Here is a 141,831-nt window from a genome sequence, read left to right on the forward strand (position 1 = left end):
TTTGTTGTTTCAAGAAAGATTCTTCGTGTAAAGTAGCGCAGTGGAATGCAAAAACACGCTGTGTGTGAACAGATTTTTTACAGTATTACCAAATTCAAGACCAACACCAAAGAAACAGAAAATACAAAACAACCAAATATTGGTTTAAAATAAACATCATGATTAGACTTTATTTAACACCCATTAACATTACAAAAAGGTGCCATTTCACAAGTCCCTCAGCGGTCCGAAAGACCTTCCAGTCAAAAAGCAGTGTCTCATGAAACAGGGCACTTCCCTCATACACACAGCAGCTAAACTCCTGCCACGTCCCCACTAAACCCACACAGATACAAAACACAACCAAGTTAAACGAACAAGCAACAACGACAAGCAACATTAACAAATACTTTATGGCTTTCTGCTATCCTCCCTTTTTGGGTACATGAATGTTTGATTTAGGGCTGCACGATTAAACCGCAATTTCCATGTTATCGCACTTAAACCGATTTGGCTTATCGCGATTTTGGCTGCGATTATCATTGTCATTGTCACTGCGCCGCTTGTCATTGATGTATGGCTCTGTAAACGCTGCTCCATCTGAAAGCACTGTGAGTTTGAGTCACTTATAACGTTTTCGAACGCATTTATGAACCTTGTCCGACAATGGAAAACATTTAATAACATGCTTTTACTCCAAACTCACTTCATGACGACGGTTGAGCATTCTTCTGAGATGATGTGACTTCTTACACAGAATAAGGCAGTCGTGTGTTTATTAGTCATGTTTAATCAATCGATAGGGATTTCCTGGAATGACGTGTGTTATCGTACTTCTGCGGCGGGGCATATTTGGCGTGTCTGCGTGAGAGCGCCCTCTGGCGTTCAGATGGAGCAGCATTTACTACCGATCAGTCGTGCTGCACTGACAAGCTGCGCATTAAATAATGGGAGCCTTTGCCAAATCGCATGCGGTTTCATTGCGATTAATTGTGAAGCCCTAGTTTGATTTCATGGCAGCATCAGTATTATATATCGACTCGATGAAGGCTTCACGTGGTCTTTGCGTAATTTGTGGACTTTTGCTTTCACGTCAAACTCGCGGTGCTGAGCGTTATCGACACGGAGGCTCGGACTGATGGGGACTGGGCCTGTACAGCTGTTGCAATCGGACCGGCCTCACCGGCCAGCCGGGTAACTGTCCTATTACTCTCAGGCCAACGGGCTGGCCGGGGCAGGAGTGAGGAGCGCCAGGCCCTGAGACCTGCGGGTGGCATGAGCGTGAGTCCAGAGGAGGAAGGACTGAAGCCGAGGAAGGGGAAAGAGGCAGCAGGATGGCCGGGGTCAGACCGTATCTGAGCTGGAAGACACGAGGAGGGCCGTGGTGAGCGCTGAAGCCGTTGGGACGGGAATCCTTCTGTTCCTCCTCCCTCTTTTGCTCCTCCTCCCGCTTCTTCGCTTTCCTGTCGGGTCTGTTGAACTCCTGGAGCTTCTCGGCTTGAGCGCGGCGGATATGGTACGTCTTCCTGTGGCTTTGAAAAGAATCAAGGAATTCCTCCAGGGGCACGTGGCCCTCCATGAACCTCTCCAGCAACTCCTGTGAAGGTCAAATGACAAATAAACAGGTATTAGAGGGCGGGAAGTCAAGCCGGATTCATAACAAGTGTGACGCAGTTGTCTTTTTGAACTCATCATGTTCCAAGACAAATGTCAAAGCCCAGCTGCATAAAACAAGTTATTTTTACACCTAATATGAACCTTAATATGACTTTTAGTGGCATAATCTCAAGCAGTCTGATTGATTCTATCATTTCAAGAAGTATTTTTGAGTTAAATAAACCCTTGCTGAAAAAAAAAAGCTTAAACCATTAAAAACTTAAAAAGGTAATGCTGGTCTTAGCAGGTTTAAGATGCTCTGGGGAAACCAGAATGTAAATATTTTCATAATTCAACAGCACATTCGTATGTTGGTTAATGACCACTGGATTTGTTTTTATTTTAAAACTATTCTTATATAAGGCTGCATGACCAACCTCTATGTTTTAGAAACCCAATCAAATTGCATATAAAAAAGAGACCGAAATATACTAGTGTTTTAATTATTTATACTAGTAAATTATAATTGTATTGTAAAATTAAAATGAATATTAGATCATTATAATAATCATTTTATTTTACACTACATGTGGCAATGCTAATATTTAGACCTTTATGTCTTAAATTCTTCACTTTCAAAGGTTAAAAACCTAAAGCTTTTAACATTTTCAAGCTTTTATTTTTGCGGCCTTTGAATTGATAATTGCTCTTAGTTGCACTGAATAGAAAGAATTGCACATTTCAGTTTTCAGTTCGGTCTATTTATTTATAATAAAAAAAATCATGAACCTCTGTTTGGGAAATCCTGGTCTACCTTAGTTGATCTCCCACCATGACCAGCATAAAAGTTCCCAAAACCTCTCTAAAACCATAAAAACTACTTTAGGCTCGTTTTAAGATATATATATATATATAAACATTTTTACAGCAGGGAAAATAAATGAATTTAGATGTTAATACATAAAGCACATGTTTTGATTACCTGACTTTTTTTTTTTACATTGAAGAGTTTAACGCACAAACATGATGTCTGCACAAATGAATCGCAGGATAAATTTAACATGAGCTCATGTGTCTACTGAAGCCTCTGGTGGAAGGGGCAGGTGTCTGCACTCTGTCTGTCTCAGTATGGGGATTGAATAATTAACAAGTCTCGTCTGCACAAACCCACCGCCTAAATGCACTCGCAGACAGAACAATAAAGTCTTTTAGAACACTGCCCTTGGCAAACTACACATCAGTATAGGACAATAACTTGCAATGTGTGACTCAAATAAATAAACAAATAAATCAATAAATAAGGTTCCGCAATATGATGTCCTACCCCATCTACGTCACATTGGCATTTTATAATTGCAGGTAAAGCTACCATTCCACAAATATAAAGTAAAAGGATCCAAAAGCTATTGCATGAATACAAATAGTCTTCTAAGTTCCTCTTGTCCTTTCAGAAAATATACATATAAATGATGTTTTTTTAATAAAGTTCGGGAGAAGCACGTTCAGATAATTAACACGGGTGGAGAGCACTCAGCAATCAATGATAAGAGGTGTATATATAGATTCAGCAATCTCACCTCAATCCATTGACAGTTTAGCAGCAGCATCCCTCCACCACCCCTTCTCCACTCTTCTAGTCCTAACCATTTACATACAGGGGGGAGTACTCTGGGTTCGGGCCAAATTTCGAGCTCGGAGCCCTCCCCCCGGACAGCACGCTAAATACGCATTAAACTATACAACCTCTAATTGTATGTAAGTGGGAACTCGTGAAATGTGATTTGTACATTTTCAGAAGTAAAACTTATGGCGTTGCGATACGTTTACTCAGATGTGACTGTTTTTTTAGCATGTTGACATGAGGTTGCTATGGGTGTTCTGGGAAGTGTTGTTACTGTTTACTAAAACTAAAACTATTAAAAATAATTTGCGCTATTTTAAATGAAGCAAAATTTAGCAAAAAAACTTTTAGTTTAGAAAATTAAAACTAAAATAAATAAAGAATCATATATACAATGTAATATACAACACACACAGCTTTATTAGGTACATGGTTTGGTAGCAACTCAGTGCATTTAGGCATGTAGACATGGTCAAGATGATCTTCTGAAGTTCAAACTGAGCATCAGAATGGAGAAGAAAGTGATTTAAGTGACTTTGAACATGGCATGGTTGTTGGTGCCAGATTGGCTGGTGTGAGTATTTCAGAAACTGCTAATCTACTGGGATTTTCACGCACAACCATCTCTAGGGTTTACAGAGAATGGTCCAAAAAAGAAAAAATATCCAGTGAGCGGCAGTTCTATGGGTAAAAATAACATGTTGATGCCAGAGGTCAGAGGAGAATGGCCAGACTGATTCAAGCTGATAGAAAGGCAACAGTAACTCAAATAACCCCTCATTACAACCGAGGTCTGCAGAAGAGCATCTCTGAATGCACAACACGTCAAACCTTGAAGCAGATGGGCTACAGCAGCAGAAGAACACACCGGTGCCAGTCCTGTCAGATAAGAGCAGGAATCTGAGGGTACAATTCACACGGGCTCACCAAAACTGGATAACAGAAGATTGGAAAACCGTTGCCTGGTCTGATGAGTCTCAATTTCTGCTGCCGCATTCAGATGAAAGGTCAGAATTTGGTCTAAACACCAAGAAAGCATGGATCCATCCTGCCTTGTATCAACGGTTCAGGCGACTGCTGGTGTAATGGTGTGGGTATATTTTCCTGGCAAACTTTTGGCCCTTTAGTACCAATTGAGCATCGTTTAAACACCACAGTCTACCTGAGTATTGTTGCTGACCATGACCACAGTGTACCCATCTTCTACCCAGTGTGCCCTACTTCCAGTTCCAGCAGGATAAACTCATCATGCCACAAAGCTCAAATCATCTCAAACTGTTTTCTTGAACATGACAATGAGTTCACTATACTCAAATGGCCTTCACAGTGACCAGATCTCAATCCAATAAAGCAGTCATATTCAAATGGTGGACCGCAGTCCGTGTCCAGACCAATACGTACTGAACAGCATTAAACAATATCAATAAAATCATTTTAGTCAGCTTTCAAACGGGATCGACACCAGCGCAATGTCTCGCTCTCTATAAGTACGGCTTGTTCAAAGAAAAGAAAAGTTGATAGCGAAAATGGACAGAAAATAATGCATTCATTCTCCCCGCAACAAGTTCAAACCAAATGTGCCTTATATACTCCGAGTCTATAGCTCTTGTCAAAGACGTCAACGTTAAGAACTCAAATCTTATCTGAAGACGTGCTAACTTGATGAGGCCATTCAGAAAGCACCGTGCATTTCTTGAGCTGTGGATGAATCAACAGATACCACTGATAATGGCCAGCTTCTGGTATTTGTGAGATTCTAAGATGAAACAAAGAAGGAATTCTGTGAAGACCTGTTGGGTTTAACAACTCTTGAATCACACACACACACACACACACACGAGGAGAGGACATCAATGAGGCCATCAAAGGGATGATGACAAAAAGAGGGATAGATCTGAAGTCGTGGTCTCCGTCATCACAGACGGATGGTGTCTATGATGACTTACTACTGCACAGCAATGTCAGACGGCTCAGCAAAGGCAAGGTTTTAGAGCGCTTTTGGGCTGTTTGGGAGGAGATCAAAGCTTTCCTATCAGAGCAAAAGAGTGAAAAGAGTTTTTGGAAGATGTGGAGAAGATGCAAACGGCATTTTTGGCAAACATTACGTCGCATCTTAATGAGCTCAACATTGAGCTGCAGTGATAGAACAACACAGTATATGATTTGATAACAGCTGACCGGGATTTCCAGAAGAAATTAGTGATTTTCAAGACTGATCTCCAAGGTGAACTTGTCCACTTCCCCAAACTTTTGGAGCAAACCCAGGGAGAGAAAGATATGACCTACCATGCTAGCTTCATAAAGAAGCTGATGGACAACTTCAAGACTCAATTTGATGATTTTGTTCTTGAAGGAAAATGCTGCTGATCATACAGAAGCCCTTCTTGGTCAAAAATGAGTTTCCAGAGGAAGCAAAACAGATCCTCAGATGGGCAAATGTTGCATCACTACAAATGAAGTTGACTGAACTGCAAGAAAATGTGGCTTTGAAAGAGAAGGTTGGTTTTTGTGACCCTGCCACTTTCTGGGGAAAGATGGTGCCGGCAGCTCATTTTCTAAATAAAGTGATACTACACATCCTGACCATGTTTGGTTCCACATATTGCTGTGAGTCAGCATTCTCAACAATGAACATTATTAACACCAAGAACCACACCAAGCTTAGCAATGAACAGCTGTAACACTGTCTTAGAATTGCACTCACACCATTTTTTTCCCACAGTTCAAAGTATTGGTAGGAAAAAAAATATTTTTCATTTTTCAGTCATCAGTCATTGATGCGAGATACAGAGTGGTGCATGCATGGAACAAAGTCTGTGCAGTTCTCTAATAAATGTGCACTTAGATATTATTATTATTTATTCAATTGAATGAAATGCCCAATGCATCACAACAGTAACTTTTTTGCATACAGATTACTATGCAACCACTTTTGCTCAGATATGTCGTCGTCACAAATGTGCAGTTTAGTATATTTTTGTAAGTGTACCTATTTGTTAAATACTTTTAGTTTTACTGTAATTTCCAATTTTTTTCTTGATGCAGCAGGACAAATAGTAATAGCCTACAAGTACAGCCTGTACAATTATGTCCTTAAAATGTGTCTCATTTAATATATTTAATAATAGTCCTGAAAACAACTGATCCCAAATCATAGTACGGACAAGTATGGTCTTTACTGTGCTGTACTATAACAATATCTATCCGGACCTTTCCCACTAAGGAATTTTGTGCAACTGGATGTTCTCAAATTATATTTGAGTACCCCTGCAATAGAGCACCGTTGGGATGAAAAAAAACTATGTTTGTTTTTTGCCCCAAATCCCCATTTCAATCCAAGTCTATAGGATTTTTTTCACTCGTTTAAATGTCTGGCAGGCAAAAATCAAATAAAAAATGTCATAGCACATCTTTCTAAACAAACAAACATGGCAAACACTACATTACAAGTTATTACTTAAGGTCAGGGGTTTGTTGAAAACGCTCGAGCATCAGCAACAGTAATGATGCCTTACCTCAGTGGGGTTTCCCAGTGTAATCAAACGTAAAATTACTATTGCGTGAACACAAAGTTACAAGTATCCAAAAGTTATAAATTCCCCAAAAACATTTTTAAACGTCTGTTTGTCTTAATGGTCTTAAAGCGTTTCGTGTGGTCTCCTGCTCTTTATTAACTCTTTATAATTCCTCAATCAAGGCATCATTAAAATTTTATAGTTTCATATAAGAGCAGTCTATGAACGGTTGCTGTCAGTCCTTTTCCAGACTAATAGAATATGCAAGTCCTGTGGGAATCCATGGGTTTAAACACACGTGTCGGTCTGATGTTTTGTCTGGCACGGGTCCTGCTGAAGGCTGGCTCTCCGTACAGCTTACTTACGACGGAGTGAGATCATCAATCAGACGGCAGGGGCATTAATGACAAAGTCACAGAGCTATCGATCGGGCCTGTGTGAGGTGGAAGACACAGTGCTTGTTTACAGCTTGGAGATGGATAATCCAATGTAGCTCAATCAGACACAGCTGAGGGCGGCTGAGACAACAACAAGAGAACACATCTAAGAAGTATTTTTCCAATGGCACATGTTGTGCTGAGCTGTTTTAAGCCCTTTGTTGAATAGTCTGTGATGCTAACATATCACGTAATGATTAGCGATGTTCAATTTGTGGACAAATCGTTCTTCTGAGTCAAATCTTTTCCATGAATCTATTCAAATGGTTTGTAAACGCGTAGTTTTGAGTCAACAACTCGCTGACTCATTGATCTGCATGTGAAACAGGTTTAATAAATAGCATTTTATTAAAATACAAAGAAACTATTTTTTGCCTTGCTTTTTGTTAATTTATAGTTAATTATCATTGTTACAAAAGATTTCTATTCATCAAAGAATCCTGAAAAAATGCATCATGGTTTCCTCAAAAATGTTCAACATTGAAATGTTTCTTGAGCACCAAATATGCATATTAAAATGATTTTTTAAAGGATCATGTGACAAGTCAGCATTGCCATCACAGGAATAGGTTACATTTTAAAATATATTAAAATAGAAAACAATTCATTTAAGTTGTAATGATATTTCACAATAATACTGTTTTACTGTATTTTTAATCAAATAAATGGACTTTTTTCAAAAACAAACAATTCTTACAAACCCTGAACTTTTGAACAGTAGTAATTTGCAACAAATACCTGTCCTTTTTTTTTTTTTTACCTGAAACTGTTCAAATGAATCGATACGTGCAAACAAGCCTGATTTCCCAACACTAGTAATGAATGTTAACAAGCAACATGAGCTCATGGATGAAAAACAGGGATACACAGACATTGCAAGGCAAAATTTAATTATATCCATACAAACAGATGAAACCATTTTCATGCTTCTGAGACCGTGAGGGCTGATATTACAACAACTGTTGTATTCATATTGAACAATTTGTACAGTCTATTACTTCAAACTTGTCCTGTACCTGTGCTACAGACACGAATGACAGCTCAAATAAAGCAAATTCTTGAGTACTATTAGTACTTTAAGCAATCAGAAATGCATTTTTTGCCTAGTGGGCAAAAAAAAGTCTCAAAGACTTATATCGAAGAAGGGAATATTATTGAGACTTTTTGAGTAAAGTATGACTTGGGCCAATAAGCAACCACCCTAGCAAGTGCATGACATTACACTAAAATTCACCCAGAACACCTGCACTTGCTAATTCCTTATAGGTTTAGTTATATACTGTATATCTACAGTAGCAGGAAAAACAATTGAACACCATGTGAGGAGAAATGTTCTTAATGAAATGTTGGGAGTGCTGGTTTTCCACTTCTGGGACAAACCACAGTGCTGGAGACATGACATCAGCTCTGATGTGTTAGCCTCATCTCTTATTTATGACACATGGGCTGTCAATGCTTTAAATCATTGATTAGATCACAGATCCATCTTTGTAAGTATAGTGTAGAGGTTAGTGGATTTTTAGAGTGGATTTTCACCTTCACGTCACCCTTATATTCAGAGCGGTTCTGTGTAAACAAGGATTGTGTCATGTAGAGTAAGGACTTTCTGCACTTTTGTCAGGCTTTCATTCTGCTTTGTTCTGGTTCAGTGAACAGGGCATGTTCATTCAACAGTGGATTCAATGCTAAAAAACAACATGTCAAAATTTTACTGTACTGAGGGGACTGAACATAAAAGACACAGAAAGAGTTTCTGGAGATATAAAGGATGCAAAGGACTTTCAAATCACCTCAGACTGTTCTTCGGCACGTGCGACCTCCTCCTGGAGCAGATTGTGGGCAGTCTGAGGGCTGTGCTTCTCCGTGAAGGCCTCTGGAAAAACCACAAACATTTAATCTCAGTCAGTTTCAATTCTCAACATGACACTGGCTCAGAACTGTGAGGAGTGAAAGTTATTTCTATAGATATCATTGTGACTCCCCAGTTGCCCCGCTGCTGAATCTACTGCCCCACGACAACAAATGTGAAAGACAACACAAAATAATGTAGATAATAAATAGACAACCTCCTGTTACATAGAGTGAGTGAATGATACTTTTGAGACAGCTGTTTTCAGTTCATTGGTTGAACAGATTAAAAAAACGACTCAATCACTCACTACCGAGTTATCATCTCATTTACCAAAATGAGCTGTTATCGATATCTGCAGGGGAAAAATGCTTTGACAGTAAGTGGCGCTTACAGAGAAACAGAAATACAGCAGCACAAAATGGCAGCAGTACGCAAATTTCCATTTCTAACACTAAGAGTACAGAGACAAGAGAGCCGGTTCCGGATTCTTCCTCTGCTATTCACTGTCCATAATGCTGTATACATGAGTGCCAGCTCTGAGCATGTGACCAAAGGCATCAATCTCATTAGTTGGCCAGTTTCATTGCAGTGCGATGGAAAACTAAACACCTCCTCATAAAACTGAACTCCCCCCAAAAAATACCAGTTATTCATTTACATTTTAAGGTAGGGTAGGCAATTTCGGAGAGGCTAGCAATAGCAAGCTAGCTTTGAAAGCATAAGAACCCACCCTTCCTTTAGAGCGCTCTCTAAAGCCACACCTCTTCCAAACACATGAACGCACACACAGCAGAGTCTGCAAAGGTTAACGAGAGACGGCATTAAACTAATATATAGCTCCTCCCTTTCACTTTTTGGGTACATCCCATCTAGACTATACCTCGTGTCTTAAAGCACATATCGTTACAATAATAATGAATGTAAACAACTTAAAGAGCGCTGACTTGCACCACCTGACTGCTGCAGGTTAATTTTGGCGTTGATAGTGTTGCCAATTCTAGGACAGCTCAGAGTAGAATGTCACGGGTTGCCATGACAATTTTGTTTTTGTCAAAAGATTTTAAACAAATTGTAACACTAACACTGGTCAACATACATTATTTCTATCTGAACCAAAATCCAAACTCAAAAGCAATTACCAATAAAGTTGTGCAAAGCATAACAGTCCAATGCCAATGAAAGGGAAAAAGACAACAATATACCATAGTTTTGAGTAACTTTACACACATACATCATTACAATGTTATCATAACATAGCATAGATCATATTACGATAACAATATCATTGGAATCACTTTCAGCCAATCAGAATCCACCCAGTTTATAGAGCTTGATAATTTACGGTGACAGATGACATAACCGCAGTGTGTGCTTAGAATACACAGAGTTAACAGGTTACTCACTAAGCTGTCAGTCTGTCAAGAACTGTTACACATTTGAACGTGCAAGCGTGCATGAGATTTAAGAGCTATGCATGAGAGGATTTCCAGAGAATAACTTAATTTTCTATCTGTTCTTCGCATAACGCTATCGTGTGACTAAATAAAGATCTGAAACATGGTATGGCTACACTTTTAAAAATTAAGGTTTTTTATTGGCATCTATGATTCCATTAAGAACCTTTAACATCCATGGACACTTTTCATTCCACAAAAGGTTCTTTATAGTAGAAAAATGTTCACTGAAAGGTTCTTTGGGGAACCAAAAATGGTTCTTCTATGGCATTGCTGTTGAAATCCCCTTTATTTTAAAGAGGCCATATTATACCCTTTTACAGTGTCTTGATTTTGTTTGTAGGGTCTATTACAATAGGTTTTCATGCTTTACGGTTAAAAAAAACTCAATTTTTTTCACATACTTTACATTGTTGCAGCACCTCTCTTTTTAATCTGTCAGTAACGCTCTGGTCTCTATGAAGCCCCTCCTTCCGAAAAGCTCAGTGTGTTCTGATTGGTTGGCTGGACCAGTGTGTTGTGATTGGTTTGAGCGCTTCGAGAAATGTCACGATAACCACGAGTTTCAACACACTAACGCAACTTAAACAGGCCTGACATGCACGTTCCCAGAATAAAACTCAAGACTACAAGGGGGAGTTCCGAAACAGTGCACACTGATATAGAAAATAACACTGTTTGGAGTGACTTTTTGCTTTGTAACTTTTCAGACCTTTTCAACACCAACATTACACACTAACGTTAAAAACAAATGTAAAAAGCATAATATGTCCTCTTTACAAAGAGTACTTTTGTGGTTCTTTTGGTGCATGTTGTAATAATAAATGGAACATTAATGTATTAAAAAAAAACACGTCAGCTGACAGTGTCCCGCTACACAAACAGATCTCTCAGGGGCTGGTAACTGTGCCAGCAGGACAAAAGAACGCCACAACAGTGTGTGAAAACATATCGTGAATGTGTTCAGCTGTGAAGAAGCTCCACTGCTTGAGTCTTTGTGTAGACTTTGTGCAGGACTGAAGCTGCACTCGGGTCTCTTTACAGTGTTATTGCAGTGCCCTGAGGGCGAGGGTGGACGCAATCACTTTCTGTTAGCTCATGTCCAGTGATGAGAGTGAGGGGCTCAGGACCTCTAAGTGTTGTGCTGGGGTTGCTATGGCAACCGGCAATTATGCTAATGTGCAGATGTGTTGAGTCCACAGGGGATGTGAAAAGCTGAGCTAGTGGCCATCGAGGGCACAGACAGGTCAAGGCAATGACACCATTTGCGCTTCAATAAGGCAGAGCTGCTCCCCAAACAAACCTCTATTACAGCCAGGACGCAAATGCTCTTGAGAAAATTACTGTGGAGGCACCATGGTACACTGAAGGTATCAGATGGTATTTATAATGGTACTGTATGATTATCATAATCTCCAGCATCTCCAACACTGTAAAAAAATGCTCATTTTAAATAGGAAAAAAATTATAAGTACTACAGTAAAAAGTTATTACCTGTACCATTTATAAAGTGAAACATTACAGTATTCAGTATTAATTTGAAAAAGTATGAATTGCTTAATTAATAATGCTATGCTTCAACAGAAGAATGGTATTACCATGCCAATGGTTTAGAAATGACACAATTATTACTTATAAAATTGTGTTGTGACTAAAAACATGACAACACCATAATACCACATCCAAATAGCCATGGTAATACCATTCTTCTTATGATGCATACCAGTATTATACCATTGCCATTCCATTCTGTATAATCTATTTAAGATTCTCCCACTGACTCTTATATGATGAGCTTCATCCTTAATTCATCTTGTCACTACAATGTATTGATGCCAACACTCTCTCAGATCAGTCAGGCAAACGCCTTGCCAATAACTCACAAAAAGCCTTTTATATGTCCTGCTCTCAGAACATGAATATTCAAAGGCCCACTATGTCACATGCGTTCGTGTGTATCTGTACGTTGTGGCCGTGTGACTGCTGAGGCATGTCAGCGTGAGCGAGGGGGGAGTGGCACACCACGTGCATGGCCCCGGAGACCCACGCGATGAAACGGTAATGGAAGGCGACAGACAGCCAAACAAACACTTGGGGAGCAGCTGTGGGTGACCTACATACTGGGGAGAAACCATGTAGATGCGCTGCGGGGCGTCCGTTCCACGGCAAGAAGACCACTGGAGCCAGAGATATGACCTGGGGCTTCTGGGATCTCGCAGTCACAATGGCTACTGATGGTTATCAAGCTAAAGACCCAACGCTATTATTGTGACATGTCAGATCACTGTCCTCTCCTTGAAGTGGTCACATGGATCCAAAACAGAAACAAAGGCAAATTCAACCAATTAGATGCATGAATGAAATGGCCAATCAGAGAAAGAAAATCATCATTCATCTGAGCTGACCTTCAGAGATCAATAGACCAGAGACAGGTTCTGCCCCTCCCCCTCTCCATGAATACATAATGCTAATTGATTTCATTGACTGAACACAATTGTTTTGTTCCAAACAAAAGGTCTTTTGAGGTCTGACTTTAGAATTTTTAAAATAAATGGATTCATATTGAATGTCTCTGGAAGGGGAAATTGATTCTTCTCACAGGACAAACCTTGGGAAAAAGAAGTACACTTTAGCATACTTTTTAAAAAGAGTACTTATAACGGAAATAACGCAATTTCTAAGAATATACTTAGATGAAACCAATGTTTTTGGTCACTTAATTGCATGTTAATTTCAATTAAATGTAAATACTATAGTTAAATGTATATGAAATGCAATGAGCTGAACTTCCACTTCCACTATGTGATTTCATAATTACCTCTATGTCTTATAATCAAGCACATATGCTTTGGTGTGTTAGTCAACACATCAAAATAAGTGTACTTCTTTAATGATTTAAAAACTACTTTAAAGTTAAACCTTTAATTTGACGTTTTTACAATGTAATCATTTATTTGAAGTACAATTCAATACAATTAAGCACACTTTTTCCACAAAGGAATCCTTAAGTGCTGGAGCAATAATGTATTTTTGTATTCTTGTATATTCATATTCAAATTTCTGATGTCAGAAGTGTGACAAATGAAAACAGCATAATCTATTCAAGCCGCACTGCATGCTGGGTACCTTCATAGTACATGCACTGTAGAAATACAGTATGATATTGTAGATTTTACAAGACATTTCCAAAAGTGCAGTTAGATAAAAGAGAAAACCTACTGTGGAATTACTGTCAAAGTAATGCAATTAATAACCTGGAATGTACTGTAATTTCATATAAAAAGAAATTAACAGTATATATTAATATTTTGAATTAGCTTTTATTGTTATATTTTCAGTTAATTTGATGTGCTTTTGTCATTTATACTATTATAATACTTAGAACTCGCTTTTATTGTTATATTTTCAGTTAATTTAAATTTTAGTTTAACTTTTAGTAATTTTGTTATATGCTTTTTCTATTTAACCTTCATTTATTTTTAGTTTAGTTTTAGTTTCAGTCATTTTAGTATTTCAACTTCAGCTTTTCATCTGATATTTATATTTAATATTATATTTTAATATTTAAAAAGAATTTTAAATTTTTTTTTTGCTTTTATTGCCGCTTCTAGTGAATGTAAATTTACCTGATTTTACTTGCTCACAATCAGTTAATAATAAATATATTTTTTTTGTCATGCCAATAAAGCCTTTTGAAGTGAATTGAAACCTAATTATTTTTATCTAGGTGAGATTCCTAATTATTATGTCAGTAAAATATGCATGAGCATGCCTCTAAGCACGAGATATTAGCTCAAGCTCGTGAATGATTAATTGAGGACAAATGAAAAATGAGAAAACAGATTCTCCAAGTCTTGAGCAGTGAAATGGACCTAGCATGCAAGACTCAGTGGACCAGTAAATTTTTCAACGCTACACACCCTGTCAACCCGAGTCCCATGTCAATGGATTGGACACATTACTATGCACGGAAGGAAAGTGCTATTTACACAAGGACTTCTGTCAGTGTAAAGCAACCTTGAAACGCGACACTTTTTGTTGGTGCGCAAGCTAATGCTGCTGTGTCATCACATCATTCATTCATTCAAGAATATTTTCACTTTCTATAACTCACCTTTTCTTTCTATAAATAATGCTGTGTACTGCCACAATGATGAATGGTATACAAGTACAAGAGTGACAACTGTTTGGAATAATTGATTATCTGAAATGTTTTCCGCACAGTTTAGTTCACGTTGGCTTCGTTTAATGGAATTCTTGGCACAGCTAATTCTAATAGGCTTGATAAATGTGTGAGCATATACACGGGGAAAGTTGAAACGCTCTCTTCTCTGCAAGCGTGTGCGCACACACTCCCTCACTTCCTGTCAAAATAACAGAACGGTGGGTGTTCTTTTGTGGTCTTTACAGATAAATACCACCGGCTGCTTTCCTGTCATCAGAATGAAAGGAATAACTTCAGACGGCGTATGTGCCCCGTTGAGTTTGCACGCGAAAACCTGCACATCACATCCTCTAAAAAAGGCTAGTTCAACCAAATCTGTATCAATCAGTTTGCTGTAAAACAGAAAAGACAAAAAAAGGGGGAAAACTGCATGACAGGCATCAAAATGAACCATAAAAGCAGTCCATATGACTCATGCACTATATTCCAAGTCATTATTCACTGATTTGGGAGAAAGTCATAGAGATTTGGAACAACATTAGGTGGAGTAAATAGTCAATTTTCACACTTCTCCTTGATCAAACAGACATCTGCTTCTGCACAGCAAAATTCTGTTCATGTGTCAATTCTGATGTAGAATTAGAGGGAAAAGTACACCAGCGCCCTTCTGAAGAATGTACTTGTGGAGGCCTTTTGTTCAGGTTTTCCTCGGGTCAAATAGACAATGTGAGGACGCCACGCAAGCCCAAACACAGGGATACAGGTGCCTGAGGAGACCTTTCTGGGTAATTAAATGCTTGACAGATAGGTCAACACATGTTTTCTTCTTCTTCAAAAAAAAAAACATTGCCAAACAACACTCAAAACAGACTCAACATCACTAATGTCTTTCAACAATCTTGCATGACCACTAACGACTCGGAAAAAAAATAGAGACTAACAAAAAAGTACTACCGCATTATGTTTTTTGAACATGTATCATGGTTCATTGTAGTCGAGATATGGGACTTCTAAAAATGTATATATATTTAACATTTTATATATCATTACATACACTAGCGTTCAAAAGTTTGGGTTGAATAAGATTTTCTTTTAAAAAATGAATACTTTTATTCAGCAAGGACACATTAAATAGTTTACTGTCACTTTTGATCATTGTTACGAAAACTAAATTTCCAATAAATATAATTTGTATCTATTTGTAAGTCACTTTAAATAAACGTCTTTAACTCTACATGTAATTCCTGTTCTTTTGAACTGTTATTCATCAAAGAATCCTGAAAACAAAAATGCATCACAGTTTTAACAAAAATATTAAGCAGCATCTTTGCCATCGAAGGAATAAATTCTATTTTTAAAATACATTCAAATAGAAAAGAGTTGGTGAGCATAAGAGAATTCCTTTAGAAGCATTAAAAAAGTTTTACTGACCACAAACTTTGAAACGAAAGTGTATGTGACACCGCTAAAGGCATGACGCAGCAGACGCACAGTCTATAAATACATTATTATATTACACACGTTCATTAAATACCGTACAGTACTTCTGCTAAACAAGACAGACATATAACACATTTGAATATCTGTCCTGTATAAGTCATCCATATAGTAAACGTGTTTCAAATCATAGTTTTTACTATATCACCATGCTAAAACGGATGGTATTAGATACAGTATTACAAAAATGGATCATTAAGAAATATTGTCTAATACCTAGTATATCAAGGTATTACCATTGAACTCTTTTTTTAACAGGGGAGCAAACAATCTACCATATTACAGTTTATGCTTATTAGTCAGATTTGTTATGCAAATATTTAGCTATTTCCCTAATATTCAGCAGTGCATTTAGTTTTCCTCCCATTCAATGTCACTGAGCTTAAGCCAATGTGAAAGAGTCAAACAGAAATGTCAACATAATGTATCAAGTTTATTTTTTCTAAGGGCTTTTGGCATGGAGTTCCCAGTTTGGGTTGGATTCTCAGGAGATTGATTTCAAAAGAGGCCCCTTTCCCCACTGAGTGATTAAGGCCTCATGTGTGTGGTAGCTCAATGGACCTAATCCAGCTTTGATAACTGCCCCCTGCATTCAAACACTGAGAGACGGCCAGAGCGACTTCACATCCTGTTAATTACCAACTCCTCCATCAGTAAGAACTATGCGCTCTTACAACGTTCCCCCGGCCTCTTCGGCTCCCTCAACATGCCTCTTTGCCCTGTGATTTACAGGCACTTTGAGACAAAGATGCCCTTTTCTCGCTCGCAATTACGGCTAACCCCCCTCTGGAGGGTTTTTTTTTTGTAAAGGGTGGAGTGGTTGACAACCAGTTTGGTGAGAGTTCTGTGTGTATGTGTTGAGAGGTCAATGATGGGGTTGTAGTGTTTGTAAAAGGTCATCAGTTCGGGCCTCGGGTAAGCAGTGTCGTTACGCTAGGTTAACAACAAAAGGGCACTCATGGTGCGCTTTGCTTTTGAAGCAGGATGGATAGTGGGTCGTATACCAGCGCCGTGTCACCCTCCAGAAAAATTACAGGTCAAGAATGTGCCATTGACCACATGTGAGGGGGAACTGAAGGATTAGAAGCTTTAATGCCGAAAGCAAATGGGAAAGTCTGACTGCGAACAAAACCGCCCAACATGGTAGCGCCGGGACTTTTATCATCAAGCTACCCTGAATTCCTATCAAGAAACTAGTTGTGCACCTTCCTGAGCCAAATTCTTCTCTTAACGTCTGTCGCTGCCACAGCGTATTACGCAATAACTCACAAGCCTCTGAGCCACAACTTTGGTCTCAGCTGATGGAGCAATCCAAGGGTTTTTCATTCTTGCTTTTGGCTCTAAAGAAATGAGAATCAGATGTTTGCTGTTGGGGGGGAACAATATCTCCCACCCATCCGGGTGCAGCTGGAGGCACTGGTACATGTGCACTTCATGGTGACAGGAAGGTGAACATTCCACCCTCCTTCCGTCACTGGCCGGCAGCTGCAAGGGCGAAGAAAAAAAGGTCCTGTGAAACAGCGTTTCTCGAGTGGACCGTTGCCCGTGTGGCCATGGAGATGGGAATTTCCTGTACAAGCTCTGTCAGAGCGTGTAAGCGGACTAGCAGATATCTCCGCTGATCTTTTGTTGCTCTGTCGGGCACCGAAGGAACCCCACCGTCTCCTCCTCTTTTCTGCCCGCTCACGACAGTTCAATTTCCTGCTGGCATTTCACTCCGGCAACTTTTTTCATCAATCTCTCTCAAGACTTCGGTTCCCAGACGCTGCCGGGCTCTCGGGTGAAGGGGTGGGTTCGGCGGTTGAGACGTTCTGACTATCATATGAATCTCTGCCTTTTCTTTGAAAGCCACTGGAGGTGGGGTCTCAAACAAAAGCCCTTTCAAATGTATCTGCATCACTAGTTAGGCTGCACAATGGTGAGGAGGGGCCAAAAAAGTCAACAAATAATTCATATCGGCTTCTTTGGTCAAAGGGCAGGAATACAGGCCCTAAAGGGTTGATGTTGTGGGCTACAGCGGAAATATACAACCTCACCGTACATGAATTAATGCAAAACGAAGGAAAAGCCTAATCTCGTAGTCTGTAAAGCCACCACATGCCTAAATCATTTATGCACACAGCAGGTTGCGAGGGTGAATACACCAAACAGGCCAAGAGCGATGGCGGAGCAACAATTCCAGAGAAAGACTTCAAGAGTTCCAAAGTCTTCCTCTGAGGTCCCAGCTGGGCTACTTCATTTAAGCAGTTTCCCATGCAAACATCACAACAGATACTTGTTGTTTGACTTGGCCTAAACACACAGAGAAGCAAATTAACTAAACATTTTCTCCACTTTGTGTGGAATTTCACTAACCACCCACATTCCAAGACGCTAAATACACTTAAAATTGAGCTGGAACAAGTTTATACTCATTCATTGTTATTCTTTTAGAGCAAAAACATGGCTCAATTGTAGCCTATTTAAAATAGTCTCATTATTGATCTTATTCACAAAGCTCAAAGCTATTCGCCAGCTGCAATTAAAGATGTGCCCGTTTTAAATCACGTTCCACGCACTCAATTTCATTTTATTGAGATGCTTGCGTACAACTTCTATTAATCATAGCAGCACTTATTCAACAAATGATGATGAAGCATATTTTTTTCCCCCTGATAACCAAGTTGGGCCAGTTGCTTACCCTGCATTAATTTTCACTGGTACACCACAAACGAATTATCTATTTTTATTTCAATTTTCAATTCATGTCATGGCCCTGTAAACCCAGCAAACTTTCACTTTTGCATGATATCTGCTAAAGTAAAACTGGAAGGTATGTTACATAACTATTCATGAAGCACAGTTTACCTGGAACAAATTTCTCCCACAGGAATTACAGTAACGCTTTAACCAGAAGTTCATCCACCCAGAAAAGTAGTCAAACCTCAAAAGGCAGAGATAGGCAACTTCTCAGAAATCCAATCACACACATTTTTACTGATTAATTCTGGTCTTTGCATACTGACATTGCTGTGTTTAAATTGCCCAACAGTCTTCTATCGTAAGTGCCTTACTATAAACATGTTTTTGTTTGTTTTTCCAAACTGAAGTTAAACTAAAGTCTAAGTTATTCTCTTCAAATTAAATCTCCTTAGTTTAATAAACATTCAGAACACCGTGACTATTTAACCATCGAAAAGAGTCAACACTCAAATCCTGACCGAGTATCCTTATGAACTCTGGAGCCTAAAATAATAAAGAAAACAATAATAAACGATAATTTCTAACCCACAATCGCTCTGTTTTACAAGCTGATAATTGACATGCGATGTCAGCTGGCCAATAAAAAAGATGGGGCGTGAGAAACTATCATGCTGAGTGTTCAGCCAAGAGAGGAAGACGAAAGAAGAACACAATAATATTTCTCTTATTCTGGCCACGCTGAGAGAAAAAGGAAAACAAGTCACTGTGAACCCACGAGGAACTGTTTGGGAAGTGAAACCAGAGCACCTTAAGTACGTCTGGTCCAGATGAGGGCAGTTATTCCTGGCTGGTGTTGAAAAGAGGTGGGAAAGCCAGGTGGGGACCTTGTTGCCCCAGACCACCCCTATGGGACCTGACCGCAAAACTCCACCCTGGTGAGGGTGCGATGGAAGGTAACGCCGCTCCAGCGCTGGGGATATCGCAGCTGGACGGATCCAGGCATAGGTCAACCATTGTCAACCATTCTCGCCTTGAATAAGTGAGGAGCTCCGGATGTCAGGGTGTGTTATTATGGAACAATGTTGCCTGGTGATATTGAAATATTACCACCAGAAGCACACGACAGCAGTGTCCCGATGCTATTCTTAAACTACTTAGTCAACAGCCGGTGTATCATCAGGTATCAGTCATCAGATTAGCGACAAGCTTAAATGAGTGTGTCTAACATTGCTTTAATCTGGGGAGGAGCACAGAATACTTTTTCCCTGAAATGCGTTCTGTCCGGACTCCGGACACAATTGGGTTGAACTCACATTTTAAACAAAGCCTAACCAGAGAGGCAGCACAAAAAAAGCAGGGTGGGCCGGAGTATGTGACTGGAGCAGTTCTGTAATCACTCCACGCTCATCATATTAGAAGATCGGAACTATTATATAACATGGCTAGGGCAGGGCAATATGACCTAAAATATGATCGGAATATTCTCATATAATTAGATATCGTAATATTCATTTCATACCATTAATGTGGAAGGAAGAGGATTTTGCATGTTATATCTTAAGCATGTTATATGTTATATTTGCATGTTATATCTTAAGAATGAATGTAAACAAAACTTGTTAACCCCCCAAACCCCCCTCCCCCCCCCCCCCCGTCTAATAACAATGAATTCATAAAAATATAACAATTGCATCAAACTTAACATTAAAAATATATTTTCAAATAAAAATAAAAACATATTGGTCGTATTATATTATTTTAATTATTATTAATAATAAATCAATGTAAAGTTTTAATACATTGTGTTATTGCGAATATTATTATGATGATTTTTATTATCTTTATTAATATTATTAAATAATATCATACAACCAAGATATTTTCATCAATGTTTTAATGTATACAGTTTTCAATTTATATACAATATACTATTATTTTATACAATAGTAGTACATTTCCGAACCAAAACTTTTATTTTTGACGGTTTGTCCTGAAGACCTTTGAGTCTCAGTGTGTTTTTAACAATAGCTTTTATCAAATAAAATGATGAAATGCTTGATGAGGTTCATGTGGACTGTCCTCATATAGTATGACAGCCGATGCTGAAAACACAACAAGCGTCACGCAAACTTAAGTGTGTGTAGTGGATGAAACTGTTCAAGTTTATCAATATTGCCAATTGTTTTTTCTGATAAATATCGATACAGATTTGTCATCCACTCATAAGAAGCAAAACATCCAATGTGTATTGAACCATGAGGAAAATGAGGGACGCTTGGTGTAATTTCACAGCATCACTTTCACACAAGTTAAAACCCTAAACTTTGACTCACCAAGTCGGCTTTGCTTTTCCCTGCAGGCAGTGGTCAGCTTTGCCAGCTCCTCGTACTTTGCAGCCAATCGCAGCTTGCCGTTTTGAAGATGAGGGCGATTTGAAAGGCTGTCTTCTGCAAGACTCCGATTGGTTACTAACAAGGTTTCCCTGTCCAGCTCGAGTTCCTGGAACTGAACACAAATTTCAGTTATTCGTCACTTAAAAAAAAAAGAAACTGGAACAACAAAGACTGCATCTTTCATATACCATTTAAAACACAAATCAATCGATTCTACAACCCAAAGAAAGACCAAGATGTCTTAATCAGTTATGAGTATCACAGGGACAAAACATTAAACATGTTTACTACTGTACATCAAAGTCCATTTCTTGTGTATTCAATCTTGAAGGGAGTTCACACTGACAGAGCTTAAATCATAGAAGGTCACCAAGTACTAGCTTTCCAGCTAAACTGCTGTACCCACTGTATCAGGTGACGGATCAAGCAAGCCAGTAGCTTTCAGCTTTTTGATGCCAAGGACCCCCAAATATGATAAGGGACCTGCTTTCAAAATTTAAAGGCAGCTACATATGTACTGTTGTGTGTGCACAAATAGCAAATGGGATATTATAAAGTAAAAATTAAGTGGTTAAAATATTACTAGAAACTAGAAAAGGTAAAGTTTAGTAAAGTTTGATGACTTGACAAAGCATGGCCTAAAAGTATGAAATAGTTTTGAAAGTTTGAATGTTTTATTGTAAGAGAAAAGCAGAAAGAAGGTCGGATTAAGACCTCCCAGACAGGCCATATTAGTCCACTTCAGACCCCATTTGACCTCATTAGACCCCAATAAAACATATCGAACCAGTTACATTCCTAATAAACCTTTTCAGACCAATCAGATCTGAGAGACTGAGCACTATTACTAAGATCCCTAAGAAAGCAAATCAGACCACATGTTTTAGGCCTCGCTACCATGTTTCTTAAAGGTGCTGTATGTAATTTTTGACTACTAAAGCAGACAGATACCATAATATGTTTGCAGAAATTTAGGAAACATGCTAAGTTCACATATTTGTTTATCTGAAAAACGACGCTGAATGCTACAGACGGTTATTTTACTTTGAAATGTGCGTTCCGTGTCGGAATATCTGTTTTTGTTTTGGTCTGTGTGATCCCGACCACTGCTAATTTACCCAATAGTATTTCGAAATCACGAGTTGCCAGTTGGTGGAAAACACAGCTTATTGCAGCCATGGAAGCCAGCAAACGATCTGGTTCAGAGATAGCAGATTCTACCCGACCTAAAAAGCCTCAGCCTCCATCTAAAAATATTAGCATATTAGAACATATTAAAACACGGATAAATCAACTCATCAACTTACAAGTTTGTAAGTCTTCTTGCCTTCCATTGTTAATTGTTGTCCTGTTGCGTGTCCTCAATCTGGCAACCCGCATGAGTGTCGAGTCTGAGAAGTATTTTGAATTTGGACTGCAGTACCCATTTCAACTGTTAACTGTCAATATTACTGGACCTTTAGGTGTGGTCACATTTTTCGTTGCCCGGCGAAATTTCACGATCAGAAATTAAAGGCTGTCATTCCAATCGGAACACGTGCAATTAGAAGGTTTAAGTGAGTGTTCTAATTTTCAGGTTAGTCACATGAATTCACCACACTGACCAACAGAAAGCTGCTTGGTTTGAAAGTGAGTTCTATGTGAGCTGTGCTTTATATACTGCTACAGTATTGACCAGAAATAATGTACTTTTTTTGTGAAATGTAATCTAAATCTAATGTGAATACCTTAATAGTTAGTATTTCTTAACAAATGTTTTGTAGGCATTGTTAGCATGTGTTGCTAGCATAATTTTACATGTTTTAACACACAACAAGTTTTGGCATGTTCCTATAATGTCCCCAGGACAACATGTCCTGTTGCTTGTCACGGTTGCATCATTTACAAGAGATAGCTGGAAGAGAAAGCTTTTTTTTCTTGTGGTATTTATCACATTGTGGCCAGATTTACTAAACAGGGCAAATTAGCGTGAGAGCGCAATTCCAAAAAAGCGCAGATGGGAGTGGAAAGTTCAGCATGTCATCTACTGACAACACGCAAATGAAAGAACACAGATGCAGTCGGAACATTTCCATAAAGACCAACGCAACCTACCAAGAGCAGCGTAAATTAGCATCTTGTTTTTAAGACAATTTACCAGTAAATTGATTAGCGCAAACCTTAGTAAATCACATTGCGTGATTCATTTAAATACTCTCCTCCCATAAATTTTGCATCTGAAAGGGAAACTCCAACAAATGCATATGCAATAAGTTCAGCCGCAAAAATAAACATAGCTACTGAAGAAGCACGTTCCACAACTGTGGCGTTTTTTACTCATTTGGAGCAGATGAACCTTAATTTCAATGTAATCCTGTAGGCTATAAGGCCGTTAAGAATGCAGCTCCTCATTCAAGATGGCCATCAAGGTCAAACCACAGAAATCAGGAATGCAAGAACACAGAGAACTCAACAATTTTATTCAGGAATTATGAGCCATACAGAGTGAGTGTGAAAAATGCAACTCAATACATCAAATTCCTCAGGGGTCATATGAGGTTAGCTTAATATGCCAGGCACAGAATCCATGAACGTGTTCAAGTGAGATTGAAGGAAATCTAAGAAAGAGAAAATAATAGCCTCCAGCTTTTTACTAATGGGACTGAAGACTTTAGCTAATAGGTTTGATTTGTAGAGGAAAGCTCCTTATGTTTCATGTGAACAGTGAGATCTGGAAATGGCTTGGGCAAGGGCCCATATCTGTGTGTGAACAAAGAAATTCAACATTTAGCTTTAAGGCTGGGTAAAAAAATTCCAATTAATCATAATCTTCATATCAATTAATTAAATAACTCTTAAGAACTGGTTCTTTTTTTAAACTTAAATTTAAAAAAGTAAAAGTGACATGTGAAGGCCAAGTCTGGTAACCCATACTCAGAATTTGTCCTCTGCATTCTAACCCATCCAAGTTAGTGCGCACACATTAGGAGTAGTGAGAAGTGAACACGCACACACCCACACACAGACACACACTGCAAAGCGTAGACACACACACCCGGAGCAGTGGGCAGCCATTTTTCCTGTGGCGCCCAGGGAGCGATTGGGGGTTTAGGTGCCTTGCTCAAGGGAACCTCAGTCATTTCCTGCCGGTATTGAAAATCGAACCCACGACCTTCGGGTTACCAGTCTGACTCTCAAACCTTTAGGCCACGACTGCCCCCAAAGAATCTAAGAATAGAAATTTAAGAATATAATAATATAAAATTAAAATTAATAATAAATAAATAGAGCATTACCATTGTGATGCAATTCATGAAGAAATGACTCTTATGAACTGGGGTCCAATTCATGTACAACTGACTCGTTTGAACCGGTTCATTTAGTGAGTCACACACTGCCAGTGCAGTTCGATTAAAAAACAAATGAGTTATTCAATTATTCAAAAAGACACAAGAGATTGACCGTTTTAATCAGACTGGTGGATCTTTCATTAACTTAACTTACTGAATCTGTCAGAGCGGTTATGGAATCAAGTTATCATTACTTACAGTGATACATTTTAATATATAGGATAACTGTTTTACTCAAAAGGCAATTGAAAGCTTACTTTAAACTCTTATTTTTTGGTTGTTCATTATTATATCTGTTCAATAAAATCAATTCAACTGCATAGTTTGGGCCACCAAGTTAGAAGGTTATAGCAGTAGCTGAGAGAGAAGTTTTTTCATACAAGCAAAATGTATATTTTAACTGAAATATAATCAAACTGAATCAATTCCAAAATTGATTGAGGGCTTGTGAATTGGGAAAATGTATAACCAGTCTTACTAAGATTCTGCTTAATTCATATTTTAGGAGTGATTTTATCTCAAGGGCAAGGCCCAATACATGACAACCACAAGTAATTTGAGATAAAAAATACATGATGGCATCACAAACAGCAATAGGCTATCTCGGAGGTAAAGACCTCACTCACCACAATTTAATTCTTTCTGAGCGCCACTAAATATTGACATTCAACTATTTTTCTGTAAATGCAAGTTGACGATTTCCAGATGAAAGCGACTAAGCATTCTTTCAGTGATTTGCCATTGAAAAGGGGACAGCCTGGAGCGCCAGTGGAGACAATGCTCGATTAAGCAACCGCCTCAGTCTACCACGTCTTGCTTAATTACAATAAAACAAGGTTCCATGACGAAATAATCCTTTTGGAATGGCAGCTGGACAACTCTGTCCACATGTCTTTTAAAAAAAGCACCATTATTCGCTCTGACCGTCCTGCATGACATGGCCCAAGACCACTCTCTAACCATAGAGGGAAAAGGAGAGACAAGTCCAAACCAATGTCCTCATGGAAAGCATTCGCAAAGGCACCAGACATCAGTCAAAACCACAGACCCCTACTTTCACTGTAAGTGAGGGTTTGGGTCATAACAGAACTTAATTTTTCTTCTCCTGTAGCTGCAATGAATATTAACTGCCAGTTTTATGCATTTCAAAACTTGGGGAACTTTATGAAGACTGAGTGTGCTTAGTCAAGCATATAAGAGGATTAATGATTCATTCGCTCAACGAATACGAGAATTTTGCCTTCCTACTTAATGCCGTGTGAGACCCTCAAACATGGTGGTGATATTCCCACTGGTGGCACATCTATCTTCTGAAGACGATGAAACTGGAATACTTGAGCTGCTTAGAATAACTCAAAAGAGCATACGTGATCAGAACATGGTTAAGGTTATGTGAGGTTCTTTTTGTTCGGAAATAACTTAACATTTTTAAGGTCAATTGCTTGGTTCAAACTATCGACATATTTACACGAGGACGTTCCATCAACGCCTCAAGAGAGTGGCTGATGGTTGTATGTTTCTCTTGGATAATCATTTTCTAATTAAAGGATTATTATATACAGTATAAGCAATGTAAATATTCAGAACTAATCCCTCATCAAATTGCAGATGGAAAATGCCAAGCAGTTATTTGATCACATAATACTAAGTGATTGCAAATTACACGCATCAGTTCTGCATGACGAATTGAGCCGTGAATAGTAAAATGCAAACACGAGATGTCTATGCTGCTGTCCTAGTTTGACATCTTTCCATTTTTAGGCCTAAGATTTAGAGTTTGATCCAAAGGGTCAAGTGTTTGTTGGTTTTCGCACCATAGGCCATAGTGTCATTTTTTCAACAAAAAGCTAATTTTCTCGATGGATTGCTAATTAACTATTTATAGTGTACAGGTCCATCTAAAAAAATTAGCATATTGTGATAAAGTTCATTATTTTCCATAATGTAATGATAAAATTTAAACTTTCATATATTTTAGACTCATTGCACACCAACTGAAATATTTCAGGTCTTTTATTGTTTTAATACTGATGATTTTGGCATCCAGCTCATGAAAACCTATTAGCATTCTCAAAAAATTAGCATATCATGAAAAGGGTCTCTAAACGAGCTATTAACCTAATCATCTGAATCAACTAACTCTAAACACCTGCAAACGATTCCTGAGGCTTTTAAAAACTCCCAGCCTGTTTCATTACTCAAAACCGCAATCATGGGTAAGACTGCCGACCTGACTGCTGTCCAGAAGGCCATCATTGACACCCTCAAGCAAGAGGGTAAGACACAGAAAGAAATTTCTGAACAAATAGGCTGTTCCCAGAGTGCTGTATCAAGGCACCTCAGTGGGAAGTCTGTGGGAAGGAAAAAGTGTGGCAAAAAACGCTGCACAACGAGAAGAGGTGACCGGACCCTGAGGAAGATTGTGGAGAAGGACCGATTCCAGACCTTGGGGGACCTGCGGAAGCAGTGGACTGAGTCTGGAGTAGAAACATCCAGAGCCACCGTGCACAGGCGTGTGCAGGAAATGGGCTACAGGTGCCGCATTCCCCAGGTCAAGCAACTTTTGAACCAGAAACAGCGGCAGAAGCGCCTGACCTGGGCTACAGAGAAGCAGCACTGGACTGTTGCTCAGTTTTGCATGTCATTCGGAAATCAAGGTGCCAGAGTCTGGAGGAAGACTGGGGAGAAGGAAATGCCAAAATGCCTGAAGTCCAGTGTCAAGTACCCACAGTCAGTGATGGTCTGGGGTGCCATGTCAGCTGCTGGTGTTTGTCCACTGTGTTTTATCAAGGGCAGGGTCAATGCAGCTAGCTATCAGGAGATTTTGGAGCACTTCATGCTTCCATCTGCTGAAAAGCTTTATGGAGATGAAGATTTCATTTTTCAGCACGACCTGGCACCTGCTCACAGTGCCAAAACCACTGGTAAATGGTTTACTGACCATGGTATCACTGTGCTCAATTGGCCTGCCAAGTCTCCTGACCTGAACCCCATAGAGAATCTGTGGGATATTGTGAAGAGAAAGTTGAGAGACGCAAGACCCAACACTCTGGATGAGCTTAAGGCCGCTATCGAAGCATCCTGGGCCTCCATAACACCTCAGCAGTGCCACAGGCTGATTGCCTCCATGCCACGCCGCATTGAAGCAGTCATTTCTGCAAAAGGATTCCCGACCAAGTATTGACTATTGAGTGCATAACTGAACATAATTATTTGAAGGTTGACTTTTTTTTGTATTAAAAACACTTTTTTTATTAGTCGGATGAAATATGCTAATTTTTTGAGACAGGAATTTTGGGTTTTCATGAGCTGTATGCCAAAATCATCAGTATTAAAACAATAAAAGACCTGAAATATTTCAGTTGGTGTGCAATGAATCTAAAATATATGAAAGTTTAATTTTTATCATTATATTATGGAAAATAACGAACTTTATCACAATATGCTAATCTTTTTAGAAGGAACTGTATATAGTGTATTTTCACAAACTATATATTTTTTATTTTAAGTAAATATATTTAATTATATTAGAGATTTTACCAGTGCCCAATTCTTTCTTAAAAGCATTAAATACTTGGATATTCACTAAGGGCATTTTCAGACCTGTAGATCGTTTGCTTGGTTCCGAAACAGGGACTTAAATAGTTACAATGTTGCATTTTATTCTTGATTCGTTTTGCTTTCGCAAGGCAACATTTCAAAGCGTATCAATATGTTTATGCAAGTCATATGTAAATAAAACTGTTCTCTCATTGGCCAGAGTGCACCTCTTTATGGTCCAGGATTCTGCTAATAGTGTCAACCATCAAGATTGATTGACAAGAGAATGGGAATCAAGGCTTCATCGGAACAGTATTCCTGCAACTTTTTTAGAGAATTGCAATTACACGACAATTTAAGGTAAACAGGCACTCTTTGGTTTGCTGCAATGTCCTCTCCAACAGAATCAGACACATTTTCCATTTGTTCGTCCATTGGGCATTGCTTTCTCACCACAACCAAAGCACTCCAGAGTAGGGTTGGGAATCGAAAATCAATTCCAATCCAGAATCAGATACTTCAGGTCAGGAATTGGACACTTAAAATTTTTATTCAGCTTATCGATTCCTGTGTGCATATTTTAATGTGATTGTAAACTATTCAAGCACAAGAAGACACGAAAGAGAACTCAATTTGGCAATTATGCACTGTTTTCTTTGCTGCACACACATCCAAATGCAAGTGTCATCTCATACAGAGTGTGAATAATGAATTGAGTTGTCTTTCACATTTTCTTGCGCTTGAACGGACCAACACACACACAATTGTGTCAAAATATCCTTATAAAGAATTGAGTTCTCTTTCACATTTTCTTGCGTTGAACGGACCAATATACACAAAATTGTGTCAAAATATCCTCATAAACACAGTCGGTTTTGTCTTAGTTGAACGTAAACAGTTGAGAAAGAAATCGCTGGTCTATGACTATATTGGATTTGTGCATTAGGTATTAAAGTGACAGCAGCCTAATAAACCTGCTGCCGTCTGTCATTAATGTTATTTAAAGAACTAAAATCACTCACTGATCTTGACTGAATAACTTTTGTAACTTGGAATTGAAACTGGAAATTGAGAAGAATCGGAATCGATAAGCAGAACCGGAATCGCTACAATTCAAATGATACCATACAGAGTTCATTACAATCAGGCCAATTGTTTCTGTCCGACTCAGAGTGTGCAATTGCAGTGTTCATATATGCCTAAATGAACCCAAATAAAGGAGAAAACCAGGTTCTGAAACAAATGCTGCATACAAGCCTGGTGTGAAAACACCCTTAGGGCCCTATCATACTTCCGGCGAAATGCAGTGCCAAGCGTGACGCAAGTGTTTTTTGCTATTTTCAGCCCGACGCAGTTATCATTTTCACATCCTGCGCCAAGTTGTTTAAATAGCAAATGCATTTGCGCCCATTTGTGCGTCCATGGGCGTGCTGGTCTAAAACGAGGTGTGTTCAGGCGCATTGTTGGCGAGTTGCAATTTTGACAGAAACAGAAACAGAAACAGACTGCGCCATTGACATACAAAAACCTGGTCTAAAGTCAATGGCTGTATGGCTCAGTATTTTGTGTTATTTAAAGAGTGCGTTAGTAATGTGCCCGAACACTCTTCTTGTTACACACACAGGGACACGCAGCAGCACACAAACATGCCAAATAAAAATAAAAGGATTACATTGTAAAAGATTAATATTGTAAAGATATGGTGGAATCCGGCTTGTCCCGAAGATGGTCTGCTCGCTCGCTTTAACCTCGGGAAGGGAAGGGGAAATTACACTCTGATTGTTTTTTTGCACGTTACGCCCAAAACACACCCATTACTCATTTAGAGAGTAGAAATAACCATGACCTTAAGCTTTAGACCATGTACCGGGTGCGCCGACCATTTTTCCTGTCGTTAAACTAGCAAAAGGGGATTCGGACACGCCCTAAGTGCACTTGCGCCCTGCGCTTTAGACCATGCGCTTAGATCGTTAAAATAGGGCCCTTAGACTCACTAGTGAAGTGTTTGGGACTGAGTTTCATCATTGTCATGAATAATTAGCAATACTGCTGCCATTGAAAGGAATGGGAATTCTAATGGATGGCTCAAACCAGGTGTTATAGACCTCCTCGGCTAGGCCTGAAACAGGCCTGTGAATCATCTAGCTATGCAAATTTGCATTCGAAAATGTGTCAACACCACGTATGAATTGTATTCCTAGCATTCTGAGGCGCCATTAGTGTGTGTCTTTTCTATGGTCAGTTCTTTTTCAGATCAACTGCAACAAGTATATTGCCCCTTCAAATACTGAACTCTGCTACCGCTATGCAAGAATGCACAGTAAGTATGTACAACGGGACCACTCGAATGCAATGTGGAGGCCAAGTATTCATGTCTGCATAGTGTTGAGTTTCCTACCATTTGTCTTTGGATTTAGGAGTTGGTTGTGTTTAAGATTAGGAATAGAGTTAAAGCTATGTTTGTTTGATAATGGATGTAGATCCAAGAACCTGTACTACTTGGGAAAATCATGTGGTGCAATTTACACCACAAACTAAAACATGATAGATGTTACTTGTTTCATGACAGGACCAAGCAGAGGAAGACTACAAGCTCTCAGCTCTCATTAACTGTTTCACATTACTCTAGCCCACTCCATCCAGGCAAGCATTTCCATGGTTTCACAGCAAACAAAGAGAACACTATCTTTCCAAAGAGTCACTTAAAGTTTCGGAATCTATTTAAAGATGATACAGATGTTGTCGACCACTAAATGAGGGTATGATCAGTGAAGGATCGTTTAAATTCCTCCAGAGCCATTTTGGGGTTCTTGACAAGACGATAAAGGATTTGGGTAATGAATTGGATATGGGTTGTCACAGATTTTCCTACAGTGCATTCATGATCCAAAGTGAGGCTTTGGCAGAGATGGCGTTCTTCTTATCTCTCCTGCAAACCTAATCTGTTTGCATTTAACACCCAGAAATTACACTCACTCTGATGCTCTGCTTAACAATTATGACTGCTCAGCGGGACTTAGTATTCATGTCATCTTTTTTAACTACACATGGAGGCAAAAGTATGAATATTTATCTTGTATTCGAAATTAGATAAACATATCCCAAAGCATGCTGTGCTAAATATGCATAGCTGTTAATGTTTATTTAGGTGACATGTGTGTTTTCTTGTGATTTGCTAAAAAAATTATAAAACCAAATAGGACAATAGCAGCTTCTAACTCTTATTTTTTTGGTCACCCTTTAAGGACCCCTTGAAATTGCTTGATGAGTGCAGTTTTATTTCTAGTGTTGTCAAACTTCTTATTTCAATAGGAAATATCTCAAGACATATCAAAGGGTTTGTCCTTTTTACAGCAAAAAGGCTTCACTTAGATCGCAGACAAGACCCATGGCTGCATTCGAAATCGCATACTCTCTAGGTAATTATTTTGAATAAGTAAATACTTAACGACTACTGCTATATTATGAATGTGTATAGTATGAAGGTAATCTGGATGTACTACATTCACCATGATGTCATTATCATGTGACCTACCAGCGTCAGTTACGTAGCTTCACTAGCCGCGTTTTCATTACAGATTTGCGCAAAACTTTTACGATATTTTCTAAATGTCGCTCAAAAACTATTGCGAAATGACGGCGTTTCCATTAACCGATGATATGCGAATGTCATTTTTTTCTCTAGCAATAAGTCATTCCAATAATTATGGCGACGGATGTTGGTAGGTTTACATATATCCCAGCCACTGCACTAGCCATTATTTTTAATCGAAGGAGACGTAAGCATGTTATCCATGCATTAATAGCAAGGAAAGCCCCTTACAATTGGGTGTTTCTCCCTCATATCTGCTTCAATGTCTTGATTGTGTCATTTCTTTGTGGTTTAGTATTCCCGTAATTCTTTTGTCTTTTATGAGTTTAATAAAGAACTGTCTCGTCTTCTGTCCAAACATACCGCGCCATCTCAGGTGACCTGTAAATGCGCAAAAACTGTTTCCATAGCAGTTTTGCGAAATATTCCTTTTTCGAATTCCCTGAAAAACCACCACATGCGGGAGTAAAAACTTTTTCGCGATATATGGGAGTTTTTGTGAAAATCACGTGTTTCCATTGGGCCTATTTTCAATACGCAATTTCAATTTGAGCAATTTGAAGGGTACTGGAAACGCAGCTACTGTCATATAAATCCTCTCCCGTGGCCAAATGGGATAGTAAATCGTATGCACACTTCAGAATCTCGCCGGAAGTAGTAGGTCGTCCGGGTAATTTTTTGACTACCCTTTTATGAGTACAATGAATTCAGACATACTTCTTTTGGCACATACTGATTTTCATCTCTATAGTAGGGAAGTATGCGATTTCGGATGCAGCCCAGTCAGTTGCAGGTGGTATTGGGGGAGGGGCATATTTATTCGACAGATCATTTGATTGGACAAAAATCTGTATAGTACAACATGACTCATTAATATAAATAATAGATAGAACAGTGTTATTTCAGTATTATTTATATACTATTAATAAATATTTTGAATGCGCTTTTATCAAATACAGCTATTTAGCTTACATTTATTTTTATAAAAAATGTAGTCTTAGCAATTGTAGTACTTTAACTTGCACTTATTTCAGTTAGTTGCCAAAAACAACATTTCTAATTTCCATTTAAGTTTCGTTAAGGTGATGTGCGCACTAGGTAGGCAGCTCACTAGGTTTTAACACAGAGCTAATAAATCCGCCAGAACATCTCTTTTAAACTTAATGCAGTTTGTCACCTAGATAGAACATATTAATCTGAGCATTTGCAACTCCAACAAAGGATGTGGCTTATCATAGCAAGGATGTGGCTCAGCCGGCCCAGCTAAGACACAAGCTCTTTCACATTTCACAGACCTATGATCTATCTTTTAGTGACTAGGAGCTCTTTCCTTCTCTGGTTAGTATTCCATACTGCTGAGTCTGCCGCATGCGTCATAAGTCACCCAAAGCCAATAACTGTCCAAGTCCAACCCCCGCTGGTGTGCGTGTCTTTCACACTTGTGGTCGGATAAAGCACATTCTGAAGACGGAGGGCACAGCAGGGTCTTCGGGCCCCTCTACAAAAGATGGAACAGATTTCTCCAGTATCTCTGTTCTTTGCCCATTTCCTCACTCTCTTGCTGTTAAATGCAAAAGTAATACTCCCAGACATCCAGAGAGCGTTTTTCCCTAAACAGGAATTGACACAGACTATCCATTTCCGCTTGCAGCTGCCTGTGTGTCTGTTTATACACTGTGCAGATGCAAGACCTCTGGAGACCATGTGGGCTGGGTGATACAATGGTCATAAAACAAATGACAAATCAAATGCCTGCAGCTACAAACTGGAAAATACCTTACAGGAGGAGTTCATTAGTCATTTCAAAAAATGAAGCTCCTGTCATTATTTACTTGTGTAATTATACACCCGTATGACTGTCTTTCTTCCAATAAATATAAAAAGAAAACTTTTGAGGAATGGGGAGATTGGGGACTGTAACTTTTTCAACTTTAAGGACATAAAGCATCATAAAAAGTATCATGAACTCGAGAACCAAACTAACAGTGAAAAGATCAGAATCAAACGAACAATTCATTCACAAATGTATTTTTTGCTCACCATACATTAAAACATTATTACATTTATTATTATTTATAGTAACATTATAAAATGTATTTATTTTTAGTTATTTATTTTAAAATGTAATTTATTCCTGGTGGCAAATCATTAATCCAGTCTTAAGTGTCACATGATTCTTCAGAAATCATTCTAATATGCTGATTTGGTGCTCAAGAAGCAGTTATTATTATTAATAAAGATTAACAGTGCTGCTTAATGTTTATGGAAACCGTGATATTTTTCAGTATTCTATGAGTATTCTCTAGTTCAAAAGAACAGCATTTATTTGGAATGCAGAACTGTAGCTCTATAAATGTCTTTACTGTCACTTTTGATCAATTTAATGCATCCTTGCTGAACAAAAGTATTAATTTCTTTAAAACAATTGTACCGACCCCAAACGTATGAATGGTAGTGTATGTAGCTACTTAACTTGTGTGATTTGTTTTTATAAAATTTGTATTAAAATATTTAAGCAATACAAAAAAAATATTACTACTTAAAAAAAAAAATCCAAATCTATTATCAAATCACAAGCAGATTTTACATTTGTCCTGTCTGCTACTGGTCGACAAACAGATGATGACCTTGCCTTAAACTCACAGTACTGGTTGAGCCAATGAGATTTAACATCAACGCTTGAGATGTTTTCAACATGAAAGCAATACAAAACAGCAAAGGTAAGAATCTAAATGATTAATGATGGCTGTACACATTGAGCATGCAGCGTAAGCACAATACATTAAGACCATCTGTTTGGTCCAATATAGTTCAGCTTGGTCAATAAACCATGAATGACCAAAGAGCTGCTGTTGCTGATGAATTCAAGGAGTCTAATGAGCACATAAAGTTAACCATACAGGCCGTCTCATTGCTATTCATAGGAAAGAGCACAGCCTGGTATTACAGAGCCTTTTCCATTTAGTAAAACCACCACAATCTCTTGTTAGAGAGTGACACTCATGCATTCAAGAGCAATGACTGTATCTAGAGCACTAGACCATTGTGACCCCTTCATTGCGGTTGCCCTTGGAGACCTCGGTGTGTTAATGAATTGACCTGTTTGTGAAGGGAATAGTGATGGGTCTCACCGATCACAAGTCGTTTGAAGTTTGACCTCGGCGACCCTATAGCATATCTCTAGTGCACGGCTATCAACAAAGGCCATCAATCCATAAGATGTAGAATACTAGAGTCTGCATCTATATTTGCAGTTGTGAGTGTTGGTATAATTCTTAGCTTTACCACATGATGCTAGCCTGGTTAAAACCAGACCATTCTCAGTTGTAACTGAGTTATGGTCTGGCAAAGCATCATAGACAAATCATTTCCAGAGGGGCGTCACCAACGGACATCGCGGATAGACCTAAAACCAATCAGAGCGATGAAGGAGATGAGGTATGCAGAGCGGCAGAGAAACATCTCCGAGTGTTGTTCTTTGCTCGGTTTTTAACAAAAAGGAAACGTTCAAATCGCTTAAAACAGACGTGATAGCTGATTCGAACGAGTGATGTTCGAAGGCGGCATCCATCTTTGTAATGTAGGCTACAAAATCTGCTTCAAAATCCCAGCGCTGTCGTCATCGTGTAAAGCCCGCCCCAACGTTTCTGATTGGTGCCGCGATTTCGACGGATTGTAAATGGGCTTGAATGAGCTCTTTGCCAGACTAACTTTCAGAGCAATTCTAAATATGCCGGAAGTTGTGCTGATGTTACAAACACATTTTCAATCCATATCTTCTCTAATGTGGCAAGACTGCTCAGTTCAAATGATAGTAAAAAAAAAAAAAAAAAAAAAAAAAAAAATTTAACTATTTTTGGTCATTGAAATAATGCTGAAATTATATAGGGCATATATATATATATATAAATATATATACATACACACACACACACACACACACACACACACACACACACACACACACACACACACACACACACACACACACACGTAGTATATTAGACGGAAAAACTAAATTTAAGAAATCGTATGTTTTAGTAACTAACTGGAATAAGTTGAAGTTGAAATATTAAATCACTAAAACTGAAACTGAAATAAAAAACAATTAAAGTTACATAATATATATATATTTTTTTCAAAAGAATAAAAATAAAAAACATTTAAAAACAAAAAAACATAAACAAACTAAAATTAAAATAAAAACTGAAAATATAAAAAGCTAATTCAAAATATTAATAAATACTAAAATAACACTATGTCATTATTCATGTTGTTCCAGACCTGTATGATTTTTTCTTTCTTTTGTGAAACATGAAAAGAGAAATTTAGCAGAATGTGGCAGCTGCTCTTTTACATACAACGAAAGCGAATGGTGACGGAGGATGTAAAGCTCCATAAATGACCAAAAAGTACCTGAAAATAACCATAATCATAAATGTCATGCCATATTCTAAGTCATCTAAAGCCATGTAGCTTTCTGTTTAAAAACATTTTCTTTAAATGCGTCATATACAGTACATTTGAAAACAGTGACGCCGCCATTGGATCTCACTTGTCTTGTAAACAATCGCGACGCGAAGTTTAAACGTGCAAGCATGAGATTTAAGAATACTAACTTTAATTTTGGTATGTTTCTCGTCTGTAGACTTGCACCATGGTAACTTTTGTCATTTTTTCAGCTTGACATCCTCTGTCCTCATTCATAGCCAGGACATCTCCTGTTGCGTTTCACATTTAAAATAAAGTAATACAGGTTTAGCATGAAATCAGGAGCCAAACCCCAAAATGTATGTGTATCATATTTTATGAAGACTAAGATTGTATTTATGACCTAGTACAAACAAACATATTTGTCCTTATATTTCAAACAACATGCCCAGGCTTCCTGCAGGCATGCAGCGATCAGATATCAGACTACAGCAATCTAAGTCTCAGATGTCATATATCCCAGTCTACAGTGACACCAGATCAGTCCTAAATGAGAAACGATTTTCTAAGCTGAAAATGAATTATGCACCTTAAGAGCTCTCAAATAACCTCGCTATGTCTCAATACATAATCATCTACGGGAGAAATCGTATAGCCTAAACATGGCGAGCCAGAAAATATACACAACCATACAACAAAAAGCAATTCAGATGTGTTTATAATGCATATTGAACACTGATTGCATTACATTTACAATGCAAGATATATGCCATGCTTAAAATGCAATATGTAAGAGATAATGTACTGTCAGTTGGTCATTATTGTGACTGTCAGACAGTCTATATGAAAGATGGGGGTGGGAGGGATACACTGGTCTATACATAAATATATAAATAAATGGACATGAAATATTAATTTGAGATTTTAGAAAGAAGCTTTCAGATTTGCCTGAAGCTTCAACTAAGTAAAATATTCCATAACATCTGTTAAGAAAAAAAAATTGTTCATTGGGAAAAGAAAATTTCAACATGAACACTGCAACAACATAACAATACTAATTTAATAATCTGCAACTTTATGTAGCGTTTCTGTTATGTTGATGTACACAACAGTGAAATACAGTTAAGCAATCATTGTACATAATGCATAAAATATTTCATACATTAATGATGCGATTGACTCATCAATTTTCTTTAGACCTGCGTATGAAAAACTGGCTTTTATTTCAAGTGTGTAAAAAAAATACGCATTTTGTCAACAGTTTAGTTGCAAAACTACAACGGAAAATGAAATATGTTGAGCAGCATATTACTTAAATTCGTTATTTACTTTTAATGTAAAAACTTTAACATTGACCATTTTCAAAGAAAAATTGTTAGTCTGTAGGCTACAAAAGATTTATTTGATCAAGTATATGAGTCTTTGTAGCTCGTCTGCAGTGCAATGGTCTGCAGTGCTGTATACGGTACATAGGATGAATGTATGTGATGATGGCGTGTAATGCATACATCATGCTACACAAATCACTCGACTATAGATGAATGGAATAATCTACCACACAGTTTTGGTCAAATGTACATCAGTTGTTCAGAGAGAAAAATGACAAACATGCAAAAATACAGTATGTTAAAGCTCTAAACGAGTATGGGAAACGAAGAAATACCTTTTCACTGAGTCGCACGATCTGATTAATTTTTTCTTCATCTTGAAGGAGCTCCCGTAGTTCACTGCTATTGAGGACCCTGTACCCATCTGGGTAAGAGTTCACGTCCCTTGTCTGGGACATTCTTGTCCCCGTGAGGCGCACTAAACAACTCCGTTTGCCAGCCATTTAACTTCCATTTTGCTCATGCTCGGCGCCAAATGTACTCGAACACGGGAGTGGTGCTGGAGAAGCTCTCGTCGGCATGAAGGAGCACCACGGACTGTTAGCGAAGACAATGCGCTGAGAGACTATAGCACACGTTTACAGATTCACTCAGTTCCACATTCCACCGCGAGGAGGCGCTGCGCCGCACCAGTTACAACGCCATACATACTGTACAAAATACAGAAACCAGCTACATTCTGCAGAGATAGTATAGTGCGATTCTTCATAAAAAAATAAAATAAACGACTATAACTGATCCAAGTTCTTTTTATCTTAAGCAAAGGGATATTCATTTATTTTAATCGTTATAAACGCATACATTTCTAACTATTCAGATTTTTTCGTGTTGATGGGTCGAAATCATCATGAAGTGCCTTTGAGACTTCACAATTTCCCAAATAAAAAGCTGAGATTTTAAATTTAACTTCATATTTGTTGTATTAAGGAGACATTAGGCAGTTAGAAATGCATGTTGATCACTTTTAATAAATTAACTGCAAGTACGAGCAAACCACTAAATATCCACCATGGACAAATTCAAAGTGGAGTAAAATACATTTTCATTGCATAATGGTTATAAAATGTAAATGTTTTCAAAAAGATATTTAGTCCCTTTCTCAACAATGCATTTTAGTTAATGGGAAAAGTCTTTTGATAATAGTGAAATTACGGCAAAATATTTGTTTCCCTATAAAATATGAGATAGTTGCTCTTTTTTTTTCCACATAAAATCTGACAACAAAGATGGTTAACTAAAACTATTAAACATCGTTTTCGTTACTTGAAATAAATAAATGATGAAATAATAAATAAATAATAAATTAAAAATATATATTATTAATTATATCTATTTTCCCTTTACAACTTATTGAAATCAGTTTAGTCACCATTAAATCAAAATTGACAATTATTTTTATGGAATATTGCAGTGTTTATTATTAACGATTTATCCATGCACATTATTCTTATTCTTAAATTCATGTGCCCTCATAATCTTTAATGGTTGTTTTGTTTTCTCTGGGATGGTCATTTTACGCACATTACAGTAAACAACAATAAAATATACAATAAAAGATGCCATTTTGGTCATTATCGCAAACTAAACAGAGTATGTAGAATATATATTTGATTCTAAAATGCTATTTTCTAAATTAATAAATGTAAAATATTATTTATAATGTTTAAATTGTATTATTTATCAGCTTTTTAACTATATGTCCAAATTAATATATTCTTCTCTTTTCAGTGTAGGCTTAAACACTCCCTAATAAACTACAAACCCCGCGATTCAACAGAAAAGGTCTAGTCGTGTAGCGTGATCCTATTGGTGGATTTCTATGACGTCTTTATTCTACGACAAGACAGAAAAACATGGCGTCGTTCGCGGGAGATCGCTGGAGGGAAGCGCTCAAGAACCACGATATCTTTAATAAATTACAAGAGAGCCTTTATTTAGAGCCTCAGGGGACTAGCAAAAGAATAGCCAAGAACCTAACGTTTTGTCTGAACGGCGACCTTTTTACATGGGATACTGTTGAGAGTGTTTTTTACACCACAAACCTGCGACAGCTGAACGCTGACGGCGACACAGACACTTCTAAATACCAGGTGAGTGAGCGTCTTTAAGTAGTGTCTCTCTGGTGTAGTCATTTCACGGACAGTGTGCAATAGTGACCGAACTCTCCGCAGACTCTGCTGTGCATCAACCCGCCGCTGTTTGAGGTTTGTCATGTGCTCGTCAGCCCGACGCAGTATCATGTGGCTCTCATCGGTCAGCGTGGAGCGACTATACTGGAACTGCCGCAGCGCTGGGGAAAGAGGTCCGAGTTTGAGGGTGGACGGCTCCAGATCAACTGCAAGTGAGTGAACTTCAGCTTTAGGAGAGCTGCATTCATTCCTCCATCTGGTCCTTTGGTTTTATATGTTTTCTTCTTCACAGGACGATTCCAGTGGCTGAACGCTTCTTCACCAGTTCTGCTTCTGTGACACTCCGACAAGCTGCCTGGTATCCCAGTGAAACTGAGGAGCCTCATCTAGTTTTACTGACCTCAGATAACACTATCAGGTATCTGAAATAAATGACTGACAGCGGTGTTAAAGGGATAGTTCACCCCAAAATTAAAATGTGTCATCATTTACTCACCCTCAAGTTGTTCCAATCCTGTATGAGTTTCTTTCTTACGTTGAACACAAAAGAAGATATTTTGAAGAATGCCAGTAACTAAACAGGTGACGGCACCCATTGATGTTTTTTTTTTTTTTTTTTTTTTTCTACAATGGAAGTCAATGGATGCTGTCAACTGGTTACCAACATTCTTCAAAATATATTAATTTGTGTTCAACGGAAGAAACTCATACAGGTTTGGAACAACTTGAGGGTGAGTAAATGATGACAACATTAGAATTTTATGGCTGAACTATCCCTTTAAAGATGTCTCTCTGAACAACAGAATTACTGTTATTATTGTACTGGGGTTGTTTAAAGAATGTTTTTCCCTCCAGATTTTATAATCTTAAGGAACCGCAGTCCCCTGCCAAAGTTTTATCTGTGTCTCAGTTGGATGAGGACAGCAATGTTCATACAAGAGGGTAAGATTGGCAATTTTCTACCAAACAACAATTTCCCTGCTATATTATTCATTTTATTAGAAGGTTTTGCCAGAAGCTATGAGTATTCTACTTGGATTATTGTTAGCTAAAACTAAAGCCATTTGACATCAAATAAACATTAACTGAAATAAAATAAAATGTTAAAAACAACTTATTGTCTGACTTAACCGTCAGCTAGTTGCCAAGGCAGCATTTGTCATTTTCGTTTAGTTGAAGTACTAAAATCATTACAAATGAATAAATTAAAACTAAAACTTAAAAACATTATAGGCATATTGGTAACACTAATAATAATGTTTCATAATTTGCTCAATGCATTAACCAACAGCGAGCAAACCATTTGTTACAGTATTTTTTTTACCTTTGTAACATTAGTTAATAAAAATACAATTGTTCATTGTTAGTTCATGTTAGCTCAGATCCATTCAATATTAACTGATACAACTTGATTTTTATAATGTATTAGTAAATGGCGAAATGAATACATTTTATAGAAGTATTTTCATTTCATGTAAACTAATGTAGTTAATTAACAAATGAAAGCTTATTGTAAAGTGTTACTGACATATTTTGAAAAAAAAAACTATAAAAAGACTAAATGCGTAACAAAATTACTAAACCTAACTAAAAGTAAAATGAAAACAGCAAATATAAAATCTAATTCAAAATATTAACAAAAACTATGGTAACACTTTATTTTACAGTGTCCTTGTTATGTTACATGTAGTTGCTGTAGTAATAGTAACTAATAATTATGCATAATTACATGCAACTAACTCTAAACTCCTAGTCCTAACCCTTTAGTCAGTAAATGTAGTTAATTATTATTACTCAGTCAGTACTTAAATGTATAATTACACTGTAACATGGACAACTTGAAATAAAATGCAACCAAATCTATAATATAGATTAAAATAATATACAAATATAAAATGTATAATATGAAAAATGATATAGTAATAACACTGGCTTAAATCTAAAAATGAGGTGTTAAGATATAAATGTACTGATAAAGACCAAATAACTGAAGTGTTGTTTTCGTGCAGACGTTCCTATGCAGCGTCTCTGGGAGAGACGGCTGTGGCGTTTGACTTTGGGCCGCTGGCGGATTCTCCTCGCCTGAGCAGTTTGCGTATGAAGGCAGAGCTGCAGGTGTATCCACTGTACATACTGTACGGGAATGGAGAGACATTTTTGACTTATATCTCTCTCACACACAGGTAACAATCACATGTCTATAACTGTGCCATGATGCCTTAAACAATACTCATTGGAAAATACAGGGTTACTACACAGTTTGGACAAATATGGAATTTGATTTCCAGGTCTGGATAAGGATGGAAAAAAGAAAACAGAATATGGAAACATATTTGTCTTTTCATACTATCGACACTAATCAGCAAAAAAATGTTTTTACAAGCATAGTGTTTTCATGGCAAAAGTTTAGTGATTGTCAAACTCCACTGAATGAATTCAAGGCGCACACTTCTGTTTGTAAGAGAATCTCTTTTGAACTTCACTAAAAAATGTGCAGCAGATATATGTTTGGTGATCATGCAACATCGAACCATATTTACAGTGTCAAACTGATGTGTCAGAGGTGAGTACATGCAGGTTATAAAGCGTTTCAGGTTTCTTCTCATCATGTAAGCGCATGTTATCACTTCAAGAAAACCCAAACATCTTTGAGATTTTTCAGACCATATTTAACATAAATAGTTCATACAGTATTGTTTTCAGCATTATATTTGGTATAATGTAAAGTCATCTGTAAATATTTGTATTTTTTTAAATTTGAGTCTGGAAAAGTATAGAATTTTGAAATGGAAAATATGTAGGAATCCTGTCGAAAAGTGAAAATGTAGATCCATACAACTGGAGTACAGTATAATATAGGTGAATATTATTAAACCAAGAATATGTCCAATAAAATAGTTTATAATCAGAACATGGTTTAAAATCAGGAGGAAATAAAAAGGCTTAAAGAAATTTGAGTGCATTTTAAGACTATTCTGAATTTTTCCAGTGTTGTTATTGCTAACTAAAACTATTAAAAATCATTTTCATTAGTATATAATAAAATTATAATATAAATAAAAAAAATATAAATATTAGAATGAAAAACTTTAACTTAAAAAACTTAATTAAAATGAAAATTTAACTGAAATAAAGTTGAAGGACTAAAATGACCAAAACTGAAATATAAAGCTAATTAGAAATGTAAAATTACAAAATTAAATTGAATACCAAAAATAAAAGGTAATTCAAAATATAATAATAGTATAGAATACTAAATATATAAAAAAAATGTATCTCTATTTTGGATTACCATGATGTGAAAAAAAAGTAAACACAATATGTATTTTAAATATATACATCATGATAGTATTTATTAGTACTGACTTTTTGAAAATGTGTGTGTATATCTATAATGTTAATTCCAACATTTACTACATTATTATACATTATTTAAATCAAACTTTGTATCTGTTAATATTATTTAATCGACTTGCTAACGTGTACTAACAACGAACGTTAACTAATGGGACCTTTCTGTAAATAGTGGTGTATATATACCGTATTTTCCGCACTATAAGGCGCACTTAAAAGCCTTTAATTTTCTCAAAAAACGACAGTGCGCCTTATAATCCGGAGCGCCTTATATATGGATCAATTGGTTAATAACGCTCCGCGTTATTAAATTCGCCCGCGAACTCGCGCTCGTGTCCATCTTATGGCCGCTCTGTCAGACTGTCACACGGCCAGTTCAACCTCGTATAAACCAGGTTATGTGTGTAAGTCACTCAAGAGCACTCACTCTTACTAAACAGACACACGAACAGACAAACTGTCCCCGGCGCTGCTCGCAATGTATGTCGCGAGCCCTCTGAACATTTGAGTGATCTGATAGTAAGCGAGCGTGCTTGCTCGTGAGCGAGCTCGCGACATACATTCACAATCTGACCGGTAGTGCTTAGATACGGCGGCTCGCTGACAGCGATGGCACGCTGTTTCATATATGACGCCCCGGTTACCTTGAACGGGGAACGTTTTCTGAGAGCTTTGTAGCGAGTGCGCGGCGCCGGAGGCGAGGCGTTTATTAATAAGCGTGAGCGCGCTGGGGCGGGCACGCAACTTACATTCGCAGCCTCGCGCTCGTGTCCATCTTATGGCCGCTCTGTCAGACTGTCACACGGCCAGTTCAACCTCGTATAAATCAGGTTATGTGTGTAAGTCGCGTGCCCGCTCACGAGCGCTCACTCTTACTAACAGACACACGAACAGACACACTGTCCCCGGCGCTGCTCGCGCGTCACAGAATGTTCATAAAGCGCTCCCCGTTCACAGTAACCGGGTCGTCTCATTCAAAACAGCCAGCTGTTGCTGTCAGCGAGCCGCCGCACATGAATACTCATATGAGTCAGGCTGCGAATGTAAGTTACGTGCCCGCCCCAGCGCGCTCACGCTTATTAATAAACGCCTCGGCTCCGGCGCCGCGCACTCGCTACAAAGCTCTCAGAAAACGTTCCCCGTTCAAGGTAACCGGGGCGTCATATATGAAACAGTGTGCCATCGCATCTAAGCACTACCGGTCAGATTGTGAAAGTATGTCGCGAGCTCGCTCACGAGCAAGCGCGCTTACTATCAGATCACTCAAATGTTCAGAGGGCTCGCGACATACATTCGATATATATGTCGTACATATATTCCCTTTAGCACATCTAGTGGATGCATAACGCAAACCCAGTCAAACGTTTGACTGCAGTATCTTATGCGCCTTATAATCCGGTGCGCCCTATATATGAATTTTTTTCTAAAATAGGTCATTCATTGAAGGTGCGCCTTATAATCCGGTGCGCCTTATAGTGCGGAAAATACGGTATATATATATTATATGCACCTTTTAAAAATGTTCCTGATAATCACCCAGATGCCAAGATTCTGCATGAATATTTTGTTGATATAAACATCTATTTCTTATTTCTTGTCTCAATGAATGATTTCTTAATGTGTAGCCTAGCCTGTCAGAGAGATTTGCTCGATTAATCTTCAGTCTTTCTCCTAGTATCAGTAATTTAGGGAAACCGATGGGCCCATTACCCATGTACCCCGCGGCAGAAGATAACTACGGCTACGATGCGTGTGCTGTGCTCTGCCTGCCTTGTGTGCCCAACATCCTGGTTATTGCCACTGAATCAGGAATGCTGTACCACTGTGTGGTGCTGGAGGCAGAGGAAGAAGAGTATGGCCGAGTAAGACAGAATTCAGTCCAACCAATCTTACAAATCATCAAATGCAACTTTTACAGCGTGAGAGATGCTGAGCCCCTGTATTTGTGCATTCAGGCTGTAGAGAGATGGTCCAGAGGCTCAGAGACCGTGCCTTCACTTTATGTGTTCGAGTGTGTGGAGCTGGAACTGACGCTCAAACTGCCTGCTGGAGAGGAGGAGGAGATTACAGAGTCAGACTTCACCTGTCCAATCAGATTACATCGAGGTAAGGAGGTCACACAAGCACTCACCATACATATACCGGTAGGCTACATCCCAATTCGAATACTTATATTACGCCGTAAAGATATGTAGTTTTCTGGTACTGAGAATACAATTGCTTTTCACCATGTACTACTATGTCATAAAATTGCATCTTTCTTGACACCACAAACCTTTTTGTCAAAATTTCAAAATCCACTGAAAATAGTTCCGAAAATTCTGTTTTGGCATAGCTACTATTTTTTATGTTGTTTTCCCATTCCAATTTTTAGAATAATTAAGTATTAAAATATCATTTTTAATAAAAAATAAAATAAAATCTATTTGTTCTATTATTCACCAAGGATGCATTAACTTGATCACAATTACAGTAAATACATAAATAGTTACAGATGACCATTTCACGTTATGACACTTTATTATGCTGCACAACCATTTTTAACTGTGAATTATAAGAAAGGTTTCTCAAAATATTCGATTTTAGAACCTCTTTAGGTAAAAAAAATTATGTAACAACACGTTAACTTTAAGTTTAGCTTTACAATGTGTAATACAAATATACACAAATATATATAAATATATGAGCTGCACGATTCTGGATTTTTTTTTGTCTAAAATAGAGATCACGATTCTCCCACTGTTCCAGTCTATTTTAAAATATTTAATTTGAATGATTTAAAAAAAAGGTTTTGAATGAATGGTTGTGTCCGAAATCTCCACTCAAACCACTAGTCCCTAACCCCTATGTACCAGCATAATAGAAACACCACTTTCGGACACTACTCGATCGTCTCTCGGCGCCGTTGATTAAACGCGCCATCATCTGTCATCTGGTGCCGAGCCAGCTCTGGGCTAAATAGATTTTTTTTTTATAAATACATTACATTATATTTGGAGCTTATTTCTCCAAAATTGTAAAATTAAAAGTCATTTCTGGCCATTTCTGTTATAATGCCTTACTCCACACATGATTATAACTTATAAACATAAATAAAATTAATACACATATTTAATATATTTTCATTTTCGCGCCACACCGTTTTCTCTTGCCTGTCGACATTAGGAAAAAAAAAAACAGATCTACGTTATCAAATATCTTGCTCATAATACTCTTAATAAAACAGCTTTTAGACTCTGTGGAGATGCTACTCAATATTTATCTTTTTTGTTTGTTTGTTCTCGTGATTCAGAAGATTTTGCGGATTAGCAAAAGAAACAGGATTTCTAGACACAGAAAACGACGTGCTGTTCTTGCTACACTAGCGAGACGTCGTCAAATTGTAAGTTAAAGATGAAGATGATGCTGATAGGTCTTTTACGATCAGCGCAATGCATGATGGTATGTAGGGCTTGGGTTAGTGACCATCGGTTGTACACTACTTTTCAAAATGCATTCTGGGATACATTGAGTGGACTATATAGGGTATAATAATCATCACTATACATTCGGACAGCACTACAAAATGGCGTGCTCACTATATAGTGAGTAGTGGGAGATTTCGGACACAGCCAATGATTCTATGACTCACTTGTTTCATTACTGGATGAATCAGCATTTTTCAACAAATCTCTTGAATGAATGATTCAATGACAAATACATTTTTCGCAGTCATTCTCGCCACCTACTGGTGTAACAATGTAATTGATACAGTATCTGAAGCGTCGTTACTTTTTTTCAAAAGGTGATTTACTCTATTTTCTCTATTTCGCTTCCATAGACATCAGCGTTTATTTTCGAGCTTTAAACCTTTATCAGTACTCGAATAATGATACTTTTAGCAGCCATTACTTCAGTGTCTTCAGTGTCACATGATCCTTCAGAAATCATTGTAATATGCTGATTTGCTGCTCAAGAAACATTTTTTGTTATTATCAATGTTAAAGATGGTTTTCCTGCTTAATACTTTTGTATAAACTGTGATCAATTTTTTTCAGGTTTCTTTGATGAATAGAAAATTCAAAAGAACAGCATTTCTCTTTTGTAACATAATAAACGTCTTTACTGTCATCTTTGATTAATTTAGTGCATCCTTGCTGAATAAAAGTATTAATTTCGGTTTCAGATCCTCTGTGTCAGCACAGGTATCACTGCACCCATGAGGCCGGTGTGCACAGTGTAGGACTCACCTGGTTCAAAAAACTCCACAAGTTTCTGGAGTCTGGTGAGCACATTTACTTGCACTGAATTATTTCCATTCGCTGCACTGAAGTGGAGCGTTTGAGGAACTCTATATATTGTATTTTGTGCAGATGAGGAGGATAAAGACAGTCTGCAGGAGCTGGCGGCAGAACAACGCTGCATAGTGGAGCACATCCTGTGTACCAGACCTCTCGCTAACAGGTTGAATGAACATTTCAGTGCTGTGGTATCAGAGGCAGCATTTAAAGCTAAAAACACAGATCTCTTGTGAAACGTTTGAGCAAACCTTAAGAGACGCTGAGTAAGCGCTGTAGATTACTGGTGCTTATTTAAATTCTCCGCTCGTCCCATGTCTCTCTCTCTCTCTCTCTCTCTCTCAGTTTGCCGGCTCCTGTTCGTGGGTTTTGGATAGTGTCAGACCTGTCCCTTGGAGCCACCATGATCTGCATCACGAGTACCTACGAGTGTCTTCTGCTCCCTCTTCTGTATGTGACGAGCATTTTCTGCCTCTTTCCATATTTGTTAGATCAGGTTTTCCCAAACAGGGTTCGTGAGCGAACTGTAGAGTTGATGAAAAGCTAATAATTAATTCTATTGTGTCAAATTAAAATAAATAAATGGGGCTACACGATAATCGTGATTATAGCTTAATTTAATATCTGTAATGTGTAGTTAGTTTTTTTTTTTACAGTACAATTGTACTTTACAACTAGTGTTATTTTAGTATCATTGAGATGCTATTATAGTTTTTATTCATATTTTGAATTAGTTTTTAGATTTTCAAGTTTCATTGGAATTTTCAAGTTTTAGTCATTTTGCTATGTTTTGACATTTTTATAAGTTTTTTTTAAATGTCTATATAGTTTTTTATTATATTTTATGTTTTAGTTATTTTAGTCTGTCAAGTTAAAGTAAATGTAAATATAAAGTCTTTCCTTCGCAACAAGTTGAAATAAAATAAGTTTGTTTTAGTCTATTTGATTTCAGTTAATATTCATTTTATTTCAAGTAATGAAAATGTTTTGTATGGTTTAGGTTTAAGTTTTAGTTAATAATATATATCTGTCCTTTTTTATAATTAGAGTTAAAACGTACTAATAATAATAATTGTTATTCGACATCAGGGACCGTGAATATACAAATTTGTTGTTTTAATTAGTAAAATTTTAACTTCTAATCTCGGGGTACTTTAAGTAAATATTAGGGATGGCCCGATACCATTTTTTTTCAAACCGATACGAGTACGAGTATTTACATTTGTGTACTTGCCGATACCGAGAACCGATACCGATATTTCTACCGCAAAAGTAATAGGCTCCCAGAAGAGAAGACGACTATTTTAGAACACAGGTTAGAAGACTGTTTTTATTTTCTTCTCTGCTTGTTTTAACAAGTCTAAAAATAAATAAAAATTAGTAAAATAATAAATGTATCAACACACAAACCACTGTTAATTTAACATAAAAGCAAGCAGGCTACTGCGTGCATGGTCTGGCATGACTGAAAGCGCGCAAAGTGCGCACCCTTAATAAATCCTAAAAGCTGACAGTTCATCGCGATCTCACACATCTCTGTTATTATCAATGAAGCTGACTGCACAATCAATCTTTCATAATATCCACACTTTGTTTGTTATAATTAGAGGATTTGCCAGCATACAGAATTCAGCACTGAACAAAAAAGTCCGTTTTGAGCGGTGAGGGGAGTCTGTCTTTAATGCTTCTGATTGGCCATTGCGTTCAAGAAATCAACACATATGTCTGTGATTGGCTACATCGCTCAAAGCTGTAACCATGTTATGAATAGAAACTCTGTCCTGTAAATCGTTTCTATTTTGTTGTAGTTGTTCGTTGCTTTTCTGCAAGAGATGAATAAAAATCTTTTAGTTTTTATGTTTTATTCATAGATATTTCTAGTTTGCGGGAGTCCCGCGAATCGTTTTATTCTCCGTAACCCGCACACACAGAGTGAGTGCATTACCGCCCGCGCGCGCGCTCGGCCATCAGATCTATGATGCGTCTTCAGATGTTTAATTAGATTGCTGGTGTTAAACGATGTACTTTCTTTCCCTCCTCTCGACACCTTAGCTGAACATAACTCACACCTTGCTGTTGTCATCATCCCTTATCTTGAAATGAGCCCAAACCGCCTACATTATACTTTCCTATGCCTCAGTTCACCTCGACAAAGCACTCGCGGCGGCCAGTTTCGTTTTGCAAAATGTACGTGGTATCGGTGCGTGGTATCGGCGAATTTTTATGAGTACGAGTACGAGTAAATTAGGACAGTATCGGCCCGATCCCCGATGCCAGTATCGGTATCGGGCCATCCCTAGTAAATATTTTACAACTAAACGGTTCAGCTGACAAAAAAGTTTGGGAACCCCTGTGTTTTTTTTTTAATTGGAAGTAAGTTACTTGCTATCAGATTTTTGTTGTTGTTGTTAGTAACAGTTCCTTTTTCAATCTCCACGTAGAAGCTCTATTCGTCCCCCGTCCCCTCCGTTGCTCTGCTCTCATCCGGGGGCGGGGTCAGACAGCTCTCCTCTGCGTGGATTGGCTGAAGACTCTTTTGAACAGCATATTCGCAACATCTTGGCACGCAGCTCCACCAATCCATTAATGCTGAGGTAAAATGTGACCGCTTCGATTAACTTTAATTTCTATAAACCTCGCCAAAAAAAAAAAAACACCTTAACTCTTTATGGTACGGCGTTGCCATATGGCAACAATTAATTTCTACTCATTTCCTTGTTATTCAGAAAAAAAATGCAGAAATTACTCTATTAACCTAATTTCCAAACATCTCTTCTCAAGGGGGATTTTTTTGCAGCATCTTTAAGTAAATTAGATATCTTTATTCACAAATCAACTTTGTCTAACATAGTTTTACTGTAAATTAAAAATGTTTTAATGTTTCCATATGGCCGTATGGCAGCGCTGTACCACAGTAATGTATTTCCCCATTGGGATTTTTTATAGATAGTAGCATCAACAATATGATTGTGGTTATTTATTTATTTGAAGTGTTTATCGTAGTATAGTTGTATTTATGTATAAATAACAAATTGATTTCTTCTTTTCAGAAAATGAATACAGCAATATTTTACAGAAAGGGTAATAGGAAGAGTTAGAGGATGAGTTAGCCAAATGATTGGGAATGATATGGATCTACTTATTTTTGGTTTGCACGAGTTCCAAGTATATAAATGATCAATTTCTAAAAGAAATGTGCAATTAAAGGTGCTCTATGTAACTTTTAGCGGCCTCTAGTGGAGATGTTTCAGATTGCAACCAAATTTTACAAGAGCGCTCGTCCTCGAACTCATAGACAATACCGTCTATTACACAAATATCTCGGCGAATACTTGACGGATTCGGCGAGCACCGAGCTCGTTGGGACCATCTAGTCGAGCTGAAAAGAACCATATAAGTTCCATAGTTTTTGGTGGTGTTTTCGCGGAGATATTAGCAGAAAACCATCGGGCGCGCTGCAAAATTGCGGACGCCGGTGACGCAAGAGTGGCGGGCCTCGGGGATGCCCCCTACTGGATCGCCGTTCGCTGGGACCCCCGATTTCGAACGGCTATAACTCGGGGAGCCGGGCGAGTTGGACCTCGGGGGTGGGCTTGTTCGAAAGGCCCCGTCCAGCACTACGAACGATTAGAGTCTTGGGAATGTTGATCAAAGATTGACTGAGATATAAGCCGAAAAACGTGCGCCTTTAACCGGACGTAACTCCCTGACCGTCTACAATAGGCTGTATATAAGGAGAGAGGCTCGGGAGCACGTCACATCCGTTGGATTTCGCGGTAAATCTGACCCGGAGACTTCACATAGAAATAGGAATACTGGCCTTCAGAGGTAATAGCAAAACTCGACAAGTGGATCATTTTAATGTGTGATTACAACCCCTTCACACACAGGCAATAAAAAAAGGATTCATTTTAGTAGAAAAGTTACATAGAGCACCTTTAAATAGAAAAGAAATCATAATTTTATAGAAAAACTACATTTTTGACCTACATTGAAGTCAGTCTTTTTTTCAGGAATCTTTTTTGATTTGTATGTTTGAAGCTATTTTGTGTAATAAAAACGTATTTGAAAAATATTTGATGGTTAGAACATAATGCATACCATTGAGGGTCAAGCTCAAACCAGCTTAAGATTTTTAACATGGTTCTAAATGATTGATTATCTGGACTATCAGCTGAAAGAACTGGTTTTGACCTAGTAGATGATCCTGGTCTTGCCCAGTAGGGCTAGTAGACTACCTTGAACCAGCAATAAACCACCTACCATTACCCCAAAACCAGCTTTACCGCCTTAACATGTTTGTGTGTGTTTCAGAGCGGGAGATAAGGACTCGTCTCCTCCTCCTCCAGAATGTCTGCAGCTGTTGAGTCGAGCCACACAGGTGTTCAGAGAGGAGTATATCCTCAAACTGGGCCTGGCTCATGAAGAAATGCAGAGAAGGTACAAGATAAACATTTTCAAAAGCTGATATTTTGAACCAGATCTTCTCTTGCCATTTATATGTTAATATATATATATATATATATATATATATATATGCAAAGTAATATAGATAACTAAATCAAACAAGCAAGTTTGAGAGCCAGTATGTTGTCTGATTTAACATGTAAAAATATTATGAATATGAATTCAAACAGCATTAATATTAAAAAAAAGATTTTTATTCAACAGGGATGCATTCAATTGATCAAAAGTGACATTAAAAGACTTTTTCATTGTTACAAAAGATTTATATATATATAAATGGTGTTCTTTTAAAGAATCATGAATCATAAAATATCAAGCAGCACAACTGTTTTGAACATAATAATTATAAGAAATGTTATTAGAATGATTTCTGAAGGATCATGTGATAAAAAATTTAGCTTGCCATTACAGAAATGCGTTAAATTTAAGATGTATTAAAATGGAAACAGTTATTTTAAACTACGAATATTTCACAAAATGATATCGTGTTTTTTTTACTATATTTTTGATCAAATAAATGCAGCCTTGGTGAACATAAAACTTCAAAAACATAAACAAAATCGTACCGACCCCAAACTTTCGAATGTTACTCTAAGCACTGTAGTGTTTCCAAAATGCTCTACTGAGTTTATTCTACTTCAGAATTAAACTAGTGTATAAAAGTTTGTTCCATATAAACAGTTTAATCAATTTCTTCTTTAGTAGTGTATGATTGTGATCCGTTTAGTTAAATACAGCTGTTGTATTAACAGTTCATTTTCTGATTCTTCCCTTGTAGAGTAAAGCTCCTGACTGGACAGAAGAATAAGCAGCTGGAGGATCTTGCTCTTTGTAGAGAGGAGAGGTGACCACAGCACTGCCCGTTTTACACGAATCACAACCACACATACAGAAACGCATTTAACTCAGTTGAGTCACACAGAACTAAATGTATGAGTACCACATAGATACGAGGATGTTATTTCTGAGTGTGGTAAACGGCCGAAATATATGAGTGGGCTGAGAACAGGAGAGTCATTAAAGCTGCGGTTGCCTGCGGTAGATGCACTGTGCTAAAGTTATGTGAAATGTGTTGTAGGAAAACCCTGAGGGAGGCTGCAGAGCGACTGGCTGATAAATATGAAGATGCCAAGTACCGTCAGGAAGCCATCATGAACAGGTTCACTTCCCTGTGAATTTAGTTGAATAGAATTTTTTTTTTGATAATAGGAATGTTTCAAATTTCTGACCTCGAAACTTCCTCCTCAGTTCAAAAAAAGCATTATTGAAACTCAGCGTCTAAAACCATTTGTTCGTGTGTGTGTGTGTAGAGTTAAACAGGTTTTGGGAAGTCTGCGCAGTCAACTTCCTGTGCTGTCAGACAGTGAGAAGGACATGAGGAAGGAACTGCACACCATCCACGATCAGCTCCGTCACCTTGACAACGGCATTAAACAGGTCCGTTCTGTCTCTGTTATTCCTTAATCGATTTACACTGCTTTCACAGTGTATCCTAGTTAAAACCTCGTTTATTTTGGCTGCATTTCTCTGTTGCCATGAGCGGTTTGCCCAGTGTCATTGTGTGCTGTAATGTGTTATCAGGTGAACATGAAGAAGGAATATCAGAAGAAGCAGATGAATACAGGAGCATCTCCAGCTCGCTCCAGCATCGCACTCAACGCCCACCAGAGGAAGTGTGTCCAGGGAGTGCTGAAAGAACAGTACGTACAGAGAGTGGCCACCTGCTTTGCTTTCATGAGAGAATGCTATGCACTATTTAGATCTGTGGCATTTGCCGAGGTCTATTGTTGGTCTATAGACCCTATTCACACGGGATAAGTATTACCTGGTGACCTCTAGTCATTTGTAATAATTGCGGAGGTTGTCTGTGATCTTAATCCCGTGCGAATCGGCCATGTCTGTAATTTGTAAAGTAAAAATTCCCACGCAAATGACCTACAATATTTCGCCGAACACAGAGGTCCTGTGATGATAACAGTCCTGTGCATCTCTGTGATTTGGTGGGTCGTTTATAATTTTTTCAAGGTTTTTGTTTCATGTGTGCCTTTTTATCCATCTTTCGTGATGAATGGAGGCTGTGTTGGAGTGTTTTGATAGTATTTTGGGTGCTGGGTCATATCGCTATATACACCATACAGCTACACAGTTTGCAGAAAGAGAAAGCTGAAAATCATCAGAAGAGCAATAACAAAAAGAATGATTAGATGGAGATGAATGACATGTATAGCAGCATGCAGTAAATAACATTATTCTGTTTTTGTCATGATATATCATACAGCTAGACCTATAACGACAAGACATTTCCAAGCAATAGCCTATTGACGTCATATCCGGGAGATAAGTCAGTAATTTCTAAATCACATGTGGTCCCCAGATAGTACTAATCCCGTGCGAATAGGGCTTATGACACATCTCTTAGTCAAGTCAAGTCAAATATATTTATATAGCGCTTTTCACAATACAGATTGTATCAAAGCTGCTTCACAGTATCAATCAAAACATCTTAACAGTGTTTGTGTATTACTGAAAAAAGACATCCAAGTTTGGTAGAGCTGATCAGTGGTATGATGGGTCATTTACTGCTCATTTATTCAGTGGTGTGATTGGGTCATATTACACCCCAAACCAAAATAGAAATGATATTTAGCATAAAGAAAACAATTTTTTTTAGAAGCATTAAAGTTTACTTTGTTTAGCATTGTGACCAAAAATAGAATTGTCTGTAACCTACTGTGATGTTGGAAAAACCTTATACAAGTTATTGTAATGCAAAAAAAAAAAAAATGAATTCATGTTACTGTTGTGCAAAAAAACTCATTGTTACTATAATGCAGAAAAACTTATCCCATTACAGTATTGTTATATGCAAAAAACTATTCATCATAGCTTTTACGCAAAAAACTTGTCCATTGCGATTGTGTAGAAAAAAAAGCCTGTTGCCTGTTGACTCTCCCCACTTACTGTTACATAAAACATAATCCTCATAGCTGTTATGTAAAAACCCATCAGTTACGATTGTGTAAAAAAAATGCTTGCACAAAAAAACATCCATGTTACTGATGCCTGTTACTGATGCCTGTAAACACACCCCACTTACTGTTGCACAAAACAACTAATCCTCATAGCTGTTGCACAATAAAATGTCCCCATTACCATAAATGTGCAAAAACTTGTTGGTGTAATGATCGGGTGTCCAAAAACTTTGTCCATATAGTGAATGTGAGATATGATTTTATCGTTTTACTGATACAGTAACCGTTTACACCCTTAGGCCACTAGCTTTTGACACTTAGTGCAGTGATCCTGAATTTCTTTCTTCTATCCTGTAGGGGAGAGCACATCGCTGGAATGATGAAGCAAATCAAGGACATCAAAAACCATTTCAGTTTCTGATCATCAGCAATCATCAGTCCTCAAAGGCCCATCTATCATCATCATATAGCAGACAATGAAATTACAGTTGAACCAAAAACCACTCCATAGACCCTGCATGAGCTTCTTAAAGAATTGCATTTGACCTGACATTTTTGTATAAACTAGGTTGTCTATTTTTATAAGTGCTATGTACATGTACACATCCCCTCGACAATAAAGGGTTTTGTACATTGAAGTGACTCTTTCCTGCGTATGTGTTGCTGTGAGAGTTTATCAGCTGTGAGACAGCAGCATTGGACATCGGCGTTATTTCCTGAACTGAGACAATGGCTTATCTGAAGAGGTCATGCTGGATACGAAGACTTTTCCCTCTTTTCCTTCCCTCCGCTAATCACAAGGCGGAATGTGACGAGGGAAAAGATCATGTCAAGAACAAGGAGCTTGTATACTGTAGTCGGAGGGGAAAGGATGTCCCGGGTTCAATTCATGTTGAGCTTTATCAATAGTTATCTGCTGTTTACTACCAACATTCATTTTGACTGGTCCCTTAGTAACAAGAAAATATTTGGAATTTACAATGAAGTCTATGAGGCAAACCTGAGAAGTCGAGCATAATTAATCAAAATTATAAGATAAGTTAAAATTATGACGTTATGACATAAGTCAAAATTGGGATACCAAGGCCCGGTTTCACAGACCGGGTTTAGATTAAGTCAGGTTCAGGCCTTAGTTCAATTAGGACATTTAAGTAGCTTTTATAAATGTGCCTTAAAAAAAAATCTTGAAAAAAAAAAAAACATGGCACTGATATATTTTAAGATATATCAGTGCAAGATGCTTTGTTCAGACAGCACAAACATGCATTTTAGTCTAGGACTAGACTTAAGCCTTGTTTGTGAAACCGGCCATGTTAAATATGAGGCAAGCCGGAATTTGGAGAGCCAATTGACGTAGTAATTTGCAGTCATAATTATGTCAAACTTGAGATATTAGTCAATTGTGAGACAAAAAGTAGAAATTATAAGTCAATTATGACTAATTATGCTTTGTCATAATTGATAGTTAACATTGTCAATTTTGACTTTTGACTGTCAACTTTTTGTCAGTTTTCTACTTTTTGTCTTATGACAGTCAAAATTAGTCTTAAATATAATTTTGTCTTCATAATGATTTACCAAAGTATAATGCAAAGTCTTGAAAACCTTATACATGTTGTTTACATGATATTATGATTTATGTGATCTTAAATCTACGGACTAAAAATCCATATAAAAACTTGTTTCAATTTGTTTTATTATATAGATATATACAGGGATATGTACACAGTACAGTATATAAATTTGCCAGGGCTTCTGAATTTGCAACACAGCATGCAAAAAAAAAAAAACCCAACTGTTGTTATTGTGAGTGAATCTTCATTCTTCACCGACCCAGCAGAAATGACTGTCTTGAATTATAAATTATACTGACTGAAAAAAAACACACAAAAAAAACCCTTTTCATTAAAAATGGTAGTTTCCTAGCCCCAAATTTGTTATTAGAGTTCCAACAGTGTCTTCTAAAGAAAAATGTAGTTCCTAAAATATTGTGATGTCAAAACTATGCTTCTGTTGTTCTAGTAAAACATGAAACAATTGAAGTAGCAACTTCTTTACGTGTGTTTGCAATGTGAAGACGGCACAGGACGTGTGAGCGTTATGAAGTGAAACTGACAGGTAATAAAATGAACACCACCACAACACACATGGTCTTAATATAATGCACATATTCACACAGAAGAGCTTCATCATCATCATCATCAGTCCATGTACAGATCACAACAGCAGCACTGGTCATACTATAGTAGCGTTGGTAAAGTTCTGTGTACTCATCAGATGGAGTTGTTAAAGTGGTCGGCTTCGCTCAGGAAACTTAATTCATTGCATTTGATGATTAAAAAAAGATGCACATCTTAATACCTGGAATACTTGGACTGAATTCGTTTTTCCATTGTCAAATATCACTGATAACTTTATCTCTTTTAATGACAAATTTAGCAGACATAATGTTACACGTGCAGGTACAGGGCTTTTTTGACATGGACTTCGTCCAATTGTCAGCCAATTTTTGTTTTCAACCAATGACCGTTTTTATTAACAGACTTTGTTAAAGGGTAAGTTCACCCAAAAATCTAAATTCTGTCATTAATTACTCTCCCTCATGTCGTTCCAAACCCGTACGACTTTCATTCATCTTCAGAACTCAAATGAAGATATTTTTGATGAAATCTGAGACCTTTCTCTCTCCATTAACATTGGCACTCGCATCACTTCATAAAATTGAGGTTAAACCACTGGAGTCACATGGATTACTGTAATGTCTTCACTACCTTTCTGGGGCTTGAAAGTGGTAGTTGTGTCGCTGTCAATGGAGGGACAGAAAGATCTCAGATTTCATCAAAAACATCTTCATTTGTGTTCCGAAGATGAATGAATAACAGGCTTTGAACGACACGAGGGAGAGTAATTAATGACAGAATATTCATTTTTGGGTGAACTAACTCTAATCTGAACTAAAATTTATTACCATTTAATTATTATTATTAATTTAAAAAAAAAACATACCAAAATCAAATGGCACTTTTGGTCTTGTAAAAAAATAATTATTATTATTTTTTGCCATTTAACTGAACATAAATCATACACGCTTGTTTCCTGTAGTTGTTATTTCGTCTCGCACCCATAAAAAAAAAAAAAAAAAAAACGCAGCCAGAAAATGACTTAAAACCATTAGCCCTTTCCATGTTCTTTTGATTTTGATTTAAACCATCCAAATATGATGCTTTGAATATTTAAGGTCAACATGATCAACTTTGGTTCTATATGAAATTCTGTTTACGCCGCACGCAAGACATACATATATTATTGTACCTCTTAATGTGGTACACAAAACACAGGATTCGGTTTAAGACGCCACTTGTAAATCATTAGCATAGTGTGCTTTCATTAATACACAGACAGCAGAATGATGGGTAACCACCTTCTAAAACAGTGCTGTTGCCTTATACTTGACGGAAATCGATCAAATATCAAAAATCAGACCAAATGTAAACTGTAAATATCATCAGATGTGTCTGCAATATCCTTCGGAAAGAAAGAAAACAGAAAAATAAGCAAAAGCATCAGTCCGTTCCAACAAAAGTAGCAGTAGCGTTAAGCAATGGTTGTCAAATTGTTAGGAAGTAAAAGAAAAGATTTGGGAATTTGGAGGATTTCCTAAAGACTGACGTTGAGGATAAGTTGGATACGTTGACGTAGGAGAGAAACAGCGTCGCTTGTGAAAACGTGGGAGGCGGGAATCAAAGTCTCGTGTATTAACTTAACTAATGCAACATACACATAATCTGTATACAAGTATGTACAAAACACTTCAGGAGCGTCTGTTTCCTTCATAGGTCACTGCTTGGAAGAGAAGTAGAGCGGTGTCAGACGAAAGACGGGGAACTTTGGTAGGGTCTGGGAACGGGACAGTCACATTAGTTGATTATCCACTGAGCTCCTCATGGCATCACAAGACACGAAGCATTCCCTCGGTCAGAGACGGGGGTCTCGCTGTGCTCTTGAGGACGAGCTGGACAGATAGCAGTAGTAGGTCAGTATCAGTAGTGTTTCTCCAAGACCTGCAAGCTCGGGCCGAAGATCTGAGGTACAGGTGGAGCGTGTGTTTAGATGTGCACGATGGAGTCGTGAGGAGGAAGTGACATCATGTCTCGGGAAGCTGGCTGATGTCTGTAAAGTTGGTGTCGTTGAGAATGGCACGGATCCGCTCTAATGAGTCCGCTTGCCGGATACGCTCCAGTTGCACCTGCAGGGGTACAAAAGCATTGTATTTGCAGCTGCGCGTGTGTGTGTGTGTGTGATGTGGCGTAACTACAGCGCTTACAATCACACAAACTGCCTTTCCATCCACTTTTTTTATTACATTTTTTCCCAATTTAAAAATAAAAATGTACACTAGTTCCAAACGTTTGTATTAGTTGGTTAAGGTCTCTGCTCATCAAGGATGCATTTGTTTTATCAGAAATACAGTAAAATCAGTGACACTGAAATATTATTACAATACTTCAAATAACTCTTTTCTATTTGAATATATTTTAAAATGTAATTTATCCCTGTGATGCAAAGCTGAATTTCCAGCATTATTACTCCAGTTTACAGTGCCACAAGATCCTTCAGAAATCAGTCTAATGTGCTGATTTGCTGCTCAAGAAACATTTCTTATTATTATCAATTCTGAAAACAGTTATGCTGTTTGATATTTTTTGGGGAAACCATGAAAAAAGGTTTTTAGGATTCTTTGATAAATAGAAAGTTAAAAAGAACAGCATTAATTAGAAATATATTTTTTTTCTTTGTCACTTTTGTTTAAGTGAATGCTTCCTTGCTGAATAAAAATAGTAAACTACAAATATCTTCACATTTTTAGCAGTAATGTAATTACATGAATCACGTTTCAAATTTCCAAATTAACACATGTTTAAAATTACAGCTAAAACTAACAAAATAATCAAATAAACCACTTTTGAATTGGACAAATAAATAGATAAAAACTATTTATTAATTTATTATTTAAAAACGTTTTTTTTTTTTATCAATTCCTCTTTGAAATCTAATCACATTGCTACTCCGAATCCTACAAAATGTTTTATACTAATTTTGGGATATTGCATGAAAAATTCTGGAATTGATTATCAAAAATTGAGGACTTTTTTTTACTTGTATATTTACTTACATACTTATACTTTACTATTGTACTTTTTACTATTGTACTTTTTTCAACTTTCTTTAGTATGTAGTTTTGCAGTTTGGGCATGAAAAAGGTTTGAAAAGTTACAGTCACTCCAAAGCAAGTCATTCTCTATATCAGTGCGCACTGTTTCTGAACTCCCTGAAATGCCTCCATTTGCGCTAGTAGTGTTGAAACTCGCAGTTTATGGTATGCGACATTTCCAAAACACGCTCAGCCGACCAATCAGAGCACATTGTGCTTTTCAGAAGGAGGGGCTTCATAGAGACAGCAAATAAACAGGGCTGCGTTTCCCAAAATCATTGTAGGCCCTGTCCCAAATGGCACACTTCATATGCACTTTCGGCCTTGTGGACTTACAATGGCTGCCGCGTGTGCGTGTCCGTTAAGTCCGGGAGACCGTAGGGTGTCCCATTTGTCATTTTAGGTCTCGGAAGGGTGCTATGCAGTCGATTTGCGCCCTCAATGCACACTTTTGCCGAACCCGCACTGATGCGAGCTCCGCAGCAGACTTCTTCCCGACAGTCAAAGAAGCGTTACGTCACGAAAGTGCGGACTCAGAGGAAGACCGCGGGTGCTTAGGGTGCCATTTGGGACAGGGCCGTAAGCCTAAGTAGATCGTAGAGAACATTGGTGGCAATGGTCTCACAATGCATTTGGGAAACGCAGCCCAGAGCGTGTGTCACTGACAAACTGGGAAGAGAGGTGCAGCAACAATGTAAAATATGTAAAGGTGTTTTTTGAGCATCAAAACCTATTCTAGTAGACCCTAAAAACAAAATCAGGCCTCTTTAAAACATATACACCCACCTGAAGTTTTTTTTTCATTTATTATTTAGTAAGACAACGTACTTCACTATGAAGGAAACATTTAATGAATAAATTCCTAGATATGAATCCATTTTTTTTGCCTCAAGTCATGTGATTAACTCGCTAGGAGCAGAAAATGTGTTGCTCTGGCCAAAGCTGCCATCATCTCCCAGAACAGTCTTAACCTGCTGTGTCGTGCTTCTAGCACTCCATGTTCTACTAGTGAAATGTGTTTACCTGAAGGGTCTGGGACAGCTTGACGAAATCTCTCTGGACCTGCTCGCTGACGTCCAGCTCTGTCTGAAGTCTCTGTGCCTTGTCTTTCTCTTCAAATGCCTGAGTCTCCAAAGCACTCTACAACGCACACATTTTGTCAAGTTTACTTTGACTTTCAGTTTACTTTAAATGTTTGTATAAATAATATAAGCATGAATTATAATCTTTTGTTTGATGCACATCCTGTTGTTTGCATGGACTCCTGCTTATCTGATGATTGATTCATCACATGCACAGGAAGCGCTGAGTAGACTATGAACTTTGCAATGAGGTTTTATGAGAAACATAACTCAAAACTCTGGCAGAGCGCAGTGGTCACAAAAGATTTCACACCTTGCTGCTGAGGGCATCTTTCAACCGTTCCTCCAGACCGTTCTTCAGGCCCTGGACGTTCTCCAGCATCTGTCTCTTCTCTGCCAAGCTGCTCTCCAGCTGTTGTAAAGATCAACAGTCAGTCAACAAGTGCTGAAGCCACACAACAAACACTCAATCCACTTCAGTCCAAAAGTTCATTACTAAAACTCGTTTAGGTCACATTTAAAAGTTGTATTTGTTACACTGTGAACCCAAATGAACAAACAATGAACAACTGTATTTTAAAAAAAAAACTTTTTTAAGATTAATAAATATTGTAACAAATGTATTGCTCATTGTTAGTTCATGGAAAGAAATTAGACCTTACTGTAAAGTGCTACCAAAATCAATAAAACTGGAAATAAATCAAAAATAAAAATAAAAACGAAATACATTTTTAGTAATTTTGTGTGCTTTTGTCGTTTTATTAGTTTAAAAAAAATGTATCAACTTAAATTAAAAACAAAAAATATTAATAATACTAAAACTGACCCCCAATTCTGGTTAATATAATCCAAAGAAAGAAAAACAACAACAAAACCCCATTCTTATTACTGCAACAAAGAGCCAATCATTTTTTGGTATAATAAAAATGTATAATTTTTTTTTTTTTATGAAAAAAAACTATATGAAAAAGCTCCTATAATAATATTGTTAGAAAAATGCTAATATTATGCATAAAAACCACAGAGTTTAAATAATATCAATTATTTCAGTTATTCATATTATTTATTATTACTTAATACATTGAGAATTTTGGGGGGAATTTTCCCTTTTGATTTTCAGTTTCAGTTTCAGATTCCTTTATTAGTCCCCAAGGGGCAATTCAGTTTTACAGCCAACCCATCCATAATAGTTAAATGCATTAACACACAATGTATAAAAGAGAAAAGAAGAAATAAATAACCACATCCACACATACTAGTATCACACTCACACACACGCACACCTGCCACTAACTAAACAGAGCAGTGGAAAGCAAGAGCCAGTACCAGATTTTGGGATCCATTATATCTTGGACATGACATGTTTTTAACCGGTTTTGTGACATTCAAGCCTAAAGACTAAATATCATTAGTATGCCTTGAACTTCTGCCCTACCTGTTCCTTCTCACTCTTCACTCGTTCCAGTTCCGTTTTCAAGCTGGAAAAAGATGCTATAGGATGGAAGAAAGACAAGAACAGAAAAGAAACGGTGTCACATGCTGTTGCTGTGTTGTGTATTAGTCAGACACATGTAGTCAATTTATGGCCAGTTCTCCTATAACAAGGCGAGCGTTCTCCTCAGTAACAAGAGGAATTATTTGCTCAAAGATCCGCTTGTTAGCGCTGCCTGGGCCACAATGAAAATTGAAAAACTGTGACTTGTCAATTAATTAAGCATGACTCTTAAAACATTTTTCAGAAGTAAAAACAGCTGTATTGTATTGTACTGTTTCAATACAATGTAGCATTTTCTAGTACTTTAGCAAGTAACAAAGCACTACAACACCATGTTTAAAAAGAAAAAAACAGCTGAGCGAGTTGAGGTAACAAATGTCCTCACTCTCTTAAGTTCTGTTGAACTGAACTTGTACTGAAAAAATATATAATTTTTTTAACCACATCTTTGCATAGGAAGTTGCTGCACTGCATTTTTTTCTAGACAAATATTTAGAAATACTGTCATTCATTTCCATGTCTTTTACTTAAATACTGTATAGTAGACATGACATACGGTAATACAATATATCGCGATAATGAACATGCACAATATTGTTATTGTGGGCACTGGAAAATACTGTGACGCACCAAACAGCAAAACAATCGAAATAATTCATAATAAGAAATTGTTCAATGTAAACAACAACAATGATGAGAAGCATGGTGGAACCAGTGAAGGAGATGTGCTGAATGTGAATATGCACATTAACTCTCTGACAGTAGATGGCGATGATGGAACAGCAGAAATGCAGCTGTTACCCCGGTAACCCCCGTAAACAAAGCAGCTGTGCTATACTTTCTGTTTCTGAACAATAATGTTTCAAACACCCAATTCAGATGTCTGTATTTGCAATGGTGTTCATTAATTAATTTTTACTTGAATACTTAGACTTAATAGGCTATTTATTTTCAAAATTAGACATTTTTACATTTTCATCTGGACTAACATATCCTAGCCTAGGTATAACTTGAAAATATTCTGATGTTAACATTAGTTAATTTATTAGTTATTAGTAACTTAATTCAATACAGTGATAAAAGCTTCATCAATTATTATTATATGAAAATTTGATACGGGCACATGCATACTGTATATAAATTAGAGTGTTTTCAACTTGTATTTAGTGTAAATTATAACCCTAATTTAAAAAAATTATAACCCTAATTTAAATATCCAAGAACTATTTAAGATAAATATTGCAAAATTACTAAAAATGAATTTATTTTCTGGATTACAGTACATCACCAAATGTTCTTGTTCTGATGGATAAATTTACATCCCACCATAACCTGTTGCACTTGGAAATGTGTCACATTATGGAAGTAAAATACTACTGCTCAAAAGTAAAAATAAAAATAAAATAAAAGTCTGAAAAATTCATTTTTTTCAAATAAATGCTGTTCTTTTGAACTTTCAATGAATCCTGAAACAAAATATCACAGTGTCCACAAAATATTTAGCAACTGTTTTCAACATTAATAATATTTAGAAATGTTTCTTGCGCAGCAAATCAGCATATTGTAATGATTTCTGAAGGATCACGTGACACTGAAGATTCACTTTGCCATCACAGGAATAAGTGACAATTTAAAATACATAAAAATGTAAAACGGTAATTTTAAATTGTAATAATATTTCACAATATTACTGTTTCTACTGTATTTATTCATTAAAACAAAATCCTAACAAACTCAAAACTTTTGAATGGTACTGTATGTTGCCGGTACCGTATGCTTCATGTCGACTTCACCCTTAAACCTGACTCAATTACTTACTTCTTGTTTTCAAAAAGTCTAACTTGACCATAAATAAACTGCTTTAAATTCCAAGCAACTTGACAAGAGTTTCAGAGTAGCTTCCACAACAGAGAAATTGACATGAGTATGCAGATAACATTTCAATTGCACATAGAAGTGTTAGGTGATGCATTTCTATCAAGTTATACACATTTGTAGGAGCACGACCACATTCAAGATTAATTTCTCTTCCAAATGCAGAGACTAACCCAAGGTCACATGAAGTTATATTTGTATTAGTACAGTACACTACACAGCTAAATTAAGCAGTATGAAGTGATAAGGATGTGAATGAGCACACACACACACAGTGCTGATGGGTTTAGGGGTGTGTGTTAGGATGGCATCGGTGGTTCCACTAAAGACAGACACGACCTAGACAAACATACAGTCAGGCAAAGATTCATACCTTCCAGGATGTCTGAACACAAGTCACCAATGCAGGGAGAAGTGGAGGAGAAAAAGACAGTATTGAAATGCAAAACATGAGAGGTAAATAAGTAGATAAATGGAGTTTCACAACCCTTCAATGATTTTAATCAGTTATTGGAAGCTAAACAAAAGGATGAAGGAGTAATTCCTTAAAAGAGAATTTGGATTTAGTAACATTTTTCCAAACCGCTAAAAGCCTCACATTTCAAAGCCTCAATGTAAGCCAGTGTAAACCTTCAGTGCAGTTATTTGATATCACAGTAGTTGTACATTTCATAATGTACTTATTTTGGCTTCAAATTCAAATTCTAAAAGTACACACATATATATATATATATATACATACAAATATATATGAAGAGTTTGGTTCCAAAACGCGATAAACGCCATTTCTAAAAAAAAATTAGTTACTACAAAAATCAGTGTTGTATCTGGTTGGTATTGAAAAGTCAATGTTTAATTTTAAGTAAAATGCGATATCCGCCGTGTTATTCTGTCATGTTTTCTCCCTTTCTTTCCAAACCGTGACAAACGCCAGCCTCCCTTCTCTGCAGAATGCGATATATCCGCTCTCAACCAATCACAACGGACCATTCCACGCAATGTAAACAGTAACGGCAGCACCTTAAATACACCCGGCTTCCTAGTTTTTCTTATCTATTTTGTACTTTTCGATCAACAAACAAACAAAAAAATGAATAATTTTGACGGCATTGATGAACCTGTGGTTGTTTCTGCGGTGGGTAAGAAACATAAGGCATCGAAATCGAATCATTTACGTGAGGAGATTAAGAAGATGAGGCACTCGGGAGGAGAAAAAATGTTTTCAATCTTCTTTACAGTTCTTAATAAAAATATTATACTAATAAACTTACGTTGTTGTGTATTTTCAACAGTTTCAATATGAATTTTTTTTTTATATATTGATTCAATGGATTTAATTGCATTTTGATTTAAAAATTTTTTTGATTTATTGCATTTTGGGGACAAAAATAATCCGTTTTTATAATAAATCTTTGAAAATCAAAACCTGGATTTAAATTTTTTTTTGTTATTATGACCTACAAATGCTATGTGAAAGTTTGAAACAGAAAATAGTGGTTTTCATCTTTCCACTTTCTTGGTAAAGAAAACACACTTTTACTCAAATTAATCTAAATGGATTTATTGCATTTTGGAACCAAACTCTTCATATATATATATATATATATATATATATATATATCAGGCCAGTCAAGTTCCTCCACACCAAACTCACCCATCCATGTCTTTATGGACCTTGTTTTGTGCACTGGGGAGCAGTCATGCAGGAATAGAAAAGGGCCTTCCACAAACTGTTTCCACAAAGTTGGAAGCATAGCATTGTCCAAAATGTCTTGGTATGCTGAGGCACTAAGATTTGAATCCACTGAGCTCTTCAGAACGACCCATTTTTTTCCACAAATGTTTGTAAATGCAAGTGGTCCAATTGAAACACTTGAATTCCCAATACTTTTGCTCATATACACAATTATAGCGCCCAGACGTAAGATTTCTATGACTACACAAATCCACTCACCGATCTCTTCTTTACAGCCCTCTATCTCCAGCTGTAGTGTGTCCTCTAGGTTTTCTTTCAGACACTGCTCTGCCTGAATCTGCTCCTTCAGGAACAGAATTTCAGCCTTCAGCTTCTCCTCCAAATGCTCCGCCGCTGTGCATGCAGAAACAACGTCCTCCCTGTACTGCAACACCAGCTTCTGAAGTTCCTGTGTGGAAAAATGACAAAAAAAGACTATAAAACCGCTAAAAGCTTTTAAGGATTATTCTATATGTCATTTATACAGTCAGTGAAGAATATTCAGTGTTATTTTACGTTTGATTACTTTCTTCAATTATGTACCTGAAAACCTGTTAGACCAACCTGAAAAGAAGTTTATTTAAAGGGGCTATATGGAACTTTTTCCCCAAAATAAACGTAACAATAGCCTTTTTATTTTACCATTTATGACTTAAACATCTCCTGATGAGCATACGGACACCTTGCCCGCTCACATTGGGTGCACCTATAAGCCTGTATCCTATTTTTCCTATTTTCTGTCGGGTCGGATTTTTCCCGCGCTGTCTGCGGATGTGACGTCAAGCGCGTTCATGTTAAACGTTTCAGATCACTCTGCCACCACCGCTAGTCAGCAAGTAGCCTACATTCGCAAGCAGTGACCCAGAAATGGCTTTTTTTCTTCTGAAAAGGTAATACGTGATAAAACTGTTCATTGAAATAGCACTGTGTTGTTTTCAGTTCACTTGTAAATGCTGTTAGTGAAGTGTGCACGTACGAGCGCGCGCTGCGAGAGTGAGCAGAAAGGAAGAGCAGTTCTGTTTTTTGGCCACAGGTGTCAGTCGCGAGTTTAAATTTCAGAAAAACGCATATAGCCTCTTTAATTTGAAAATTTGTTCTATTGTATTTATTTGTGTTGATGACTGTTTACTTAAAGGTGCATTGCGCAACTTTTCATGTTAAAAATACCTGTTTTTCTATCCTATACATCCTTAAAGAACTGCCTGATGGGCTGAATGACCCCTTCTCTGCACACTGAGATTGCCTCTATAATCCTGTACAGTAAAATATATAAGAGGGATTCGGGCTCGAATTTGAGACTGGGCGTGACGTCATGCGCGTTCACGCTCACCAGGCTATGTCTCGCAGGTTTGTGTATTCGCCGCCGCCGCCATTCTCCGCATCAGCGAAGACAACTCGTGCGTCAAAGGTAGAAGATGGATTCAAAGAGACCGGCTTGTAGTCCATTCCAAACCCCAACGCAAACTCCACGTAAAGTAAAGAAAAGAACATTTTTGTCTAGTGCCACCAAAAGGTCCAAATTGGAGTCAGACAGGCGTCGGAGTAAGACGAGAGTTAACCTCAGGAAGGCATTCAACAAATGGAGAGATCTCCGGTCTGCTCTTGGTCTCAAACGGGATCCTCAGTTGGCTTTTTTCTTGATAAAACGGTAAGATATAGCCCAGTCTCTAATGTTTGATACGGCAAATCTATGACAACAAATGACGATGCGTAAAATGTGTAATGCTTTAGCGTAAGCTAGATAAATGTACAATCAGATTTGGTTTTACTACCATTGTCAGTGAACAGGTTCATAAACTAGGAATTGTCTTCGGAAGAATAGTACAACATAAAACATATCCCATAAAAGATGCTAAAGTTACCTATGTTTTTGTGTATGACCTACCGGTAGCCTTGTGTACTTTGCTAACATGATAAGGTGCTCATGTCCTTGACCAACAAGGAAGAACGCCGTTGCATTGGCTATATTTTCTTTTTCGTAAAAAATAGTAAATTGTTCCCGGGAATGTGAATTCGGCGGATTAGCCTGTTTGGCTTTTACAGTAACGTCATAGAGCCATTTGATTGTTTATTACCGTGAGACATTTGAGTGTACTTTGTTGACCAACTGTGTATGGTATGATTATTATTTTGAGCTTTTACAAAGTAATAACTTATATTGTTCATGAACGTGTTTCCATAATAATACACTCTTAAGTGGATACAGTAAACACATAAAACAGTTCAACATACATGGAGATAGATGGAAACAAAAACCGAACTTTTCTACTACCCCCGTTTTCCCCTCACACATAAGTGTGTAATTTACTCAAATGCCTTTCCTTTCATATATTTAAAATGACTTGCAGATTTATAACTTTATTACCTCTGAAGACATTATGACTGTCAACAAAAGATTTGTGCGGCTGATGCTCTTTTGGTTATGAACAGCTCGTGCAAGCGTGCGTGTGCATGTGATCCATGAGCGTGCACATCTCTGGTTGCAGTTTCGCTTGTCGCCAGAGGGGGCACAGTTCTGCAAAAACTCAGAAACCTGCGCTATGCACCTTTAATAATCTTAAAGGGGTCATATAATGCCATTTTTGTACAAGCTAATATGATTCTTTAGGGTCTAAATTAAAACTTTGTAATATACTTTAATTAAAAATTCTCATTAGTATTGTAAGAAAACACTTATTTTACCTGGTCAAAAACAGCTCTGTTTTCAGCACGCCGTTTCAGTGCATATGACTTTAAATGATAATGAGCTTTGCTCACCCCGCCTCTCTGTTCTGTGCTTACACCGTTTGTAACACAATAACACAATAACCATAACGCGTTGTTCAGTATAAACGTGGGATTATGAATTATATTGAGAACGTCGTACATAGAAAACATGCCGTAATGTACCCTGAGTGTAAACCTTAGCCGCATTCATTGTGAAGTGTGCAGCTAGCGATTTGCAAAGATATAAATATTAATATAAAGTTTAATAAAACGTTACACTCACTTCAGTTCTTCTGGAGATTCAGCAGGAACACGAATATCTGGTACCGATCCTTTATTCATGGCAGCTTCTTCCTTTATTCGAGCAGCTTCTTAGCAAATCCAGCTTTATACTGATCCTCGTTTATAAAGCAGTCTGGTGTGAAATGATTCGCGCAAACATGAAAGCATTGACGTTGCTCGTGGGGAATATTCCCTTCGAAAACAAACTCAGCCACTGCGTCTTCAGCGGTTCGGATTTAGGAACATTAAAATGACTGCTGTGTTCGTTATTACACCCAAGAATAGAACACCACAATCGCTTAGACGCCATTCTGCTCATAGACAGTGCTCCAGCATTTCAACAATGACCGCGCCGGTCCGCGCAGACTATGATTGACAGCTCTCACGAGCGAGGGCGGGTCTGTGTTGAAACACTCCAGTCAATCAACAAACGTGGGAGGGGCGTCCGTTTTATTGACGTCACAAAAACGAACGGCTCTATTTGAGGCAGGGGAAAACATATAAGGAGATTAAAACAAAAACACTGGATGGATTTTTATCATTATATGATGGTTGTGTACAGGCACTGCCAACACACATTTCAGTACAATCAACTTGTAAAAGTGCATGTACCATTATATGACCCCTTTAATTATAATTTAATTTTATATACGCTAGTCCTTATTAATATTACATAGGCTAGTTTTTGCTGTAGTAACAAAATTGGAATCGAGAGCTGTGAAATTTCACTGGTACCTGAAATTTGGTGGCATAACCTTATTTATGAAAACAATAACCATTTTAATTAATTAATTAATTAATTAATTACTTTTATGTGTGGTGGGGCAGGTAAATATTTTAACCATTGGCCCGACCTTAAATCCTTAACGTTATACCCTGGCAACTCTCATACGTGCTGTAGTACCTGTACAGTGGTCGGCATGTGAAAGTCCTCTTGCTGCTGCAGCGTCATGTGAAGTCTGTGTTTACCCTGAAGACTCTCATTATCTTTCTGCAGTCTGTTCAGCTCTTCAGTCACCTGCTCCCTGGACTGTAGCAGCACAGCCTGGATACACACACACACACACACACACCACTTAACCTACAAAACCCACTGCAAGCCACAAATGTTTTCTAAAGCATATATCCATTTAAAGTGGAAAACGATCCATTATAAAAGAGGATTTTCAAAGAAAACGGCCAATGAAAATATCAATGTGACCCTGAGAGATTCACTGCGCATTCCTCAGGTAATAACTAACCGACAGAACCCTTTCCAGAGCGATTTATTCTGGGGATCATGTCACACCAGAATTAAGTTTATAACTTTAATAGTGCAACTTCAGATTTCAACCAGATGTGCCTCAAGCAAGCGCAGAGACCATGAACATATTGCAGCCAATAGTGGATGCCAAAAGACACTTTAGAGCATTAGTACATGAAGAAATTGAAAATAGGTCTAGATCTATACCGAGAGGTTCTACATTAGATGTTTTTCAATGGAAAAAACTAAGCATATGCTCTCTCAAGTCCTCAAGCAAACACGTGAATGTTTTTGTGTAGTGTGTAAGTGAGTGTATTTGGTCATACCATCTGTTCCTGGGTGTTCCTCTTGGCCTGGCTGAAGGCCTGTTGGAGAGCGCTTACGAGAGACTCAGACTCCTGAACCTTCTGCTTCAACTCTAAGATCTGTGAGCCAGACGAATGAAAATTACTGAAGTCGTTTGACTTGGATCAACAGTAACATTCAGAGCAGTCTGTGCATTCTTCCCATTTAAACACTGGCTTTGTTTAAAACAGTAGTCAGCAAAGCAATATCGCCTTGTAAGGTACACTAGTGTTAAAAAAGGGTTGATAAGAGTCTTTTTTTTTAAACATTAAAAAATATATATATATCTTATTCTCACCAAGGCTGCATTCATTTGAACACAAATACAATAAAGACAGTAATGTTGTGAAATATTACTACAATTTGAAATAATAGTTTTCTATTTCAATACGTTTTTTAAATGTAATTTATTCCTGTGATGGCAAAGCTGAAATTTTCAGCATCGTTACTCCAGACTTAAGTGTCACATGATCCTTGAAAAATCAGTCTAATATGCTGATTTGCTGCTCAACAAACATTTCTTATTAATATTCATGTTTGAAACATTTGTATTGCTTAATAGTTGTCGTCGTCAATCACGACACTTTTTCAGGATTCTTTAATGAATAAATGCTGTTTTTTTTTAACTTTCTATCTTTTTGATGTGAGGAACCATTTTAAAGATGTAACATTACAGCAGTTTCCTCACTGTATATGATCCTCCAATTACCACATGTGATCCCATCCATGTTTACCCTGTCAATGTGTTTGTGCTTCACTAAATCCATCAGAGAGATCAGCTTTACCTTGGCAGTAGTTTCCTCATTGGCCTGTTTGATAGAGTCCTCTAACTCCTGCCTCTCGCTCATCGCCCGTTCCAGCTGATCGTTCGCCTGCCGCAACATGACCTGAAGCTTTTTAACCTGAAGGCAGAGGAAGTTCACTGTGTTAAAATTACTACAGATAATCCTTTTGAATAATTTCAATAGGGGTCTTGTACGTGATTTTAAATGGAACAAAAAGTCAAACCTGTTCTCTCGTCTCGGCCTCTTGTCCCTGCATGACCTGCAGCTGTTTCTCATAATTAGAGCACATATCACATCGGCGCCCCAACTTCCTTCCAGCGTTCTTCAACTGAGGTGAAACAACACCAAAAACAAGCATAAAATGTGTTATGAAAGGTTGGCATATTTGCTGATCCATTAAAAACAATCGCATGCTACATTGTCACGTGAACTTGTTACATGGCATGTTTAATTCAGAAAGCAGTGTCGGCTTATCCTCTCACACTTTATCACCTAAAGTTCACAAATCTTCATCACACTGATTCAAACAAGTAGCTAACTTCTGAGCTTGTGACATTTTTTAACAACTTACAAGAACCAGCTCAAGAGTCATTTGTCATTTGAATTGAACTATACTACTGGTTGTGCTTTGTTTCTGATTCACCAAAAATAACCAGCTCGAAAGATTCATATGTTTATGAAATGAATGCCCTGTCCAAATACCCACACTTGCGGTCTTGGCCACTTGAGACAGGAAGTGCGTGCGAAGTTTATTTTAAAAAGCAAAGTATTGAAAATAAAAATAAAGCTCTGTAAACACTTGCTTTTTTTGTAAGACTATAAGTGTGTCACAATGGGTAATCAAAAGTTCTACACACACTTGCCGTCTTCACGCCTACTTGAACACTTGGGCCAAATACAGGAAATACGTCATGCAAGTAGACAAGTGGTCAAGTGCAAAGACCGCAGTGTGGGTATTTTGGACAGGGCAGAACTACACTGGTTGGGTTGGATTTCTGATTCACTAAAAAAAAACCCAGCTCAAAACAGTCATTTGTTGGTGAATGAAACCCACATACTAGTTGTGCTTTGTTTCTGATTCACCAAAAAGGACCGGCCAAAAATAGTAATTTGTTTGCACTTTGTTTCTGGTTCACTAAAAAGAACCAGCTCAAAAGAGAGCCATTTGTTTGTGAAATGAACTACACTGGTTATGTTTCTGATTCTTCAAAAACAACCGGCTCAAAAGAGTCATTTGTATGCGCTTTGTTTCTGATTCACTAAAAACAACTGGTTTAAAAGAGTGTAGGTTTCTTATGGCCATATAAAAGCATATGTAGCACAAGTAGGTCCTACATAAATCCAAAAGAACTGATATACTGCACACAGTATAAATACTGCGTCATTCAAAAATATTACAAGCAATATGGATGGTTTTTGTTTGCTATTCCAAACAACCTTAAGTCTTCTTTTAGATCACACAGAGTTCAAACTAGACCTCTCAGTCATCGAATATGAAGAAATAAACAAAAACAGCAATTCAAAGCATTTACTATCTGACCTCTTGCTGGAGCAGATTCCACTCGCTCTCGCTGACCATTCGGTAGCCAGTCGGAGGCAGGTAAGCCGTATCGGTCATATGAGAGATGCTGGACAGGAGTGATGCGGTCTCCTCCTGCTCTGGGGTCATGGCCTTAATGGCCTTCTCCTGGTCCTTGGTGAGGAGGAAGTGTCCCGGGTGGAGGGATGATAAGGAGGAGTTGTCCATGCTGTCAAAGCCCACACAGTCTGCCCCCACTAGAGGACCAAAGTCTGACTCGTCCAGCTGGCTGGCGGACTTGGCCTTGTTGTTGTGTCCGCCCAGACCGTGAGGCTGTAAGGTCCCTCCTGAAGAACCAAGACTGTCTGTGGACTGAACCCTCCGAAGCCCGTCTTTATAAGGGTCAGAGCCGTCCGGGCGGCCCGGGGTGTCTGCGTCCAGAGAGTGCAAAGAGCTGTGGATACTGTGGCTGAGGTGGGACTGAGATCAAAAAGAGAAAGAGAAAACAAGATGCCCTGAAAGATGCTTTAAGATAAGATAAAGAACTTGTTACAGTTCATAGTAGTGATGCACCAAAATTTTGGTGACTGAAAACGAATTTGAAACCGAAAAAGTTTTGGAGGGCTGAAATCATTAACAGAAACGGTGACATTTAATTAATGCTTCTCCGATGGCACGTTTTGCCTGTGTCAGAGTCTATTTTGTGCACACAACGTGGATAAGCTATAAGAGATAAATCCGCTAGGACACTAGGGCTGTGGACAATATAATTTTCATTTTAGTGAACTTTTTCAGATATGTTATATGTCTTTTTGTGAATGTAAAAGGTTTAAGATCAAAGTGCACAATATATGCAGTTGTTGTCTCCCAAAGAAAGAACCGATTCAGAAACGAACTGCCTAAAACAAGTCATCAGTAATTCCAGTCTTACTTCCTGCACAAACCTACTTAAGTTTGTAAAAAAATTGCATAATGCCAATGTCTACTTTAATCCACAAACACTGTAGTTGTAGCTAAAGCCTGGAAGTTTAGTTTGTGTTGTTGACATGTTGATGAGACACTATCGCGGTTGCGTTCACATGACATTGCTGTGCTGCGCGGTCGTGAAAGTTTATCATTTGCATGCGTTTTTAAACATTGCTGTTTAAAAAAAAATTCTCAACTGTTGATGCACAATAAGCAGTGAAAGAGAACTTATGTTGTTATATACTGGCGCTGTCTGAGAGACGCGCGCACATAAAGGCCGCTGAGAGTAGATCGCATGAATAACAAACCGAATAATTTTTGCCGCCTAATTGGGCTTGAAAGGTTAAATACACATACTTATGTGTCAAAATGCCTGTTTTTGCAAGTATCCTCTTAAGCACTGTTGTTCATGTCTTAAGTGAACATAAACAGTTGAGAAAGAAAACACGTGAATGAATATATTGGATCCATACATTGGGTCTTAAAGTGACAAAAATTAATATCCCTGCTGTTGTCTATTTCATCATTAATGTAAAAAAAAATCAAAAAAAATCTCACTGCTCTTGACTGAATCACTTTGGTAACTTTAATAAGAATAAATGTATATTTACTAGTGCTGTCAAACGATTAAAATATTTAATCGCGATTAATCGCATTAATGTCATAGTTAACTTGCGATTAATCGCATTTAATCGCACATTTTAATCTATTCTAAATGTCTCTTGATTTGTTTTTGTCCCATTATTTTTTCTCATTTTAATGCTCTTATCAACATGGAAAAGTGGATCGGCTTGCTTTGTGCAAATGTTTTTTATTGAAAACAACATTGGCATATATTGTGTTCAATTTCACACTAAAACATTCTTACTTGGAGCAAATAATCTCTCACACAATGTAACACTGTCCATCAATAAAAGGGTGAAAGAAATACTGACGAGGTCCTGATATTGACGAGGGGGCGGAGAATTCGCATCAGCTGTGTGCGTGTGTGTGTGTTTGGCCATCATCAAGTGGTGTTTCAGACTGGACGTGCTGCGATGACGATAGCTCAGTTCACAACGACAAAACACACAGATCACTTTGGTCTTGTCAATGGAACCATTTGGCAACTTTTTAAAAGTAAACTTTCCATTCAGAATCTTATTGGCATCCATTTCGGCGTCTCGCGCTCGTCATCCACTCAAAACTGGACGTTTTGAACGTTCCTATAACATTCAGAAATAACGTTTTTATAACTTAATGGGAACGTTATGAAAACGTTCTTATAACCTAAAATTGTTAGCTGGGGAAGAGGAGAGATTCGCGATTGCACTGAACACGTTTTAAGTGCAGGCATATTCTCTGAGCGAGCCCAGAGAAAATTCTTACAAGAGCAGCGTGTATCTGAGAGCGCGCGACTCGAGCAGAGAGATTCGCGCTCGCGCATCTGGCTCGCAAGCCCAAAAAAAGTGTGTGCGGCGTGCCTGTTGTTTTGTTTCCGGTCTAGCTAGATCCGCTTGCGCTTTCAAAACGTCCATGCCGCGTCCTGTTGCAAAAGCATGTGAAAAAAACCAGCAAAGTTTGCTAGGCCAAAAAGACCGTTAATCGCACGATAAAAAAATTAACGCCGTTAAAATGGGTTTGCGTTAACGTCGTTAATAACGCGTTTAACTGACAGCCCTAATATTTACACAATGAAGACTGCAGTTTTTTTTTAATACATTTTCTTTATATAATTAGTTATTATACACTCACCTAAAGGATTATTAGGAACACCTGTTCAATATCTCATTAATGCAATTATCTAATCAACCAATCACATGGCAGTTGCTTCAATGCATTTAGGGGTGTGGTCCTGGTCAAGACAATCTCCTGAACTCCTGGCATGGTTGTTGGTGCCAGACGGGCCGGTCTGAGTATTTCACAATCTGCTCAGTTACTGGGATTTTCACGCACAACCATTTCTAGGGTTTACAAAGAATGGTGTGAAAAGGGAAAAACATCCAGTATGCGGCAGTCCTGTGGGCGAAAATGCCTTGTTGATGCTAGAGGTCAGAGGAGAATGGGCCGACTGATTCAAGCTGATAGAAGAGCAACTTTGACTGAAATAACCACTCGTTACAACCGAGGTATGCAGCAAAGCATTTGTGAAGCCACAACACGCACAACCTTGAGGCGGATGGGCTACAACAGCAGAAGACCCCACCGGGTACCACTCATCTCCACTACAAATAGGAAAAAGAGGCTACAATTTGCAAGAGCTCACCAAAATTGGACAGTTGAAGACTGGAAAAATGTTGCCTGGTCTGATGAGTCTCTGTTTCTGTTGAGACATTCAGATGGTAGAGTCAGAATTTGGCGTAAACAGAATGAGAACATGGATCCATCATGCCTTGTTACCACTGTGCAGGCTGGTGGTGGTGGTGTAATGGTGTGGGGGATGTTTTCTTGGCACACTTTAGGCCCCTTAGTGCCAATTGGGCATCGTTTAAATGCCACGGCCTACCTGAGCATTGTTTCTGACCATGTCCATCCCTTTATGGCCACCATGTACCCATCCTCTGATGGCTACTTCCAGCAGTCACAAAGCTTGAATCATTTCAAATTGGTTTCTTGAACATGACAATGAGTTCACTGTACTAAAATGGCCCCCACATTCACCAGATCTCAACCCAATAGAGCATCTTTGGGATGTGGTGGAACGGGAGCTTCGTGCCCTGGATGTGCATCCCACAAATCTCCATCAACTGCAAGATGCTATCCTATCATTATGGGCCAACATTTCTAAAGAATGCTTTCAGCACCTTGTTGAATCAATGCCACATAGAATTAAGGCAGTTCTGAAGGCGAAAGGGGGTCAAACACAGTATTAGTATGGTGTTCCTAATAATCCTTTAGGTGAGTGTATAATAGTATTTCTTATTTCTAGTCCTTTAAGTTTTTCAGGTAGGTCTATTTCATTTGCTCTATTATAGTTTGTTTTCCTATATGCTTGTCATTAGTTTCTTTGTTCTTATTTGATCACTGTTTATTAGTCTTCAGTAAGCTTGAAAGCCAGTCATGATGTAGGATGTTTTGCCACTCAGTCCAGCTGAGGGGGCGTGTCCCAGCAGGAAAGTGAAATCATACCATATATATATATATATACACAAACAGTATTTTAGCAATAACTGTAATCAGAGTGGTACAGTTGTCCCTTACATAATTACAGTAACTAAAGTGTTACCTTTAAATGAATTAAAGGCACTTTTAGTTCTAGCTTTAGTGAGGTTTTACAGAAGTGACATGGATACCTCTTCTATAGAGAGTCCGAGCAGAGAGTCCTCCACTGCGTCTGCATGCTCCGTCCCATCATCCTCACTTGCCTCTTTAGCCTGACTCAATCGCTCTTTCTCATCCTCCTCCTGGTAAAATGAATAAATGTTGGCATAAATGTCAGAATAACACTGAACTATCCAGATGCAACATATAACCATCATAGTCATAGATTTAAAAAGTTTATAATTTGGACATGTAGGCTATTGTCTTGCCAATTTACACATTCAAACAATTTTAATCGCGGAAGAAGAGCCGAAAACCGGGACTCGCGTTATCTGTGCGCACAGCCCCCAGCCACACACACTCGAAGCGCGCAGAGAGAGAGAGGCGCGTGTCAGACAGCGCTCGAATACAGAATTGATTCCTCTTTCGTGTTTCCTAGCCAGACACATAAACACAAAATTGTCAAAATACCCATCTAAATGACCATCTCGACAAGTATTCTCTCGTTTATGTCATATGTGAACAGTTAAGAAAGAAACGGATGTTTGTCAGTTCGTGCAGTCAGTCTTAAAGTGACAGCACACTTAATATTATATACTGTTTTCTGTGTCATTGATATTAATAAAACAAACAAAATACAGCTTTAACAAAGATGAAACTATATTTAATTTATACAGTGAACAGTGTTATTTTACATGTAGGCTACCAGGCTTAATTAATAATTTCTGTACCTGAATACTAGCCTACTGTTAGACTTTGTAAACTTTGTTATTTAGTATTTATCTCTGCTTGTAATTTATGTATTTGTTCTTATTTATTTAATGACTGTTCGCTTGTTTTAAATGAGTGAACTTTATCAGTTAGGCTAGTAGTTTTTAATGTAGTAGCTATCGAAAAACTTCAAGTGAGCTTTAAGCAACAAATGAAAAGCAAAGTTATTATAAAACTTATCTCAATTAAAAACTTATCTTAAACTACAGTATGAGATGGTTAAACACAAAACTGCTAAATCACAAAGTACCAGCGGCCAGATGAAACAAACGTCTATAAAAGCAACGCTATTCAACGCAACACCATACCCACAAATGTTGATAGGCTAGCGTTTCTTGCTAAGCATCTTTAATAGGTCTAGCCTGGCATAATACCTTTGAATGTTGTCCATGTTTAATTGTCATTTTTTATTTTTTAAATATTACATTCTTTTTGTTTACTGCATTTGTTTAAATTTTACTAAATCAAATAGTATTATATCTTATTTTGTTTCTATCTTGTTTGGTAACCTAATGTTCAGGGTTTGTAGATTTTTAAAATAATAAAGCTGTTCAGAATCGTAAGAGAATCGTGATCTTTATTCCAAGCAAAAAAAAAAAAATCATGATTCTCATTTTAGCCAGAATCATGCAGCTCTAGTTGCTCCTGCACTTTATTATACTGAATGCCGTGTTTTTTTGTTGTTGTTTTTTTGTACTTGAGTGCAATAGATTTTGGTTGAAAAAATGAGAATAGTGTAAGGGAATCGTGATCTCAATTCCCATGGAGAAAAATCGTGATTCACATTTTAGCAAGAATCGTGCAGCCCTAACTGTATGTTCACACCGCCGCCGACTTGAGCGTCAAAGAAGCTCTGGCCGCCCTGTCAAGGACGCTTGTCAAAAAGTACGGGGAAGCTTGTTGACGCTTTGGACGCTTTGAACGCTCTGACGTTGCAGGGAGAATAGAAGTGTCACAACATAAAATGTAATAAACAGAAAAAAAACTAGCAATACATTGAAGAAACCTTTTATAATGACAGCATGTTTATAACCGTTTTGGTCACATTTGGCCGGGGAAAAAAGAATAGTTAGCTATTATTATTATTATTTGCGGTCAAATCGGTGTCACCGTGAGCAAATGAATTGCATTCCCGCTTTAAAACGAGCGTTCGTAAATATTTCAAATAAAAGTTGCGCTCATGCGGTCCCTATAAGCAAACAACGTCATGTCATAAATGATAGGAAACCCAGCAACGGCGATTATTAGCTTCTCTTCCATTTTCTCGGAACTAATGTTTTGGTAGGAACTAAAGTTTACATTGTATGTTTCTCCGGAATCAGCCAGCACGAAGGACGTCTATATTTCGATTGGTTGCTGGCGTTTTGCCACTGCTTGACGCTGAACCGCATCACAGCTCATTACCATAAAGTTGAGCTTCTTTCAACTTTCTGATTGACGCTCAAAACGCTCAAAACGCCCCAAAACGCGACGCCAATGGATTTGACGCTCCTTGCAGCTGAGAAAACCCAGCTTCCATTGAAAATGAATGACTTCCGGCCGCTTTGGAAGCTCAAGTCGGCGGCGGTGTGAACGTACAGTAACTGGTGTCCAAAAATACCATGGCCACCATTGATTTTCAATGTACAGGGCGGAAAAAAAACCAACACTTTCAAAAAATCTTCTAAAAAAAAAAAAAAAGATCTAAATGAGTAAATGGTGACAATCTTAATTTATCCTTTTAATAAAAATTGTTGTTCATTTCTGCTGAGTAGTTCTGCCTACTATGAATATCTACAATCCCAGTTAAACATCAAATATGTTCTGGTTGTCAGAACTGTTGCTTTGTGTAGCATTTTAGGTTTTAGTGAGTCGAGAAAAATTCTTCATGCATGCTTTTATACTTCACTTGAGAATTGCTTAGAGTCTGTGTTTTTAATAACTGATTTAACTAATGCATCCAGTTCATTAAAAAAAAAAGGTACCTGGTCCCTCTTCTTCATCTCCTCCACCTGCCGCAGCTGCTCGGAGGACAGCACGCTCTCAATGCGCTGCATGTCTTGCATCAGAAGCCGCTGTGACTCCAGGAACTGATCGTTGGCACGCTGCCAAGTGTGTTTCAGCTGATTGTGCTGCTGCCGCTCCAACTCCAGCAGGTGAACCACTGAAAGAAACCAAATTTAATCAGCTGAAATTAACTGACTTGGTACTAAATATATAAAGCCCTCTGACCTGTAAGTACAAGCATTTTGCTTCCATTATAACTGCGTATTGCAAACAAAAAAAATGTCACGCCTGTACGAGTGACATCTGATCAAAATAAAACACCATCTGCACAAACTCATGCATCTATCCTTACAGTGTATAAATGACATTTCAAACTGTGATAAACAGAAGTTGAATACCATACAAGTCAACAAAGAAAGTGTGCAAAAGTTTATTGGCATGTAGAAGAGCATACACACAGGATGCATTCGTTCTCGCGAATGTTTCATATCCCCATTTTCCGAGCAAATAACACCATGAATGATGAATTTTATTTTACTTCATTTTTTTAGACTGATGAATTTTAAAGACAGCGTGTCATGTTAAAAAGTTTAACTCTAAAAAACAGGTTTTGTGACCTTGCATTGGCGCATACAAGATAGTGCTATATAGATAGTACCAATAATTACAAATTTGGGGACAGTATGAATTTATGTTATGACAAAAACAGTAATTGTGTGAAATATCATTCCAATTTATAATAACTGTTTTCTATTGTAATATATTTTAAAATGTAAATTCTTCCTTTGGTGGCAAAGCTGACTTTTCAGAAGTCTTCAGTCAGTCACATGATCCTTCAGAAATCATTCTAATATGCTGATTTGTTGCTCAAGAAACATTTCTTATTATTATCAATGTTAAAAACTGTTGTGATGCATAATATTTTTGTGGACACCATTATAACATTTCCCCCCATGAATATTTGATGAAAAGGAAGTTCAAAAGAACAGCATTTATTTGAAATAGAAATCTTGTGTAGCATTATAAATGACTTTACTGACACTACTGATCAATGTATTAGTTGAATGTGTGCTTGCTGAATAAAATAGGTAAAAAAAAAAAATTTATTATGTTTAAACAAAAATATTACTACATTTTTGAAAGGTAGTGTTTAGTCGCTTTTCAGCTTAATTAAAATAATAGAAAATAATAGCAGGGCTCAGACCAGAAGCGTGCGCACGCCTTTCACACAGCATGCGATTACGACTTCAGTTCTCTTTCGCGGATTATTAGATTTGAATAGTCAAAATTCTATGTAAAAATGCATGTCCTGGCGAGTATTCACGTAAACACAGTCGGGTATGTCTTTATTGAACGTAAACATTTGTAAAAATAAATACTATGTGTTCCAATGTATTGGCTACGTGCAGGTCTTAAAGGGCCGGACCAGCAGCATAATATTCTGTGTGATTAATGTTAATCAAAGAAATTGGAAAAAGAAAATAGACAATCACCCAAAACTTGACTGAATAAATGTAATCTATTTATTAAGAATCAGTCTATTGTTAAATTATAGAGTGAAGACTTTATTTTTTCAGCTACAGTAGGTCTATTTAATGGTAGCATTCAAAAAAAGAAATTAAGCACTTTATTTTATTAGTCTCATAGTATGTAATTTTGTTTGTAATTTTCTTTTTTGCTTATTTTTATTAACAAAGATAAAATCAAATGAATTATCAATATTGTAATTATAAAATGACATTTAAAAAAAAATTTAAATGACTCATATCTTGAAATAAGATTTTGGTCATCCCAACCTGTTCAGAATTGTGAAAGGTTAGCGAATGTTAGCATGATTGATAGGGAGGGAATGGTCAAAAAAGCAGAACAGGAACATGCTGGTCAAGTGAGTTTAATTAATTTATAAAACAATGAATTGTAAGTTCTGTCATATTTTTCAATTACTTTTACTGTTTTAGTTTTGTTCCCGTGGTATAGATTCAGTATCGGTATCAAGGTATTTCTGTCTGGTATCGTATCGAAGTCATAATTTTGGTATCATGACAACACTAGTATGATCTTCATTCTATTCATCAGGATAAGTGTCCATGTTTTATTAACAGTCTATTCATTTTGTGTATTTACCATGATAACTGTAGTTCCTGTAAACTTAAACCAAAATTTATCTTATTTTCTATATTTTTGATGACTGCGGTGGCTTATACCAACTTAATAACTTTATTTAAACTGTTTATTCATCAGTGTTAGTGATACTCTGACAATTTATGTGTGTATGTGAAGTTCTTGTGTGTGTCAACCACTTTTGAAAAATAAATTCGCTTGGTTCAAATTGCTAAAAATTTGGGTCACGGCTTAAATGACCATGGCAAAATGTGGGCGCCATGGCTAAACCAGTCGAGAACCACTGTTATATCTCAAGTATAATTTATACCTGTGTACAAGTAAGTAAATCAGTTGCACTTTATTTTACAGTATGTGCCTACAGTGTACCTGCCACAAAAGTACAGAGTAGTGTAAGGTGACTACATGGCTTAAGTTACCGTATTTTCCGCACTATAAGGCGCACTTAAAAGCCTTTAATTTTCTCAAAAAACGACAGTGCGCCTTATAATCCGGAGCACCTTATATATGGATGGTGAACACACGTTCACCAAGACGGGGAGACAGCGCCGGGCGACTTAGGCCACTATCTGGATCGTGAATGATCGTGGATGCCTGGACTGATATATCAGTCTCAACTGTGATCGGAGCTTTCACGAAGGCAGGAATAATCTCTTTATTCAGCCAGCTTACATACCCGTATTTACTTCCTGGTTTCGGTCGAAGTCCACAGTAGTTGATTGTCGAGTTCGCGCGTGATCAAACCTCCTCCGTGTGTTCAACATCTGATTCGGATGAACTATCCATTTGAGCTGATATTCTCAGAACACCACACAGCGCCGTCATCGGCTGACAGCTGACAGTCTGAGTCTCCACTGTTGCTTAGTTACCAATGATCGCGCGCGCGCACTCGACAATCGCCTACTGTGGACTTCGACCGAAAACAGGAAGAAAATACGGGTATGTGAGCTGGCTGAATAAACATCATTTTTATTCATATCTTTCACATTTACTGCAGTCAGATTCACCGTGTTCACTGTTCACTCACATGGCTGTGCACTTGTAATGACACATTAAGGTTGTTAAGAGGCTAAAAGCAGGTTTAAAACTTGCCCCGTTTAAGTCAACAGGGTGCAAATTTTAAAAAGAGGATAATAACACGGTGTAGGCAACACCGGTTTTTGTCGTTGTTATCTGTACTGACAGCACTCCAAATTTACAAAAAAATGAGCTCAATGTTAAAATTGACCAGAGTTCTCCTTTAACGTTTGAACAACGTTACCATGGGAGTGAACGGAGTTGTCAGAACGCTTAATAAAGTTTGACTTTATCTGACTGTTTTGTTGACATTCCCTTTAGCACATCTAGTGGATGCATAACGCAAACCCAGTCAAACGTTTGACTGCAGTATCTCATGCGCCTTATAATCCGGTGCGCCCTATATATGAAAAATGTTCTAAAATATGTCATTCATTGAAGGTGCGCCTTATAGTGCGGAAAATACGGTAAGTTTTAAGGGGAGATTCAGAGTAAGAACCTAATTAATGTCATTACAACAAGGAGATAGTATGTTCATGTGAAACAGGACTGTGAAATAAAGTGCTACCAGTAAATAAATCAATCGATTGAGCCCCTAAATATTTGGCGGTGCACTTTGGGGTCACAATAGCACCTAAACCAAAATGTAAATATAGACTGTACAAAGCACGATGCAACCTACATGAAATGGCCAACCAATCAAGCAAAATAAGAAGAAAATGTAGAATTACAAAAACAAATACAATATTCTATGAATTAAAACTTTTCAGAAATGTTTGCGTATAAAAACATTATTTTGTTCGCATACCTTCATGGAGTTCTTTCCGAAGTTTCTCTGCATCCTCTTGAAGGACAGATTTCTGGGTGTTGAGGACAGCAACATACATCTCTAAGTCTGTACGGCATGATTTCTCAGCCTCCAGGACGTGATTGAGTTCCTTCACCTGGGAAATAACCAAGCACATGTATCAAACTTCATTTTTCATGATGAAAAGTAAAAGCACCCATTAACAGAAGCATAATCTTGACATTTCATAGTCAAAAATATGGCTTAAAATAAAAAAAATTGGAAAAAATAAACTGGGAGACTTCAGATCTACAATCTTTCGACTTTACAGACACTGGCTCATTGACTTCCGCTAACTTTGACAAGACTCGACTAATTTATTACTCATTCCTGAAGCCATCACATAGTCATAATCATTACTAAAGGCTTTAATCCAGATGCAACCTTGATTAATTTGCCCAGGTGTGAATTTGCCTATTCATGAGGTCATGGCATAACCACATTAAAGGAATGCAATTACAAAGAAATGTGTCACGTCTAATAATAAATGTGAACAAAACAGTCTGGCTCTCAGTTCCACTTTTCTATGCACGTCTAACCTTGGCAGCCTCAAGTTCCTTAACTCGATCTTCTGAGCTTGACAGTTTGGCCTTCAGAGCTGCGATCTCGCTCTCCATTGGCATCACCACTGAACGTAACTTCTCTGCGTCCTCCTGAGCCTAGAATGACACAAACCTGAGCTTGATTAACAGACCAACATAATGCAAACACTGGCTTTGAGTCATGATTCTGAGACTAAAAAACAGGAACTAAAATCATAAAGTAGACGTATTAAAAAGCAAACCAGACCTTCTTCATCTCGTTCTCTAAATTCTCCTCCTCCTGTCCCTCAGTAAGACGGCGGCGTAGGTCAGCCACCTCTCGCTCCATCCCATCGCGGTACTGTGTCCACTGAGCGCGGTCCTGCTCCAACTTCTGCTGGAACTGCAACTTAAATTCCCGCTCTGCATCTGAACACGCACGTCAAGATAAGGATGTATGCATCAAAACGATGTTCACAGCAGATCTTGCTAATCCATCCTTGTCCAAATATAGTTTATTTAAGACGTTTATGATTCAACAAGAATCTGAACCCACAGAGGTACTGCAGCTTTCTGTCTGCACTTCTCTCTCTACAAATCATGCGTCTCTTGAATGTTCATTTATTGAAGGGGTCATATGAGGCTTTTTAATATTTCCCTTTTCCTTAGTGTAATGGATCTGTTTGTGCATGAACACGATCTGCGAAGTTACAAAGCTCAGTCTCCCACAAAGGGATTTATTCAATCAGAGAACACTCATCAAGACCTGCCTAAAATGCCTTGATCGAAGTCCAGATATTACTTCCGCTATGACCGTCCAAAGGCAAACGCAAAGAAAGAGGATTAGGCTTCAGTGAATTGCGGAGATGCTGTGTAGATGCAAAAGCAAAACCCATTTCTTTGGCCGTCCAAAAATAGAAGAAAACAGGAATCAGTTGTTAAGATTTATTTATAACGCTGTTCCTGAGAAGTTCAACACAAAAGTTAACTTGTGTAAAGCACATTTCACTGAAAACAGCTGAACCTGGGAGAGTACAACGCCGGCTTTACAAGAAAGTATGTATTTTATCTGTATTTTTTGTCACCTCAGGATTTAAATTTGTTACAGTGAAGATGACAAATTAAACTTATAACATCATATCTGAAAGGTAAGAGAGTTATGAAAAAATTATCCCACTGTGAATTGTTCTGCACGACGTCATTCTTTGCAAAGCATGCCTGATCATCCGTATTTTTAGAATCTGTCATTGGCCCGAACTGATGCGGTAATACCGACACCATTATTAACTGTGTGGTTATATTTGCTTTAGAAGCCTTGAAAGCTGAAGCTCACCATTATGGCAAGGGGCGTTACATTTCAGACACACACTTCATGTGTTTGGGCAATCACAATGCACTGGGTGAGCTGTCCAATCAGAGCACTCTGAGGCTTTGTAGTAATCAGCGCATTTCAGACAGACTGGGAATAGAGGAGCTGTAATAATGTACAGTATGTAAAAAATAATGTGTTTGAGCATTAAAGCATGATCCATTACACCCAATAAACAAAACAAAAAAGGGACTTTTAAAACATCATCATATGACCTCTTTAAGTATATTGGCTAATTTGACAATACTGTCAGCTACCAACCAACATGAGCGAAGTGCTTAACTACATTAAATATTTTACTGGAGATAGAAAGGTATACAAGCACATAACTAAAAAACATATCTTTAACAAATACACACACTGCTGGACAAAAGTTTGGGTCAGTAAGATTTTTTAAAATGTTTTCTGAAAGAAGTCTAAACCAAGGCTGCATTTATTTGAACAAAAACACAGTAAAAACTGTAATATTGTGAACAAAGCTGAATTTTCAGAAACATTACTCCAGTCTTCAGTCACATGATCCTTCAGAAATCATTCTAATATGCTGATTTGCTGCTCGAGAAACAATCCTTATTACTGTTCAAAACAGTTGTGCTGCTTTTTTTTTTTTTTTTTTGGAACCTGTGATGCATTATTTTCAAAGTTCTTTGATTAGAAGGTTTAAAAGCAGGGTTTTTATCTTCAACTAAAACTATTTAAAAAAATTAATTGAAGTAAAGCTGAAATAAAATATAAATATTAGATGAAACACCAAAAACAAAAATTAAAATAAAATGAAAAACAAATTTTAAATGTCTTGGCAACTAATTGAAATAAACACTAAAATTACTAACTGGAAATAAATATCTAAAACTGAACTAAAACCAAAAGGAAAAGGAAAATAAATTAAACCAAAATAGTAATATTAAAAATTATATTATTAAAAAATAATAAAATAAATTCACATGATAAAATTACTAAATAAATTAAAATTAAGATAAAAACTGAAAATATAAAACTAAAACCCAATTCAAAATAATAATAAAAAATACAATAGTATACAAATACAAAAATAACTGTTTAAAAGAGCATCATATATTTAAAAGAAATCTATTGTAACATTATACATGTCTTTACTGTCTCTTGATCAATTTAATGTGTCTGCTGAATAAAAGCATTTAATTAGAAAAAAAAACACATTGGTAAAACTAACGTAGAAAAAAGGGTGCCATCTTTTAAGTCTTTAATTGAGTGGCATAAAATTGTGCTATTTATGTATTGCTTGCAAAAGTTAACCATATTAGTATCGCAAAGCAGTTCAGTCAACTTCAGGGTAGTGACAAATGATTTAGTTATCGTTTCAAATAGCAGAAATAGCAGCACAATAAATAAAACTTGGTTCCGAGTATCGGTTATCAGACACTATTGCATAAAAATAATCAGTATCCGATTACCTTTCATAATAGCCTGCAGTGAGGCCACCTCCTCCTGCCACTGCTGCTTGACCTGGTCGATGGCTTCCTGCTTCGTGCTCTCAGAGACGGTGGCCACCGCTTTAATGGTCTCCATCTCCGCTTTAGCTTCGGCCAGCTGGTCCTGCATCTTGCTCACGTCTGCCTGGGCCTTCTCCAGTATAGCGGTCTGCTTCTTCAGCTCCTCTGAGAGATTTACAGGACAAGCACAAAGGTTTATGTAAAGTTCTGTAAAGCGAGTGTGTCCTAAATATATGATCTTTAACTAACTTAACTGGACCCTGTTTGGACCTATATTTATTGCTGTTCCTCTTGTGATCTGATCACCTGACACATTTACACCAGGTGTAAAAGGAGCCTTGTGTTCAGATCCCTGGTAACATTGTTTGAAATGTTTGAAACTTATCTGGTTTAGTACTTTCGTCCTGCCCCAGAACAGATTAACAATGAAATCATGAAACAATGATCTATGACAGCTAAACTGTTTGCTAGTTGTTCACTCTGTGTGCATCCAGGCGCAATGTGTAATGGATTTGGTTACTGTACATGTCTATAGAAAAGGTAAGAACTGGTTTGAGAAAAAGTCAGCGAGTGTAAAACCCACATTTTTTTCCCTTTAAAAGGTGCGGTAAGCGATTTCTGAGAAACACAGTTGAAAGTGTTGTTCCTTGTCATTCGTTCATCATCTTTGCTTTATTTTTCTTCACTTCTGCTACGATAAAGAGACATCTACTCATGCATTGCATGTTCGTGCATTTTGGGGGTGGGGCAATGAAGGGAGGGGTGTGTTTGGGTTGATTGATTTCAAATATCAACAGTGTTCAACAATGATTCTAAGAAACCGCTTACAAACGCACACATAAGGCAAAAATGATTTCCAAGAAAGTGTTCAGATTTCTTGGAATTACAGTGGCTCCAAAAAGGATACTTGAGCCATGCATCAAAGTATGTGACTGTCACTGAATTAGATAACTTTTCACAAAATTAAGTTAGGTTAGGTTTAATTGATTAAACAAGAGATACTTTTAGTATACAGATATACTACAAAATGAAGGGATAAAGTGAACACATTGGAGACCTTCAAATGTTAGTGGAACATGTTTATAGCTAATGTGATGAACTACACCTCTGGTTACTCTGCAAGGACACCTATGTAAACTTCATACAGCCAAAAACTACATTAAATAAACAAAACAAAAAAAGATAAATACTAAAAAATCAAACAAAAGTAAATAAGACAAAAATAAACAACCAAAACAATCAAAATAAATAAAACAATAAATGAATAACACAAATAAATAACAAATAAATAAATAAATAGTGAAGTTAGTTTTAAAAAAACTCTAGCGGCATTTATTTGAAGATGCAACTGATGTTAAGAAATTCAGACCCTTTCAGATTCAGTTTTCTGTCTCTTACTGGTTTATCAGCAGTTATTGTAAACAATATATTACCTTCTTTAGACAGATAAAGTTCCTTAAACTTGGCCCGCTTCTGGTTAAACTCCATCTCCAGCTGTTGTTTGAGCTTCAGGAAGTCGGTTCGATCCTGCTCTTGCTCTTGCTCCAGAACTCCTGCAAAAACAACACATCGTCCATCGGTGCCACACATTCACAAGCATCTACACCTCCAACCTCTGAATGGCACTTTGGCCAAGAGTAAAATATGAGTAAATATTGCATGATAATGGGACATTTTCAATGGCAAAAAGAGAGACTGAGACAACCATGCTTGCTTGGCTAGATATAATAGTGTAAGCAATAAAAGTATTAGCTCTCACTGAGATTAGGATAAAGCAAATCCATTTAAAGAACTGAAACCTACAACCAAAACCACTTTCTTTAGTGATGATGATCCTTAAATCATTGTAGACAAGCAGTGTATTATCCAAGTAAACAAGTACAGACTCTAGTGTCAAGTCCAAGCCAGTACAGCCACATACAGGTCAGTCAACCGCAAGTCTGTCCTGACAGGTCACACATCTCTCTATCATTGGGTTTTACTGTTATTAGGCCTAAATACAAGATTTTACAAAAACATATTTGCAGCAAAGTCTTTGGAACTGTAAAAGACGACTACACCCAAAGCAACCACAAGCCTTTAGGGATGACAGATGGTTGTTATCTGTATCTGAACTTAACCTACACCAAAAAAAAAAATGTCGCTCAACTGGATCAATGCACAAGTGCATGCATAGATTTGCATCAAAATAATTTGATGATAATCTCTCTTGAGATATACCTAATCACCATATTTTGAAAAAAGAAACTGCAGGTTATGGAGCACAAATAATGGTTATGTTTTCCCATAAGTCCATCTTATCACAAACTTATGTGTAATATTGTTGTTAAAGTGATAAAGTAGACTTATGCAACATATTCTACTTCATGAAGTATGCCCCAATAATGGCATGTTCTAAAAAACATTTTTTTTTTTGTCAGTGCAAGGTAATGCTTGTGGCATACACATCAATCCATGATTAAAATCAATATGTCAATCAAACCACTATATTAAAGTAAATGCACGCAAACAATGTCATCAACATTACAAACAAGAACCTGTAAACACGATATTAAATCACTTCAAATACATAAAAAACAAAAACCACATTCTGTCCTGATAAACACTGTCAGTCCAGCTGTCATCTGCTGATCACTGGATGCAACATCATCATGTTGACCATATAAACACTTTTCTGTGTAACTTACCGAAAGATCAGCATAGCAAGTGTTTTGTGCAAGAAGAGTTCTGTCAGAAGCATCGACACATATCAAGCATTAAAGCATAATTTGAGAACGTTTTAATAAATATGCAAATAGAGGTGTAGGCTATCTGTCAGCCGGTTGACTGTTGCTGGCTAATCCGTGGACGAACAGGCCGCAGGCCTACAACGAGCACAGCTAAATCAGCACAATAAACCTCTCTTTGTGGAGAAAGACGCTTACCGTCAGGTTGAGGCGGCCGGGTGGATCCCGAGGCCTGCTCGGCCATGGTTTCCCGGGGCTGAGTTTAGAAAAGCGGCTCTCTGAACGGAAAGTGAGAAGCGCCCAGCAGAACAGGCTAATAGAGACAGAGCAACGTCATTGTAGAAATAACACGCACTGCGCATGCGCACACCAAATGGGCGGAGCTGTCTTGACATTACATCTGCGTTATTTCCATTCATTTATTTTATAAATGCAATTTTATTTATACTATTTGTATTGTATATGTGTCTAATTTATCATTGATTACATATATTAGTAGCATTTGTAATAAATACATTACAGTTTTTCTCAGTCGCTTTGGTGCATTTCTCAAATCATCCTTACAAAAATATTTGAAAAGAAGTATGTGCATTCTCAAAACAATTCGTATAAACAGCACCACACATTGGATTACCTGCAAAAGCCTGTAACCTACTCAAAATCTTTAGTTCATCTCTCAAAAGTAAGTATTTATGTCAATGAACATATCAGTGCCATCAGAATGAAAAGTCCTTGTTTCATTGTTCACAAACAAGATAGTCAAAATGCTTAGTCATGTTGTCAATAAAACACTGCACTGCATGTAAACTATGGCAACAGTTTGGATGACAGTTACAGTATTGAAATGTACAAAGCTGCGCTTCTTCTGAATGCCATATTCATTTCAAACGTACAAATTTACACACTACTTTACATGAGTTATTGATTGAAAGAGACTGGATAGGATCCACAGTTACACTTTTTCTAGTGGTCTGACAAAAAAAAAAACACATTACAATATTATTGTGATATAGACAAGAAAAAGAAATAGGGGCACAAAGGCGAAAATACAAGGCAAACACAGGAAAGACCCCTTAGGCTGAACTTTGCTTTTGCATGCAGCACTGTATATGCTTGCCAATTGAAGATGCAACTTTGAGCTATTTCAGAGAACTGGTTTCTCATTGTTTGATCTACATTCATTCTACTCTTCATTAGTGAAAGTCAAGATTCACCTGCACAATTCATCAATTCATGGCACATTTACAAAAAGTCTAATAGAAATGTGTAGAAAATATGCTTGACAGTTTATGACAACTAGATCAACCATTTTGCATTCATACGATGAACTAATGACTAGATTTGTTGAGGGGTAAGACTATTGCACAGATAACTATTTAATACATTTTGAGCAACATGGCATTAGCAACTGATAATGTAGGGAAGCAGACAATTGTACATAATCAATTGCATGAATGTACCAAAGCGATCGCAACTTGTTCAAAAGAATGAGAAACTGCTTTTATGATGTGCACAAGTGACGATGTGGAGGTTGAACAAGTTTTGAGAATTTCATTTCTGATTTGAGAAATGCACCAAAGCGACTGAGAAAAACTAGAATAAATAGTTCATTGAATATTTAGATACAACACCCAATATAACACAAAAATGCACTTAAAAAAAATGTATTCATAAATAACAACTCACAAATCATCCAGGAAATTTTACACATGCAGCACAGCCCCAATAAAAACAACCAACCAACCAAACTGAAAAAATACTGAATGTACAGCATAAAATGCCACTATACCACGATAGATAGATAGATAGATAGATAGATAGATAGATAGATAGATAGATAGATAGATAGATAGATAGATAGATAAACAAATAAATATATAAATACATATATACATAAATAAATTCATAAACAAATCACTAAACCTTCTAGCTAAACCATTCTTCTGTAGCATATATATATAATTTTTAATAAATTATTTAATGAACTATTCACTGAATGCTCAAATGCAACACCACCAACAAGAATAAATTCACACAAAAAATAAATTCATAAATAAATAGCTCACAAATAATTCAGTACTGTCAGATCGATTAATCGTGATTGATCATGTCTAACATAAAAGTGTTTATATAATGTATGTGTGTGTGTACATATGTTTTTTTACTTTACTGAAGGAAAATGAAAATTGAGCGGAAGTACGTAGGAGGGCGGAGCCAGGCTAGCGTTCAATTGCATGGGTGATTGAACTTGAATGGGCCCGTTGTCTGCAATTGTGACATTTACTACAACAACCAGAACTGAAGAGGGTGTTGGGAGGAACACTCGAGACTTTTTGGAGGGTGGTCCAGCCGCAGCGTGAGTTACTCCTCCCCTCTTCCTGGCACTTAGGAGGGAAAAGTTTAGGCTGGTGAGGCCGCCGCGAGGGCACTGTCGATGCTCAGGCGCTAGCTGTGGCTGAGCCGTCACTGGCACTGGATTGGCTGGCTGCTGAGTCGGCATTGCTTTTTGGAGACTCGATGCTGCAGAGCTGGAGTGCTTGGGCAGGAAGTGGCGCATTGCCTGCGAAGACTTCTGTGTCGCCATGAAGTGCTCGGCGAAGCCATCAACACCGGTGGTGGAGACTGGTGAGTCGAGGAAGGCAATTCTGTCTGCGCCCTTGATCTCTGTCAGATTCAGCCACAAGTGGCTCTCCAGCAGGGCCAGGTCTGTAGCGCTGCGGAGGTCACAGAATGCGGCTGGGTCAGGTCCAGACTCATCCATAGACCGGAGGAGTTTGGCCTGAAACACCTGGAGGACTGCCATGGTGTGAACGGCGGAGCCCGCTTGGCCAGAGGACGCGTAGGCCCGGGCAGCGAGGGCTGAAGTGGTCCGGCAGGGTTTAGACGGATGAGCTACCTTGGATTTCCATCCAATAGCAGTGGGCGGACAGAGGTGCCCAGCCACGGGTTCCTCGAGAGGGGGCAGCTTCTCGTATCCTTTCTAAACGGCGCCGTTGATAGTGTTGAGTGAGGTAGATGTGGAAGTGCGTAGGCGGGCCGAGTAGCGCGCCACTACTTGGTGAGCTCGTCGTGAAATTCTGGGAAGAACGCCACTGCTCGCTGACAATGGGCCTTTTGCTGGTGCCCCTGCAGGAACCATTCGTCCAGACGGCTACATGTGGGCTTCTCTGGGGCAGACCACTCGAGTCCGAGGTCCTCGGCGGCTTTGGAAAGGACACGGAATAACTCGGGAGTCCAGTCCAGCTCTGTTGTCGCTCTGGTCTCTAGACGGTAAGGGGGGGTCATCCACTGAGCCCGACCAATCCTCCACGTCAGAAGCGGCCAATGACATCATGGTGTCATCATGAAGGTCCTCTTCAGAACCTCCAAACGATACAAGGCCGCTCGTATCACACGAGGGGCACTAGTCTGCGTGGGTGAAGAGCATGGGAGAAATCTTTGAGGAAAGAGTGAGGCACGCGGGAGTGAGCTCACTCATATCGTATCGCTCAGTCCTCTGGCCCTGCTGTTTCTTGCTCCCAGGTTCCTGGGAGGGGTGAAACGGGAGAGCTCGAGGGGCCACAATCACGGCATGGCATTTGTATCAATGTCAGAATTTTGCCGAAATTTGCTCTTTTAATTGTCGCGGGATGGCCGCAGGGGAACGTTGAATGAACTGCGAGCAGCGCCAAGTCAGCTTGCCCGTGAGTGCGCTGGAGTGTCAGGCTGGCTGTATTTGCTTGATTGCAGAGGAGAAGAATCACCTCGTTCCGGTTCCGCTGCTGGGCTGGTCAACTGCGAGAAGGCCTTCTTGCAGGACAGTAAAGGCGATGTGTGAAAATCATCGCTGAAGGAGAATAAATCTGAATCCCATGGTGAGATGGGGTGCTTATTTATATGCTCGGCTTGGCGGGAGGTGCCCCCATTGGTTCGCACAGATACGCCACATCGCCATAGGCTCATGCAGTTCCCACTGCTCAGCCAATAAATGCGCGCAGATCACTGCACTGTTATGGCTGTGCAGTAGCACTGCGTCTGCAAATCGTTTAGCAGACGCAATATGAGTAAACGTTTCGAAAGTGAACCTCTAGAGGTCTACCACAATAAATAAAAAATAAATAAAGCACTGGATACAGAGGCCACACCTACTACACCATATTCTAATCGACACCCATCTTTAAGATGGCAGCGAATTATATGCCTGGATTCAGTTCTCTAAAGAATAGCAGAAGTACTATTCCTGTTTTACACCATAGCTCAGTCTCTCTCTCGACTTCAACTCCCCTAACCATAGTCGATGTACAACTGACTAACACACTTCTGAGTCACACAGCAGACCTACAGCTTATGTGGAAGAAGGGTTGGTGGGTGGGGACTGGGCAGAGAAGAACTCTGAAGAACTTAATCTATTTTAAATTTACAGATGTCTGTGACACATCTGTAATCCCCACTTTACAGAATATGTGCAAGACTGATGTGATCTATACAACAGACAAAGGTAATTGTGTTCTATCTTATTATTTTGATTATCACAAAAATATGTGAATAGACATTATAGAATAGCTGTGCATGTAACACTTTATTTCGATAGTCTAATTTAGACATTCTACTAATTATAAGTAACTTATGTCAACTAGCAGTATTAGAGTGTTGACTGTTTAATGTCTGCTAATACTTTATTTTGATGGTCCACCAACAGACATTCTACTGACTAACTTTGCAACTATGTGAACTTATTCTACTAACCCGAACCCTAACGCCTAACCTAACAGTCTACTATTAATCTAATGAGAGTTAGTTATCATGTAGTTGCAAAGTTACTTATGGTTATAGAATGTCTAAAGTGGACCATCAAAATAAAGTGTAACCCGTGTACATTATTGCAGTTTTATTATGAAAACATAAATTCAAATAAAGTGTAAAATACAAGTTAATAGCATTATCAGTGTGATTTAGAATACATAAATATATTATGTCAATACTTCTTAAGTTTGTGTTTATCTTAATAGTTCATTAATATGGTTAAGACCATGAGTTCATTGTGAGATCTATTAAGTCAATATGTTTTGCATTCTATTTCCTCACCATATAATTATATTAGTTTGATTAGCTTAATCTTTAAACCTTAAAGATCCATTGTGTAAATCTGTACTTCACCAAATGAATATATTTAAATGTATAAATAACTGTATATCTGTTAGTTCTTGTTTGTGAAGAGACTATGCATAACTAAATTAATCTCTAAATTAAGAAGAGGTCAGTGAAGTGAAACTCACTAAGCCAGTGCTAAGAAAAGAATGATTCAGGAAGTCGGTTAATCATATGTAAAACTTGTGCCTTTGCAGGATGAGTGCTGTGAGCATGATAGAGCTAGAGGAGAATGTTGTTTTCATGTCATAGATCGAGATAAATCTGAAATATTACAAATGACAATACTGTATTCATTCCCACATTTGGATTAGTTTTCTGCCATAAAAAAAAAAAGATTGTAAAAGCAATTTGAAGCATATTAAAACTTGGTTAACACTCTACCAAACACAGCTGACTGGAAAACAAGAAACTTCAAGCATGTGCCTGAACACTGCTGAAAAGGAGAAGTAGCTGGAGTTTAAAGTATGTTATTCATTTTAATATGAAACTAAATGCCCTTTATAGTGATATCATTGAATCTGAACATTTTTCTTTGTTTCATTTCACAGATGGAGTTCTTACGTAAAAACTTCTTGACCGTATTACTGCTGGCCATCATTCTGGTGTCTTTGGTGATAGTAATAATTTTCATTTTCATCAATGATTGCATCAAAAAAAGAGGTAAATAACATCTGACAACTCTACAGAGGTTCTGTTCAGCCACACAACAATGCAAATATGTAGCATTTAATGAGAGTGGTTAGCCACAAATTTGTTGTGAGAACTGTGCTCTCAGAAAAAAAAGGTACAAAAGCTGTCACTGGAACGGTATACCCGTTAAAAAGTTTCTAATATGTAACATTTAGGTACTGATGCACATTTGGGACCAATACCTTTGAGGTACTAATATGCACTCTTTAGGTACAAAGGGTACCGCCCCAATGTACCTTTGTTTCTGAGAGTGAACGAAGAACTATAATGATAATATAAAACAGTAAAACCAAATTATTGTGAAATATTACAACAATTTAAAATAACTGTTTTCTTTTTTAATTCACTTTAAAATGTAAATTATTCATGTGATTGTAAAGCTGATTTTTAGCAGCAATTACTCTTGTCTTCAGTGTCACATGATCCTTCAGAAAAATATCCAATATGCTGATTTGGTGCTCAAGAAATATTTCTTATAATTATCAATGTAGAAAATAATTGTGCTGCTTAATATTTTGTGGAAATCATAATATATTAGGATTCATTGATGAATAGAATGTTTAAAAGAACAGGATTTATTTGAAATAGAAATATTTTGTAACATTATAAATGGCTTTACTGCACTGATAAAAATGATTCTGTGGTGAAATAAATACTACAGAAAAAAAAATCATTTCTACCTGAATAAGTTTGTTCAGGCAAGAATTAAAAAAACAAAGTAAATTCTATTTCAGTACTCAATTTAAGCTTGTAGAAATTAAAGCGTAAATATCAACTTTATAAAATTAAGTAAAACCTACTCAACTTTCTGATACTGGTGTTCCCATCATGCTCTGGGGCATGAATAATTAATAAAGTTGCATTTTTCTTTGTTGCTGTATTTACAATGTTTTATAATTGCTTTGTTGTTAGGTTTAGTAACTTGCTGTTCTGTGACATCTGGAGTTCATTTTCTACTCAAAAATGACACATTTATTCTCAAAAATGTTACCGGTATTGTGTATTGTGTAGGCCTACCAAGTATTGAGATCTCTGTGTTCTGTGCATGTTGTCTACACATTACCTAATGTATTATTTACTTAGATTTTCTAAGTAAAAATTTACCTTTAATAGCATGGCTTAATTCAGTGGTGTATTGTTTGAGTAAAATGTAGCAAATTTACTAAGCAAAGTAAAAATTACTCCGCAAACTTTAATTGGCCAAGTTAAAGTTACTTATATCATTTTACTTATTTCTATATGTGAAATTTTATCTGCGTGCAAAAACTTGCAAAACAAAAATTAAGTCAATTTTACGTATTGTTTTTTTTTCAGTCTGTCACTTTTTGTTCAGTAGAATGTATCCATGCTGAATAAAAACATTCATTTCCCCATCTCAACTGTAAAATCCAACAGTGATTCGAACTAAAACTTTTTAGTTAACTTTACTTAATGTCTTAACTTAATTGTAAAAATCTAGTAATCTGTACTATTCACATACTATACTTTGTTTACTCAGAAAACCCAAGTTAAGATTAATTGATTGGTTTGAGTGCAGTTTTTGAGGCGGGGGAATTCTTAATGGACTGTACACTCATGACTCATTTCCTCCACTTCTGCAGTTATTTTTCTCTGTTTGCATTCACTCATATCCCAAAGTCATCTTGAATGTTGAATTGTCAATACAACTGAAAAATTTGAGAGAACATCACATAAGTTTTCCTAAAATATTTGTAGTCACCATTTTGGCGATTAGTGATCCCCTTTGGTTGGGCACTTGGAATCGGTTTCCTCACTTTTTCTAAGTAAAGTCACTTTAATAAAACTTTAATACTCAAATAAACAAATACTAGCCCTACAAAACGAAAGTAAAAGACAGCAGCCCCTCACGGACAACTGCTGTCACATATAATAAAACAAACAAAAAACACAACATAAATCCAGGCCTGGCATCTCTCCATCTCCACTGTCCTCCCCCGGCCCTCGACCTCGTCCTGCTCGCCACAGTTAGTTAATATAATAATGTAGTTTTAAGGAACTCACAGAAATATAATTTAAAAAGGGGTTTTGAAATAGATGTTTGAAACCGACATACAGCTACAGGAAACAACCATTTCACACATAGACTTAACCTTACTGAAGTATAGGCTGTGCGACCACTTCCTTATTATAACAGTTTGACTGTTATGTACCACTGTTTGATTAATTTTATTTAAAATTTTCATGTCAATCCTTAAATTTTTTGTTTGCTCTTTTTCTAGCTAATTTGTACAGTATACAAGCAAAGCCAAATCATTACGATGGCACAAACTTGAAAAAACAGTAAGTCTGTCAAGGTCATTTAAGTCCAGATCTTTATTATACTCAAAAATGTGTTCACACTAAAATAAATTACTTTTTCCATTACAGGGACAACCAAGTTCATCACATAAACCTTGAGAATGAGAAACCACCCTTACCTCCCAGAGATCAGTTCATGTCCATGGAATCTGGTCAGTTTGTTTTTTTATAGATGCGTTAATTTACTTCATAGCCCTGCAATAACACACAGCTTTTGTAACATGTCTGAACTCAAGAGAATGAGAAGTCAGGGGCGGGTGAGATGACTTTCAAAAGCTTTATTTTAACTTTCAAAAAAAATTAAATAAACAGAAAAGGCAGCTTTTTGGTGTCACGATGGCTTTGGAACTGTTAAAGAATGCAACATACACATCTCCCAGAAATCCTGTAGAGTGCAATCAGTCGGATGATGACTTCACATTTTGTGTGCCTTAGGCATCAGATGTTCAGCCAATGGTCCATGGGCATGACGTTTGAAGCTTAGACTAGCGTCTTGGTATCTTTTATGCAATGGAGCCACTGCAGGGAGGCTTGGTTTGAACAGAGAGTGAAGGCTTGTCCCAGGAGGCAGTAACGGAGGCTGAGGACCACCTACTGCAGGGGTGTACAATCCTGCTCCTAGAGTTCCACTGCTCTGCAGAGTTTAGCTCCAACTCCAATTAAAACAGGCAAGTGTGTTGAGGCAAGTTGCAGGACAGTGGCCCTTCAGGAGCAGGTTTAGACACCCCTGACCTACCGGATCGCTAAGCATACTTTCTAGATGGAGCTCTATCTTGCTTCTCTCTTTGAGAGCTTACGGGTGAGGTACAGCACCAGGCGCTCCTCTCCCTCGACCACCTGCGAGAATATGGCTCCCAGTACCACGTCCAATGTGTCTGTCTGCAACACAAAAGGGAGATTAAAGTCAGGAGAGTGAAATAGCAGCCTGTCACACAGAGCAGCCTGGGTGAATGCCTGCTGGCATGGCTCCGTCCACTGTACCGGATCTGTGGCTCCTTTTTTAATGAGATCAGTCAGGTGATGTCTGAATAATTAAGCATAAACCTATAATAACCAGACAGCCTTAGGAACTGTCTATAAAAATGACACTGATGGAATCCTGTGATCCATACATAGCCCAAAGAGTTACTTCCCTCAAAACTGGGATGAAGTGGACTCCATCCACAGCTGTACAGCAGGCTAAGTCAGCCCTTAAGCACTGAGTCATCGTTGGCCATGTGCAGCAAGTGAGAGGAGGCCTCGGCCTTGGAGATAGTAGGCCATCCTGGCACAAGGCAACTCTTTATCAGCGTTGAAAACTTGTGGTTGAAGAGGTGTGTCAGCAAGAGCAAGCAACGAAATGTGAAAAGGCTTCTCCCAAGCAAAGCAAGAGCAGTGGGTGAGATGGTAGGGAGTAGAGTGGAAGTTCTCTTGGAAGGAGATGTGGGGCATGTAAGCATCTCAAAATAATTTCCTGTTACAAGCCACCAATAATTTCCTCCCATCTTCAGTGAATCTCAGAAAATGGTACAGAGAAAATCATATGTGCCCCCTCTGCTCATCTCCAGCGAACCTAAAGGACATCTTGGTTGGCTGCAAGGTAAGCATGACGCAAAGGCACTATACTGTACATGGAGGCACACCAGGTGCCGAAGTATCTTGCAGCGTCATTGGACTCCAGACAGACCTCCAACAATGCCTCACCTCTCACGTTATGATTTTGTGCTCCAGTAAAGGGGTTCGTGGGGGAAAGGGCAAGGGAGGTCAACGTGAAGACCCCAGATACTGACCAGTTGGGTGGAGCTTGGAAGCTTGGATTGGAAACTTTTAGTTGACCTGAATCAGAGGCTTTGTTTCCCACCCGAAGTTGTAGTTACCAATCTCAAACCAGACCTTGTGCTTTGGTTCTCCACACTTTGCCCTGTGTATATCATAGAGCTTACTATGCCCTGGGAGGATACTGTGGAGGAGGCCTACAAATGTAAGACCCTTAAGTATGTTGACATAGCAGTCAACGTTGAACAACGTGGCTAGAAAGCAAAGCTTTGCCCTGTCGTTGGTAGATCTGTCATCAAAATGTCATCTTAAGGACTTAGGAATCCTAGGCCAAGCACGTCAGCAAACTGTAAAGGCCCACTCCAGTGCCGCTGAACAAGCCAGTCGATGGCTCTGGATAAAGAGGAGGGACATCGGTTGGGCCCTGTGACAACAGAGGCACAGAGTGGGGTAAAAGCAGAGGGGGTCCCGCCTGGAATGCCAGATGTCGCTGATGAGCCCTCTGGAGGTGTCAGGGGAATTTATAATTGAAACACCAAGGAAAGAGGGTGCCCACCTGATGACCCCAATGAAGCCTTGTATTTCCCTCCCTCTATCCCTTTCACCTCCACATCTGTTCCCCACTCATCTCAGGAAGCTGCAATAAAAGCAAGGGATATTACCACCTAGTCCTAAAACGTAACTCAAATCCTTTTTTGTCCTGGGTCTCAGGTCGGCTGCAATCTCTGCTGTCTTATTATTTTGGGAAAGAATAATACGCAGCCACATGGTCCTCAGCCTGCGTCAGCAACATCAGGTGGTGGCACTGGACTCCTGGATATGAAGCCATATGGTCCTTAGCCTGCTTGATGGCCTGCATCAGCAATGTCGGGTGGTGGCACTGGACCCACTTGGTCGTTGTAACACAGTTTGTTGTTATGGGAAGAAGGAGGCGGGAACCGGCGAACATTCAAAAGATTTTAATAAACAAATAAAAAACAAAAGTAAAGGCAGAAGTCCCTGACGGACGACTGCTGCCACATATAATAAAAAAGAAACAAAACAAAAGTCCAGGCCTGTCCTCTCTCGTCCTTCACTGTCGTCGCTCCTCCTTTTATGCTTCCGCTCCTCCGTGAGAGATACGAGACCGGTGCGTCGTGCAGGTGTCGCTCATTATAAATCACGCCACCGGCCTCGCGCCGTTCTCTCACGGCCCCTGTTGGCCTGCTCGCCACATTCGTCCCTTTCAGAATCTTAGTGATGAACTGTTCCAAGACCAGCAGACGCTGTGGGGCTCTGCTTGTAACCACCGGTGGCAAGCGTTGTAGTGCTGCTGGGTTATAACGAATGGCCGGACTCTCTCCCGCCGCTCAACAGACTGAAAGCACTGAAGATGTTGCTCTGGGGTATGGCCAACTTTCTGTAAGATGGGCTACTTGAGGTCACCATTTACCAGGAAGTTCTGCATGGGAAGCTGTTGGGCGACAACCTGGGCTTCCCTGGACAACAACAGGATGATGCACACTGGTCATTGTGTGCGCAGCCACCCACATGCCACATGGGGAGCAATGGACACTGTGTCTGAAGCCCAGCCCTCCTGACTCATCAAGTTCCGCAACATCTGCAGACCCTCTTGCTCCTTTATCATGTCCAAGAGGGCCTAAGGAAGTTCTACTTCCAGGTTGTCAGCACCGACAAACGGCGACAAACGCAGACAACCACCAGATTACAGTATGTCACTTCTCAGACATTCTATGACCCGACAAGTGCCAATTCAGCATGTTCAATGGGCGAAAACAAGCTCCAACACACTGATCTGACAAAATCTGACAAAGTGTCTGTTGCCATCTGTCAGAGTGAATAGGCCCTAATATGTTTGAACTCAAGGGAAGGAGAAGTCAGTTTCGGCAAGAGGACTTTCTAAAGATTTATTTTAACTTATAAAAAAAACAATCTTCAGTAGGCTAAACAGGAAAGGCAGCTTTTCAGCTCCATGCAGGTGTCTAAGCTCTCTTCCCATCCCAGGAAATTAAAACTCCAGTTTTGTGGCTTTTAGTACACATGTATTACATGCTAGGTAGGGAAAAAAGATCTTTTAGCAGATTTACACATTTTAAATTGAGTTTTTCTTTTCCAGAAAAACTGATTAAAAAAAATGTTGATGACTTATATTTCACTTATGTATCCAATTGTTTTTCCAATCAAATGCTTTCTAAAATGAGAACAGCCTTCCTTCAATACCACCCGCCTCTGACTAACAATTGTTTATTGTGGCCAGTTCATGGCCATGACAAAAAGAATCAACACACTCACCACGCTCTCCCAGCTAATTAGGTGCTGAGACCAATATATCAATCCAAAAATGCAAAAAAGGTCTGCACTCTGAAAATATTTGATTGTAAACGGGAGATAAAGTCAACAAACTTTTCGGCTGATGACGGCAAAGAGCCGAAATGTTTGTTAACTTGACCTCCTGTTTACAATAAAATATTTTAGAGTGCAGACCTTTTTTGCATTTTTGGATTGATTTATAGGTCTTTATATATCAATATATTAGATGTGTATTTTCTTTTCATGACAAAATTTTTTTTAAATTACAAACTCTTCAATACGTCATATTTTTTCCTACTTTAACAGGGGAAAAAAAACGTTTTGCTCTTCATACTTCTTTCTCTCAGCATATTAAAGTAAGCAAAAACCCTCTGCAAAAGAAATGTAACCAGTTTCATATCATGTTCAAATTTCCAGTGAATAGTTATGAGGATGTGGTGCCCGTGCCGGACTATATTGTGGTTGAGGAGTCAACAACTTCTGCACCCCAACAATCCATCTTCACGCCAGACTACACCACAGACGAGAAAAATAGCCAAGACCAAGACAGCGAGGATTATGATGACGTTGAAAGCCTTGCTAACTGCGACGATTATGATGACGTAGAGTAAAAGACGCAAATCAACAGTGGCTCTACCTACAGCTGAGACACATGAGAAGGCCTAGAAACATATTTCCTACAAAGTACTATTCTACAATATTTAAACAGAAGCAAGTACTAATAGCATGTAACCTGCGTTTACTTTCATTTATGTAAAGCGATCCTTCACTTCCCATTAGAAATGCAATGTCTTCAAAAAACATCATTTTCTGTTGAAGTACAATATTGCTTGGAAGTGGCTGTGCAAAGAGGTTGATGAAACTTCTTAAAATAATGAGGACTATCTTAATGCCTATAAATTATATTTGCACTGACAAGTTTCATGTCTGATCCTACAGTAAGCATTTTTCTTTTATCCCTGTAAATCTGTGAACTTGAACTAAATGCTTTTTGTAAAACAACAACAACACAAGCAGTACCCAAACTTTTTACATACATTTATTCTTAAAAAAAAGAAAAGAAAACAAGTAAAATGGTGACGATCAATAGATATTTCTCTTTCCCAGCTGCTCGATTTGTGATCGCTGTTGTGCAGGGCAGCAACATAGCAAAAGTCAGTTCTTTTTTTTTTAAACCCATGCCCACAGTCAGAGGAGCATTATGGGCCTTGCAGACATTTCGAGGCAGATGATTTCTGTGCACACAAACTGCAAGTGTCCCTTTTGCTCGATGAGTAGAGCTCATGTTCTTTTGTACACAAGAGAAACAAGTAGAAAATATATTTTCTTTCTCTTGCTCTCAGAGATGTCCATTAATCGGCAGGCACACGAATGCTGAGACTAGCCTCCTAGTCGCTGACCCTCACCCCAGGCAAAGCCTCCTGGACGCTCCTCAGGGAGAGGGTTGTAGTTGGCATCCTCCTCTGGTGTATCAAAGAGCATCTTACTGGAAAGGTTAAAAAAAAAAAGAAGGGGGTTTTACTTCAAAGCAAAGAGTAAAATATTAACTAGAGGATTTTATTGTTTTGGGGATTGAAAGGATAAAAATGGCACATTGATGGCACACCAATCAACAGTTTGAGATCAGCACAATATTATGTGTTTGAAAAGAGTCTCTTATGCTCACCACAGCAGCATTTGTTAAAAAAAACAACAATAAAAACTAATATTTTGAAATTAAACTTTAAAATAACGGTTTTCTATTTTGATACATTTTAAAATTTAATTTATTGCTGTGATGCCAAAGCTGAAATTTCAGCATCATTACTTCAGTCTTCAGTGTCACATGATCCTTCAGAAATCATTCCAAAATGATGATTTTCTGCTCAGGAAACATTTCTTATTATTATTATCAATGATATTATCAAAAAATTTTGTGGGAACAATGATACCATTCAAACATTTAAGGTAAGATTAAAAAGAGAGAGAGATATTAATACATTTATTCATCAAGGGTGCATTCAATTTATCAAAAGTCACAGTGAAGACATTTTATAATGTTACAAAAGATTTCTATTTAATAAATGCATAAATAAATTTAATAAATGCAAAATGCAAATAAGTGCTGTTCATTGAACTGTCAATTCATCAAAGAATCCTGAAAAAAAGCATCACCATTTCCACAATAATGTTAAGCCGCAAAACTGTTCTCAACATTGATAACAATAATAAGAAGAAGAACTCGAGTACCAAAACAGCATATTTAGAATGATTTCTAAAGAATCATGTGACACTGAAGACTGGAGTAATGATGCTGAAAATTCAGCTTTGCCATCACAGGATTAAAATTACATTTTAAAATATATTCAAATAGAAAACAGTTCTTTTAATTGGTAATAAAAATACTGTAAAAACAGCAATATAGTGAAATACTGATTAAATAAATGCATCCTTGGTGAGTATAAGAGACTTCTTTCAAAAACATTTAAAAAATGTTAATGTTTCAAAACTTTTGACAGGATATATCATCATCTTTATTTATTTGAGCATTTGGGTTCCACAAAGTTCTATATAGTAACTTAGTGACACCTCTCTAGGTTCTTAGTTATATATCGAAAGCCCCTTGACATTGTGAATACATTATTACTCACAGGATAGAGGGAGTCCTCAGCCATCTGCCGCCACCTGGTTGGTTGGGAAACACATCCTCTAGAAAGTAGTACACGTGTCCCACTGCAATGCCTTATATTAAAATGACAGAACATATAAACTTACAGTGACGTATACAAAAAAACATTTTGTCATATTAAAATCTGAATTGATAATGAATAAAATTTGACCTCTTTGTTGTCAAAGCATGTCAGCACAAGAAAAGTGAATAAATCTAACAAATCAATAAGTTTCTACCTAAAAGGTCCACAATGATGGAGTTTCCTAGCAGCAGAGAGAATCCCATGAGCACCCATGGGAGGAAGGGCGCCTGGAAGTTCAAAAGGCCAAAGAAATTCATGCGCACGTTTGGGTTCCTCCTGCTCCAGATATACACCAACATGATGGTAAAAGCCTGACCTAAGAACACAAGATTCACAAACGTGCCAAATATCTGCACAACTATTAAGAAAATCACTATGCATTTGAGCAAAATGTAACACAAAGGCAATGTTTATGTTTAGAAGTCTTGAAATAAGGGAATATTGTATGTATATTTAACAAGTTTTAGCTGATGTTTCTTCACGTGATTTTATTAAACGCAAAATGAGGCCAAACAGATCATCTTTCATGGTTGTTTCTATATTTGTTTTGTTTACGTGTCAAGGTTAGAGTAAGAGAAAACTCATTTTGCATTCAGCAGACTTGCAAGCTTTTTACATATAATCAAAGCATATTAAGATATTATATGTTAATAAAAAATGCCTAGATTGGAACATTGCCTTCAATGCAATATGTATGCTCAACTATTACCATTTTTTTTACACTTATTTTATTCAATTCATGTCCTTTTATTTACACTTTCTCCTTTTTATTGTAATCCAATCTGTTTCAGATCTTAAATGATTTTAAACTTTTCTGTTTACATTTTTTTTAATTATGCCTATGTACACTTTAAGGATTTGGTATAGAAACAATATTCATGCTAGTAAATTTTACAATTTATTAGAAAGAAATGCCAAGTAACACATTGACGTTTTTTTTTATTAAAGTAAAAAGACCGAACTTAAGTTGGACTGTGACACTTTTTTCTTCTGGAAACAAACTTGGTTGCATTATTTATCTCTGTAAAGCTGCTTTGAAACAAACTGTATTGTAAAATACAATATAAATAAAGGCGACTTGACTTGAAATAGTATTTTCTTGTAAAATGCGCTCCAAAAATCTTCAAAATAGTCTTCGATTTGAATGGCATGGCAGCAGCTAAGGCTATTCTTAAGGCCTGTTCACACCAAGACCGGTAACTATAAAGCTAAATGATAACTATAATAGCGTATAAGTATAATAGTATAAGTGCACGCAGTAGTTTTTAAAGCAAGCTGTTTAAAGCAGGACGTATTCTAATCGGCTGTCAATGTTTTTATCGTTCATCAGCTGAAAAAAATTGTTCTGCAAGTGATTCCAACAATATCATTCCTCTGAGACATTACTTTTTTAGTTGTGGTTTTGGACTCTGCTATTCTTTATATTTATATTTGTCCTTAGTGTGAACAGGCCTTGATGGCGATGGTGAGTTACTTTACCACAAATTACATTTTTTACAAATTGTATAAATAAAATTATTCAAAATATTTTAAAATGCATGTACAATAAAAATTCTTAAGCTTTTTCTGGTAAGTTCTTATCAAACGAGAGCTTACCACGTAAAATCATGTATCCCTGGCCTGTGTAGAGCATTTCGAATGATCATTGTGAATAAAATGTGCTAATTAAATACATAAACTTGCCTACATCTACATTTTAGTCTGCCATTTTCGACATCAATTGCTGTTCAATACAGATAAATGTGTTTCTCTTTTGAGAAAACGTGAAGGATACAGTCATGAGAAGGCCACCGAAGAGGAACATAAAGACGAAGTCAGCGGTTCTCCCTCTGAAGGATCCCTCCTCCAGCATCCGACAGTACCGGTACCTGTGAGACTCCGGTTAAGGAAAATCAGACTCTATCCCTTACACACACTGCCACCTTCACAATCTACTGATTTACTATCAATATATTATGTTTTAATAAGGATACAAAAATATCATGTTGAATAAGAAGTTGAACCCAACCGGACCAAAAAACAAAAAGTTGGTTATTATCCGCCATACCTATGGACACACACACACAAAAATAAATAAAAATCACATGCTGCAATATTAACCCTATAATTATTAACCCAACTGTATCATATCTGATACATGAATTTCCAAGGCCTCTAAATTATCAACATAAGTTGATAATTATCAACGAAAGTATCAGCATTTCCACCAAAATGTAAAGCAGCACAACTGTTCTCAGCCATGGTAATAATAATAATAAAAAGAAGAAATGTCATCACATGCTGCAATATTAACCCTATAAATACGAACCCATACTAGATCATATTTGAAACATGAATTTCCAAGGCCTCTAAATTATCCATATGATCAAAACTCACAAACAACTAGGCCTACATGCCTTGTCATCTGATTGATAGTTTATACTTTTTCAGTAAGTAAAAGGCCTTTTAGTATAATTCTAAAAACACCCCTTCGGGTCGTGATGTATGTGTTGTTGTGAAATCTTTGATGATTTTTATAAGAATAACTATCAAGATGAACTTTTACTGGACTGTTTAGGCTCATTTTTAGAAAAATCACATGTTAAAAATATGAGTATCAAATTTGATGCAACAGGCTTTTTGTGGAATTTGTAATTATCCATCTCTTAATCATCATTGTATTGCATTATGTTTTGCCATCCTCATATCCAGAGCTTTGATCATAAATCTAAGCATTTAAATATCATCCAACTAAGACAGAGAGATATACCGGTAGAGTGAAAATGTATCATATTTATATGCAGTTTATATAAGGAGTCTGTTAAAAAGATCTCACTGATTTATTTACATTACAACTAGAGAAATTGCATATTTTTGTTCAGTGTGGGCCTCTGAATAAAAGTATGATATTCTCAGTATATCATACTATATGGGCCATAAAAGCCTGATGTATCAAAGAGTACACAAACCATAAGACAGACATGGAAACTTTTTTTTTTTAATTCTGAAGGTTCAATAAACTGTTCCATTTTTTCTGACTATGATTGTATATGTGATTGTACATGATTGTATAATGAATACAAATTTAAAAACCGAGGCACAAAACTCTTCAAAGAAACACAGATGATGATGACACTTGCCTGATAATTCCTCAATATTAAATCTGGGTTGAAGTAAAGCTGGAAAGGTGTGATGAGTTCTAATTGCTGTGAACACAAAGTAAACATCACAGTCAGATACGAATGACATGTTGTAGGTAAATGTTACATTAATACTACACTCAAATAATAACTGAAATCAAAAGTAAAGTTACTTTTAGCAGCTCGTGTGAGGTAACTTAAGTCAGCTAAATGAATGTAAACACAGGAATTAAGATATGAAAATGCAGAAAGCGCAACTGGAAACCAAACTAAGTGATATATAAACCTAGACCCATTACAATTAACAGGACTTAACATAAATACACATTTTACAGGCGGGTTTTACGTAAACGTGTCCTAATAACACCACAGCCAGTCTGCCACAGGAGGATACCAGCTGTGTTTCAACTGCATAGGGACGAGGCCACGGATGACAATAGCGCTCAAGACCCTAATATTCGTCCAATTTACTTACCACGGCTGCTGTAGTGAGTACGCAGGCGGTGGTATAAGCTCTAGTAACCACAGGAATCTGTAAATATTCCTGTCGGATTGTCTGGTATGCCATTTTTTGGAGGGACAACGCGGCTTCCGGCACCTTCTTGACACGTCATCACCTGGGTAAGCAAATGAAGGAGGCGGTTTTAGTTTGTGATGTTTCCAATTGGTCAGCACATTGTGAATTCACTGCTCGGATTGGTCGTCTAAAGTGTCGATCATTGTGTTATCCCGGTCATTTGAAGAATGGCATTTTTTGATTTGTTGGTGAAGATTGTCAATAAACGTATGCAAATATTGTAGTGTATGTTGACAGTGTCACCTTTGGACTCCCTATTCATGACATGCTATTCATTTATATGCTCCCTATTCATTTATATGCATAGGTTATATGGAAACTAAACAAATATTATTCATAAACAAGACTTTAGGATATATTTTTAGACTGGTTTAACAAAGGTTTAAAGTTTGTTACAGACATTAAAACAACCAGGTGATATATAACTACTACAGTGAATTTGATGAAATTCTTGGGATAAATGTAACTTTTATTATTAATATTTTTGGCATGATTAATACTGTTCCTGATATGATATATAAATATTGGCAAAGGCAAAGCTCATTTATTGCTCTACTCTCTTGGAGCATCTAGCTCATTTCTGTCTTCCTTTATTCTCCTGGCAACATTATTTTAGATATTTAGTTAAAGACTTTCTTATTGTTACTTCGTTATACTAAAAGCAGATTATTATTAGGCAACAAAAAAACTGTATCTAAATATTCATTGTTTTTATTATTCTTTATTATGTTTATTCGTATTCTTCTTCGTCTGACTCATAGGGTCTGACTGGATCTCACTGCATCAATTTGTATATGCATATTTTGCAGTAAACCTAAAATATAGCCTATACTGTTTCTACAATAAATATCTTTAAATCAATAGGTGTTTATTTATCCATCGTTTTTAATTCATTACATCATTCACAATGATTGATGGGATTGCGGTTGTTTCCCTCATTAAAGCCATTAACTACACATTTTTTGACCGGGATTGCGGTCTTGTATATTTGTATTTTTGTCCGATTTTCAAATACTTTTTGCTTCAAATCAAAGTTTGTAATGTTAATTATGATTCAGGTTTGTTATCGAGGACCTTTTTTAAATCCATATGAGAAAAATGCGTCACGAACCAATGGCTCATGGGTTTGTTTCGTAAAAAGGTCAAGTCGATTAACTATGCATTTATTATGTAATCACATTTTGGAAATATATTAATTCCGCCGTTTACGTGTCTCTGTTCACACAACTGTGCTCCCAATCAGCAGGGGGCGATACTGCAACTGCAGTTTCCAACGCAATTTCACGCATGAAGAAGGTTGAACTGAGCGCGGGCTGTAGAGATGGCAGAGAGCGGAGGTAACACGGAAAAGCTTATTTATGTTATTTTTATCTGTAACTCTAGGATGTTAGAAAGTATTTAGTAAATTTTACATGTAGATACATGCTATTGTCATGGTTTCATACGGCTAGTTCTTTAATATTTTGAGAAATAGCAGTAATTTAGCCCTTTGAAACTACGACAATGCTAACAAGCAATCTTTCATATATATATATATATATATATATGTATATATATATATATATATATATATATATATATATATATATATATATATATATATATATATATATTACGTTATATATATATATATATATATATTACGTTATTATATATATATATATGCGCGTGTGTGTGTGTTTATATATGTATGTGTTTATATATGTATTTGTATGTATGTGTGTGTGTGTGTGTGTGTGTGTGTGTGTGTGTGTGTGTGTGTGTGTGTGTGTGTGTGTGTGTTTATATATGTATTTGTATGTGTGTGTGTGTTTATATATGTATTTGTATGTGTGTGTGTGTTTATATATGTATTTCTATGTATGTATATATATATATATATATATATATATTTATTTGTATATGTGTATGTATATATGTGTGTGTGTACCGGTCAAAAGTTTGGAATCATTACTGTTTTTGAAAGAAGTATCTTATGTTTACCAAGGCTGCTTTTATTGAATCAAAAATACAGGAAAAAACAGTAATATTGTGAAATTTTATTACAATTTAAAATAATGGTTTTCATTTTAATATACTTTAAACATCATTGATTTATTTGATGCAAAGATAATAAAAGTATTAATTTCTTAAAAAAATAAATAAAATAAAATATATACCCCAAACTTTTGAACGGTAGTGTATATTGTTACAAAAGGTTCCTATTTTAAATAAATGCTGTTCTTTTTTTTAATGTATTAATCATCAAAGAATCCTGAAAATAAGTATCATAGGTTATTAAAAATATTAAGCAACACGACTGTTTCCAACATTGATAACAACTGAGTATTGAATCAGCATATTAGACTGATTTCTGAAGGATCATGTGACACTAAGACTGGAGTAATGATGCTGACTAAAATTCAGCTTTGCATCACAGAAATAAATGATAAAGTATTTTAAATTGTAATAATATTTCACAATATTACTCGTTTTTCCTGTTTAATCAAATAAATGGAGGCTTGACCGGCACTGTGTATATATATATACATATATATATATATATGTATATATTTGTGGGCTTCAGTAACTTGTCTTTCTTATCACTGTAGTTTCAGTGGGATCGGAATCCCTCCAGCTGTATGAAGCACAGTTCTTCGGCTTCACCCCGGAGACCTGCATGCTACGAGTTCGTGATGCCTTCCGAGACTCTCTCAATCACATATTGGTCGCAGTTGAGTCTGTGTTTGTGAAAAGATTGTGTCCGGGCCATGACCCGCCAGCAGAGCTCCGACTGACAGCTCGAGAGAGCACCCAAAAACTGCGACAGTTTTTACAGGAGCGCTTCGAAGTCATGTTTCAGCGCATGAAGGGGATGCTGGTGGACCGCGTCCTCTCCGTTCCTCAAAACCTCCTTTTGCCCGATGACCAGCTGCACCAGAAGCACCCAGAAGGCAAAGAAGAGCTTGCTAAGCTGCAGGACTCCGTCGCGAAACTGCTACAGGCTTATGAAGCCGAGGTGTGCGCCAAGCAAGCGCTTCTCGCTGAGCTTGAGGAGCAGAAGGAAACGCAGAAACAGATCGATGAAGTGCTGAGATGGATCGAGGAACTGCGTCTTTCGTGGAGGCGAGAGGGAATGGGAAGTGTCCAAGACAGCGTCCGACACATGATGGAGGCTGTGGGCCAACTGCAGGACGTAGTAGGAAAGATTAGAAAGCAAAATAAAGGACTGGATGAGGTTTGATGCTTTATGTGTAACATTTGAACAAGAGCTGTGGTGTAATGGCATGATCCATCCACCAGGGGGAGGCGGCGCACAATCTATTCGGGGCAATAACATTAACATACATGTGCCACGATCAGTCCAGCTTCAAAGCAATGCATTTGTAATCAGGCGATTTTCCTCAGATTTTCCTCAGACATTTGAAATGCAGTCCATCTCTTCTTCCTCAAAGTCGCTGGGTTTTCTCATTTACGATTCAGTGCCTTTGATGTTCAGTACAGTTAGATCTGCGTTAGATTAACCCAAATGTCCCACAGGCCCAAACTGATGTGTCCAACGGCCTGACTGGCTTTACACTTTACAGCAAGTTTTATGTTCTTTGAGGATATATTTTAAGGTATTTTCCTTGATGTTCAGAGGAGAATTGGCTTGCACCTCATCGCCTCATCACCTCATCGCCGCCACAGGAAGACCTAAAGTTTGTTCACCGTCTCAATCTTACAGTACTTGGATTGAGATGCAAGTGTAAATTTGGGCAGCAAACATTAGAAATAAATGTAATAGACTAATATACTTGTTTTGGCCATGACTGTAAATAACAACAAAAAGATTTTTGTGTTTGTATTGTGATGCATTTTTTACACAAATAAAACCAGTATACTGAAACCATTTATTTATTTTTATTATAATGGAATGTATACAGTGTATATATATATATGAAAATATATAAACATCCTTAAAGCAAGATAACTTTTAAATATATTCTCTCAGAAATAGTTATCTCAAATTATGATTGTGTTATTATTTACACACCCTCATGTTGTGCCAAAACCTTGATGTTATTTTATTTCTTCCATGGAAGTTGAAAGTAAGGATTTTTAAGATTTTTATGCAACTGTTCCCTATGACAGAAAAAAATAATGTCAGAATTTAAAATTTTATAGTGTCAATATAATTCTCTTCATACCAGTGTTTTTTTTTAGTATTATTGAAATAATATATATATATATATAGTTTTTATTTCAGTTTTTTTGTTGTTATTTTAGTGCATCAAGTTAAAACATTTAAGGATCTTTTAAATATTTTATTTCAAATAATTTATTTTTAGTTTGTTAATTATAACAACCCTGCTTCATAGTTGTTTTCTCAGAATGTATATTAGATCTAAGTACATTTGGTATTCCTTATTTTTTTTTAAATATTTTATTAATTGTATTGTATTTATTTATACCTCTTTTTTCTATTACATTTAGAAAGTGAAAAAAAAATCAGTGGATGACAGATTTAAGTACACATCTCTTAATATCTTCTCAGGTAAGGCCATTTTTCATGTTTTAAGAATGGTTAGAATTCAAGATAAAGATGCTTAAGATTAAGATTTGTTGGGAGTGTTCACCTTATGATGTAAACCACTTCAACATCATTACACCCAATGCAAGATGGAAACCCAATGACAATGCAATTCTCATGTAAAAATGAATCATATCTCTGGATTTGCTGGAGGGCATGCACCTAAACAAGGGCTGAGAGACAGACACAGTGGATTAGAGGAGGGAGACCCCCACAACCTGCCCGGCTCTACATCTGCCTCTTTCATCACTCATTAAAGACGTATCCAGACCAGCTGGGGCCATCCACGGAAAAGTCATGCTTGATGGAGGCGTCACAATCCGGACAGCCTGCCCTCAATCCCCCCTGCCAAGTCAGATTAGCAGGGTCTAGCAATAAAGACCCCTTATCTCCACACAACCACGCACTGAAAAGCTGGAGTCAGAAAGCCCTGCTTGAGCCTGAAGATACTGAAGTGATGAGTTATGAGAGAACAGCAGAGTGGAACGCAGCTACATTTAATAAGGTTACAGCAGAGATCTTCATGATTAAGAGACAGATTGACTACATTCGCACGCAACGAAACCAACGAATGGTATCTAATGTCACGAAACACTGAACGATTGTATTTATGTTCACCTTGACCAGTATTATTAGAGAAGCTACTGTTGGTTTCCAAGCTACAAGCATATTTTAAAGTATTTCAAAATGCTTGAGTGCGAAAGTTTTGAAAATGTAGCTATGCTACAAGCTACTACATTTTATATTTGTGTGGGTATATATATACTATCAGAGCCGATTTATTATGAATGAATCAGACGTTTCAGTGCTACATGTAAGACTGACAGAGAGCAGTTTAGCATGAATCATTTGGAATAATTCTTTCCAATATGAGCTACGTACTTTAATGAATCTGACCAATGCTAGGCCTATCTGGAAGAGAACCGTTTAGAATGAACTGATTCGTAATCTTTCATCAAAATTACCCCTCCCTCTTGCAGCGACATCTCTTCTCTGATGACGTGTTCAGTGCTAGTGTGGGACAACCTGTCACTATGCTTCCATCCAAAGTAGTGAATTTCAAGATTTTTTTAATGCGATATTTTGCGCATAAGTTAAATTCAGATTTTTTTTCCAAATCAAGATTTTTTTATGCGCATCAATGAATGTATTCGGTAAATGTGTTTTCATCGTTGTTTATGTGCATGTTTTCTTATTGGATAAAGAATGTATCTGACTCAAACGAGCGCATACTCTTTGCGCATTTTTAGAATTTATGCACATCTTAGCGTTTTTATCCAGCGTTTTTTTATGTATTTATATGTATGTTTATATATATATATATATATATATATATATATAGTCTATGGAAGGCGTAGGACCATAAAATGTTCGTCCAGTCATTGCATTCGGTCCGCCGTCTCTTGACGCTTTGGGGGGCTTTCACACTTGGTTCGATTGCTTGTTCCGAACCCGAGTTCGATTGCTCCCCCTGCCCCTGCCCCTGCCCCTGCCCCTGCCCCTGCCCCTGCCCCTGCCCCTGCCCCCGATGGACTGTGTTCACAAATATTATTTGTATCCGAACCGCGGTACGCTTGCGTCATCAAGCTGCAGCTGGCGCGTAATCATGTTGCTTGGTAACCGGCGCCGCTATGAATGAAAAGGCGTCAAAATGGATGGAATTGCTCGCTTCACATTTGTTCTTCTTTTTTTTAACCTTTGGTTTTGTTTTCAAAGAAAAGATACAGAAACACACTTGGGTATGTCTGCCGCAAAAGTACTAAAATCGTTCCAAAGACAGCTGGCTGTCAGCCGAAGACAATTTTTGCGGAGGCAAGCATAAATCATCTCTCTGCTTGCAGTGCGTCAATCCCGCTTTTCGTCAAGGTAAGTGTACACACACACACACACACGCACTGACGACTGTCCTGGCGACCACATTATACATTATACGTCATCAATAGCGGTTCACTTTCAGCGGTTTGGTTCGATTGCGTTCATATCAGCATCGAACCGTACTGGAGTTCACATGAACCGTACCCCAGACCACCTTTTTAAGCGGAACCGAGTACGGTTCGCGGGTACGCACCCGAGTTCGGAAGACAGCGTTCACATCATCCAAACGAACCGAACTCACGTCATTCGAACCCGGGTGCGCACCAAAAGTGCTAGTGTGAAAGCCCCCTTAGTTAGCTCCCTGCTGTACACGTTCATGTGTTTTGAAGGAGGTGTGGCTTTGGAGACGCTCTGAAGGGAGGGTGTGATTTTATGCTTTCAAAGCTAGCTCGATATTGCCTCTCCGGAAATTGTCTACCCTACCTTTAACTAATGTTTTCAGGAAAAATGAAATCCTCTCCAGGAGGAAAATAACCCAAACACAATGTAAGGGTTAAGAAGATACACTGCTTTAAAAACAGCTGAACTACTGTCATGCTACTGAAAAATATAAAGTAACAGCATTGCTACATTAATCTAGTACATGCATCAAAACTTCCCTTTAATATATCCGCAGGTCAATGCACTTTATGTTGCCAGATGACGTTAATTTAACTGTTGCCATCTGAAACCAATAACTTTATTTTACATAATGTGCCTATCTTCTTAACATTCAGTGATTAGCATAAAATAAAAGTAAATGGCAAAAAATCGAATGTTAGAGGTAATTTCATTTTTTAAACTTAACTCCTAACAACATCAGAAAGTACTGCAGTGAACAATAAATAAAATATGCACTACTGCCTTGAGAATCCCCCATTACTCTCTGAAAGACTCTCCACCAGAGGCAAACATGCTTGAGCGTATGAAGTTCAAAGCTCTTTTTTTATCCTCTTGTGGTACAAATGGGGAAAGCGAAAAAAAGACTATCTATTTCATTTCACTCAAATCGGTGAACACCAAATCTTCCCTCCTGCTTTATGCATAGACCTACCAGATCATTTGTGCAAGGATGTGTGAGACATAATCTATCTTAAAATTAGTACCAATTTTTTTTTAGGTAAAATTAGACTGTGAGAGACGTCAATACGGCCAAGTGGCTCATGCGGGCAATCAATAGACTCTTGAAAGCCTTGCTTGCAACAGCTAATCTACTCCTTGCACAGTCAGAATGAATCAATTCTGCATACAGATTATCCATTTTAAAGCCAGCTCAGGGTTTTCTTAAAAAAAAAGACTATTAAATAAATCTATACGTAGGCTACTGACGCAATCATCTGCACAAAGATTTATTTATTTATTTTATACCGTTTAATTCATTCAGTAAAGGGCAGCCAAACAAAGATATAAAACGCGACTACATGATGTTATTGATGTAGAAGTGCTCTTTTTGCATTCACCTCAAGTGTTTTTGTTCAAATCTTTTGATACAAACAGAGCACAGCCCACTTCTGTCCCTATTGCATTGCATCACACCGTCGGTGCAAGATATTTCTTTGCTTTGGGGATGTTTGAATCATCTGAGGCAGGGCATCAAAGTTACGTGAAACGAAACCTTATGGCACTATCGATTTCCTCACAGAAGGTAAAGTATCATATCTGAGCTAAAAATAGTCCCTCTCTGGCCAAAAATCAAGGTTGCTTACTGAAGGTGTGTTTTCTAAATGTTCATAAACCAGGTTTTTGTTAAATACTTCTTCCAAAATTCGGCGATTTTGCGAATGATAAACTAAGCTTTAGGTTGGCACACTGGCGATGTTTGCTAAGGCAATCATGACTTTTGCTCATACTTCACGGGATAGTTCACCCAAAAAATACAAATTCATTCAGCATTTACTCACCTGAACTTCACTCTTCTCCGGAACACACACAAAAAAAGGTATTTTGAAGAATGTTGGGAACCAAACAGTTTTGGTGACCATTGACGTATGAAAAAAACCCAACAACTGCGACATTTCTCTAAATATTTTTTTATGTTCCGCTGAAGAAAGAAAGTCATGCAGTTTCGGAAAAACATGGGGGTGAGTAAATGATATCAGAATTTTCATTTTTAGGTGAACTTCTATCCATTTAAGGTTAGAGATTTGAACTAACTTGTCACCCTTAGTATTACACTTCAGTACAGTTAGATACAAACATAAGTGACATGACCTCAAATCATGTCACGTATTAAGAGGTGGTGTGTGGTTATTTCTTTTACGTTTTCTGCGATTACTTTTCTTACGACTTACGATTTCAACCTGGGCTTCTTGCATGTTTTGCGACACTTTCAAAGCGAAATGTCTAGTGAGTGGCGCTAAAAGCGAGATCAGATTTATCCGCAACAGAATATGAATTTGTCAATAATGTTTGATTACGTTGGTTGTTGTACATATCGCGGCAGTTCTGAAATAAAATGTCCGGCGAATGGCGCTAAAAGTTCGCGTTTGAAAATGATGTAGTATAGGCCTTTGACCTACACTAAAACCCAATAGTGTTAACAAAAGCAAAAAACATTTCCTAAAGCAACTATGCCACCTTAGCTCTACAAGTCTTTGATTGTCACGTATGTTGAACGGGATTTCGTATACTATCACTTGAATCACTTCACATTTTAAGTGCAATACTGTGGCTACCAGGTGAGGTGAGCTACCAAGCAAGTTTACCACGCCAGAAAAGCCATATGAAAATAATTATGTGATGAAAACGTCAAAATATATTAGTTCACGAATGCACTTTGGTAAAAATGTTTTCAGGTGAAAACATATTGTGCAAGGAACTGTGCGAAAGAAAGACTTTATTAATCAAAAATCTGCCCAATAATATATGCCCCATAATTTGTGTGAAAAGGAATAACAGACGGAAACTGCAGTGAATTAGATAGGTTTTTAGAGTTTTACAAAAATGGTAGGAGAGGCATGTTTTTCCAATGTGCCTGTGTTGCACAGATATTACCTAGGAGATAATAAAATGAGCAAAAAATAAGAAAATAAAAATGCTATTGGTTGAAAAAAGGAGCGGAAAGAGACCACAAAGTAATATGCTGCGTCCCAGTTCGCCTTCTTATACCATGCCCTCAAAGTATGTACTGTTTTTGTGAAGAAAATATACTTTAGAGTGTGTAACAGGTTGGAAGAACAGGTGTGTACACCTGCAAGGCATTTCTTGTCTTGTCAAGAGCCAAAAAGCTCCCCTGCTTTGCCTCCTCTGCCAGGTCTTTGAGGGTCTTTTTCAGTTTGGACTCCAAGGGATTTCAAGAGGCGTTGGGTGGATGCTCCAGTGAAGCCCTTGCACCCAACTTCTACTGGGAATGTTGCAGTAGTTCCCTCCATCCCAGCTTGTGAGCATGCAGCCAACAGATCTGTATACCTTTCCCTTTTACGCTCGTAGGCAGTCTCCATTCCTTCTTCCCATGACACGGTCAGCTCTGCCAGGATGGACCAGACCACGATGTCTCGCTGAAGCGAGGTTGTGGGGATCTCTTGAGGGAACTTTAACTGGCGATCAAGATCGACACTCATGTTCCACTCCACTTTAGATGAGAAGGACCATTATCCTGTGCTGCTACTGTGGGCCCTACCTCCTTGCCTGACAAACTGGATCAGCCGCTCTGTCGGTTAGTTTCGTGCTTCCTGTCACCGTTTAAACTACCCTGTCAATCATCTTGTCACAGTTAAAATCCTCCACATTCAATTTAATTTCATTTCCTACTTTATCTGAGAGAAATGTAGCAGCACGTTGATCTGCCAGTCTTTCATGCGGAGACTCTCCTCATGTGTTTGCATAATGATTAAAAGTTAATGACCAAATGTATTTATAATAGTTCAATGCTGTTGCAGATGAAATGTAATATGGATGACACTAAATAAATATCTATTCGTCAGGTTATATACTGATTTTTAATCACTCAAACCCCTTTATCTAATGCTGTCTTCCAGACAGCTCGGAAATTTGGATTTTTCCCACCCCGTTCTTGGAAATAATGGTGCGTTCAGGCCGTGTCGTAATTACCGCAATTACGTTCTTTCAACTTGTAAAAAGCATTCACGTCCTCGTAGAGCTCGTAATTACAGATTATAAGATGGGAATTGTCTGAGAGCTCCTAGTACCTCGTGACTGCTGTACCACCTGACCGCTGCAGATTCATTGATAGGTACTAACGTATAATTCAGCTGAGAATATAACGTCACATGCTGTCATCTTGAGACTACGGTAATTACGGCATGGGGTGAATGCAGCATAACGTCTGGAACGGCACTCAAAGTCAGACATTCAAACTGTGTACTCGGGTACCGATCAACCCCAACCTCAGCTAGACGCGCCATTTGACGTCACTTCCAAGATGTCCTGCTTCCAATTAGCATAAACATAAAAACAAACTTTAACATTAGACATTAAGTTTATGTAATGATACCTTCATTTTTGCTTTTTGTCAGCTGTTTTCAAAGCGATTTTATGTTGTTTTTATTTGGGTTTTTTTGTCATAATTGACACGTTGCGTCATGGTGACATCATATGGTCAACATGTGAACTTGACATCTGATTGTCTGGAACTCACTGAAGTCTGAAGTGGGACATTTAATTTGGGATATTACCACAATTAACCTCATCTGGAATGCAGCATAAACTTCTCTACTTAACCGTCGGACTCGCACATCCACCATGTTTGTAGTTTTTTAACACTTTATTCGTTAAAAGAATCCTCATCCAACGCTCAATGGGTTGTGGGAAATTATAGCCGTTAGAGTGTGCACGGATCTGCACTTCGGATTCTAACCGGAAAAAGTAGATCACCTGGGCATGAATACTCCTTTCAACATATATGGTTTTGAACACACTAATTTTGAATACTATTTAGGACGGATAGTATGCGAATTGGGATGCAGCAATAGATATAAGGTTAATTTGACTTGGGCTAACTACCTAGCACACCCTAAAAACTGCTAAAATCCACTCAGATAACCTTAGCAATCGCATATCAATACGCTGGCATTGTATATCATATGTTTCCACTCATCAATATTTTTTCAATAAATGTAAAAATCTGGAATAGTGGAATTATATCAATTTATATCTTTTTTTTACAGAGGATTTGGCATGAGTAGCCTTGTTTAGACACACAATCTGACTGAAATACATTTCTTGTTGAACTGGAACAAAACATGTTTTTCACAAGCCCAGTCCAAACCACCTTCATGGGTGGTTTAAAATCCTATTAAAATCAGATTTTTGTTAATGCATCCTTAGTCTGAACGATTTCAAGCGTTTGTTCCGCTCATTTGTTGCACGGTGTGTTGTTATCCCAAGTTCCCATCAGTCACAGTTCTTTTCACAGGTCCATATCCCTCACCTATAACATGATTTTTGTTATGCTGTTGTTTGCCCAAATGTGATTAGATTTGGATACTGCCCTCATGAAAAACAGAATCAATGGCAAAACATCCGTTGCTAAAGTCTCATGCATTGTGAACCTATTTGCCATTTTAACAGTCCATCAGATTTCAAGGGGGGAACGATTCCCTTTAAACAAAGCCTATTGAGAGATAGGCTGCATCCGAAATTGCTTACTTCCCTACTATATAGTAAGCAAAAACAGTATGTGACAAAAGTATGTCTGAATTCACAGTACTCAGTAAAGAGTAGGCAACAAGTACCTGGATGACCTACTTTGATCAGGGTTGGATCTGAACTCTGTAGGTAGGTAAATGTCCAGGAACAGGATTGGACACCCCGTGCCCTAAACACTCTCAGAATTTTTTTTTGCAAAAAATGTAGGGGTATAACAGCTTTCACTGGGGCAGTATACCTTAAAGGTATACACTTTGCACCTTATTTACCCATAATTTCATAGTAGAACCTTAAAGGTGCAAAACGCAAGTCTCTGAGTTTTTGCAGAACTACGCCCCCTCTGGTGACAAGCGAAACTGCAACCAGAGTTGTGCACGCTCATAGACCACACGCATCTTTTATTGGATATGTTTTATGTTTCATGTTGTACTATTCTTCCGAACACAATTCCTAGTTTATAAGACTGTTCACTAACAATGGTAGTAAAACCAATTCTGATTGTACATGTATGTATCTAGCTTACGCTAAAGCATTACACATTTTATGCATCGTCATTTGTTGTCATACATAGATTGGCCGTATCAAACATTAGAGACTGGGCTATATCTTACCGTTTTATCAAGAAAAAAGCCAACTGAGGATCCCGTTTGAGACCAAGAGCAGACCGGAGATCTCTCCATTTGTTGAATGCCTTCCCGAGGTTGACTCTCGTCTTACTCCGACGCCTGTCTGACTCCAATTTGGACCTTTTGGTGGCACTAGACAAAATTTTTATTTTCTTTACTTTACGTGGAGTTTGCGTTGGGGTTTGGTATGGACTACAAGCCGGTCTCTTTGAATCCATCTTCTACCTTTGACGCACGAGTTGTCTTCGCTGATGCGGAGAATGGCGGCGCCGGCGAATACACAAACCTGCGAGACATAGCCTGGTGAGCGTGAACGCGCATGACGTCACGCCCAGTCTCAAATTCGAGCCTGAATCCCTCTTATATATTTTACTGTACAGGATTATAGAGGCAATCTCAGTGCGCAGAGAAGGGCTCATTCAGCCCATCAGGCAGTTCTTTAAGCATATATAGGATAGAAAGACAGGTGTTTTAACATGAAAAGTTGCGCAATGCACCTTTAAGGGTACATAGTACTCCAAGGTACTAAAATGCATAATTTACAAATTTGTCCTTTTAAGGGTACTGCCCTATAGTGGCAAGCGGTTATAGCCGCTTACATTGTTTCTTACAGTGAAGCGATGGTTCACACGAAAATACTGTCATCATTTATTCACCCTCATGTTGTTCCAAACCTGTATGACTGTAAAACAGTTTGGTTCACTCTCAGGAAAAAAAGGTACAAAAGCTTTCACTTGAGCGGTACCCTTTCAAAAGGTACACCTTTGCACCTAAAGAGTGCATATTAGTACATCGAAGGTACATATTGGTACCAAAAGGGTACCATCCCAATGACAGCTGTACCATTTTTTTCTGAGAGCGTTGCAACAACAGATATTTGGCAAGTGTTCTCACGTATTCGCAAATCATTCTGTCAAGGTAAAATCTCCTCTCTTTTTTTAATGTGTGGAATTTAATCTTTCTTTCGTTGCAGTGTTTTCTCTTGCATCAGCACCTGTAACACACACAGTGTTGGTAGATAAAGCTGAGAAATAGTTTAGGTCTCGCAAGCAGCTTTATTAATCCCAAAAAATCTGGGTGAGGAGCATTTTCACAGTGTGCCCATCCCTTGGCCTTCTGGCCACGAACAACAGGAGTGCGTTGTGGGTGGGAGAGGAGCCTTGGCATATTCTGGAGGACAGCTGGTGACAGACTGTTTGTTCTTCTTTAGGACGACAGCCTGGCTCAGTCAGGGAGAGGTCACCTTCTCCACGCCTTACCAAGCTCTGAGAAGCCTGAAATTCAGATTCGCTTTTCTATACTATTCTCCATGTTTCTCTGCCTCTAAATATAACACATTGGCACCAGTTACGAAATACGTGCAGAGACGCCCTGATCTTTAGCTGTTAGCACAAACACTGGATGAACTGATATCTTATCTAGCAATATAAGCGGATTAAGACGGAAGACATACAGAAATATTTTGTCTGAGTGAACGACAACAGACATGAGGATTAAATTACATTTTTATCTCCTCATTGTTTTGGCATAAGATCTGCTGAAAAGCGTAGCTGCATGGTCACCAGCATGTGTTTTGGATGTTGGATGGTCCCTATGCATTAGATGCTGGTGTGCTGGTGCCCTCATTATAGGATAACTAGTCTAATCAGCAATGATGGTTAAACCCAAGTGGCAACCTTCAGTTATCTCTCTTGAATCCAACACGGAAGTGACTTAAACTGCAATTCATCGACTGGCCACTAGAGACAGGTTCCAAAAGAAAGTCAATCCCATAGACTCCCCATAATAAAATGCCCACCTTTACAGCAGAAAAAAATATGTTTACAGCTTGGTGCAAAAAGTGTTTTTTGTCTATATAGCGAATTTTGCCCTTCATGACAACTGTGAGGGGGGTGGATTTTTTTTATAACTCATCCGTTTAATTATATTAAGCCTTAAAGTTCTGCATAATTAAGTGCGTGGCCACTTGAGTGACAGGTGGATTGCCGCTGATGTCAGACATTCAGACATTGTCAGACATTCAAACTGTGTACTCGGGTACCGATCCGATCAACCCCAACCTTACAACCTTACTAGCCGACTAGTTACTAGCCGTTTGTCTACTAACCGCATGCTGTCTGTGGTCACGTTACTACCTCAGCTAATTCCAGCCGCTGAACTTGGCATCTCTGCCGTGTTTGTGCTTTTTTTCTGGATTATTTCATACAATTATCAAATAATATGGCTTGCAGTGCGGTTAATTGTACTAACAAATTGTTGAAGAAGTCTGGGCTATTCTAAAATAATTGTATTTATTAATTTATTTAAAATAATTAATTATAATTTTATTTAAAACTTTTCTACACTCCAGAATCCGTTAGATTGGGATTAGCTGTATGAAACCAGACTGTATAAAACATTGTTTTACGAAACGTTGTCATATAATGTTACGCCTGCATTTTAAATAGCGTAACATTTAGTAACACAGACAATATTGGAAGTGTTTGTTTTAATTGTTGACATGTCCTCAAAAATATTTGTAGGAAATAGGCCTGTAATTACCAGAGACTGGATAAAACCTGGCACCTCAGCTCCACCCACGGCCCGCCTCTTTTCCCATTTTCGGTTATCCGGGAGTGACGCGCTGCCAAGATGGTGACGGCTGGCTCCGCCCACTTTGGGCTTCAAAAATGCTCTTCAGAAACCTATACGGGTGATGTCACGGACACTACGTCCATTGTTTTATACAGTGTATGGTTAAACCTTTGGACTTATACCAAACCATGTCTGTGTACATGTATGTTTACACAACAGCGATGTTCTGTTCACACGGATACGCGAAAATGACTAAAAACGGCGTATTGTTAGGCCAGTAGTTGGCGATGTCACTTACGCGCCTATAGACTGAACTCGAAACAAGAAACACTACTCGCCTAAAGACTGAACACTTATTCGCATGCGTGTGGCGTCACCTCTTTCACAAATTCACGTTTTTTGTGGTAACATTATTGTTTTCAAAAAGTGGATGCCATGACATTGCAGCCCAGACCATCACTGATCCTCCCCATGCTTCACTCTGAGCAGCAACAGGCCAGGTGTTAAGCCTCTTCAGGGCTTCTCCACACCGGATGTGGGAAACACAGTGAAGGTGGACTCATCAGAGAACAATACATGTCCACTGCCCAAGATTTGCACTGTTGGCACCAATGAAACCAACATTTGGCATGAGTGACCAAATGTTTGGCCATAAAATATTGACCATGAATACTGTGTCTGTGGAGCTCCCGACTAACAGTTTTAATGGAAACAGGAGAGTTAAAGTGCGGCTGGGCAGCTCTGGTTTTATGTTTTTTGGATACAATTCTGGTTAGTACCTGGACATCGCTTCCTCTTGCATTGACAGTTACTCGTGTTGTGGTTCTTCTTTCGTGGTGGTATGCCGACATTACCCTTGATACCATAGCATGAAACCTGGCCACTATATTGGCCAGTGTTTCAGTTTCAATGTCCAACCCCTGTATGTACTTATATAAAAAATTGTTAGCTACAATGTAGTTATTGTTTTCATGTTGTATTGCAAAACACTTTTGCTGCTATTAAGGTGGGATATGGTTAGGGTTAGAACAGGTTTGGTGGTATGGGTATAAGGGTGGGTTAAGGTGTAGGAATTGGGTCAATAGTATAATTATAGATGGAATTACAGAAATCAATTACAGCTGTAATTACATGCAGGTATTTTTTAACTAAAGTTCATACATGTTTATGTACACAGTATTGTATCAAATTATTAATTTAATTAATTTTACATAATAAAGACACTAAATATAAAGTGGGTCCACTGGTTTTAATAACAGGATGCTGAATTTTGTCACCAAGACTGCATTTATTTGATCAAAAACACAGAAAAGAAAGTGTAAAATGTAATTTATTCCTAAGCTGAATTTTCAGCGTAATTACTCCAGTCTTCAGAAACATTTCTTAATATTATCAATGTTGAAAACAACTGCTTAATATTTCTTTTGTGGAAACCATAATACATTTTTTTTTTCAAGATTCTTTGGTGAATAGAAAGTTCAAAAGAGCAGCATTTATTTGAAATAGAAATATGTTGTAACTTTATCAATTTGTATAAAAAAAACCTTCTTTTGAGGAAGGCGGGTGTGGATGAGAATACGTACACCTCAACCCATCAGCACAATAGAGGGGCCGGCCCAGGCTGTAATGAGCAGAGGAGGTGTGTGGGGCTCTTTCTGTATTCTGGGGGTGTTGAGCAATATCCTGCTGCACAATTATCCCCCCTCAGAGTTAACAAAAGACCCTTAATGACAGACCCACTGGCACCGCTCCAGCTATGAGTGTACAAAGCAGGACGAGGCAGACGACGGGGGCTTTCACAAATGTCTGTCTGAACATTTGTGAAAATCTGGGCTTCCTCCATATGGACCACTTAGGAATCATGTGCATAGATGTACAGTACATTCAAACACGAGGACATTTAAGTGGATCGTTTTACCTGAGATTCATTAAGGAAATGTAGATATACGGATAAGAGACTTATTTAAAAAATATTTAAAAAAGTTGAATGCGCTAGGCTGTCGTAAGAAGAAGTCTCCGACTCTTACACTCACCATGGCTGCATTTATTGGATCTAAAATACAGTAAAAACAGAAATATTGTGAAAAATAATTACAATTTAAAATAACTATTTTCTATATATATATATATTTATATATATATATATATATATATATATATATATATATATATATATATATATATATATATATAAAAATGTAATTTATTCTTGTGATGCAAAGCTGGATTTCTAGCATCATTATACTCCAGTCTTCAGTGTCACATGATCCTTCAGAAATCATTCTGACATGCTGATTTGCTGCTCAAAATTGTTTCTTATTATTATCCATATTGTGTTGCTGTATATTTTTGTGTATTACTGTATTTTTTTATCCAATAAATGCAGCCATGATAAACAAGAGGCTTCTTACAAAAACATAAAATATTACTAAATTATTAATAATTTTCTTATTATTATCAATGTTTAAAAAGGTTACATGATACATTTTTTTCATGATTCTTTGATGAATAGAAAGTTCAAAAGCACAACATTTATTTGAAAAATTGGTAACACTTTAGTTTAGGGTCCAATTCTCACTATTAACTAGTTGCATATTACTAGTATATTGGCTGTTTATTAGTATTTATAAAGCACATATTAATGTCTTATTCTGCATGACCATATTCTACATCCCTTAACTCTACCCAATACATAAACTTAACAACCACCTTACTATTAATAAGCAGTAATTAGGAGTTTATTGAGACAAAAGTCGTAGTTAATAGTTATTTAACAATGAGAATTGGACCCTAATCTAAAGTGTGACCAAATGTATTGTCATTTTTGTTTGTTTGTATTTCTTACTGAATAAAAGTATTAATTTCCTTTTTTTAAATAAAAATAAAATAAACAATCTGACCACAAACCTTTGAATGGTAGTGTATTCCACAAAAGTATTAAGCAGCAAAAACTGTAAAAATGTTTTCAACAGTGTTAAATGTTTCTTGAGCACAAAAACATTAAAATAATCTTAATTAAATCTTAATAATTAAATCTTAATAATTAAATCTTAATTAAAATGTTAATTAGATTGACCGGTAGTCCAACTTAATTATATATATATAAAAAAATGTGTTAAAAATCCACTGAGTTTGCAAAAGCATGATGCTTCTGGACGGGGCTGTGTTTGGGTTTGAAGGTGTTGGTCTGCTAACTCCTTCAGCTTTGAGAGTGCTAATGAAGAACTTCAAAGGGGAAACTGTCCCTCCAGGTCACAGCGCTCAGCTTCTGTAATTGAAATACGTGAAATGCATGCATTCAAAAAGAGAATAGAGTTTCAGTTGTGAGAGCACAGTTGGGACGAAGGGTTCAATTTGCATAATTTAAAGAACTTTCAACTCAGCATTCCCTGTTTAAGGAATTTACTGTACATCTAGCCTATGCATTTATTTAATTCGGTGTGTTTGTTGATATGTGTCATAAACATATATTTTTTTTAAACACAACATCCAACAAATGACTTTAAAACTGTTTCCTACTCATATTTTATAACTCACACATACCTTACATCCTGCGTGCATGATTTAAGGTATAAGATTTCAAAGATCTGTCATTTTGAGACATAAAAAAATAAAAAAACTACATCCATGTCAGTGCTGCAGTGCCTTCAGGCGTATACCATCTGTAGTATTACGGCACTGGCATCTTGGCATTTGAAGACGTGCCCTACCTAAGAATGAGATGTCTGTTAACAGCCCAGAGGAGTTGAACTATGTGCTTTGGTTTAAGGCCAGGAAGAAAATTGACCAGGTGTTACATGTACAGCAATGTAATGATATAATAAACACTGCATGTTAAATCATACCTGTCTTTACTGTCTGCTTAAAAACAGAAAGAAAAATAGGGGCACTTCAAAATCTGGCAATGGAACAACACATAATTACATAATTATATTCAAGATACAGTACATTCACTCTGGTGGACCAGCATTTAAGAGTAACACTTTATAAGACTGTTACGTCATTAATGAATAACAGGAACAATGCGATATTAACATTGTGTTAATATTGAATGGCACTCAGCTGAGTGAGGTAGTTCACTATTAGCTAATCAGTAACTATTTTTTCAAACCTCCCAGAAGATCATGGTAACAAGTAATGACTCGTATCAAAATCCTTCAGAATGGAATTTCTAATTATTTATAACAGTACTCTAAAGTGAAAAGCATGATAACTCTAGAAATGACTGAAGTCATTGTAAGCTTTGGAGGTCTGAGGTTTTGGATATAATGACTCAAGTGTTACTATCCTTCTAAAGAATTACTGATTACTTGGAACAGGATTCTAAAGTGAAGATCATGGTAACCCACTATTAATGACTCAAGTGTTAAATCCTTCAGAAAGAATTACTATCCAAAACCTTACTATAAAAAACCTCAAAAACTTACAATGACTTCAGTAGTGTTACCAATTTATGCTATTTACTGGTTGAACAACATTTTTTGGAGTTTTCATTTTTGGTTGATCTATTTATAACTTTAATAACTTTTCAGCTTTGCTGGTGAATTGATCTTGTTTTCAGGAAGTTTTCTTGGTAACTACAATAAGGTCTCATTTGTTAACAGTAGTTACTGACTAACATATAGCAATACATTTGTTACAGTATTTGTTAATCTTTTTTAATGTTAGTTAATAAAAATACCGTCGTTCATTGTTCATTTTAGTTCACATTAACTTAACAAATAGATTTGATTTTAATAATGTATTAGTAAGCATTGAAATTATCATAAACTATGATTAATAAATAATGTAGAAGTATTGTTCATTCGTAGGTCATGTTAACTAAAGTAGTAAACTAATGTTAACTAATGAAACCTTATTGTAAAGTGTTACCGTTTTTTTTTTTTTTTACTGAAAAACTAGACGAGATGCTGATTAACTGTAATTTTTACAGCATACTGAAATTTAACAATGGAAGTCTTATTTTATTTTAACATCTGTTTTTTCTAGGTGATGTCATTTATTTCAGATCTGCGCTATAGATGGTCTCACGTCATCCTCGTAACTCGTAGATAATGAGTCAGTAATTTGATTCATGTCATTGTTCTGCTCAGTTGCTTCAGGCTACACAAATGTAAAAGAATGTAATCCACTTCATTTTTTTTTACTAGCATGTGTAATTAAGGCTAGGTAACATCTCTTTCGTCTAAACATGTCAGGTTAAAATGCTTTCAGGATCTCAAATCATTTTACTGCTCAGAAAAACAATTCAGAAGTTCAATATTTCTTTCGGTTGCTGACTTCGTAAAAACTTTCCCTCAGTCTGTGATCACATAATAAAATGCCCTCGTTCAGGGTGTCTTTTTATGTATCATCTGAACGTAACAGCTAAATTAAAAGATTGGATATTTGTACTTATTTATATATACGATATAAGTTTGTGGTCCGATTTTTTAAAACATTTTTACTTTTATAATTAATCAAAAGTGACAATAAAGATATTTATCATGTTAAAACCAGATTTCTATTTATCAAATAAATGCTTTTCTTTTAAATTTTCTATTCACCAGTGAATCCTGAAACCTAAAACAAATCCAGTTTCCACAAAAATATTACGCAGCACAACGGTTTTAAATGTTGATTTAAAGAAATGCTTCATAAAAAGGCAAATCAGCATATTAAGATGATTTCTGAAGGATCATGTGACACTGAAGACTGGAGTAATGATGCTGAAAATTCAGCTTTGACATCACATTTCAATGAATGACATCATAATAATAATAAGATAAAGTCTAAAATGATGAACCTCTTTTGTGTTTTATTGAAACTCCTTCATCGTGTGACTAAATTGAATTGCTTTGAATTCAAATTCAGCAAACTCTCTTCATGTATATTCAACATCTTGTTCACAGTCATTAGTTGTAAGGAAGACCGGTTCTTAAATTATGAATTTTGCCCAACGTTGACCTACATCTGTGGGCAAGAGGTTTGGTTTCTGTGAAGCTGATCAACGAATGCATCTATTAAACACTGTTTGCTGGAAATTCATTATGTACCTTTTGTTAACATTGAGATGATGAGTTCCCTTTGCTAATGGAAGTCTTTATCACATTATGAGTCTGAAAAGCCATCAGGCCTCACTCTAGTAATTTATGATTTATCTTGCTTGTGTGATTGCCCCGAGGAAGTCTGCAATGGAAGAGTCTGAGGCCTCCCTTTGACAGATACGCCTCCCACCCTCCTCACAAAATGCCATTTCTGAAAGCCGGCTCATTTTGGAAAAGCTCTTATCAAATAAACGCACAAGTCAAATCTGTGGCTGCTAGCTGTGCCTTTTGACTGGAGCCGTCATGTGATTATAACCCGTCTCCTGAAAGTAAGGGCCATTCGGCCCCTCCTTGCAAAAGAACATGGCTTTCCACAAAGAAAAGACTTTTCTGCATGTGAAATGGTCCCTACCTACTAAGATCTAGTGTTAACATTCAGCAGAGCTGCATCCAAACAAGATCAAGCCTGCATTAAGCCTGCAGATTAAAAAAAAAAATGCATCCTTTCAAACCAAAGCCTCACAGCTTGCTGCTGACAGGGGCATCTTTTTTCTAATTCTGCATAAGATATTTAGAAGGGGAAAAACAGATGTTGGAATGAACATCACTTTTACTACTGCATAATCTCAGGGATTTTTCAAAACCCCCCAAGTATAACATTTGGAGTATAACTTGTGCAGGGCTGTTTGTGCCATAAACAGAAAAGACACTTTAAATCATGTGGCTTGTTGAGGAAATGCTGTTGCTTTTCTCCATGATCGGACTTATGATTTCCAGATAAAACAGACATACAAATCCCACAGATTTAAATTGAAAAAGGAGCCTTAAAGGATCATTTTGCTGTTTACTCTTTCTCGGTGGCTGAGTTTACATGTTGATGGCTCAGTCAGACTGAAAAGTCTTGATGTAAACACCAGAGGTGGAAAGTAACGAATTACATTTACTCGCGTTACGTAATCTAGTTTTTTTGTGTACTTCTACTTTTTTAAGTAGGCTAGTTTTTAAAATCTGTACTTTTACCTTTACTTAAGTACGTTTTCTTTGAAGTATTGTACTTCGCTACATTTGAAATCATATCCGCTACTGAGTAAAAAATAATAATAGGCCTACAAGAAGAAAAGAAAAGAAAAAAAACACACTCCGGAAACTACTGCATTGATGAAGGGCGGGAGAACAAACGCGCAAAAAAGGTGACGCAGACCCAGCTGAAGCTGAAACCGAAGCGCCAAGCGAATTATGGCCAGTATGAAAATACTTTGTAGAATAAAAGCGTGGTTGTCCTCGAGGATAGATATCCAATTTGCAAAAAATGTGGACGCAAAGTGGCTGCAAAAGGAGGATATAGGACACCATTCCTCCTGCAGATAAAGCCAAGGTATGTCCCAATTTACGTGATGCAGAGGGAACCCCGGAATCCAGTCATGAAAATGAAATTTACATAACGCAGATGTCACGTAAAATAATGGATGGATGAATACATGGAAAGTAGAACTGTGCAATAAATCCAATCGCGACATGGTCTGTGAATATTTAAGCTAAGCACAAAAATACTGCATGTAAATATAACCCTATTTGTTCTGCTGAGCTGCGCGGCTTTGTCTACTACATAGGCTACTCAAGTACGCGTGATATTCAGAGTCTCACAAACAATTTGAGGATATGAATACATGAACATTTCCAGAGCTGCTCCGAGAGAACGCCTAATGAGCATTTTCATAATTTTATTTGAGATAAACCATTGTCAAATACACTTTGAAACACTTTTTTTTTTACACTTTTGGTCTTCACTACAACCCGTCAAAATAAAAGTTTGGTTTTACTAGGAGAAATTAGGACAGAAATATATTACTATAGGCATACAATAGAACGTAGCCTACTTCTCTAAATAATAATAATAATAATAATAACAACAATAATAATACATTTTATTTAAACATTATTTAAAGGAATATATTTTTTTGTCCATGGTTTAATTTAGTAAATCTGTTTTTGCAGCGCTTCCCCAAAAAATAAAAGGACACAATTTTAAATTTACATTTGATTACAACCGTTTTTGATAATATATTTGAATTAAATCATAAAAAGAAACATAAATTTTCTGAATAAAATACATTTCATAGGACAATATTTTTCTTAAACATTTTAATAAATTATTAATGTTAAAAATAAGTTGTTAATCTAATTCATTATCAATTATCAAATTTAATTGATTAGACATGTTTTATTGAAATTTTAATAAACAAAATAAACAAATGGTTTCAAGTTTGTTATAATAAAAGCATTTGTTTGAGTGTGATGAGTCTGCCCGGGTTTTTCGAGATCGCCCATAATGTCCAGGATTCGGCTTTTGCGTTCTACAGTCGCCATTCATCATGTTTACTGTGGCGAGCTGGACGAGTGAGGGGAACATGCGGATGAGAACATGCGGAACAGCTCCTTCTACTGACTGTAGTCTTTAGCCTCTGGCCAAAAAATCCTCCGATGACGCAAAATGACGATTTTTGCGTCATCGGAGGATTTTTTCCAGACTAAAAATACATAAATCTCTCATATCAGGGGGATATGAGAGGGGGGACGGTAATTCGAAAATACTACAGGTTTTCTACTGATACAAAGCTTAATGCTAAATCCTGAAGTGACCCTTTAATTTAACTGTCATTTTAACTGATGATAATAATAATAATAATAATACCCATAATTTAAAGGAGCTGTATGTAAGAAATGTATTTCAATTAATCATAAAATGGCCCTGATGTGTCTCTAGACATTAAGAAATCATGTTCATTTCAATATTATTAATAAATGATATTGTCATTTAAAAAGTGAAGTTGCAGCCCTCAACTGATGTTGATGTTGTCATCTTGTGTTTTGGCCTGAAGCCCCACCCTCCACCTATCTACCAATCACGAAGTCAGTAGTGCTTCGGCATCCGGGTTGCCAGCTCTGCTCTAGTTGAAAGCTCCTTGTAGCAGCCTACGTTCCTGCTGGATCCTGCAGCCTATCTGGCAACCTCGAGTCAGGGGGGAGGGGGAGGGGATACACCACTCTACAGTCATTTGAAAGTGATTGCAGTACCAGTTTTGGCCACAATCTTACATACAGCTCCTTTAATAATACAGTTTATTTATTTAATAATTGATTAATACTGTAAACCGTGATATTTTCTGAGACGTTATCATACTGTGAAAATCTCATACCATTACAAGCCTACACGGGAGAGTCCCCCACCCCCGCTGTTAAAAAAGTTACTTAGACCGGTACTTTTACTTGTACTTAAGTAAAATTTAATTGAAGTAGTAGTACTTTTACTTGAGTAGAATATTTTATTACTCTTTCCACCTCTGGTAAACACCACAATCAGTGTGACTGAATTGAAGGAAATTTCGTTTGGTTTGAAAGCGGTGGCTTAGACCTGAAATAAACCGAATAACAGGAAAAAATGAAACGCTTGAATCTGACTTTCTCATCAGACATATAAAAAAAAAGCCTTGTTCACACGCTCAATGGGGTGATACGTATTTACACACGTTTTATGTCAAAGAAATGTGAATGTTTATTTACGTCTCATGAATTGGTGAGTAGATGAGACTTTAAAAAAACTCTTTAAAAAGTTTTTTTTCTCACATTGCAGTATTATCTCTGTTCTCACAGTGTCTAAAACGGTTTGATAAAAGATTCGTTCTCTCTAAATCCCTCCTTTCCGAGAGCCTACTGTGCTCTGATTGGTCAGATGGCCCAGTCTGTTGTGATTGGTCCGCTTACAGTGGAAAGTAAACGGCCATTACCTCATCTGAATTTCAGCTCCGGGGGCTTCCTCAGCACTTATGATGTAACAATGGTAACGGTTCACTGTAAAAAAATCCCGTTGTTTTTACAGAAAAAAACTGTCAGTTGTGGTTACCAGAACTTAACCGTCAAAAACACGATATCAACGTTATTGGTTTTACAGACTTAACTTAAATTTTACTGTATTAAACCGTATTTCATAATCTGATCTAATGTTAATTTACCAACCTATTGAAGTATTAATATCTGTTTTGTACCATTGAAATAGACTGACAACCAACAACCATCAGTGATAATAGTCACATGTTAAATCAAAGCTCTTCACAAGCAGCTCTTCTACAAGAAAGTTAATACTATTATATAGAAGCTGCACAGTGTTATTCGCACAAACATTAAACACCATCATGGTAACACAAATGAAATTTTATAAATGCAATAAACATTAATTTAACAACATTAAATGTAACATAAAACCCTAATGTACATGACTGATTAGAAAATAACTACGAAAACTAAGAGGAAACAGTTATTTCAACAAAAATAAATCAAATGTGAAGACGTGTCACGCAGGGAATTGTGGGAATGTCAATTTACGGTTTTCCACTGTAAATTATACAATGAGTTGTTCTTTTTCACTTTCAAAAACTGTAAATTTAACGGTATTTTACAGTAAAATTACATTAAATGTACCTTTAGACCTATCACATTTATTTACCGTATATAGTAAGGACATTTTCTGTTAACCAATTAACAGTTTTGCACTGCAGCATTTTTACAGTCTTTTACCGTTAAAATCACGATCATTTTTTACAGTGTTTTACTGTATCAATTCAAGCCCCAGTCCGTTTCTAGACAGTCTATCTTGTCAGCTGTGAATTTCCCCTTAAAGGTGCAGTCAGATTTATTTCAATAGGAATCCAAGTGATCTTGAATTCCTTGTAAAGGCGAAAGATTTCCGCAAACATTTTTGGTCACATGAATTTGTCACGTTAACCAACAGAAAGCTGCTGGGTTTAAAAATGTCTTCTGTGTGACTGGTGTGTCGTGCATTGCTACACTTTACAATGAACATTTTTTGCCCACAAAATTTCGGCAAAATTCCGCTAATGTGACAGCACCTTTAGTCATATCTAGAAACCAAAATATTATAAATCTGAGGGTGAGTTCTATTCAATTCTGTTCAATATATATTATGGTTCCCAAAAAAGAATGACATGAGGCATTTTTGGAAATCCTTCTTTCCTTTTTTTTTAAACTCTCATCTCTTCTGACAGCTGTTGTCTGCCTCAGTCTCTCCTTCACTCCCCCGCTCTTTCTGTTGTCTCCACCCATAGCAGCTGCTCCCTTCTTATGGGCTACCATGTGAAACTGGCATAAACTATCCATGAAATCACTCCACCATTCTTTACCAAACAACCCCCATATTTCTGAATGACTTCTCTGCACTTAACAAGATATAGCCTTAATCTTGACACAGTCCCCATAGAATATAACGCATAAAACTGGATGCTTTACAGACATCGTGAAATCATGTCCGTTAGCTTTGAGGTCATCTATATGCTAATGTTATCTTAAAACCTGACAAATTTCACTTTAACCCTCTGGTTATCTTTGGGGTCTTTTTAACCCGCAAATGACTTTTGGTCAAATTAAAAAAAATGTTCTCTTTGTCCAAATGGTATGAAACTTTCTACAGCTCTTAACACTTCATAGATCTACAAAAGAAAAAAAAAATTGGAATGATATCTGTTATTATGTTGCCGTGAAAAAAATAGTCACACTTGTTGTCTTCGGGGTCCCTGGAGACCCCGCATAGTAAATATATAATATTCATCATCAAAATCAGAAACAACGCAGATCACATGGACAGAAATGAAATGGCACACTTCCAACAATGTAAAAAACATCCACAATGCAAAATTATCATGCTCGCCACACACACACACACACACACACACACAACCACACATACACATACACACAGAAATACATTTGTAAGGCTATAAAAAAAGTCTTATAATTTGTCAAATAAAATGCAGAACCACCACAAATATAAATTGGTGACACTGACACAACGAAAATACACACACACACACACACAGAATGTGTGTCTGCAGAAGTCATGCAACGTACTACGCATACTGCCTGCAGTGCACTGACTCGTGAACACCTCCAGTGCACCACCAATTGTTGTTCTTATTTGTTCAAAAAACAAAAATTTCCCAATCAGTTTTTTTAACAAAATAATTTTTATATTACAACCATTTTATTTTTTTACTGCTTTATTTGATCATTTGTTATTGCTGTTCAGTTCATTGCACTTTTGTTTTTTTTTCTCAATATGTAATATAACTGTTCATTTCTGTTATTTTTTGTTCTGTTACAGTTTGTAACTGAAACGTTGATTAAAAATGATAGAATTATATTAAAAACAGATAATTGAAATAAATGATAAAATCTAAAGACTCCAAGATTTTTTGTAACATCTTGTTCAGGTTTGATTCTAATCATAAAGTAACATTATTGAAGAACTTTTTTCAATACAAAATATGCTAAACTTAATACAAAATATGCTAAACTTTGACCAAAAGTATATAATTCTTTTTTATAATTTTGATTTTAAAATATTTATATATGAATCCAACTCAATCCAACTGAATCCAACTTGTGAAAAGATGTATTTTGGTTAATCAAACAGCAAATAGCATATAATGGAGCTCTATAGCAATATAGTGGTTAAAGTGAATTTTTTTATTTTAAAACTTCATTTTCCAAAAAAAGGGCAAAAATCTTACATTAAATCATGTACAATTATCCATGTTATCCCCATAAATGAAAGTTAGAAATCTGGGTCCTTTATAAAGTGAATTTTACATAAAATGCTGTTTTTTGTAAAAAAAACTATTTATTTAAATATTTATTTATTTATTTTTAGAAATTTAAAAAATATCAAAAATCCTCCAAAAACTGCACAAATGTTGAGTAAAAACATTAATAAACAGAGTAAAATTACAATTGTAAAAAAAAATGTATTATACTGTTACAAAATGCAATGTTATTGTCTGGGGTCCCTGGAGACCCCAAAGATAACAAGTGTAGACCCTAAATGAAGATAATCAGAGGGTTAAGCAGAGATTCTTTTAGATTTTACAGTCTTTTTTCTGGCAAAACAAATCAAAATATTGATTGCTCATGCAGATGGTTGAAGGTTTGTTCACACCAACACGAATGTTCATCACAAAAATCACTCTCTGACAGTAGGTGGCGCTTATAGAAAAGCAGAAATACCTTAATACACAAAGCTTCACAACACCTTCCGTTTCCGACACATACTTGTTAATGAGAAGTCCAACAGTATTTACATCATAGTAGTTTAATGTAACAGCAGAGGCTCTGGTCATGTGACCAAAAGCACAAATCTTATTGGTTGCCCAGCTTTATTCGAAAAAAAAATAATACAAATTTGTCACGATGGAATGCAAATGTTCGTATTGGTCTGAATTAACAGATGCATTTCATTCATTTATTCAAATTAATGTTTATCACACTGAATTTTTCCACTGAACATTTGTCTTGGTGTGAACAGGCCTGTAATCTTATATCTGTGTTATCTTGTTCCAAGCTGTTCATACTGGGTTAGTAAAATAACCCTGGTCAAGTTTTAAGATTTTACACTTTAAATTTATAAAACAACATTCCTAATTGCATATTTAAAATGTAAAAAACATTATTTGGACAAGTAGCCTATATAGATCATAATAATGATCAATAATCCACCTAGTTGCATTTAAGTGTTTTTTGATAGGATTTACATCATTTTGATAGGATTTACATTTGATAGGTGTTTGCATCAATTATTAATATTTTTTACAACTGTTTTTCTTAGACACTAACAACACAGTGCATGAAAGTTTCTGCGACTGTGCAAAATTACTGTATACAGCAATTTAGCATTAGCATTGCACAGTTAGCAGGGCTAGCATACAGCAGGTAAACAAATACATAGAATAGAGCTAATGCATTCTATCATGTAGAGTTGAAGTTTGCTCTTTACATCTCAAAGAGAAAATGGGGAAAAAGTTCAAGAATTTTACTACATGATATAAGCTCATGGTATGTTAGCCGTGAGCAGCGATATATGGAGAACCTGCTAACTGTGGCTTGGGCTGTTTGATATGCAGCCAGCGCCAAATTCTCCATTTGTAGTTTCATTGAGCCTGTCTAATTTATCCGAGCTCAGTCAGTAGTCTGAATGAGATTGAGTGTGTAGAGGTGCAGTTCACAAAGCCCAAAGCACAAGGCACTAATGACCGCCAGCGCCTGCAGGCCCCTCTGCAGCACTTACAGCAATCTGACTGCTCCACACACTGTAATATTAGCCATATTTGTTTGCTGAATATGTCATCTCCTGGGCTTTGTGGCAGACCATGTCCCCCGAACAGCTGAGCTCTAATTGCTTTTCTCGCTTGATGCTCATGGCCCACGCCGAAGGCAGGGTTCTGCTGATTTTGTTACCCTTGTCAATTGGGTAAATTGGGGACCTTGTCTCCAGCATCTCAGAGGAGCCCACGGGTTGACCTGCGCCTGCAGCTTTTTCCTTTTCTCCTATAATGGGTTAAAGCAAGAACTGTGCAGGACACCAGTCAGCATGTATGTACTGTACTTCACACTGTGTTTTATAATTAAATGCTTTAGCGGTTTGTATATTTATTTATTTATTCATCAGTAATAACAGTATTATTTGTAATTATTATTATATTTATTATTAGTAATTGCTATTTTTATTATTAGTCTTATTAAACAATGTTTTTTTTTTATTATTTAACTATAATAATTAATGGTAAATTACAATAATATGTGTTTATTATATGTATTATTATTTGTAATGGTTTATTATTAATACAACTATTATTAATTAATACTATTAATACTACTATTATTTATCATCATTATCATATTTATTTATTATTATTATTATTTTTATTATTATTGATCTTTTTTATTTATAACATCAATAGTAACAATAATATTTATTTATTATATTTATTATTGTTGTTAATAGTTAATTATTACTACTACTATTCATCATCATCATCTTATTTATTTATTTGTTTGTTATTAATTTGTTATTATTAGTGGCTACGGCAAGCTCATACATTTACTCACCCTCATGTCGTTCCAAACCTATATGACAAACCTTATGACTCTTTCTTTTGCGTAACATAAAAGAAGACATTTTGAAGAATGTTGGTAACCAAATAGTTTTTGTGACCATTGACTTCCATTATATAGACAAAACAACACTGAGACATTTCTCAAAGTAGCCTACCTTTTTTTTATTTTCTTTTTTTATGAACATTTTTATTCATTACAAATTTGAAACCATATAAATACACCACAGACACAAACAAAAAAATGCATCACCCCCGCTTAAACTACACATATAATTAAATACAACATTTACATATCAAACACTCTTCCCCACCCAATACCCAATAGGACCCTGTACACAAAGAAGCAAATAATAAAAATAAAAAACCCAAACCCAAATTCAAAGAAACAACTTAATTCCATCAATTAAGGTCAAAATGCACAATGACATTTTCTTCTTTTTCAAAGTACCTTCTTTTATGTACCACCTTATGAACTATCCATTTAAGCAAGCAACACTCAAATATTCTTCTGAAAAATCTAGTTATCTATAATTGTGGCGGTTGTTGAGGCTTTTCTCGATGTCAGTGTTGTGATTACACAAGTGAAGGAAGGAGAACTGACAGCTACATCACTATAACAAATTTTGAGTGATGATCTAATGAAGCATGTCCTTTCTTTTGTACCCCAGCGTAGCATGGATAAATGATTTGAATGAGTCTCAAAGATCACAGAGAACCGTTTCCTCTTCTTACAAATCACCATTGTGAGAAATCAAGTGTGAGTTCAAGGTTATGGGAGACTACAGTAGGGAGGTGAATTTAAACTGTCCATCAAAGTGAAGATTAAAAGGTGCCAATACTCCTGTTAAATACTTCATATTGCCCTCTAAGTAGCCACCTGGGTCCCTATAGAATGTCCCGTCGTCAGTCTCAAGAAACCACCAGGACTCTAGGGTCTCCCATTACTAATGCCCCGCCCACTTCCCTTTGTGGTTTTCTGCCTTCTCCCACATTCAACCAATCAGAAAGTAGCATGTCAGTGGTGGTCTTCCACAGTGATTCATTAGCCAAATATTGCCACTTCGGGGGATGCTATGGCAACGGCTGCTACAAGAGGTCAACCAACACCATCCTCTCCCTCCTAACACACACACACACACACACACACACACACACACACACACACACACACACACACACACACACACACACAAACTTTCACCCCTTTAGCAGTCACACTTATATCTACTGAGATGCACTTATGTGGTCACAAGAAACATGGACTTTGACACTATCAATAGAGGTTTGTTGAGAAACAAAATGTCGGAGAGGAAATTTTGATTACGAACAAAACGATACAATGAATGCTGAATAGATTGCCAGCATATTGCTTACGGCATACTAATATTATTTTTAAAAAAAATGGAAAGGAGTATACATTATGCAATGATACACCTTTCAAACTGTAGTATGCATTGATGTCACATGATGACCTTATTATGCAAGAGGCATGGTTATCGATAAAAATGGTTATTTTGCATTTGTAATAAAATGTTGTGTCAAAAATGTCTTAAATATTACTATTATAGTAGTATTTTTGTATTTAGCTAATTTAGCTATTTATTCAAAAAGAAGAGGTTTAAAATGGCGGTTGAAATTATTTCTGGTTCATTCGTCACATTGGAAATTGAAGGTCAGTCAAGTTCATTGCATTGTGGGATACTGTATTCCCCACAGTGCACTTAAGTGACACACTTAGGCAAATGTTGGAGGTCATTCCTGAAAATTTGCATACTTCGCACAGTGAAAATACTGCATACTGCAGAAATAGTAACTAGTAAATAGACACTAGTGTTCTGTTAACATTATTTGGAATAGCATATTGCCATTACCATACCGTTAACACTAGCATATGAGAAAAATACGATTCGTATTTTTAAATAGTTTTGTAGTTTTTCCCATTTTTTCATTCTTCCCACTCCGAGCCTCTTACAAGTATAGTACATCCAGCAACAGATTTTGTATGATTTGCTTATGCACCACTGAGGGATAGGTTTGAGGGTGGACCCTCATGCTTTCTTTAAAATCATATTTTCCCCTATGAATCAAATCATACAAAATTAACACGAAATTGCCAATTTGTAAAATGGCTATGTTTTCTCATGAGATGTGGTTGGCAGTTCTATAGCTTATGAATTGGAAGCTGTAAATCAATTTCCTCAAGAACTCACCGCCATAAGTCTAATGATCCAATCCACCACCTTTAGCCACATAACACCATGGATTTTCCTTCACATCTTGCCTCAGCAAGCCACAAAATAGTAAATACAATCCTTACTGCTCCACAGAAACCCAGACATGAATACAAAAATAACCTTTTATACCTATATAGAGGTCATGGAGGAGGGGTTTGGGGAAGAATTGTTCTCTCTTGGTCAAACTCTCATATTTCCTCTTAACATTTGGCTGGGGTGAGTCTGACACCCCCGTTGTGACACGTACTGCTCTCCAGTCTGTGAAACTGGAGCTGGTGGGCATGACAGTCATGAGGTGGAGAATAGCCAGTCTAATCACATTACCCCAAATCACTGGCTTTTATCAGATACGCTTGGTGTCATGAAGTAAAATGGCTGGATATTTTCCGATGTAATGGTGTTACACCCATAACCTGCCCTATTGCCATGGCAGTGGCCAAATGCTTCTGTGAATAAGAAGAAAAAAAGCTATTTTAACAATCAGATTGGTGTTCTGACCTATAAGGCAGATATGAGTTGGAAGGCACAATGAAAAGAAAACGGAATATTTTTGACTTGGTGTCATTGAGAGATGATACCAGTAGATGTGATATTTGCCCAAAGGCGTGGTGTTAGGTGACTGTATACCCAGGTTGAGACTGCAGGTGGCCGGTGGGCATGGAATCTAGTCTTTGTGAGGTCAAACTAGATTACACACACACACACACACACACACACACACACACACACACACACACACACACACACAGACACGCACACAGACACGCACGCACTCGCTGCA

The 141,831-nt window shown here is 37.4% G+C and overlaps 5 protein-coding genes across 6 annotated transcripts; 2 read left to right on the plus strand and 3 right to left on the minus strand.

Annotated features, from left to right (window-relative positions):
- Positions 1 to 800: 800 nt before the first annotated feature.
- vps37d (VPS37D subunit of ESCRT-I) lies at positions 801 to 38,083 on the minus strand. Its single transcript, XM_056252889.1, has 4 exons — positions 37,747 to 38,083; positions 21,132 to 21,303; positions 8,939 to 9,021; positions 801 to 1,576 (listed from the first exon to the last, which is right to left on the minus strand). Exons 1-4 carry the CDS (start codon positions 37,912 to 37,914, stop codon positions 1,094 to 1,096), a joined length of 906 nt encoding a protein of 301 aa, XP_056108864.1. The 5' UTR covers positions 37,915 to 38,083; the 3' UTR covers positions 801 to 1,093.
- Positions 38,084 to 39,300: 1,217 nt separating this feature from the next.
- On the plus strand, positions 39,301 to 55,308 carry nup88 (nucleoporin 88). The gene is made up of 17 exons (XM_056252890.1): positions 39,301 to 39,561; positions 39,643 to 39,812; positions 39,893 to 40,018; positions 40,456 to 40,542; positions 41,610 to 41,783; positions 44,630 to 44,816; positions 44,910 to 45,060; positions 47,120 to 47,218; positions 47,307 to 47,397; positions 47,577 to 47,681; positions 49,673 to 49,825; positions 51,546 to 51,671; positions 52,477 to 52,542; positions 52,777 to 52,857; positions 53,009 to 53,135; positions 53,280 to 53,398; positions 55,028 to 55,308. Exons 1-17 carry the CDS (start codon positions 39,325 to 39,327, stop codon positions 55,089 to 55,091), a joined length of 2,163 nt encoding a protein of 720 aa, XP_056108865.1. The 5' UTR covers positions 39,301 to 39,324; the 3' UTR covers positions 55,092 to 55,308.
- Positions 55,309 to 58,683: 3,375 nt separating this feature from the next.
- On the minus strand, positions 58,684 to 90,336 carry rabep1 (rabaptin, RAB GTPase binding effector protein 1). Of its 2 annotated transcripts, XM_056252891.1 has the most exons (18): positions 90,184 to 90,336; positions 88,693 to 88,812; positions 87,221 to 87,424; positions 84,687 to 84,847; positions 84,437 to 84,556; positions 83,859 to 83,994; positions 79,891 to 80,069; positions 77,188 to 77,298; positions 72,971 to 73,429; positions 71,654 to 71,758; positions 71,431 to 71,547; positions 70,627 to 70,725; positions 69,962 to 70,102; positions 66,289 to 66,478; positions 62,400 to 62,455; positions 61,278 to 61,376; positions 60,906 to 61,022; positions 58,684 to 58,916 (listed from the first exon to the last, which is right to left on the minus strand). In XM_056252891.1, exons 1-18 carry the CDS (start codon positions 90,227 to 90,229, stop codon positions 58,815 to 58,817), a joined length of 2,562 nt encoding a protein of 853 aa, XP_056108866.1. In that variant the 5' UTR covers positions 90,230 to 90,336; the 3' UTR covers positions 58,684 to 58,814. The 2 variants fall into 2 exon arrangements, with proteins under 2 accessions (XP_056108866.1, XP_056108867.1); XM_056252892.1 differs by lacking the exons at positions 58,684 to 58,916; positions 60,906 to 61,022; positions 61,278 to 61,376; positions 62,400 to 62,455 and adding an exon at positions 64,428 to 64,719.
- Positions 90,337 to 103,210: 12,874 nt separating this feature from the next.
- Positions 103,211 to 108,671, minus strand: derl2 (derlin 2). Its single transcript, XM_056252893.1, has 7 exons — positions 108,516 to 108,671; positions 108,041 to 108,106; positions 106,895 to 106,968; positions 106,696 to 106,789; positions 105,076 to 105,271; positions 104,820 to 104,910; positions 103,211 to 103,675 (listed from the first exon to the last, which is right to left on the minus strand). Exons 1-7 carry the CDS (start codon positions 108,606 to 108,608, stop codon positions 103,570 to 103,572), a joined length of 720 nt encoding a protein of 239 aa, XP_056108868.1. The 5' UTR covers positions 108,609 to 108,671; the 3' UTR covers positions 103,211 to 103,569.
- Positions 108,672 to 109,900: 1,229 nt separating this feature from the next.
- mis12 (MIS12 kinetochore complex component) lies at positions 109,901 to 112,245 on the plus strand. Its single transcript, XM_056252864.1, has 2 exons — positions 109,901 to 109,954; positions 111,209 to 112,245. Exons 1-2 carry the CDS (start codon positions 109,939 to 109,941, stop codon positions 111,838 to 111,840), a joined length of 648 nt encoding a protein of 215 aa, XP_056108839.1. The 5' UTR covers positions 109,901 to 109,938; the 3' UTR covers positions 111,841 to 112,245.
- Positions 112,246 to 141,831: the final 29,586 nt, after the last annotated feature.

The sequence above is a fragment of the Rhinichthys klamathensis genome, unplaced genomic scaffold, assembly GCF_029890125.1.
Source record: "Rhinichthys klamathensis goyatoka isolate OS25496 unplaced genomic scaffold, OSU_Roscu_1.1 h1tg000099l_1, whole genome shotgun sequence".
NCBI classification, from domain to species: Eukaryota; Metazoa; Chordata; class Actinopteri; order Cypriniformes; family Leuciscidae; genus Rhinichthys; species Rhinichthys klamathensis.

Coding starts and splice junctions, on each gene's coding strand:
- vps37d (XM_056252889.1), bottom strand. CDS start 37,914: ATGGCTGGCAAACGGAGTTGTTTAGTGCGCCTCACGGGGACAAGAATG. Junction 21,304..37,746: donor TCGTGCGACTCAGTGAAAAG/GTATTTCTTCGT, acceptor ATTTGTGTTCAG/TTCCAGGAACTCGAGCTGGA. Junction 1,577..8,938: donor GTGCCGAAGAACAGTCTGAG/GTGATTTGAAAG, acceptor TGACCTTCACAG/GAGTTGCTGGAGAGGTTCAT.
- nup88 (XM_056252890.1), top strand. CDS start 39,325: ATGGCGTCGTTCGCGGGAGATCGCTGGAGGGAAGCGCTCAAGAACCAC. Junction 39,562..39,642: donor CAGACACTTCTAAATACCAG/GTGAGTGAGCGT, acceptor AACTCTCCGCAG/ACTCTGCTGTGCATCAACCC. Junction 47,219..47,306: donor CCACAAGTTTCTGGAGTCTG/GTGAGCACATTT, acceptor TATTTTGTGCAG/ATGAGGAGGATAAAGACAGT.
- rabep1 (XM_056252891.1), bottom strand. CDS start 90,229: ATGGCCGAGCAGGCCTCGGGATCCACCCGGCCGCCTCAACCTGACG. Junction 87,425..88,692: donor ACTTTATCTGTCTAAAGAAG/GTAATATATTGT, acceptor TAAATCTCTCAG/AGGAGCTGAAGAAGCAGACC. Junction 70,726..71,430: donor ATGAGGAAACTACTGCCAAG/GTAAAGCTGATC, acceptor TCTGGCTCACAG/ATCTTAGAGTTGAAGCAGAA.
- derl2 (XM_056252893.1), bottom strand. CDS start 108,608: ATGGCATACCAGACAATCCGACAGGAATATTTACAGATTCCTGTGGTT. Junction 105,272..106,695: donor TCGGTGGCCTTCTCATGACT/GTATCCTTCACG, acceptor ATAGTTGTGCAG/ATATTTGGCACGTTTGTGAA. Junction 103,676..104,819: donor CTGAGGACTCCCTCTATCCT/GTGAGTAATAAT, acceptor TAACCTTTCCAG/TAAGATGCTCTTTGATACAC.